At 45.3% G+C, this 144,179-nt stretch overlaps 2 protein-coding genes across 2 annotated transcripts in view; both read left to right on the forward strand.

Moving 5' to 3' along the window:
* Positions 1-27,045: 27,045 nt before the first annotated feature.
* VSTM2B (V-set and transmembrane domain containing 2B) lies at positions 27,046-89,341 on the forward strand. Its single transcript, XM_084813054.1, has 5 exons — positions 27,046-27,865; positions 28,922-29,106; positions 34,974-35,003; positions 48,423-48,888; positions 88,574-89,341. The coding sequence occupies exons 1-5, from the start codon at positions 27,793-27,795 to the stop codon at positions 88,660-88,662; spliced, it is 843 nt and encodes a 280-aa protein (XP_084669180.1). The 5' UTR covers positions 27,046-27,792; the 3' UTR covers positions 88,663-89,341.
* A 41,811-nt stretch (positions 89,342-131,152) lies between these two features.
* The window catches only part of POP4 (POP4 ribonuclease P/MRP subunit), a 13,758-nt gene continuing 731 nt past the window's right edge, over positions 131,153-144,179 (forward strand). The window contains exons 1-7 of the mRNA XM_084813056.1: positions 131,153-131,237; positions 133,322-133,374; positions 134,657-134,877; positions 138,925-139,002; positions 140,308-140,369; positions 142,303-142,404; positions 143,449-144,179. The exon at positions 143,449-144,179 is cut by the window's right edge and continues 731 nt beyond it. Coding sequence (XP_084669182.1) covers positions 131,231-131,237; positions 133,322-133,374; positions 134,657-134,877; positions 138,925-139,002; positions 140,308-140,369; positions 142,303-142,404; positions 143,449-143,585 — 660 coding nt within the window. The 5' untranslated portion in view covers positions 131,153-131,230 and the 3' untranslated portion in view covers positions 143,586-144,179. The remainder of the gene's footprint in view (positions 131,238-133,321; positions 133,375-134,656; positions 134,878-138,924; positions 139,003-140,307; positions 140,370-142,302; positions 142,405-143,448) is intronic.

Consider the following 144,179-nt stretch of genomic DNA (forward strand, 5'->3'; position numbering starts at 1 on the left):
GGAAGGGAGGAGACTGCAGAATCTGTTTTAAACAGCTTCCTGTGTGATCACCAGCCTTGTTCCCGCCTCCTCCCCAAAGCCATGCCTAGATGCCCAAAATTGGATGTCTAAGGCAAACTGCAGGGCAGCTGGAGCATGGAAGGAATCCTCTCCTCCTTGCTTCAGCTGCCCTGCATTGGATAGGTGGTTGCCTCTGACTTCAGAGGAAGTTGGAGGCAACCGTCTATCTCAGTAGGATTGCGCCCTTATTGTCTATGTATGGGGCATTGGAGAAAAAAACCTTGGCACTCCATGTGTCTCAATAGTATTGGATATTTTAACCCAGCTACATTCTCATGTTTCATTTTGCTTTAGGTTTTTTGTAAGTTCTCGTTGAAGGAAACTGGCTATTTTATCTGTAAGGACTAGAGTCCTCCAGCTGAAATGAAATTAAGATGAACATCTTGGCCCTTGCTTAACCTTGACCATTAGAGAAGGAGTCTGGAATTTATCAACTGTTGTTTAAGAAAAGGTCGAAAATGGGCTGCCAAAAACACTGAACTTCTCTTGTTGCTCGGTATCAAGGCCAATGCATGAAAATACACTCAGAAACCAGAGTTTCTTTGGATGAAAGGTGGGGAGCCAAAGCAGAAACCAAAACCAAGAGGAATGAAAATACTAACGCAAAATGTATTTTAGAATGTTGACCAGATCATTTAAAAGAGAGAAACCAGGGGCAAGTTTCATAGGTTTGAACAACTTGATTCTGTTTTGGCTTGTTTTGATCATGCGATTTGTGGCTTGTTTATGTTGGGAATACTGCAACCTCATCTGCAAGTGACTGGAAGGGAGCAGTGTTGGAGTTGGTTCATGAGAATTTTGGCCACAGTTAGCCTCAGGATCTCTATGCCTACAGTGTGGTTTCCTGTGATTTCTTCCTTTTGCTCCTCCCCTTCCTTCCCCCTCTCTTGCTCTCCCTGACCTTCTCCATTGCTGGGAGCAGTTTTGTTTGCTCTCTCACTCCTGCCAGCATTATAGAACATAAAATGGATTAAACAAAAAAAAAATTAAAAAACTGTATGCTGTACCTGCATTTTATATGCAAGAATATTGAGTAAAACCATTTCACCTTTTCCTCACCGAAGAAGGTTGTGGTCTCCTTTTTAGCCCTATGTACATGTGGGACTAGTAAACACTCATTCTGTTTTGCCCTTTTGCTTTTCTCTTCTAATTGCCTTTCTAACAGGAGGCATCATTACCAAATAATCTCATCGGTTTTGATCATGCAATCCAGGTCAATTTTTGTTTTTCTATTGCAGAACAATAGTCTTGCTGCCTCTTGACCTCATCCACACTGCGGTTCTTCTTTCAATCAGAGGGGAGAGGTGTTAGAGAAATACATCAGACAAATTCACTTCTCATGTTTGCTGTCGGATTGGCTGAACGAGTTACACATGTCTAAACCCAGATCCTTCTGGAATCTAGTAAAAGTTATTTAACAGAGCTTTCTTTCTTGGCACATTTTCCGGAGTATCTCAGATAATTATCCTAATCTGACAGCACAATGACAATATAGGGTAGGATCAAGGTTCTGCCTTCCTCAAGAGAAAGTGCTCCTGTCAGGGTCCCCGTTATGACCTGGACCCCCTGAGCAACTCCTTAAGGATCTCTTGCCTCCTTAAAAGTCCCACGTTCCTTCTTTTAAACTTCCCCTTCCCAATAATGTGGGGTTTAGGCTGTAGACATGGAGTGATTGACACTTCAGACACCTGGGTGTTAACCACAACAGTTTACTGATAAATTAAAGCCAGCAAATTACAACAAAAGGCATTTACAGAAGAGAGCTGAGTGATACAAAAGACATTAAGAGAAAATAAAGGTTGCAAACACTCTAGTTCCTCTACCCTAACTGCATTTAGACTTCTCCAGGCTGCTTCTTCCTGCCCTATGCTCAGGTCTTCCTTTCTCCCTCTCACTGCTTCTCTCTCCTTTTTTATCTCTTCCTTCCCCAAAACCAAAAGTACTGTTTAAACTCTGAAGAAATGAAACCTAACTCAGGAAAATGAAACTTAACCAGGGAAATGAAACTACTCTTCTCAAGGATACTCCCACCCAGCAAAAAAACACAGGCATCTAGGCCTGACCTTTTTCTTTTTCTTGCTTCTATAGGCCTCAAACCTTCACAGCTCCACTCCCAGAAGGTCCCACTTCCTGATTTGGAGATTCTCCCCTCCCAAACACACCACAGCTCACCCCATTCAGCAGGGTCTTCTGCCTCTCTGTGTAGCATTTTCAGGGGGCTGGAGGGGCTGCCATGGGAAAGAGCAGGTGGTGAAGTCCACTTCTGTCAGGGCAGTTGGTCCAGCGTAAATCTGGATCCAACCCTTATGGTGTAACTGCTCAGAGTTTCTGTGTGAACTTGGACTTACCTTGCCGCCTGGAGCTTCTTTAAAATGTCCTACATGGCACAATATTTCTTGATTTATGAATGTGCTTAGACTCCTCCTTTCCATTAAAGTGTTTTGAGGCAGCTTCTGACAATATTTAAAACAAGACTTGCGCAATGTAAAGCCACAGGATAAAAAGAAAACAATAGATAAAAACTGAAACTAGGGATGTTAGAGAATTCTGCCACAGACTCCAGTGAGGCCGGATTCTTTAGAATCTGGCCCCCTGGAGTCTGTGGTGGAATGGAGCAATCCCCCCCCCGCGCCACCCCATGAAATTTCCCCAGGACGGACCCCACTTTTTGTCAGCCGTCTGGTCCAGTTGCTGCACTGGTCTGCGGTCGCCATTTCCCTCCCTCCTTTAGCCGTGATAGGCGACGTAAGTATTTACATCGCCTATCACAGCAAAGAGCAGGGACGCAAATACCGTCTGCTACGCCATTTGCGTCCCTGCCTTTTGCCGTGATAGGCTACATAAATATATAAATAGCCTATCACGGCTAACACAGGGACACAAATGGCAGCTGCTACATTTGTGGCCACAACCCGGCAGTGGACAGAGGTCTGGCTTTGGGCGGCCCTGGCTGGCGGCTCTGCAGACATGCCACAGAGCGGAGCCGGCCAGGGAATTCCAGGGGGAGGGACGGATTGCCTCCCCCCACACACAGTGGACGCCCCGGACGGAATGGGGTAAGTAATTCGTACACCCCTAACTGAAACACTCACACACAGGGCATTTCAAACATCATATGAATTTGTAACTCAAGTCATACAGAGTACACCCTGTTTGAAGAACTTTTACACATTTCTCTTTTGATGGAGCCATTCAGGCTTAGTAAAATCTATAGAGAGGTAAAGGATAAGTGTTGGAGCTGTGGTTCCAGTGGAGCAAATATATACCATGGAGAGATCTACACAGAGACACTTTCCAACATTTTTTGGTCCTGCCCCCAAATAGCAAATATTTAGAGGATGGTAAAGGATGACATTATAAAAATTGTAGGTGTTGAGCTCTCTTTGGGCCCACTAATATTTTTATTTAGATACGTTAAAGGTGTTGTTCCAACTGATGATGTGAAAATGATTATTCGCTTAGTGATGGCTGCCCATATGGCAATAAGCTATAGGTAGAAGAGGGCTAATCCTCCAACAATTGATGATCGGTGTTTGAGGGTTTGGAATATGGCCTCAATTATGAAATTAACCAATATGTTTAGAGTCAAGAGAGGGACAATCAGTTAATAATTTCTTTATAGAAAAAATGGAGTCTCTTTATTTCATATTCAGTACCATTTTATTTACTGTTACGGGCAATTTAATTTATATGAGTTTGATTATGTTTATAACCCTTCTGTGTTGTCATTTGAATTTATGAATCAATGTAAAATGAAAAGTATTCTTTGTTTATATACAGGCAGTTTCCTCTCTAATAGGAAAAGAAAATATAAATACAATTATTTAAACAAAAAACAAACACCACGGGGCATTTCACAGATCAGCTGGGGCTACAAGTTGCTTGAGGCCTAGACCAGCAGAAATGTGAACTATTCTTTTTAGTGCTGTGCCGAAAATTTCTCCCACATTGTTTTTGACCATTCTCATTCAGTTTGATAGAAAAGAAATTGCTTTCAAAAAGAAATTCAAAGGAGGAGAAATTTTGGCGAAATTCTCATGGGTTGGGTTTGGGGTTCTTACGCTTACCTTACTTATGGGGTGGCTGAGGAGTGTGCATGAGTGTCCTGTCTGTCGTCATGCAATAATCTCTGTGGCAGCCGGTAGCCTCCTCGGCTTCCCACACTTCAGTCAAAGCCATCATGAGGAAGACTTCATGAGGCAATTCCTCCCATGGGGCTTTTTCTGTTCAGGAAGTGCAGGTGGCCTGGGAGGCTGCAGAGCAATGGAAGGATGTGTGATAGAGAGAGAGAACACACACACAGCACCCTCAGCCACCTCACAGTGATTAGGTAAATTCAAAAAGGCCACCAACATTTTGCCTTAGAAGAATGGAAGCCTCAACACAGTTGATGCTATTGCCACTTGCAGAAGCAGTGTGATAAATCAAAAACCCTTAGGAAAAAGGAAAGAACCTCTGCTACAACCTCTGGCAGTAGTGAGCCCTATTTGGGAGAAACTGTTGGAGAATTTCTCCTCCTCTAGGAGAAATTCAGTGAAATTGTCCCCCCAATTTCTCTGCCCGCAAATAGGCTGGAGAGTTTTGAGACACCATTTGTGCACAGCTCTATTTTTTTTTTCAACCCAGTTTAGCTGACAAGGCTCCCATCCAAGAAACATCAGGAGGTGTAGCTCAATGAAAGGGCTAGGACAGTCTTCCTCAACCTGGTGCTCTCCAGGTTTGTTGGACCACAAATCTCTTAATCCCTGCCCAAATTTCTTCAACAAAGAATTCTGAGTCCAGCTCAATGAATTATAGCTCCTCCCAAGGTTTTTTGATTCCATATGGAGTGCTGGCCAGGTCTGCAGGGCCTAAATATCACCCTGAGCCAGGGGTGTCAAACCTCTTTCAGCCTGAGGGCTAGATTCCATTTCAGAGAAGCTCTTGGGGGCTGGATTCCAGTGGTGGGTGTGGCCAAAGGCAAAGGGGGCGGGGCCAAAGGCAAAAGGATAGGGACAAAAATACTAGGATATTTTCGGTTAAAGTTTTTAGCAAATCTTGGGAGATGTGGCATTTCAATCTTTTAGAATGGGGGGGGGGCTGCACAAAAGCTAGGAAACCGCCAAATGACCAGTGCCTGGGGGAAAAGGGTGGAGCCAGAGGAAGGGGCATGGTCTTCAGGGGAACCCCAGAGAGCCAGATTGAGAGCCCAGGTGGGCCAGATTTGGCTCCCTGGGCCTGAGGTTGTGCACCCCTCCCCTGCACAAACCAAGATTTTATTCTAAAATGCATTAAACTCACACATGCACACCCCAGACCTGTGTATTTCAGGTCAATCTACTCTATAGTCTAGAATAACCTTCGCTTTCACAGACTGCTCCCTGCTTTTGCCATCTGCTCTTGCGAGGAATACTCCTGCAGGAATATTCAATACATATTGTCCATATTGGGCTTCTGTGTAAATTGATAGAAGTAAAATGCTGCTGGTGAAGAAGTAGAAAACTCCACAGCCCTAACACAAACACTCATTTTGCACAGTCAGAAACCTCTGATAACTCCCCTCTTTCGATTTCTGCATGTCGAGCTCACCTGCTGAATAATATCAAAACCACTGGGTTAATTCTGGCTATCTCAGCCATCCATGTTTTCGTCAACTACTTCTTGGTTTCCTCCTCTCGATTTGACCCCTAAAGACCAAACCACGGTCACTGCAGGATCTACTGCTGAGTATCATCATGATAATGTCTATCTGCCAATGCCTCAAAAGGAGGAAAACTTGCCACCATGAAGTTATATAGGATTAACAGGCTTATCTCTGGAAACAGACCAAATAGGGAGGATTATTTTGGACAAGAAAAGTATCTTCATCTCTTGACAACTGGATCACAGGGAATGTACAGAGATCAACACTCGGGTTTGTTGATGTTCAGTCAACTTTGTAAGAGACGTTGGGATGAGGAAAAAAGTGTTTGTCTTGTTGACGATGCCTTGTTGATGATGCAAATTATTAATTGTCCAATTGTATGAATTGACTTTACCTGTGTGTGTACACCTAGATCGATAGATAGAAGCCCTATTCAGGCATTATAGCATGGATGGAAAAGCAGGTTCATGCACATAAGCCCTTCCCACTGCCCAGTGTCCCCACACACACTGACTCCACAATCAACAGGAAAGTTTGAAGGGAGATTATTTGAGTGTTCATCCTCCCCATGACTGGAAATCCTACCCATTCCCCAGCAGCTGATATAAAGACGCATACTGCCTCTGATACTGGTGGTAATATATCATCATGAGGACTAGTAACCACTGATCTCCTTATCATCCATGAATTTGTCAAATCCCCTTTTGAAGCCATCCAAGTTGGCAGCCATCACTACATCTTTTGGCAACAAATTCCACAGTTTAACTATGTGCATAGAAATTGCAGAGCAATGTCATGGCATCTCTCCTCTCCACTATAACCCATCTGCTAGTTGGTTTTATTTTTACATTCCACAGGATCAAGTGATTAAACTCTTCCTGGACTTCAAACTGCTAGTAGGCGATTGCATATTTGAATGCTCACCCTTCAACAACAAGAAATCCCACCTCCCAGTTTATATAAAAGTAGTATGTTTGTGCAAACCATTCTGTCTAGCCATCTCCCTGACATGCTCTATGCCAGTAATTATTTAGATAGGAAGCATTCAGATATGTGCTCCCCTACGAGCTTGAAGTGATACAGCCCAGGAAGAGCTTTACCTCTTTAATTCCACTGAATGCATAAAACTGGGCCAGACCTAGATATAGAATGCTGTACAGGCACATGATGCTGTTTCTCCCTGTATCATCATGCCCATGAATTGAGATCTCTCAGGGAACCCCTTTTGGTTATACCATAACACACAAAGTCCAGACTTCTGGAAGCTATAGCGGGGCCTTCTTGGTGGTGGCACCCTGACTGTGGAATACTCTCACCCTAGAGGTTAGACTGGCACCAACATTGGTGAGTTGGTGCCAGCACCAGGTGAAAACAACCCTTTGTCAATGGGCCTTTTGATTAGATGGGTGGGCCTATGAGTTACGGCAAGCCAGCTGATGGGTGATGTATGCAAAATTGTTGATATTGACTGGTTGTTATACATTTTTATTGGTTTTATTGGTTTCATAATGATATATCAGGCGTGGTGACCCATCTTGGCATCATTTGATCCTGAAGGTATACATTAAAAGCGTTGATGGTAAGTGGGTGTTAAACCTCTCTGAGTCTGGATGGGCTTCTATACAGAAACTCCATGTGAATCTCCTCTAAAGAGCAGCATTGAAGGGCAATCAATCATGCCACATTCATTTCCCTATCAATCAGCAATTAAGATCCATACTACAGGAGCAGGGAGGACATATACTATCTGATTGCCCCAGTGGAAGCTGCCGGCCCCTATTTCAGTGGGGCACTGAATCCACTCTGGGTTTCAGTGAGAACCAGTCAGAACTCTAAAGGAGCTATCCAAGGTTCTGAATGCATTTTGGGCTAGTGTTCAGCACTCTGGATAGCTCCTTTAGAGTTCTGGCTGGTCCTGACTGAAACCCAAAGCAGATTTGCTGCCCCACTGAACTAGGAGCCACCAGCCTCCACTGGACTGCCCCATTTCCAAAGCCATACCTCACCTGGACGGCACCCATGCTGTAAGGCGCATCTTTAAGTTTTCTCTTTCCTCTCCTGCTACTGCCCCCAGAGACGAGCAATGGCATTAATTAAGACATCACAATGCTAATGTTCAGCCACAGGCTTTTCAGTATACTCAAATCCCAAAATAGCAGCGGTTGCAATAATCCCCTTGCATGTCATTAGGTTTCCAACCTGCTCTCATCCCCATGACCACCATCATCACACACACACTGGTTTTAGTTCAGGTATTACTTGCCTGCCTACCTACGTCCTTGCTTGCTCAGTTTGTGTATGTGTGTACGTATGTGCGTGCGTGTGCGTGTGTGTGTGTATGTCTGTATTTATTTGAAAACATATAGCCCACTTTTTCCCAAAATGAAACTCAAGGTGCCTGACAACAATAAAATACAATACAATCAAACAAATCCACCAAATGCAATAAACAACCCATTTCCCCCAACCACAAATCATGTGTTGGTTTCCCAGCTTTTGTGTGGGCTTTCCCCATTCTGAAAGGTTGATATGCCTCTCCTAAGGCTCACTCACTGGCAGTGAGAGCTTTAAGCTACAATATGCTGGCATTTTTGGTAGCTTGACCCCGCCCCACTTGCCTCTGCTCCACCCATCATCAGAAAGTGGCCCCTGAGAGCCACTAAGAGAGGCTAAGTTGGTGAGAACATGGGATAGAGCCTTCTCTGTGGCAATATCTCACCTCTGGAACACTCTCACTAAGACACTCAGATGGGCCCCTCTTTTGTTTAGTTTTAAGCAGGCTGTTAAAATATTTTTGTTCTGCATGGATTGTTTTTAGTATTTTAAACAGATTAGCTGCACGTTCTGTTTTCAAGATTTTTTTTCCTGCCCTTAATTCTGGTTTTGTTTTGTTTTTGGTATCTTCTAAACTTTTAAAATTCTTTTGATTGTCACTTGCCTTGGAGGGCGCTATCTGGGTCTAAAGGAGACTCATAAAGTCCCCTCCCAATTCTAAATATTAGAGCTGTGAGCAAATGGCCTCTTGCAATTTCCCACCTTACTTGCGGGCAGAGAAATCTGAGAGACAATTTCACCAAATTTCTCCAGGGGGAGGAGAAATTCTCCACAGTTTCTCACAGCTTGGGCTCCCATTTGGCAGGGCTTGTAGCACAGCTTCTGTTGTTTGTGGGAAGGGTTTTGCTAGTTTTCTGGCTGCAACAGCATCAGTTGTCTTGGCAGGCAGGCTCCCAGGATGCATCCATCGCGATGCAGGTGGGGGCAGTGTTGTGTCCAGCTCCAGGGATCAGGTGGAGTTAGCGCCCTGCCAAAATCAGTACTCCAATTTCCGGAATTGTTCTCCGCTTCCATTGTTCTGCCTCAGTCAGGATGTTTTATCATTTATTTTTGTGGTGCTTTTGAGCTTTCCTCATCGCAGCTAGCCCCCCAGGCTGCCTGCACATCCTGGTCTGAAAAAGCCCGATGGGAGGAATTACCTCAGGGTGCCTTAAACTGGGCTTTAATTGAAGTGTAGGAAGCTGAGGCGGCAATAGGCTGCCAGAGAGATGGCTGTACAATGAAAAACAGGGTATTTGCACTCACTCCTCGGCCACCTCCTAAGTAAGGAAAGTCCCAGAAACCCAAACCTAACCCATGAGAATTTCTCTGAACTTTCTTCACCATTGTATTTCTTTTCAGAAGTAATTTCTCTTGTATCAAATTGAATGAGAATGGTTAAAAAAAAATGAGGGAGAAGTTTTCAGCGCAGCACTAATTCAAAAGCCTCTCCTAAGGCTTAGTTCCCCACAATGTTATTTTTGGTATTTTGCTGATATTTGGGGCAATTTGTCCTCACCCCCTTTGCGTCCAGCCCTGCCCACCACTGGAATGTGGCCCCCAAGAACTTCTACAGAATTGAATGTGGCACTTGGACTGAAAGAGTTTTCCCACCCCTGGCGTAAAGATTTAATTCTTCTCCCATGGTTTGTCCGCAACATCAGGTGTTCAGAAGTATACTGCCTCTGAACAGGGATATAGATATTATAGGTTGGATCCAGATTTACACTGGATCAACTGCACTGATGGAAGTGGACTTCCTTGCCCCCTCCATCCCACGGCAGCCCCCTCAAAACACTACACAAAGAGTCAGGAGACCCTGCTGAATAGCATGAGCTGTGGTGTAGCAGGGAGGGCAGGGGAGATCCCCACAGGTGGAGTGCCTCCTCTTGCGGAAGGCAGATCCTGGATCCAATCCCAGGACTAAAAGCTGTTGATTGGCCTATCATCTTTGAATTTGACAGATTCTTTTAAAGAGCCATCTAAGCCAAGGGTCATTGCCATACCATTTGGCAATACATTCCGTAAGCTAATTATGCATTGTTTAAGCATTCATTCAATCAAGTCAGAAATCTGTCTCACAAAAAGAGACAGAAGCTGTGTCTTTGCCAATTTCATTGAAACAAGCCAAAAAAACAAACAAGTCTGTTGGGACCGGGGACCAAGGGGTTCAATATCTGCTGAAAGTAAAAGAAGAGCTCATCTAATATAAGATGCTATTGATGTTATGCCTGTTTTAATTTAATTTATCATTGCATTTATGTCCTGTCTCTCCTCTGAGGAGCTCAAAGCAGCATACATGTTTCTCTCTTCCTCTTCTCCCCTTTTTATTGTCGCAGCAACCCTATGAGGCAGGTTCGGGTGAAAATCATGACTGACCCGAGGTTACCCAGTGAGCTTCATCTGGGTCTCCCCTCAGTCTTAGGTCAACACTCTGTCCACTGCTCCACAGATGGGGAATCTCCAGCCTACCAGCTTGTGTCCCAAACCCTGCCCCTACTCCCACCCAATGCTCAGCTCTAGAAAAAGACAGTCTCTGCACAGAGAAGCACTGAGAAAGAAGTCCAATGATGTTGGGGGCGGGGCTTTGGGTGAACGGGTGGGGCTTTGGGAGGGAGGGGCCTGTTGCATATGTTCCATGTCAAGCCTCTAGGGGGCTTCTGCTATCTCCATATGGAATGTATGTAACAAGACATACCCCCTGATGTCATGTGACCCTTGGGGGGTATTCAGGAGGAACAGTTCTGGAACAGTTCTCCACCCCTGCACTACATCAGCTCTTAACAGTAGATCCTGGTGGCTCCAATTTCAGTGGGGCTGTGAATCCATTCTGCATTTCCGTCAGAACCAGCCAGAGCTCCACAGGAGCTATCCAAGGCACTGAACCCTATCCCCAAAGTGGGCTCAGCACCTTTGATAGCTTCTTTAGAATTCTGGCTAGTTCTGAATGAAACCCAGAATAGTCACAGACCCACTGAAATCAGAGTCACCAGCCTCCACTGGCTCTTAATATGATGATGACATAAGAAGAACAGCCCTGCTACAGCAGACTAAAGGCCTATCGAGGACAATAGGAGCAGGCAAAGGGAACTTTAAGGGCTGCTCCAGTTCCCCCCAGCCAGGAGATTAGAGAGGAAGTGGGGCCATTCTACCAGCCCTGCTGAAAGACTACTTACTCTTTTCCTCTTCCCTCCTCATTCCTTTTTCCTTATGTGTCATGTCTTTTTAGACTGTAAGCCTGAGGTCAGGGACTGTCTTGTTTATGGACTGATTGTAAGCCACTCTGGGAGACTTTTTTTTTTTTTTGGCTGAGGAGCAGGATTTAAATTTTTTAAAAAAACAACTTTAAATGAATACATAAATCCAGCATCTTGTTTCTCATAGTAGCCAACCAGGTGCCTTTGGGAAGCCCAGAAGCAAGACAACTTATTTTAGAAGTTGGTTTTTCTATTGTAATATTGTCTTTTGAAGGCCGTTCAGAATATCTGAATATAAAAGAGGGGTAAAAAGTATCAGAATAAAATTTTAACCACATTGTGTTGAAAACATAACCATCCATTTGTGAGACCTCTCACCCTTCCCTTCTCAGCCCACCAAGGCGGCATTGCCAATTGCTTGCAAATGGGGAAAGGGAGGAAATAAAAAATAAAAATGATTTCTGTTGAAAACAACGTTGACCCTTTGAACTTCCTGTATTCATGACCTTTAACAAACTTCTTATGGGGATACAAATACCCCGTCACGTCGGTTTGGGTTTGATTGGAACTGAAATCTGGGGGGGTGGGGATGGAGACAATAAAACCTCCCAATTTCATGTTAAACCACTGACATTTTAAAAAGAACTAAACTGGCAGTTGCCAGTCTATTGTTGTAAGCTACACCGAAGCAGAAACTGCAGTGAAGGTCACAGTGCTGGAAGCAAAGATGGGAGCAATTTAGTAACACCTGACATGTTGGTAGCGGTTTGGCAGGGGAGGGCAGCCCTCTTCCTTTTCCTGAGAAGAGTATCTTATTTTTTGAGAGACTCCATCAGATTATCATAATCTATATCTGTCAGGGTGGAAACTAAGCCCATAGAGCACCAGAGCACTTCTGATTCTGAGGAGGAACAGCAATCCATGGGAGAGGAGCTCACTCATCTCTCACAAGCACAGCAGCTGGCAGAGATTCCTCCTGCCAGCATTCCTGGGAGAGATGGTGATCCTGGCAGTGAGAGACCGCTGGAGGGGGGCTTGCTGGACACTCGGCACAGACGCAGGGAGCGATGACAGATGGAGGGCGCCGACAGGAGGCATACCGCTCGTTTGGTGCTCAAACAACGGTCACGTCCCGAGGACCCAAGGGAAAGAGGGAGGATCTCTCCATAGCCCATAAGTTCAGAGTCTTCCCATGGTTCCCCTTCAAACGGGGACCAACTGCCTTACCTGGAGCTTAGGCTACTCTGCTATCTTTCCCCAGTGCTGTTCCTTGCTTAGTCACTAGTGATTAGTATCTGAAAGAAAGAGTCAAAAAGGAATAAAGGAATAACGCCTCAGAAAGAATCCTCATCATCTGTGTCCTGAGTTGGCTATTGGAGGGGACTGCAAGAGGCAGCTAGGGCGCTCCTGACAGTGTCCTACTTTAGAGAACACAGCCCCCCCAGTTGAATGCACCCTCTTTTTCAGAGGTGTTCAACTCTTTTCAGCCCAGGGGCCAAATTCCATTTCAGAGAAGCTCTTGGGGGCCACATTCCAGTGGTGGGTGGAGCCAAAGGCAAAAGGGGCAGGGCCAAATGCAAAAGGGGTGGGGACAAAAATGCCACAATACCAGCATGTTTTAGCTTAAAGCTCTTGCTTCCAGTAACTACATGAGCCTCAGGAGAGGCATTTCAACCTTTTAGAATGGGGGGGGGGAAACTGCACAGAAGCCGGGAAACCACCAAACTATTATTGGTTGGGGAAAAGGGGCTGGGCCCAGGGAAAGGGGGTACAGCCCTCTAGGGAACCCTGCATGACTGGACTGGGGTCACAGGTGGCCTGGATTTGGCCCCTGGGCCAAAGGTTCTACATGATCAAATTATGGGGCACTTAATCCAGTGCTGTGTTATTGAATGGTGTTGCTAAACTGGACCGGAGTATGTGACTCAGTGATGAGTTATGAGGCCCTCATGATGAGGCCCTCATGGCAAAAGCGCTCACTAAATTGTCCTGCAGTGTCTCCACCCCTTGACTTGCTCCACTCTAGGCTGAATTTCTTAATGTAAACGCACCCTATTCTGTCAAGGATGGGGTGGGTTGTCTGTGCATGCTCTTGCGCCAAGCAACTTGCCAACGGGGGGCTTGATTCGCATACATGTACATTCATTTAAGGAAGTACTATTTCATTTGTATTCTGTACAAGTGTATTCTGTACACTTGTATTCCCCACTGTCCACGCTGCAATTTGGCCCCCAGACATTTGGCTTACACCTGAGCGTCCTACCCTAGTTGAGGCTTCAGTAGGTTCGGTGTGTTGAGAAAATCTGTTGGGCAGTCTCCATCTGACTTCTGCTGTCCCCGTTTCTAGCTTTTTAACTTCCTTACTTATTGGCCTCAATTCCTCCCCTCTCTGTTCCATACCTGCCAAAGTTTGCAGCTTGTCTGTACATCCCTAAGGTAGCTCATATGTACATCCCTAAAGTGATACCCCAGGGAAGGCAAAATACATGCCAACTGCTTAGCATGAAGGGGAAAAAAATCCTTCCTGGATCCCGGCAGGACAACCAGCTAGTGCCTGGACTATCCCTGTCTACCTAGGGAGGGAGGGTGGATTGTGCTGCCTGCGCAGCTGGACTGGGTCCAAGGCCTGCCCCACCGAAATCTCACCACGATCGGGATTTCAGTGCTCCTTGTGCGCTGAGCCACAGCTGTAGCCATGCAGGGCCCTTCCCTCTCCACAACCTCACTCCTCCACTAATAGCACAGTTGGAAGGGGTCTTTTCTATGCAAATTCTCAACATGGTTTACAGTAACAATAATCAAATACAACATCCAGAAAACACAGCATTTAAAATACTTATACAAAGCAAAGCATGATTATTAGTTTGCATAGGGTCTGTTGCAGTTTGGCAGGGGGGTTGTTCTTTAAATTATTCAAAATGCTGAAAACTGAATAACAGTTGCATTCATGTGTTTTAAAATTGGTAAAAACCACCCCCTCAGTTTTGCCACCCAGAATTCTGCCCCACTCTGATTTTCAAGGTGAAGGTTTGAGAACTTTCACCTCAGAGAATTCCATAACCCAAAGCGTGCCTTGACCGGCTGGTGCCGTTTGCATGCTGACCCCTGCCTGAACACTGGACCTTCTCACCTTTTAAAACTGATGAAGCCAAATTCTTGGCTGCCAACTTGTACCTCAGCACTTTCTTGCTTGACAGCCAGGCTCCGATATTTATGAAGATACTCCTAAGTAGCTGTGCCGTGGCATGCTTGAAGGGTTATTTTTTGCATAGCTGCTAGTCAATATGTTTCCCTTCAGTGATATAGTAAGTATTAAGAAGCAAATAACTGCAGGCAAGTTCCTATAATAACTTGGGTAACGATGACAATATCTTTGGCCCAACAACAACAGCAACAAACAACCCATGCACACACTTCTGGCCTGGAGCGTATTGCTTAGTTGGGGCTGTTAACTTCCCAACAAGAGGATGGGAGATTGCCAGGGTGCTTGGATCAGATCCACATTTTGAATTAAATTTTTAAAAGTAGAATGGGATGACCTCAATGGGACACAGAACAGTAGGGTGGCTGTGTATCCTACTTTACAGAGGACAGTCCTCTATTTGAAAGGCTGTCCAATCCAAGTCCAGTTTAAAGATAAAGAACCATAAGAAAGGAGAGCAGGGAACCTGAAGTTGCTCATCAACAGTTTGAACCTGGAGAGTAGCAGACAAAGCAGACACACAGGTCACCTGGACACAGTCTTGCCCCACTATGCTCAGACATATTATATTTCTATTTAAAATGATAGTAATTCTTTCCAGATTTGTATACACACATACGTTCATACAGGTTAGCATATGTACATTCTTCTGCAAATCAGTGTCCCCTTTTGTCCTCTGTTTTGGCGCTGCATTTCCTCTCTTTTTTGTTGACCGTCTTTCCTGATATATCGTTCTGGAGAACTCAAAAGCTTGCACATTACTTTGTGACTTTTGAGTTGGCCTCATAAAAGTATGAGAGTGAGAATGGCTTTTGGAAATTGTCTGTGGGAATTTTTTTCCTTTGGCCTGCATGGCTACTAGGGATATGTGAATCAGCAAAACTCGAGCTTGCTGAAGTTCTCCAAATTCCATCTCAAAGCTCATTCCAACTCAAATCTGTAGCAGATTGCAAGCTTTGTTTTTGTTTTCTTTTTGCATGAACAACTGTGCATATTTCCGTATGTGTTTTTCCAATTGTGCGCATTTGAAATGTACACATTCTTCTCCCATTGATTAAAGCATGTTTATGCACATTTTCCCAAAGTACACATTTTTTCATGCTCCTTTTTCAAATGTACGCATGCTGTTGGATGCATTTGGGGGGGCTGCACATCACACTGCATGCTTGGAAATGTACAGACTTCAACCATAGATTGCATCTGAGTCCGTATTCGGCCCAAAAAGAGTGAAACTGGGTAAATTCTAATAAAAAATGAACTTAAAACAATTTCTCATACATACCTAATGGCTACCTGCAATTTTTGTGTGATTTAAGCAAGCAGTATGTTAAAGCAACTGCAGCAACCTGGTGTACAAACTCCCATATAAAAAGGAGGAGAGAAATCCCCAACTGGGTCTATTTGCAGTGTTAAAATGTTCTTTGTCTACCATTCTCCAACCCTCCTTTCAAAGACATCCCATCTCCATTTCAGCAACTGACAAAATCATAGTGACCAACACACAGCTAACTCCTAATAAAATCCAGTGAAGTCCCCCGCACTTTATTAAAAGCTTTGGGAATCACATCATCAACAACAACAGCAACCACAAACACTCCCATGTTTTAATTTACCTGCCCCCAAGGCCAGTGAAATATAGGCTGCATGCCACTACGTGCTTTGGGTAGCAACAACTTAGATACTGAACATGACATGATGGGGCATAGGGGAACTGCCAGACGAAAAGCTATCAAGTGTGTGTTTCCTCCATATGAAGCAGCCATCCATTTCTGGAGTTAATGAAAACTCCCACACATATCCGGCCGTTGCACCAACATGGCTATTTCTTTTAGGACTCCCCGGGCATTCGGAGGCATTTCCAGCTTTGGCTGCCAGCTCAGTCTCCTCTGACAGTGGTCTACTCATGTGAGCAGTGTAATGCCTGAACTTCAAACTCATGTGAGATCTCTGCACCCTTCTGTGCATCAAAAATCACAATGTACAATTTTTTCAGTTGAGGGAGGAGGAGACGTGAGATCGTCAGAGTTTGTTGCACCCTCTTGAGTGGCCTTGTGTCCTCTTTTACATAGGGCAGTCCTCTGTTTGAAGGCCTGTCCTCAGTTTGGAAGGTTTCCTCTATTTGAAGGGTTATCTAGTTTAAAGATAAAGAACCATCCGAAGGAAGAGCTAGGCCATGAAGTTGCTATCAAGACCACCTGGACAGCAGACAGAGCAAGGCACACCAGTCACCTGGTCACAGTCTTCCACACTATGGTGAGCTGCACTGGATTTCTATTTAAATTATAGTAATGATTTCTACATTTGCATCTATATGTATACATTAGCATATGCAAATTTTATGCACATCTGTGCCCTCTTTTGTCCTCTTTTTTTGCAGGGGTGATGCATGTCCTATTCTTTGGCAGTTCATAAGTGGCCCCCTAGTGCCCCCCTCCATGTTATACTGACTTGCACATTGATTTGGACAAGTGACCTGGCACCTGAACATGGGGAACCAAATTTCTGGGGTAGTTTGGGCATGCAAAACCTTCTCAGCATGACACAGTTGTGAGGGGAGGGACTATAACTCAGTGACAGAACATGTATTTTGCATGTCAAATTTAATCCTGGACCACAGTGGTGCCTAGGGATGTCTGTTGCTGGGAACTCTGGTTCTTTTTTGGCTCAATGGAGTTCTGCAGTGAGTACATGTCACTTTGCATCTGCGAGCTGAGGTTTAGGCTCTTCCCCAAACTTCAGAAACTTTTCTGCACATTTGGAGGGGGGGGGGATTATAGCTGAATTTGTGCAAATTATAGCCAAATTCGCATAAATCGCGCAAATTCAGTCGTAATTTGCACCGGTTGCTCAGAAATTTGCACAGGTTGCTCAGAACCTCCCCCACCAAAAAAATGCACAAAATTCCCAAAAAATCTGCAAACTGACCTGACGTGATGCAAATCGAGCTAGGCGCCACAGCAGGAACTGAAACAAAGTCCAGGGGGCCAAGCCTAGGAAAAATAAGCAAACTCCACCCTCCAAACAGATTTCTCTGACATCTGTAGTGCCGTCAGGGCAGGACTTCAGGGGAGACATCCCAGGCCCCATCAACTGAATGAGCAGGAGGGGCCCCAAACAATGCAGAGCTGGCTTACTGCATTTTGAGATATGTGAAATAATGCACATCACCATCTAAAGGCCATTAAACCTAGTGTCTAAAATTGTGGAATTGGACTGCTGGTGTGACATCTCCACTTCAAAGGATCAGGTTGCAGGCAATGGGAAAGATCCTTGCCTGGGACTCTAGAAGACTGCTGCCAGTCTGAGCAGTCAATGCTGGATTAGATGGGCAGTCTGATCTAGTATACGGCCATTTCCTATGTACCCCCTGACATCTGCGTGGAGAATTTAACTTCTGTTGATGTTAAAAATGAGAAGAAAGGTGTTTGTTTGTTTTTAATGGAGTAGGTACAAGGAGGGAAGAACCTGTGGAGCAATATCACAGGCTCCATCCCAGGCCTACTTCTCACTCCAGTAGTAAACCTGGGTCAGGGCTGTACCACTTTAGTCTGCAGGTAGAATCTCACATCCTGGAAGGCTTGTCCACCAAAACGTAAATAAATAAATACATCCTACATGCAGAAAACTCACTTGCTGGGGCGAAGGCTAGGTTAGTATCCTTCTCCTTGACATCTATTTTGCTACATGGAAGGATTTTACACATGGGAATAGAAAAGAGCAGAACCTTCAGTCATGATGAAAACCTTCAGTCTGTAGTAGTGTTAGGACTCCTAGGAGCTCTCTGTCTGGATGGTTCCAAATGAAGATCATGGGAGCTGAAGGGTTAGAAGGACTGCATGGTGTTTCTGCACTTCAGCACAACAATCTGGTGTCACATTGTGTCAAAAGAGCATGAGCTTTGTCTTCTCCAGGGACTCACACAGTGGCCTCGGGCATGCCACGATCTCCTGGCCTGAGCCCCCCACCCCTCCACCTGCAATATGGCAATAATTATGCTGACCTACCTTTCAGGGCTGTTGTAGGAAACAGGGTTGTCCCCAGGGATGAGCAGGTTCTCCAGCAAAGTATGCCATCTGGTACGCCAGGGAGGCAAAATCTCAGTCAAAATCCAGCTCTCCTAGAGTCTCAGTCTGGCCCTCTGGGGCTCCCCAGATGGCCACCCTCCTTCCCCTGGACCCACTCCCTCCCCTCATTACACATACACACACACAAAACCACCAATGGTTCAGTGGTTCCCCAGCTTTTCTGCAGTTTTCCCCCCATTCTAAAAGCTTGGAATGTCTCTCCAAAAGCTCGGGTACTGGCAGCAAAAGTGTAATGATAAAATATGCTGGGGGGGTTGGTACTTTGGCCCCACCCCTTACACCTTTGGCCACACTCCTTACACCTTTGGCCACACCCCTTACACCTTTGGCCCCATCCACCACTGGGAGTGTGGCCTCCACAAGTTTCTCTGAAATGGAGCCAGCCCTGAGACTGAAAGAGGTTCAACACCCCTGTGGTGGGCCATCTGATGTTACTGCCCTCTTCCTTTTTGGCTTGACAGGGGTGGTGTGAGCAGTAGACAGCAGTGGCATGATCTGTGGCAGGTGGCTGCAAGCTGCCTCCCACACACTGAACACTTTCCACACTGCCCCAACACAGCATTGCTCAGGAGCACTGTTTGAAATTACAGGCTGCCGCTACCACCATAAGCCAGGGAAATGGGCAGGCAGGAGGGGACCCAACATCAGTGCCAGTGAGGCCACCTTGAGGGCTTGGTTCAGGTGGCCAAGTGCCCTGATTTACAAAGGACAGTCCTCTATTTTAAGAGCTGTCAGAAGACAATCCTCTACTTGGTGTCCTCTATTTAAAGGGCTCTCCAAGTCCAGTTAAAAGATAAAGAAGCATACATAGAGGGAGAACATGCCTATCATTCAACAGAGAGCACAAGGACTGCAGACAGAGCAGCCAGCCACACAGGTGACCTGGTCAGTCTTCTCCACTACAGTGAGATGTATTGTATTTCTATCTGAATTATCATATCAAAAGCTGGCCCTATGCGTATGAATTAGCATGTGCAAATGTTTTGCAAATTGGGGTCCTCTCGTCTCCTTTTTGTGTGTGATGCATTTCCTCTTTTTTGGCAATGTGGAAGTGGCCATCCTAAATTTAGTGCCGACCAGGTGTCCAGGCGTGACAGGTGTCGTCACGAGCCCCAGTAAAAATGACTGAGATCATGGAGCCTGTTAGACAACTGCAACTGGTGACCTAGGGCTAAATGTGGCTCTCTCTCTCTGGCTTGCTAACAGTCCAGTTGGAGGAATAAAAAGACTGGCCCATGATGACCTCTCTGTAAAACTAGTTGCTGGTCAGGCAGGGTTGTAGCTCCAGGGAGTGGCCTTCTTGGGGAGCAGGGTGCCCTGGGGTGGGGGGGAGTCTGTCCCATCAAAGATATTCCAGACCTTCTCCCAGTGTGACAAGTACTACAAGAATGGAATGTTGGGAAGGAGGAGGATGGACAGGTGGGACAGTGAAGGGGTGGTTGGAAGAAGGAAGGGGTGTTAAGCCCAATCAGGTGAGGATGGAGCTCAGTCTGCCAGTAGGACTGGGAAGGAACTGGTTTTGGAGAGGACTGTGGACAGTGAAGAACTGGATGTGGAGAGAATGGTGTGGAACGGAATGGCCTTGTGGAGCAGGTAGTTTGGAAGGCCTGCAGCTAAAGAATGAGACAGAAAGCAACAGATCATCAGCTGTCTTAAAGAATAAGATTGTTGTTGTTGTTGTTCAGTCGTTCAGTCGTGTCCGACTCTTCGTGACCCCATGGACCATAGCACGCCAGGCCTTCCTGTCCTGCGTTCTCTCCCGGAGTGTGCTCAAGTTCATATTCATTGCATCGGTGATGCTATCTAGCCTTCTCATCCTCTGCCGTCCCCTTCTCCTTTTGCCTTCAATCTTTCCCAGCATCAGGGTCTTTTCCAGGGAGTTTTCTCTTCGCATTAGGTGGCCAAAATATTGGAGCTTCAGCTTCAGGATCTGTCCTTCCAATGAGCAGTCAGGGTTGATTTCCTTTAGGATGGACTGATTTGACCTCCTTGCAGTCCAGGGGACTCGTAAGAGTCTTCTCCAGCACCACAGTTCGAAAGCATCAATTCTTCGGCGCTCAGCCTTCCTTATAGTCCAGCTCTCACAGCCATACATTACTACTGGGAAAACCATAGCTTTGATTAGACGGACCTTTGTCGGCAAGGTGATGTCTCTGCTTCTTACTATGCTGTCTAGGTTGGCCATAGCTTTCCTTCCAAGGAGCAAGCGTCTTTTAATTTCATGGCTACAGTCACCATCTGCGGTGATCTTGGAGCCCAAGAAAGTAAAATCTGTCACTGCTTCCATTTCTTCCCCTTCTATATGCCAGGAAGTGATAGGGCCAGATGCCATGATCTTCGTTTTTTTAATGTTGAGTTTCAAACCAGCTTTTGCACTCTCCTCTTTCACCCTCAACAAGAGGCTCTTGAGATCCTCTTCGCTTTCTGCCATTAGGGTGGTATCGTCTGCATATCGGAGGTTGTTGATAATTCTCCCAGCAATCTTAATTCCGACCTCTGATTCATCCAACCTGGCATTTCTCATGATGTACTCTGCATATAAGTTAAATAAGCAGCAGCATCTTTTAGGATTTTAAATAGCTCGGCTGGAATACTGTCATCTCCGCTAGCTTTGTTGTTACTAATGCTTCCTAAGGCCCACTTGACTTCACTCTCGAGGATGTCCGGCTCAAGTTCAGTGACCGCACTATCATGGCTATCAGGGACATTCGATCTTTCCTGTATAGTTCTTCTGTGCATTCTTGCCACCTCTTCTTAATCTCATCTGCTTCTGTTAGGTCCCTGCCTTCTTTGTCCTTTATCATGCCCGTCTTTGCACAAAACGTTCCCTTGAGATCTCCGATTTTCTTGAAGAGATCTCTAGTCTTTCCCATTCTGTTGTTTTCCTCGATTTCTTTGCATTGTTCATTTAAGAAGGCCTTCTTGTCTCTCCTTGCTATTCTCTGGAACTCTGCATTCAGTTGGGTATATCTTCCCCTTTCTCCCCTGCTTTTTGCTTCCCTTCTTTCGTGAGCTACTTGTAAAGCCTCATCAGACAGCCACTTGGCTTTCTTGCATTTCTTTTTCTTTGGGACAGATTTCGTTGCTGCCTCCTGAACAATGTTACGGACCTCCGTCCATAGTTCCTCAGGCACTCTGTCTATCAGGTCTAATCCCTGAAATCTATTCCTCACCTCCACTGTATATTCATCAGGGATATGATTTAGGTCATACCTGAACGGTTTAGTGGTTTTCCCGACGTTCTTCAATTTAAGCCGAAATTTTGCAAGAAGCAGCTCATGATCTGAGCCACAGTCAGCTCCAGGTCTTGTTTTTACTGACTGTATGGAGCTTCTCCATCTTTGGCTGCAAAGGACATAATCAATCTGATTTCGATATTGACCATCTGGTGACGTCCATGTGTAGAGTCGCCTCTTGTGCTGTTGGAAAAGAGTGTTTGCTATGATCAGCATGTTCTCTTGGCAAAACTCTATTAGCTTTTGTCCTGCTTCATTTTGTACACCAAGGCCATGCCTGCCTGTTATCCCGGTGATTTCGTGACTTCCTACTTTAGCATTCCAATCCCCTATGATGAAGAGGACATCTTTTTTTGGTGTTAGTTCTAGAAGGTGTTGTAGGTCTTCATAGAACCGATCAACCTCAGCTTCTTCGGCCTCAGTGGTTGGGGCCTAGACTTGAATTACTGTGATGTTGAATGGTTTGCCTTGGATTCATACTGAGATCATTCTATCATTTTTAAGATTGTACCCCAGTACTGCTTTTCCCACCCTTTTGTTGACTATGAGTGCTACTCCATTTCTTCTAAGGGATTCTTGCCCACAATAGTAGATATGATGGTCACCTGAATTAAATTCGCCCATGCCTGTCCATTTTAGTTCGCTGATTCCCAAGATGTCGATGTTCAATCTTGCCATCTCATGTTTGGCCACCTCCAGCTTACCTTGATTCATTGATCTGACATTCCAGGTTCCTAAACAATATTGTTCTTTACAGCATCGGATTTTCTTTTCACCACCAGACACATCCACAGCTGAGTGTCCTTTTGGGTTTGGCCCAGCCGCTTCACTCTTTCTGGCGCTACTTGGAAATACCCTCTGCTCTTCCCCAGTAGCATATTGGACACCTTCCGACCTGAGGGGCTCATCTTCCGGCGTCATATCTTTTAGCCTTGTGATACGTTCCATGGGGTTTTCTTGGCAAGAATACTGGAGTGGGTTGCCACTTCCTTCTCCAGTGGACCACATTTTGTCAGAACTCTCTGCCATGACCTGTCCGTCTTGGGTGGCCCTGCACAGCATAGCTTATGGCTTCACTGAGTTACGCAAGCCCCTTCGCCACAACAAGGCAGTGATCCATGATTGATGTACTCTGCATATTAGTTAAATAAGCAGGGTGACAATATGCAGCCTTGTCGTACTCCTTTCCCAATTTTGAACCACTCGGTCGTTCCATGTCTGGTTCTTACTGTTGCTTCTTGACCCTCGTACAGGTTTCTCAGGAGACAGGTAAGGTGGTCTGGTACTCCCATCACTTTAAGAATTTGCCACAGTTTGTTGTGATCCACACAATCAAAGGCTTTAGCGTAGTCAATGAAGCAGAAATAGACGTTTTTCTGGAATTATCTTGCTTTCTCCATGATCCAGCAAATGTTGGCAATTTGATCTCTAGTTCCTCTGCCTCTTCGAAACCCAGCTTGTACTTCCGGTAGTTCTCAGTTCGCATACTGCTGAAGCCTAGCTTGTAGGATTTTGAGCATCACCTTGCTGGCATGTGAAATAAGTGCAATTGTGCGGTAGTTTGAACACTCTTTGGCGTTGCCCTTCTTTGGAATTGGAATGTAAACTGACCTTTTCCAGTCTTGCGGCCATTGTTGAGTGTTCCAAATTTGTTGGCATATTGAATGCAGCACTTTAACAGCATCAGCTTTTAGGATTTTAAATAGCTCAGCTGGAAGACTGTCATCTCCGCTAGCTTTGTTGTTACTAATGCTTCCTAAGGCCCACTTGACTTCACTCTCTAGGATGTCCAGCTCAACAGTACTCATTCTACAGTAGTAGATATGATGGTCACCTGAATTAAATTCACCCATGCCTGTCCATTTTAGTTCGCTGATTCCCAAGATGTCGATGTTCAGTCTTGCCATCTCATGTTTGACCACCTCCAGCTTACCTTGATTCATTGATCTGACATTCCAGGTTCCTAAACAATATTGTTCTTTACAGCATCAGATTTTCTTTTCACCACCAGACACATCCACAGCTGAGTGTCCTTTCAGCTTTGGCCCAGCCGCTTCACTCTTTCGGGCGCTACTTGGAAATACCCTCTGCTCTTCCCCAGTAGTATATTGGACACCTTCCGACCTGAGGGGCTCATCTTCCGGCATCATCTCTTTTAGCCTTGTGATACGTTCCATGGGGTTTTCTTGGCAAGAATACTGGAGTGGGTTGCCATTTCCTTCTCCAGTGGACCACATTTTGTCAGAACTCTCTGCCATGACCTGTCCATCTTGGGTGGCCCTGCACGGCATAGCTTATGGCTTCACTGAGTTACTCAAGCCCCTTCGCCACAACAAGGCAGTGATCCATGAAGGGGAAAGAATAAGATACAGATCTGCAATGACAAGGAAAGCCAGAAAGTGATCTGTTACAAGGGTTATTAGAGGTTACAGAGATATTCAAGTATTTTTTAGCTTTGTGGTTAATGTTCATTAAAAAAAAATGTAATTCTCTTAACATTGATAAATATTGCTAACATTTACCAGTGCCTGCTGGAATTTGTCCAATACCTATCTCAGATTGTCCTATAAAGAACCATCATACCTGAACATTCAGTTGCTTTTTAAAGTAAAGCTCTAGCCATTTTTCTTCTGGAGATATAAGAAAAAGTGTGTGGGTAGGATGCTGTCCAATTGCTCATTAGGAAATATTTAGTTGTTTGTTAGTTTGAAGTATTTTTATCCTGCTCCTCAGCCAAAAAGGTTCCCAGAGCAGTTTACATACAATCAATAAAAACAAAACAAAAACAAGACAGTCTCTGTGCTGGACCTACAATCTACAAAGACATGACATGAAAGGAAAAGCGATGGGGAGGGAAAAGGGAAAAAAAGCAAGTGGTCTTTCAGAAGGGCTGGTGGAATGCCCACTTCCCATCTCATCTCCCCCTGCAAATAATGCCATGGAAGAACTTAATCAACATATTTGATTACCTGTATTCATCTCCTGGCTATTCTGCAACAAATCGCTGCCTCTTCAGGCCTTCTCAACACAAAACAAGTCAGGCTAATGTAGCTTTCCAGAACCTGGTGCTCTCCAGATGTGCTGGACTACAACTCCCAGAATCCCCTAGTCAGCATGCTTATAGGCATGACACAGGTTGCATTTGGGTTTCAGTTTTCTTTTTAGGTTTTAAATACGTAACGGAGATAATGTCATTTCAGATGTGTAAGTCATATTTAACTCTATTGTTTGAATTTTGCATTTTTATTAACCTTTGTAAACTGCCTTGGGAGACTTTTTAGCTGAAAGGTGGCATAGAAATGAATTAAAATAATAACACAACATAGAAGCAAACAGTAACCTACTACCAGCCTGGACCAGGGATTGTAAGCAAAGTCCTTTGAAGATCCCACAAATGCCATATTGCTTCTAGTCCTCATCAAATACAATACAAATCTGTGCACATCCTTCCTCAGAGGGGAAGGTGGGGGCAATTTCCTTGAAGAGTGGAAACACCACACACAACTTGGAGGGGCACAGCAGGGGCAAACTGCATTTCTGGGGGCAGGGGGAAGAAGAGTGAGCTTTGGCCAACGTGTTACATTTCTGAGAGAGAAATATCAGTCAGTTTCACATCCACTCTTCAGTCCTAAACATCTCCTTTCCCCTGGAGTAAGGAAGCCCAACTGATTCCGATGGACATCACGTCCAAAGAAGTGGCGCTGTAGGGTGGCAGCCTTCGTTGAGATTTCCAGTTGATGCTTCATTTTTCATTTGTATGAGAACAGCGCCTTTCGGTTCAAGGAACCACAGGGGGTCGAGCAGTGGGGGGGGGGTTGTTGGGGGGGGCAAGCTCCTTGTCTGGGCGGGAGGGGGTCATGCCCTCCCCTGGCACCACCTATCCTCTTGACCAATTCAGGAAGAAGGCATTCAGCTCCCGCTTCTGATTTTCTCCGCGCCCCGCGCCCCTCCATTTATGGAGGGTGGGAAAACACACACACACCAGCAGCCCCTCATCCCAAACCGGAAACCGATCTTGCTCTGAATCAACTAGTCTTTCCCCAGCCTCCTCCCCTCCCTGCCCCGCCCCGCGCCTCCCCCCCTTCGCCTTCCCCCCCATCACTCACCACCACGTCTTCCCTACATCCAGTCCACGCACCTGCTCTCTCTCCCCCCCCCCTCCATCACTTCTTGATGCTTTCCATTGCGGACTTTTAGCCAGGGGAAACCTCTCCGGGAATCGTTTCTCCAGCTCCCCCCCCCCCCATCACGGTCTAGTTGCTCTAGAAGAGGAACGCCTCTCTCTCTCTTTTTCTCTCTCTTGCTCGACCCCTGAGGATTCTTGCTGGCGTGGGGGCGTGGGGGGAGGGTATCATTACGAGATTAAAAAACAAACGAACTAACACGTTATTATCTGCCTCTCCCGTCTCCCTCCCCCTAACACATCTCTTCGACCGTGGTTCATTTTCTTTTCTTTTAAAAAAAGAAAAGATTTTTTTTTCCCTTCTTGGTTGATCGCCTAGTAAGAGATGGCTTGAAAATCAGGTAAGGGAGGTTTTACCGGGGGGGGGGCGGAGTGCGGGTGGGGGACCCCTCTGATTCTGCTGCACAGTCTAAGGAGAAACCCAGACGCGTGGGGGGGGGGGGTTCACACGTTGTATCGCGACTGGAATGTAAATGGGGTAGGGTGGGGATTCGAATTAAGTTCTTGGAATTAAGCCGACCTCCCTGGCTGGAAACTTAGCGGGGAAAGGGGTACCGGCTGATGATGGGGCCCGTCTCTGTAGGATGTGAGTCAATTTCGCGTTATTAAACACGCACGCGCGCACAAAGGAAGGGGATTTAGTTTTGAAAAACGATGGGGAGATGGCTTCTTCCCCGCCCCCATCCCCAGTTTGGGGAAGATCTGATGAGATGAACGAAGGAAACTGCACTTTTTAGACGCCCAGAAGGCACTTTGACCGCTTCTCCCATCTCTCCTTGCCTTGCCTGTCCTATACCGCACTCTCTAGTCAATTACAAGCAGACAAACAAACGCCTTCAAAAGCAGATAGTCTTGGCAACGTTTCTCCCCGTGTTTGGATGACTTTGCTCAGGAGGCTGGCGTGTTTCTGTGTGTGCGCGCCCCTCTGTCTGTCTGTCTGTCTCTGTATGTGTGTAGCTTTGAAATCCAACCATTCGATCTCAGGGGAATACAACTTCATTTTCTCTCTCTCCTTTTCTCCATCCCCCTTTCTTTCTCTCTCTCTCTCTCTCTCGCTCTCTTTTGCACTGGCCTCACCAGTGCCTTACGTCCGGAACGTCAGATGGTGAAATTTCTCCTTATAGGTTGAGCAGTGTGTTGATCTGAGAGGGGGGAAAAGAGAGAGAAAGAGAGAGAGGTCCAACCCTTCCGTTTCTCTGGCTGATTTGGACTCTACGTCCACCCAGGAGGAGGAGGAGGAGAAGGGAAGATCTGAGTCCTGACTGTGGCTGGGCGAAAGGAAGAAAGGAGAAGGAGGAAGAGGAAGAAGAAGAAAAACCCAGTGGAAATAACCACTTCAGAGAAAAGGCAAGAAGAATCACCCTCTCTTGGTTTCCTTAGCTCTCCCTTGAAGATCCGAGCCCAAATGGGTCTTGGAAGGAAACCTTGGATTTCTTCCTTGGTTTTGGACTCCAAAGAATCCCATTCAACACAAGGAAGTTGAACTGTGGTTGCCACAGAGTTGTTAGAGGAGAGGGAGGGGGGAAATAACAAGAATAATCATCATAACAATAATAATAATCAGACCGGCAGATTTACGATTCAGTTCTCAGGATCAATTCTTCCCACGTCACGACAGCAATTCCTTTGGACCAACTGGCTGTGGATTTTTTTATACGTGCTTCCAAACCGAGAAGAGAAGGGGGGAAAATAACTGAGCTTGGTGGCTTTCAGTGGTATTGATGAAAAGTGTTCATCTTTTTATTTATCCGATCCCTGGACCGGTATATCCAGTTCCTCCAACTGTGTCTTTTCATTGCCATGGGATTGAAGATTTCTTAGCCTGGTGGTTGTGAGTGCCTCGCCAATATTTTTTTTCTCCTTGCCCTGCACTCCAAAGCCTACATATATGAGATGGAAAATCGAGGGCTGTTCACTGCCCTTTGTTACCTGATGCTAAATGCCCCCTTGCTGTTCATGGTACATGGTAAGTCACAAACTTCCAATAATCTTGGGTTCTGTTGATGTTGTTTTTCTGTAGCAAAATAAGGCAGCTAGTTGACAAGTCGGTAGCAAGTGTCATCTTTTAAGTGGCTGAGAGGGTGAATCCTCATGTCCATTACACTGGGGGGATATCCCTTCTTCCTCTCTTTCCAAAAATCTGTGCAATGTATGTATTAACAGGTCTGATTTTGGAATGCCAAATGTAAAGTCAAATTGCTTTGCACCATTAGATACGATATATGTATAATTTGCTTGAAATGCTCCACTGTTGAGGTCTTCTGTGGGTTGCTTGTTTCAGGAAAGGCAAGTGAGCTCACTCTGTTGCAAATGCAGGGGTCTGAGAAGGATGCTGAAGCAAAAGGGTGCATGCAGAATGTACCTAGCCAGGGCTGCAGGATTAAGGAATGCCTGCATTCTGCTGCAGAAAGGGAAAATCCAAAGCAACAGGGACGTTGGAAATGGTGGGGCGGTACGGTACCACGTCCACCAAAGCTCAGCTGTCAAAATGTGTGCAAAGCGTGGTCATCCCTAGAACAGGGGGATCTGCAGGCTTTGGTTTGGGGACAGGAAATATCCTGCAAACTTTTATACTCTCCATTGCTACTTGTCTGATATGGATGGGTGCCCAGACTGCAGTGATCACAGGGGGTGCCTTGGTGGGGAGGGGGAGTCCCAATCCCTCCTTCACAGGGAGAAATGTCTGGCAAATCTCACTCACTCCTGCTGCCTGTGGTACACCATGATTTGGATTTTTTTTTAATGAATTTGAGGGCATTTATGTACAGAGGGGCTCAGCTAGATGGCCTTCAGATATCCTTTTCCCAGTCCCTATGTTTTTTTCAGTTCTGTGGACTGTGTGTAGTGTCTGATAGTTCAGGGAAACCAAGACACTCCCGACAGCCTGCATTGTTTTTGCCTTGCCTTTTGGATTGTAGCAAAACAGCCCCGTCATGTCTTTCTTAATCTCTCCTGTTTGCTACCCTCTCCTTTCCTTGTTATTTGTTTTATTTTTTAATTGATTTTTTTATTTTGCCTTCAGCTACATTTACAGAAGTCCCTAAAGATGTGACTGTTAGGGAGGGAGATGATATTGAGATGCCTTGTGCATTCCGGGCCAGCGGATCCACCTCTTACTCCTTGGAAATCCAGTGGTGGTATCTCAAAGAACCAGCACGAGAGCTTGCCCATGAACTAGCCATCAGCAGCCCTGGCACCAGAAGCAAGGTAATAAATGCAATGATACACACACCCATTAATTAACATGATGTGATACAGACAGCAAGTTGGGTAGGAACCGAAAATCAAGACTTGGTCAAAAGCCATAGAGAAACATGTACGGAGAAAGCTGTATTTCCAGGGTTGCTTCTCTCTGCCTTCTTGTCCACACATGCAGGGTGCATTCAGACAAACAAGTGAGGTAGTAAGCCCACTAGGGGGTGCAATCTTTGGCACAGAAGGCCATTTGCGCAAATGTTCAGAAATGTGATGGATCTACGGCCAGTTCGTAAGTGTATATTTGGTCCTCAATGGCTTCAACATGGGGTGGTGACAGGCATGTGTCAATGGGCAATCCAAGATAAGGCCCACGTACAGAACTCGCATACTGCCACCTATCCTCTGCACAATGCTTGTCAGCAGATTCACATGTTCAGCTGTGAGTCCTCAAGCAATGAAGAATCAAGCAATGGACGTGCATGTGTGAACTAGCTTTAAATGGCGAGTTTGCAGCTCACCGCCCTCCAGGTTCATCATTCCCCATTTCAAAGGTGTTCCAGGAAGGGATGAGCCACAGCCTCACAAGATGCATCCACACAGGAAGCCGCCACTCAAACAAAATGCATCCTGCGGCAGCAACTTCACCACCTTGGTTGTCTGAAACCACCCACAACTGGAAGGAAAGGAAGGTGAGATGGGTTGACAACGAAACTAACACAGAGCTCCTCTGTACCACTCCAGTTGACCTGGAACATGTGAGCTGCTAGAGATGGTTTAATGGGCTAGTAAAAAAAATGGTTACTGGCAAGATGAGACACGTCTTTTTATAGTATTGGTGTGATAGAGTTAAGGTTAGAAGAAAGGCCTTCCCAGCACGCATGCACACACACACACACGAAGTAAAATGCAAGAAACCTCCATTGGTAAATATGTATAAGGCCCTCAGTCATTATTATTTGGGGCCCACCCACCCCCAATTGTTTTCTGTCAAATATACCCAGGTTTGCCACCACATAATGTGTGAAATGAGCCTCATCCTCTGCAACATCAGCGAGCCAGGCCTGTTAATACCTTGATAATGCATCACTGTTGGGCCAGCATTCCCCTCTTCTCTTTCTGACAGCCAAATAAACAAATCTAGGAACATATTGACAGAATGAACTTTATACTGCCAGTGATTCATGGTGACTGCTAGCTTTTTCTTTTCTTTCTTTCTTTCTTTCTTTCTTTTTCTTTTCTTTTCTCTCAACCCTACTTTTGTGGGATGGGACCTGTACATCTGTCCACCCCCTGGAGACATTGTAGGATAACTCTGCAGTCAAATGATTTATCTGCGCTCTGGCATGCAATAATTAAAATATAGGGAAAGGGGAGAAGGCTAAGTCTTCAGGGTCCTTTTCTAAGCCTTTTCTAAGCCAGACAAAGCCTTGGTGTTGGAAGACCAGGCTCCATTTTAAATGTCCATTCACCGATTCTCTGCAGCCCACGGATTGGCAAAATGAAGTGGCTTCTGCTGATGAATGGGAACAAACAAAATGGAGGGAGGACCTTATATACAGGAGGGAGCCCTGTGGAGGGGGGTGCAAGGGGTCTCTGAAGAGAGACATATTGCAGCCCCCATGTGTTGACCCTTTCAGTAAAGGGCAGGCCATCCAGTGCAAAGGAAGTGGGTAGGTTTTACACCCACCACAATCCCAAATATACTGCTTTACTTTGACCTGTAGGGATAAATGATAACTTTTCACTTCGATAGCATAAATGAAAGGGGTACACTCAGAAATGCCTTTGAGATGAGGGCTGCCTGTCCCTGCTCCCAATGACCCCAGCAACTGGAGTAAGTAGCTGGTTTAGCCTCCTCTCCACTGTGTCTCAGATCATTACAGCCTGTTTATGCTCCCCTACAAAATGTAATGGGAGCCACTGAGTGGCAAGCCTGCTCCCATCTGCATAGCCCCACCTCCTCATTTGCATAACCCTACCCTGAGCTTTGTTCCTTGGTCACAGTACAGAGTGATGGATTTCTGGAAATGGACTTTTATATATATAACTGGGACCTGCAACATCATGTTGTAGTGTGCAGTGCTACTGTTCAGGATTCCAGACACTCCATTCCATTCCCTGGTTTTCCATTCTGGATTCTGTTCTTCACTCCGCTCCCAACTATCAGTCAGCCTTTCCACAGCCACTGAGCATGCCCAGTCGTTATTGGGCCATTTGGAGGGTGGAGGTCTCCTGATAGTTCCTTCTTGTGCATGGGTGGTGCCATTTTGGCTACATAAACAATGGCACGTCCAAACTGAACATCAGCAGTAGAGGGAGCCATAAGCTGTGCTACTGTACACACATTGGGTGCTATGCAATAGCAACCATGCAGTGTGGTTTATTTTTCTTAAACCAGCCTTCTTGAGAACCCATGGTGTATTATGGGTTTTTCAAGGTGGCTAAGAAGCCACCCTGTGGAAAACACACTGCGTTCAGACAACACAGTAACCCATGGTTCAAGAAAAAACCCACACTCAACCACTGTGGGTTAGCGTGTTGTGTGAACCCAGCCAGTGTCTCCAAAGCTTATAACCTTTTCTCAGCTATGGAGCTGTCACCTGAAAGGTGCTTCTTTGGAGTCTCTAACACCCCCAGATCTCAGCTGTACTCCAATAGATTTGCAAAGCATCCAGGCACCCAGCCTCTCATGTGCTGTTTGGCTGGGCTAGGGTGGTCAGAGGGTCAGGTCAGACAGGAAAATAGACAGCTGGATTAAAATGTAATCCGTAACACAGAGAGCCAAGCTTGACATTGTGCACAAGTTCTGTGAGTGGATCTCCCCGTGTAATTTTCTTCTCCTAAAAGTAGCCAGAGGGGGGATTATTTGGATTGGAACCACAACATGGGTAAGGTGTCTAAACCTTTCCCCCAGTGCAAATATGCCCCCTGCCCCCAATCTCCTAGCAGCCCTGGCATGGAAAACACACAAGCACAATATGGGTGTGCCTATATCTTTTAGCACCTCTGGATAGGGATGTATGGACTGTGTAAAATCCATTCTGTCTGTGTTTCATGGATTGTCAGACACCTTTCATTCCATTGTCCACCCATGGATGGAATCGGATTTTTTTTTCTGAATTTGTGCAAAAGTGTATTTGTGCAATTTTGCACCTGGAAAAATGCGCAAATTCCCCCCAAATGCACATTTTCACACTTTAGCCAGTGGGAGAAGTGCATATTTGAGCTGGGTTTTCTTAATTTTGCATCTTTTTCTATGATGAAATTTGCACAAAATTTGTGACAGTTAGAAAACCGGCTGCACATCCGCAGAATCCACCCAACAGGAGAGAAGCCAGTCTGCTGTGGAATCCATGGGTTGGATTCATAAAAATCCAAACTCATTTGTTTCTGTTGCAGATTTCATAGACATCCCTAGCTCTGGAAGGCCGGTGGATCAGGGGCGTGGCACAGAGAGAGTTAGACTTCTTTTCTTCCATGGCATGGCCCAGTTACTCTGGACTCATCCCTTGGACAGAGAAACCCAGGCTCTGGGTTTTCCCAAAAGCAGGACCTTGCCCCTCCCTATAGCTCACAGAAATGAAATATGGTCAAGCCAAAAATGTGAAAGGGGTGTTTCGTGGTGAAAAGGTGTGCACTCTGAAAAAGCACTTCCAATGCATAAAGTGGCAAACTGTTTATGGGGCAGCTGCATGGGCACATACCCCACCATGCAACCTTAGCACATGCAAACAGCGCTCCCTTCTCTGGTGTTTGGCATTCAGACAGAGGTGCCCTAGTGTCTATTTTTTCCAGTCCCAGTTGGCTGCCACTTCAGTGCCATTTGTTTTCCTTTTTTTCTCCAATCCATCTTCTTCTGGGGAACAGTGACATTGTCTCACAGCTACTCAGTTTTGGCTTCATGATGATGTCACTGTGGCCAATGCTCTCACTCTGAATTAGCTTTGTTTGCTGTCAGTGTTATCATTGAATAGAGAAATCTGATTGGCTACATGATGATGTCACTATTCCTACGGAGACCCAGGAAGAAAACTAATTTCAAGGGGGGACTGATGCTAAAACAGCAGGAATGCTTTTGTTCTAAAACTGTTTTCTTGAAAGCCCTAAATGAGAATGCATCCATGCTCTACAGGTGTAGGTAGGGTGATGTAAAGCTGAACTGAAAGTTCTCAAGACATTTTTCTGGTAAAATGTCTGAGTTTTGTCCTTTTATTGCCCCTTAGAAAAAGAAGGCTACTTTGCAAAAATAAAATTCACTGAATCTTCTCCATCCAATTTTATTTTATTTTAGGCAGTTACTATCACACACACACACACACTGAGAGAGAGAGAGAGAGAGAGAGAGAGAGAGAGGTCTAGGGCTTTGTGAAGGTTGCAAAATGATGGCCAGGAAGCCAGCATAGCTGCTGCTGTTTCCAATACTTGCCGTGACAGCAGAACCCAGAATAAAATAGGGCAAAAAGAAAGATGTGATCCCACTACTGCTAATGGCAAGCCCTACCTCTGAGAAACTTTGGAGAATTTCTCCTCCCCCTGGAGAAATTTGGTAAAAATGTCCCAATTTCTCTGCCCACAAATAGGGTGGAGAATTTTGAGTGGCCATTTATGCACAGCTCTTGCTGTGAGCCACAAACAGTATATCCTGGAGAAGCCCAGCTGAAGCTTACTGGCTCACACACTATGCACGTTGCATGGTATGTGCAAATGTTGAAAGCCAGTATGCTACCATAGTGGCTTCTTGTAGTCTGTCTATAAAAGACCTCTACAATCCCTTTTGCAGAGATAGAAAAGCTGTCAGGAAGACAGACTTGACTAGGCGACTGTCTCAAGATAGCACTTTGGAGATCCTCACCAGAGGCCCTTCTCTGGGTTCCCCTGGCATTTGATGTCAGGCGGGTGCAGTGGAGGCTGGTGGTTCCGATGTCAGTGGGACCGTGGATCCACTCTGGGTTTCAGTCAGAACCAGTCAGAACTCTAAAGGAGCTATCCAAAGTGCTGAACCCATTTGGGGGATAGGGTTCAGTGTTTTGGATAGCTCTGAGTTCTGACTGGTTCTGACTGAAACCCAGAGCAGACGTGCTGCCCCAGTGACATACAAGCCACCAGCCTCCACCGGGTGGGTGGCTACCGGGGAGAGGGCCTTTTCAGTGGTGCCCCCGGCCCCAGCTTTGGAATGCTGTCTCTAGAGAGGCTTGCCTGGTGCCCACTCTGACATCTTTCCAGCGACACACAACTGCCTTTTTTAAAATTATTTTCCAAGGTTTTTTAGCTTTTGTTTTCTCAATTGTATTTGGGATGCTTCTTTTACAAAGTTGCTGTTTTAGCTTAATTTTAGTGTGTTTGTCATTGTATGGTGTTTTTAATATTTTATCATAAGCCGCCCTGATAATTCATTGGTAGGGTGGAGTATAAATCTAAATAAATAAACAAGACCACATAACAGAGCGATACATTGAAATCCAGTCTTTCGGGCCAATTCTTTCCTAGCTTCTGCCATTGCTATTTCACGTATCAAGGTTCCCTTTGGAATTGTAACTGCTCACAATATAATCAGCTAACTGACTTGAAGACATCCTTGCCCTCAACTGATGCTATCTGGTAGCACAATGTAATAACTGTGTTTCAGCCACCTACTGAGGCCAATTGTATTTCACCTAAACAACCTACCCAGTGAGTTAAGAACAAATTGAGTGTATCCCCAATCAAGGCAAGGTGGTCTGATATTAACCCTGTTCAAGCTATGGCATAAAAACTGTTCGGAGGAAGAGATCCATCCACTTAATGGTGTGTGTGTGTGTGTGCGCGCGCGCACACACACACAAGAGAGACAGATGGACATTGTTCCTGTTTAATTCTTCCCCTCTTTTCCTTTTCAGGTAACAAATAAGGATGCAACCAAGATCAGCGTAAGTGTGTATCAAAATGCATTCTGTCTTTCTCTGGGCATCTGGTTGAGGAAGGGGCTATTCCTAGGAACACAGGAACATAGGAAGCTGCCTTATAGTGAGTTAGACCCTGGGTCCATCTAGCCCAGTATTGTCAACACTGACTGGCAGTGGCTCTCGAGGGTTTCATGCAGGATTCTTTCCTTGCCCTACCTGGAGAAGCCAGGGATTGAACCTGGGGCTTTCTGCATGCAAAGCAGGGGCCCTGGCACATTGAGCTATGGCCCCATCTGTGTAGCAGAGCTCATCCTTTGCATATTGAACAAGGGCACTGAACTGCTTTCAAACCAAGGGTCAAATTCCAGAGAAGCTCTCGGGGGCTGCATTCCAGTGATGGGTGGGACAGAAGGCAAAAGGGGTCTCACTACTGCCAAAAACTAACCCTTAGGAGTGGCATTTCAGCCTCGCTGAATGGGGGAGAAACTGCGCAAAACCTGGGAAATCACAAAATGCATGATGGTCGGGAGAAAGGGGGTGGTACCATGGGGAAGGGGTGTGGCCCCCTGCTGAACCCCAGAAGGCCAGATTTGGCCCCCGGGCTTGAGGTTCTACACCCCTGATGTAGAAGGTCCAAGGTTCACCTCCAGTTAAAGGATCTCAGGTGGTGAATTTGGGAAGGACTTTATTCCACCCTGAGCCCTTGGAGCATGGTTGCCCACCAGACCACACATCGCTAGGCTAGATGAGGCATTGACTTGTCTCAGTATACAGCAATTCCTTAGATGCCTTTTAATCTCATCGTAGTCCTTGTCATTTTAACACGCTAGAGCTGGGGGACCCTTTTTTCTATTGGGGGCTGCAAGATGGTGGGCAGAGCCATAGCCAAAAGTGGGTGGGGCACCCTCCCTTCCTCTCAGGCCACTGGGCTGCCAGGAGAGGGACAGATCATACTTGCCAAAGACCTGAACTGTTCGCTTGCAGAGTGCTTTTGGAATTGGGCAAAGGGCCACATGAAGTTTGGCCACATGCAGTCTTAGGACCAAAGATTGCCCACCCTTGTGCCAGGGTAACCTTAGGTCTTGATATACTTTCTGTCAAGGGCTCCTTGGAGGTCTCTCTCTGTCTAAACCAGTAGCCAAGTCCAGACACAGACAAAGGAATTCCTTTCAAAGCTTTATTCTTCTTTTACAACTTAACAACTATACCGATTGCAACTAGATCTGAGCAGCACAGTACCTATGCCCTAAGTTGGAACAGTTGGCCCCCGTTTGAAAGGGAATTACTGGCAGACCCCTGAACTTAAGGACTAGGGTGAGTCCCTCCCCTTTTCCCTTGGAGCCTCTGGGCGAAGCCGTTGTTTGCGCGCCAACCTGGCACTTCGCCTCCTTTCCGCACCCTCCATCTGGCGCCGCTCTCTGCGTCTGCGTTGCGCATCCACCAAGTCTGCTATCTGTGCCTGGTCACTCCCTGGACAGCTATCTAAGCTAGGAATGCTGGTGGGAGGAATCTCCATCAGCTGTTGGACATGGGAAAGAGGAGTGTGCTCCTCTCCCAGGAGCGACTGCTCTTCCTCAGAAACAGAACTACTCTGGGATTCTATGGGCTCAGTGTCCACCCTGACACTTTCAAGAGAATGGAGTAAAGCTTTTCCTAGACTGTACCACTTCAGGGCGCTGATAGGGATTCTTGAGGTTCCAGTGGGATTCAGTTGGGATTGGGATTCAGTTGGGATTGGGATTGGGATTCAGTTGGGATTCAGTTGGGAATCCAGTTGGGATTCCACAAATCCCAACAGCCCTCACAGGGCTCCGCTGAATCTTTTTGTTGTGCAAGTGGTTGCACATTATGCTTGTGCAAGCAGTTGTCCAACCAGTTACACAACTGGTTGCACAACAGATTGCACAACGTGTTGCACAAGAGTTGTGTGCAACTGGCCGCACAACAGATTGCACAAGCATAATGCACCACTGTTTGCGCAATTTCACTTTCACAAGCATGACTTTAGTTGGATTCTTCTCTTGCACATAGTTCAGAACCTAGTTTCTGCTAGCACAACATCATTTGCACTAATGGAATGACACAGTGGGATACTGCCCACAGGTCTGAATGAAAAAGCCTCCTTCCTTAATGGAAAAAAATACCTCCTTTTGGGGGGCAGGGGGAGCCTTCATGGCCCATATATGAGAGAAAGGCTCACTTAGGTTTTCTATTTTTGTATAGGGGCATTTTTCATGGCAAAACTTGCCAATATGCCATCCCCAACCTACAGCCCAAAGTGGCACAGTCTAGGAGAAGCTGTACCACTTCCTTTAGATTTAAGATTTATTTGTCATCCCTGTACCCCAAGGAACCCAAGGACCTACAGGTTGAAGAGGGAAACTTCAATGAAGAATTCTCCTGGGCGGGTGGGGGGAGTGCCATGACAGCTAACTTGGTGTAAAACCAATATTAAATTTGCCATGTAGATATATCCATACGTAAGAGATTAAGGAATCTTCCAAAACTGGTTTCTCCTCTCGCAAAATGAGGCAATGTATCTTCTTTTCCTCCTGCTATGTGGGGGCATTTGCATGTGTGTATGTGTGCGTGTATGTGTGTTAGGGATGTCAGAGAAATCCACAACAGATTCAAATGAGTACAGATTTCTATGAATCCAACCTGCAGATGCCACCACAGACTGGCTTTTTTCCAAGCCACATGGATTCCACAGACTTGTGCAATGATTTGGGGGGGGGGGATTTGCAGAAATGTGCAAGTGCATGCTTGCACCAATGCACATTTCTGCAAGTCCTGGGCCCAATGCTTTTCAACATTTTTATTAATGACTTGGACGAGGAGGTGCAGGGAATGCTGATCAAATCTGCAGATGACACAAAATTGGGCGGGATAGCTAATACCTTGGAAGACAGAAACAGAATTCAAAGTGATCTTGATAGGTTAGAGCACTGAGCAGAAAACAACAGAATGAAATTTAATAGGGATAAATGCCAAGTTCTGCACCTAGGAAAAAGAAACCAAATGCACAGTTACAAGATGGGGGATACTTGGCTCAACAATACTACAAGCAAGAAGGATCTTGGAATTGTTGTCGATCACAAGCTGAATATGAGTGAACAATGTGATGTGGCTGCAAAAAAGGCAAATGCTCTTTTGCGTTCCATTAACAGAAGTATAGCTTCCAAATCATGTGAAGTACTAGTTCCCCTCTACTCAACACTGGTTAGACCTTATCTTGAGTACTGTGTCCAGTTCTGGATGTCACACTTTAAGAAGGATGCAGACAAACTGGAGAGGGTTCAGAGGAGGGCTCTCTGATGATCAGGGGACTGGAGACAAAGCCCTCTGAGGAGAGACTGAAAGAACCAGGCATGTTTAGCCTTGAGAAGACTGAGGGGAAAGATAATAGCGCTCTTCAAGTACTTGAAAGGTTGTCACAGAGATGAAGGTCAGGATCTCTTCTCAATCATCCCAGAGTGTAGGACATGGAATAATGTGCTCAAGTTATAGGAAGCCAGATTCCGGCTGAACATCAGGAAAAACTTCCTGACTGTTAGAGCAATACGACAATGGAACCAATTACCTAAGGAGGTGGTGAGCTCTCCCACACTGGAGGCATTCAAGATGAAGCTGGACAGCCATCTGTCAGGAATGCTTTGACTTAGATCCCTGCACTGAGCAGGGTGTTGGACTCAATGGTCTTATTGTTGTTCAGTCGTTCAGTCGTATCCGACTCTTCGTGACCCCATGGACCATAGCACGCCAGGCATTCCTGTCCTGCGCTCTCTCCCGGAGCGTGCTCAAGTTCATATTCATTGCATCCATGATGCTATCTAGCCATCTCATCCTCTGCCGTCCCCTTCTCCTTTTGCCTTCAGTCTTTCCCAGCATCAGGGTCTTTTCCAGAGAGTTTTCTCTTCGCATTAGGTGGCCAAAATATTTGAGCTTCAGCTTCAGGATCTGTCCTTCCAATGAGCACTCAAGGTTGAGTTCCTTTAGGATGGACTGATTTGACCTCCTTGCAGTCCAGGGGACTCATAAGAGTCTTCTCCAGCACCACAGTTCAAAAGCATCAATTCTTCGGCGCTCAGCCTTCCTTATAGTCCAGCTCTCACAGCCATACATAACTACTGGGAAAACCATAGCTTTGATTAGATGGACCTTTGTCGGCAAGGTGATGTCTCTGCTTCTTACTATGCTGTCTAGGTTTGCCATAGCTTTCCTCCCAAGGAGCAAGCGTCTTTTAATTTCATGGCTACTGTCACCATCTGCGGTGATCTTGGAGCCCAAGAAAGTAAAATCTGTCACTGCTTCCATTTCTTCCCCTTCTATATGCCAGGAAGTGATGGGGCCAGATGCCATGATCTTAGTTTTTTTAATGTTGAGTTTCAAACCAGCTTTTGCACTCTCCTCTTTCACCCTCAACAAGAGGCTCTTGAGATCCTCTTCACTTTCTGCCATTAGGGTGGTATCGTCTGCATATCGGAGGTTGTTGATAATTCTCCCAGCAATCTTAATTCCGACCTGTGATTCATCCAACCCGGCGTTTCTCATGATGTACTCTGCATATAAGTTAAATAAGCAGGGTGACAATATGCAGCCTTGTCATACTCCTTTCCCAATTTTGAACCACTCGGTTGTTCCATGTCTGGTTCTTACTGTTGCTTCTTGACCGGCGTACAGGTTTCTCAGGAGACAGGTAAGGTGGTCTGGTACTCCCATCACTTTAAGAATTTGCCACAGTTTGTTGTGATCCACACAATCAAAGGCTTTAATGTAGTCAATGAAGCAGAAATAGACATTTTTCTGGAATTCTCTTGCTTTCTCCATGATCCAGCAAATGTTGGCGATTTGATCTCTAGTTCCTCTGCCTCTTCGAAACCCAGCTTGTACTTCCGGTAGTTCTCAGTTCGCATACTGCTGAAGCCTAGCTTGTAGGATTTTGAGCATCACCTTGCTGGCATGTGAAATGAGCGCAATTGTGTGGTAGTTTGAACACTCTTTGGCGTTGCCCTGGAATGTAAACTGACCTTTTCCAGTCTTGCAGCCATTGTTGAGTGTTCCAAATTTGTTGGCATACTGAATGCAGCACTTTAACAGCATCATCTTTTAGGATTTTAAATAGCTCAGCTGGAAGACTGTCATCTCCGCTAGCTTTGTTGTTACTAATGCTTCCTAAGGCCCACTTGACTTCACTCTCGAGGATGTCCGGCTCAAGTTCAGTGACCGCACTATCATGGCTATCAGGGACATTCAGATCTTTCCTGTATAGTTCTTCTGTGTATTCTTGCCACCTCTTCTTAATCTCATCTGCTTCTGTTAGGTCCCTGCCTTCTTTGTCCTTAATCATGCCCGTCTTTGCACAAAACGTTCCCTTGAGATCTCCGATTTTCTTGAAGAGATCTCTAGTCTTTCCCATTCTGTTGTTTTCCTCGATTTCTTTGCATTGTTCATTTAAGAAGGCCTTCTTGTCTCTCTTTGCTATTCTCTGGAACTCTGCATTCAGTTGGATATATCTTCCCCTTTCTCCCCTGCTTTTTGCTTCCCTTCTTTCCTCAGCTACTTGGAAAGCCTCATCAGACAGCCACTTGGCTTTCCTGCATTTCTTTTTCTTTGGGATGGATTGAGTTGCTGCGTCCTGAACGATGTTACGGACCTCCGTCCATAGTTCCTCAGGCACTCTGTCTATCAGGTCTAATCCCTGAAATCTATTCATCACCTCCACTGTATATTCATAAGGGATATGATTTAGGTCATACCTGAATGGTTTAGTGGTTTTCCCTACGTTCTTCAATTTAAGCCAAAATTTTGCAACAAGAAGCTCATGATCTGAGCCACAGTCAGCTCCAGGTCTTGTTTTTACTGACTGTATAGAGCTTCTCCATCTTTGGCTGCAAAGGACATAATCAATCTGATTTCGATATTGACCATCTGGTGATGTCCATGTGTAGAGTCACCTCTTGTGCTGTTGGAAAAGAGTGTTTGCTATGATCAGCGTGTTCTCTTGGCAAAACTCTATTAGCTTTTGTCCTGCTTCATTTTGTACACCAAAGCCATGCCTGCCTGTTATCCCGGTGATTTCGTGACTTCCTACTTTAGCATTCCAATCCCCTATGGTGAAGAGGGCATCTTTTTTTGGTGTTAGTTCTAGAAGGTGTTGTAGGTCTTCATAGAACCGATCAACCGCAGCTTCTTCGGCATCAGTGGTTGGGGCATAGACTTGAATTACTGTGATGTTGAATGGTTTGCCATGGATTTGTACTGAGATCATTCTATCGTTTTTAAGATTGTACCCCAGTACTGCTTTTCCCACCCTTTTGTTGACTATGAGTGCTACTCCATTTCTTCTAAGGGATTCTTGCCCACAGTAGTAGATATGATGGTCACCTGAATTAAATTCGCCCATGCCTGTCCATTTTAGTTCGCTGATTCCCAAGATGTCGATGTTCAGTCTTGCCATCTCATGTCTGACCACCTCCAGCTTACCTTGATTCATTGATCTGACATTCCAGGTTCCTAAACAATATTGTTCTTTACAGCATTGGATTTTCTTTTCACCACCAGACACATCCACAGTTGAGTGTCCTTTCAGCTTTGGCCCAGCCACTCTTTCACTCTTTCTGGCGCTACTTGGAAATACCCTCTGCTCTTCCCCAGTAGTATATTAGACACCTTCCGACCTGAGGGGCTCATCTTCCGGCATCATCTCTTTTAGCCTTGTGATACGTTCCATGGGGTTTTCTTGGCAAGAATACTGGAGTGGGTTGCCATTTCCTTCTCCAGTGGACCACATTTTGTCAGAACTCTCTGCCATGACCTGTCCGTCTTGGGTGGCCCTGCACGGCATAGCTTATGGCTTCACTGAGTTAAGCAAGCCCCTTTGCCACAACAAGGTAGTGATCCATGAAGGGGCAATGGTCTTATAGGCCCCTTCCAACCCTACTATTCTATGATTCGAAGTGCGAATTAGTGGAAATTTTCATTTGCAAACAGGAACGAAATCCTCATACAGCCTTTTTACAAAATCTGATTCCATTAATGAGCAGACAACAGAATGAAAGATGCCTGGCCTTCCGTAAAATGCAGGTGGAACTGATTTAACAAAATCCACACATCCCTTGTGTGTGTTTTGTCTTTTGGTTGATTGTATCTTAGACTTCGGGAGCAAATCATTCTTTTACCCACCTCCATCAAGCTTGTTTAAATGAGATCGTAAGGGCATGGTTGCTGTCGATCTGAAGCAAGCAACATGTTGTTGGTTTCTTCATTAGTCATATGCTGGTGAGCTTGTATGGAACATTTGAGTCTTGCTGGGTAAAGAAAGCAAAACCAGTTTTGCAATGCCAGGTAGCCCTTAAAATGACAGGCATGTTGCAGTCCTAGTATCAACGACCTTCATTTCTGGAAAAGAAAAGGAATAACAAAACTAGAATGCAGGGAGCATTAGGAGACCTCGCATGTGTGTGTGTGGGAATATGTGCGCGTGCATGTTTAAGAATATGGGCATAACTGAGATCAAAGTGCCAGATCTGAGAATGGTATGGATTATTTGGGACTGCATTTCAGAAGCAGTTGTCATAGGTTGCATTTCAGAAAGAAAAAAGAAAGGGCGAGAAATATATTTGTCAATGTTGCATCCATTTTTGGAAGGGGGTTGGAATTGCTCATGGCAAGGAGATGATTTTCAATTTGGGGGGACCAGATATCTCTCTCCCACCCCTTTTTCTATCTCCCAAGAAGGTGTGATGTTTGCAGACTGAGATTTTTGGAGTCCTTTGTAGAGGACGGAATATAGAAGCTGTGGGTGGTTGTGGTTGTTGTTCTTGTTTTGGTCTGGGGGGAGGGGACAGTGGAGAGCTGCATTTATTTGGGGGAAGGAGAAATGGGGAATGAGTGCCAGGATGCTGCTGGATGCATTTATTTCTGCAAGGGGATGAGGGCAGGATTAGACTGGCCCAGCACATTGGGGTCAGTTTTGGACAGACGCTAAATTTTAAATGCATTATTGCTGGAAGGAGCGATGGTCAGGATTAGTGGCTGGCTGTTGACTGCAGCAGAGAGATGCATTTAATTAAGGGAAGAAGGAAATGGAATTAATGCCAGCATTTGATTTTGGATGAGTGACCCAGTGCTTGGAAGTATTCATGGGGGTGAGGGGAGAGATGGAAATGGCCAGAAGCAATGACTAGCAGCATTGGAATATTTAACTTCTAGGAGGAAGACGGATTGGATTTTGAAGACAGAGGGAAAGAGCACCACCAAAAGGAATTTTATATTCAGTTTAGGGCAGAGCTGAGGAATGATTTGGGTTTTCAAGGAGTTAGTCCAGGAACTGGGTGCTACCATCAAAGCACAGATGAACAATGGTGCCTAATCGCTACAGAGAGAGGAGGCAGGATTGAAACTCTTTGACAAGCCACTTGTTCTCTCTTGGAAGTCCTGACCTGTAATCCCTCATGTGTGTGAGGAGTGTCAGTGGTCCTATAAGGGAAAGATAGCCTGCACATGCTCAAGGGTACTCTTACTTAACGCATTACAGTGCATATTCAATATGTCTCTTATGCTGAAAACTGGTTCCAGGACTGCAGTTTGGTTAGTTGCAACTCCAAATTAAGCTCTGGTTTAACCTACGAAGCCCTCTCTGGCTTATCATCTAATCACCTTCCACTTCTTCCCTATACACCTGAATGGGCATTAGTATCAAGGACAGTGCTTTTGCTATCAGTTCCAGCATTTCATCTCCAGAGAGCTGGGGGGAGGCCTTTTCCAATTGAAGGCTGACATCTCTGAAGCTGCCCCCCACCCCGGTTTAAGTTGTGCACCTGGTCCAAAACTGAGGAGCAGATATTTATTTTGGAGTGAAGATGGAAGACTTGAGTTTTAGGGATATACATCTAGCAGGGGTGGTAGGGCTTCTGCAGAGATTCACTTTGGGGGCAAATCATATAGTAGACACTTGTGCTACCAAACTGGATTGCATGTGCAAAAGACCAGTTCAAGTTGTAGCATGACAGAGAAGTAGTGTCTAGACCAGGGGTAGGCAGAAGGTAGATATCCAGATGTTTTGGACTTGAACCCCCAGAAGCCCCTGCTAGCATGGCCAATGGTCAGGAATGCTGGGAGTTGAGTCCAAAACATCTGGAGATCTACTGCCTGCCTACCACAGGTCTAAAAGGCCCTGGATGCAAAAATTCTGCTAATCTCCACAGCCACTCTCATGGGACATTTGTACCACATTTTCAATTGTACTGATTATGTGACTGCAACGATTGCATTGAAATTTGAGATTTGCATGAAGGACTTACCCTACCACTCTGCAAAATGGAAGGGGCTAGAACAGATAGCTGGAAGGATGCTTGTATTGTGAATGCATTGCACAACTGAATCTACTGTGCAAGGCAGCAGATTACCCTGCTACTTTACCCTTGTGGCCAAAGTAATGTGTGATCAATAGGTGTTGACCTTTGATACACTGAGGGACATTTTAATCACAAGATACTTGTTGAGAGTGCTTAATTGCATTACTCCATAAAACCTGCCATAGATTTGGTTGCAGGCAAGAACTTGTAACTAAGAGGAAGCTCTGGAAATCATGCTGGGTAACTTTGACATCCCCACCATCTCAGGAGCAAAAAACATTAGGACAAACATATTGTGGGAATCTGTCCAGAAACACAACATATGGATGAGAGAGATGTTCTCTTTCTATTGGTTTTGCAGTAGGAGATCTGCAGGTTTGTTTCCTGTCATTTGTTTTGGAGGGCAGATCAAAGAACATAGTATAAGGCAGCTTCCTTATGTTCCTATGTATGAGTCAGACCATGGTTCCATCTAGCCCAGTATTGTCAACACTGACTGGCAGCAGCTCTCCAGGGTTTCAGCAGGGATTTTTCCTAGCCCTACCTGGAGATGCCAAGGATCGAATTTGGGACCTTCTGTATGCAAAGCAGGTGCTCTGCCACTGATCCACTCACCCAGGCCAACTACAGACTCAACCATTGCTCGCCACATGGCTCAGTGGTAGACCCCGGCTTTGCACACAGAAGGTGCCAGGTTCAATCCATGGCATCTCTAGTTAAAAGAAATAAAAAGGATCAGGTGGTGGGTGACATGAAGGACTCTGGCTTAAGACCTTGTAAAACTGCTCTTGGTCAGGATAGTTTGCTAGATCAAAGGCATTGAACCTCTTTCAGCCCAATGGCCAAATTCCAGTTTGGAGAAGTTCTCGGGGGCAGCATTCCAGTGGTGGGCAGAGCCAAAGGCAAACCAGGGCAGGGGCAAAAATGCCAGCATATTTTAGCTTAAAGCTCCTACTGCCAGTAAATAAGCCTTGGGAGAGGCAGTTCAACCTTTTGGAATAGGCACAGAACATGCACAAAAGGTGGGAAACCTCTGAAGTATTGGTGGTCGGGGGAAAGGGATGAAGCCAGGGAAGGAGGCATGACCGCCTGGGGAAATAGAACCATAATCAGAATACATCTTACTACGGTGCAGAAGGCTGTGACCTTGACATTCAAAATATGCTTGTTTGCATTTGTGTTTTTCCTCTGACTGCATTAACAATTTAACATCAAGCAACTTAGCTGCTGATTACCCTGAAACAAATCATTCCCCTTAGACAGGACAGATGTAAGTAATCCACACTAGCGCTTCAGGTTAACTGGAGAGCAGATTGGCCTGATGCTCGGTATTTAGGGCCGTCATTTCAAAGGCTGTTGCCCCATGTATGGTTACTTTGTAAGAGCACCTATATTTGTGGCCAGCTCACTGGTTTCCTTCATTACACTGGTTCTACACACCAAGCTGCTATTGCTATAACCATCAAATGGGTCAAAGCATCAGGCAAAGGTGCCCAAGGAAATAAACCCCTTTGCATATTAAAAAAAAAGAGGGGGGCTGCCCTGTGTGGAGAAGCCTCTAGGTGCAATGCTGTGTACAATTACCTGGGAGTAAACATCCCCAAATGTAGTGGGAGGGACTTATTTCTGCATAAACACAGAGGATTGTGGTGACTAACATCCATACCAGTGAATCAGTGTTGTTGTTTTAATGCAGAATGAAGTCAAGAGGTTGACTAATATGGTTTAGATTGCAATGCAATCTAAGCCATACTAGTGCTGTGCTGAATGGCTGGTTGTTTGACAGGAACACATGAAGATTTGGATGTTGGTGGCTTGGCATATCCATTGGCATAACAACAGTATACATGAAGCTATCATGTTTGCCATGCAAAGTGTTAGGCTGCCTATAGGGCAAGAGTATCTGTACCAGGACAGTAGTTAGTGGCTTACTGGTTGGAAGCAAGCTAGCAGTCTCAAGTCAGTAATGCAGCACTCTGGGCACACTGTGTGTGTGTGTGTGTGTGTGTGTGTGTAGTCTGGGGAGTGTATGTGTATGTGTGATTCAACAGTGATTGCAGAACTTGAAATCAAAGAATCATGCATGCATGCACACACAACCACACACACACACAGTTCTGATTCAACGTTTGAAGCTCCTACAGAGAAGGCAATGCTGTGTAGGAATTAGCATCACGCCCTTCAGTAGTTCATCATGTCTATAGAATTCACACCTGGTTTTTTTATTTTCTTGCTGGGAAATCAAGGCAGCTGTGCCACTTCCCACTATGTGTACATGCAAACAATTTTTTTTAAAAATGCACGTACACAAATGTCACATTTTACAATCTACACTGGATAATTCCCTCCTGGAATTTTATTTTTGACGTGCAAAGCATCTTTCGGTGGCCACGTGTGAGTGTGTATATGTTGTGTATGTGCATGTGAACAGCATAAGAACATAAGAAGAGCCATGCTGGATCAGACCAAGGTCGATCTAGTCCAACAATCTGTTTACAGTGGCATATACAGTGGCCTGTGGGCAGCTGGGTGGCCACACAGTGGCCACCCAGCTGCCCACAGGAAACCCACATGAGGACATGAGTGCAATAACACCCTCCCCACTCATGTTCTTCAGTAACTGATGTGTTCTTCATGTTCTTCAGCACACCACTCCTGATCCTGGGGGTAGCATATAGCCATCAGGACTAGAAACCATTGATAGCCTTCTCCTCCATGAATTTCTCCAGTCCCCTTTTAAAGCCACCCAAATTGGTGGCCATCACTACATCTTGTGGAAGTGAATTCCATAGTTTTTAACTATGTGCCGTGTGAAGAAGCACTCCCTTTCATCTGTCCTGAATCTCCCACCAGTCAGTTTCATGGGATGAGCCCAGGTCCTGGTATTACGAGAACGGGAGAAAAATGTCCCCAGCATGTGACTTGTGAATGATGGAGTTTCTCTCCTGGGTGCACTTTGCTTGAATTCTGTACAGCGCTTTGTCTGCCCATTGTCAAGTGCTGAATAAGTATTAAACTGCAATTAGGACTGTAGTACTAATCTGAATGGAGAGTATCAGGCTCCTAACCAGAAATGTTGAAAGGAGGGGACCCCATGGGGCAAGGAATAATTGCAGAACAACCGAAACAAAAACACAGGTGGCCTAAAATGTTGAGGCTGCAATCCTGTACAGATGTGCCTTGGAGTAAGTCCTGTTGAACTCAGTGAGACTTACTTCTGAGTAGACCTGCATAGGATTCCACTGTTAATTCTTTTAGTTCTTAACAGGGAATTAGATAAAATATAGTCCATCAGGGTGGTACAAAGTTACTTTTTCCCACAGACCCTCCTGTAGCTACAGCCCTAGGGCCTGTTTGTTCATTTAGAAATGTACGAATTGTGCTGTGGGGGGGGGGGGTGTGCATGTCCTCATCACGGTTAGAAATGTGCTACATTCAGTGAAAGGGGGTGGGGGGGCTCTGCTACATTCCTGCAGATGTTTGTACACTCAGGAGTCCTGGGATGCAAATGCTCTCTATTCAGCGAGGGGGGGGATTGGGGGTTACTGCATGCCTGCCTCCATAGGGAGAGTACACAGTTGTTCCCCGTGTATTTCAGGCTTCCTCAGACCATTAATCGGCCGGTTTCTGAGCATGTCTACTCAGAAGAAAATCCCACCGACTTCTATGGGACTTCCTCCCAGGAAAGTGTGTACAGGGTTTGCAGCCTCAACAGCCGAGGATGGTGGCTCCTATTTCAGTGGGGCAATGAATCTGCTCTGGGTTTCAGTCAGAACCCGTCAGAACTGAAGGAGCTCTCCGAGGCACTGGAGCCATTTTGGGGCGAGGGTTCAGCACCTGGGCTAACGCCTTTAGGGTTCGGACGGGGTCTGACTGAAACCCAGCGCGGATCCAGCGCCCCGCTGAAACTGCAACCACCGGTCTCCGCTGAGCTTCATTCTCGAATAGATCCATCAGCGTGGATCTTTCCCGAGCCTTGCAAGGAAAGCGCCCCCGCCTTCCCCATCGCCGGCCGCCCTGAAAAGCCCGCCTGGACGGCGAAAGGCCCTTCCCTGCCTCCCTTCCGCTCGCTCTCTCTTTGCAGACGGTCCGCGTCCAGGGCAACGACATCTCGCACCGGCTGCGGCTGTCGGGGGTGCGGCGGCAGGACGAGGGCGTCTACGAGTGCCGGGTGTCGGACTACAGCGACGAGGACACGCAGGAGCACAAGGCCCAGGCGCTGCTCCGCGTCCTGGCGCGCTTCTCGCCGCCCGACGTGCAGGCAGCCGAGGCCGTCTCGCACATCCAGAGCAGCGGGCCGCGCCGGAGCAGCCCGCCCGGACGAGCCACGGACGAGCCCGGCCTGGGAAGCAAGCGCCTCTTGCCGGCGCAGGGCGAAGCCGCCGCCGCCGCCGCCGCCGCCGCCTCTCCGGCAGCCTCCGTCCCCGCCGCCTCGTCGTCGTCGTCCTCTTCGTCCAGCACCACGACAGTGGCGGCCGCGGCGGCCGCGGCGTCGTCGGCCTCGCCTCCCCCCGGCAAGGCCACCATCCTCCGCCAGCAGCACGGATCAGGTAGGTGGAGGCGCAGCGACACCCGACGGGGCGCGGCGGGAAGCGCACGGAGCTGGCCGCGGTGCTGCAGCCGGGCCGGACGTGGCCGCGCAGCCCGACGTGGCTTTGCCAGAGAGTGACCCCTGGAGCAGGCCTGGAGCCGGGGACGGGACGGGAGGGGAGGGGAGGGGAGGGGAAGGGGAGGGGAGGGGAGGGGGACGGGGCTGCCCCCCTACATTTTCTCAGCCCCCCTACATTTTCTCAGCCCCCCTACATTTTCTCTGCCCCCCATTTTTTTTACAAACAATTTAAAAACAGTTTACAATGTTGTCTTCAAAAGGCCTGCAAACTAGAAGACCTGCCCCTCACTACTTTTTTTGCCCCCCCCCCAAAAAAAACACTTTTAGGCTGGCTACAGGCCTGCTCTGGAGGCTCGTGAGTTTAGCAGCTTTGCTGGTGAAATGGGTTACTCAACTGGGGCGTGGGGGGGGACACACGCGGGTGCCAATTTGGCAGTTTGGTTCAGGGTGCAAGCCTATTCATGTTTAGACCCAAAAAAAAAAGTTCTACAATTCCCAGTGCTGGCTGGGAAATGCTGGGAATGATAGGACTTTTTTCTGCATAGGATTGCACTTGTAGATTGTCCCCACCCTGACCCAGCACCCATTCATTTGTCCTGATCCTTTATCATGTTTAAAAGTTCCTTTTTGGTGGTTCACATGGCTATCATCAAAAACACCCTCCAACAGGGAAGAAAACTGTGTGTGTTTTCCTTCTTAGACTGCATCTTTTGGCTTGTGGGAAATTTGAATTTAGCCTCATATAACTGGAAAATATTCTAACAAAAGGTGGAAAATAATGATTTGGCATTTTCCCCTTATGCATATATTTTTGGTCATGTATATGAGCATTCTCTGTTTTGGAAAAACAAGCTTTTCTCCACTGTTTGATGTTGTGCTAAGATTTCCAATGTATTTTGGTGTGTTTCTCCTTCAATTATGTACTTAGGTTGTGAGTAGTGCAGTTTAAAAGCCCTTTCTTTGTCCTAGAGATAGTACGTCTTTATACTGAAGAGCTGAGAATAGCAACTGAGATTGTGAGCAGTTCAGTTCTTGCTCTCCATTCTACATTATGGGGCTGATATTATATGCCCATCTTACAAGGCTGTTCTAAATGATTGCAGGGGTAATTTATGTGAAGCATTTTCAGAATGCCAAAGCACAATATAGTGCTATGTAGTCGTATTAGTAGTCTCCTGCAATCTGTAGGAAGCAAAATGTTTTCTTATATAAGCTGTCATGACAGCTCCAAAGGGTTGTTCTGAAATAGAATTATGAGCATAGAGCTCAAGCTCACTGCAGATATTAGCAATGAGAAAACATTATCTGTGTCAGAGTAGGCAAATGTTTGGGGTTTTTTTCTGTTACGGGCCACATTACCTCCTAGGTAATCTGTCAAGGGCTGCATGTTGGTGGTGGGCACGGCCAAACCAAGCAGTGGGCTGGGCCAGAGCCAAAAATGGGTAGCTACCCCCTTCTGCCATCCTCCTCTTTCTCTCTCCTTCTTCCTTCCCCCCAGGCCACCGTGGAATGGACAGATAGCTCTTGTGAGAAGTCTGAACTGATCTCACACAGAAGGCTTTTGAAATTCCTCCAGGGACCTCCAGGGATGCTCACCCCTGATCTATAGGGATCTGTTTGAAATTGGCTGGGCTGTTTCTGTGATAAGGCAGGTTTTGTTTAACCCCCATCCCTGAACTGGCAGTCTTGCCAGATGTGATCAAGAGGGGGAAATAAAAGTTTGCTGGAGAATTCACAACAGCGGGAAAGGTAACAGGCATGAGAAAGTGGATGTTTTTACAACAGCTGGTTAGCTACCCTTGTAAACAGCTCTGTACGTAACAACGAAGCAGGAATGGCATCACTGGTTTAGGTGCTTTGAAGATCAAAATGGAGAATTGTAAATATCAAATATTTCTTGTCTGTTGATCATCCACATGAAAGCTGGTGTGATGTATTGGCTAGCAAGAGTGTAAGCTCTGAGCTAAGAAGTCCCTAACTATGAAAACTCACTCAGTGGCCTTGGGCAGGTAATTCCTCCCTTAGTCTCAGCCTCATCTGTGGAATGGAAATAACAATAGTGACCTGTTCTACAGTGTCATTTTAAGGATGCGTGGGATAATGTAAGCAAAGCTATATAATATGTTGTTGTTGTTGTTGTTGTTGTTGCGATAGACCCAACAAAATGAGAGAGAATGCTGTCTAAGCCATTTCATAATACAGGAGTTTCAACATTTTCTGAGTTCAGTCCTGGTCTACTTGTGGTTCCCAGGAAATGCTTAATGGAGCAGCATCTGGCATGCAGTGCTTAGAGGGTTACAGCCAGACATTGTCATAAACCATCATAACAACATTTAGTCATGCTTAATTCATGTCTCAGTCACCTTTTTCTCTACAAATATAGAGCAGGAGGTCATGTCTGACTATATCAAAGCTGGTATGTGATGCTGTTTCTGACAGCTGAGCAGACTCCAGTGGAAGGCATCACATCATCTATGGTGTGAAACTGCCCCGTCATCCATGGGAAAATATTGTATTTGCATCTTTTTGCCCTGCAGTTCCCATCAACAGGGTTCAGATCTTCTGAGTGTTTGCTGCTACAGCACAGAAGGACGGAAAAGCAGAAAATGTGTGCTTACTTGAGGAGGCAGCTGCTTTTCATTTCATGCCTTCCTCAGGAAGGAAGCAAGCTACTCACTGCGTGAGGGCAATTAGCAGGAGAAGCCTGTGCTGTGGGCTACCCCAGAGTATTTCACTGGATGCTGTTGGATTAGATCACATTTGGTTACCTGCAGCCCTTGGAGGCCTCCTATGCAGCATGCTGCAGGTGCCCACGCTGCCACCATTGTTACTCCTGAACTTTCTTCCCCTGCACCATGCCATAATTGGCACGATACAGAGGGCATGTGCTGATGCATGTGTGCACATGTGCACATGCATGCACATCCAGACATGAGTGTGTGCATGCACATGTGGCCCCTGTCCCATCACTACATGCAGCCCTTAGAGTCAAAATGCTCCCCCTTGGACTGGATGGAGTCTTGGTCTGATCCAGCAGGATTGTTCGTATGTTGTTATACAAAAGTACCAACTAATGTAAGAGTTTGGGGCTGCTATATATATTTTGTCCTGTGCCACCTGCACTGATCCTGCACTGATCCAGGCCTGCCTGTGGACTAGGTGGTTTGTAGGCATCAAGCATGGAGATTCATGCCTGATGACCCTTGGAAAACTTTCCATCCAAAAGTGCCCATGGCAGATGACAACCTGCATTTCATGCTAAGCAATGAAGGACAAGCAGTGGTTGAAAGGAGGAACCAAGCAAGGCCCTATGTTCCTTTGTGGCTTTCCAGCACCAAACTGTTGCCCACTTGCTGAGATCAGAGGCAAAACCACACTGAAGCCCAAGTTATCAAGGAGGTCTTAAAGAAGTACTGTAGTAGGTCGTAAAGCAGCACTTTCGTATCCTTTGATACATTTACTGGAACACATTGTGGCTCTTAATGGCACCTAGTAAGTGTAGGCTAACATGAGCATTCAGTGGGCTAGTAAAAGAAAATAATAATAATAATAATAATAATAATATCTCTCTTCCTGCCCTGCTGATTTATTTAGCCTTATGTGGACTGCCTGTGGGTTACATAGTGCATATGACCCAATGAAACTGCCAAATCAAATTGTAATAGGCACAGTGCCATGCTAACAGATGGGTATAAACATTTGCAGCTAAAAGAGCATGTCAGATATATCTCTTAGGGCAAGATCCCCTGCCCAGATAATCTAGTCTTATCTAATCTATCTATCACACTGTTCTATGTCTTGGGTGATTTTACATGTCAGTAAATAGAGGATACCTTGTTAACAAGTCATTTGAAGTCCGGATTAATTGTTGGGCAGAAAATGCCACAACCAATAATGGAGAGGCTATTTTGGGCCAAGAGTGAATCAACTTCGAGGGTACAACAGATAGAATCTTAAGTTCCAGTGTACTGTAATGGGGCCCAAGATATGTTTTGAAGGCACATGATGCACTAACCCTATTGCACATGATGCACTAACCCTGTGTCTGCTGCCTTGAGTTCCATCTTGGAATAATGGTGGGATATAAATGTAATAAACAAATACATGAACAATCAAAACTTGGAAGAGCCCAGGGTCAAATTCCTGCTCAGTCATGAAGCTCATTGGATGACTTTGATTGATTTGCTATTTTTCACTATCTCAGGGGGTGGTTGTTAAGGCATAATTGTGGGGGTGGGGACATGTCACCCCAAGTTCTTGGAAGAAAGGGTGGAATATATATAAGTAAATATTTATTGGAATCATAGAGTTGGAAGGGTCCTCCATAGATCTTCTAGTCCAATCCCCTGCTGATGCAGAAAATCCACTGCTACGGTATCCTTGATAGGTGGCCATCCAATCTCTGCTTTAAAATATCCAGCAAAACCATTGTATGGTCCCTGAAAGGGCATCCCAGGGACCATAGGATGGTGCGGATTCCCCCTGAGGTCATAGACACAACTACAACCTCTATAGGGAGTCTGAGCAGGGGATTTCCCAACTCCACCCCTACCAGCTGTTGCAACCATACAATACTGGCAAGAAGGAAGGCAAGGGGATGTGACGAAGAGAGGAGAGGGAAGGGAAGAGACTTCTATCCACAACTCTCTCCATCTCCCATCCTGCCCACAGGAATGTAAGTGACCTGTCTAGCTGAAAATTATTTTTAAGGTGGAACAAGAGGCAAAAATGGCCCCTGTCATTCCACCTGCCCTGCCTGGCTCTGGCTGGCAGGGCTTTGGATGAGCACAGGGCTCCAGTCTCAGAGCCCTCCATCTAATGAGCATCAAACTGGTAAGACTGTGCTCTAATGAAGAAGAGTCCACCATCTTCCAAGGCAGTCTGTTCCACTGTCAAACAGCTGTACCATCAGTGAGTTCTTCCTGATGTTTAGTCAAAATCTTGCCATTTGAACTTGTTGTTTCAGGCCCTGCCCTGTAGAGCAACAGATAACAAATGGGCTCTGTTATCTGTGTGACAGCCCTTCAAATATTTGAAGATAGCTGTCCAGGCTAAACATGCTCAGCTCCTTCAACCTTTGAGCCCAAGTTCATATGGAGCATATTGTATAGCCTTTGGCTTATTGCAGTCTCTCTGCTGAATCTACCTTGTGAAGATAAAATAATATGTCCTGTCCATTTTGTTGCTAAGGGAAGCGTTTAGGCTTTTGGCTCAGAGACAGCCTCTAGGTATTTATTAATTAATTTATTTGATTTATACCTTGCCTTTCTACCAAAAAAAAATGGCACTCAAGTCGGTTTACAAAAACAATGTAAAATGGATTAAAGCAATAAAACATTAAAATACAGTAAAAACATAATTACAGAATAAAAATAGCACCCAACCCACAGACCCTCTTACAAGCCAAAGGCCTTCTTGAAAAAAGCAGTCTTTGCCTGCCATTGGAAGGATAGCAGAGAGGGAGGAAACCTAGCCTCCCTTGGGAAGACGTTCCACGGCCTGGGAGCAGCCACCAAGAAGGCCTTCTTCTGCATCACCACCAAACACACCTTTGAAAGTGGTGGCCTCGAAAGAAGGGCCTCTCCAGAAGATCTTAAGGTCCAGGTAGGCTCGTATGGAAGAAGGTGGCCTTTCAGCTAGACTGGTCCTAAGCTGTATAGAGCTTTAGAGGTCATAACCAGCACTTTCAATTCTGCCCGGAATAAGACCGATAGCCAGTGAAGCTTCTGGAACAAGGGAGTCGCATGCTCCCTGTAACTGGCCCCAGTTAACTGTCTGGCCATAGCATTCTGGATCAGCCAAAGTTTCTGAACAGTTATCGAAGGCAGCCCAACACACAGTGCATTACAGTAGTCCAAACAGGAATTTTCTTCCACACCTATTGTTCTGTCAGCCATTCTGGATATTGGTATTACGTTATGATCAATCATTATAGGGTGAATTCACACCTTTAATGACCACAGAATGGTTTTCTGCTAGCACCTCTCAGGTTGGCCCCATCCTTTTTGGAAGTATTTGCCTTTCTTGTTTAGAGACAACCATCTGTGGCAACTCATCACCTGCTGGAATGTGAGGGTAGCTTCTCACATTATGCCTTGGGATGGGGATCAGGAAGTGTGAGTTCCTTTCATTTCCTGTTCATGGCTTTGTGCAAGAACCATCCGCTCAAAATTAGGGATGGACGCACTGTGTGAAACCCACTCCGTCTGTGTTTTGTGGATTGTAAGACACCTTTTGTTCTGTCGTCTACTCACAGACGGATGCAAATTTTTTTCGGCATGCAGAAAAATATGCAAGTAATTACATAAGAGCTTTCGTGATAATTTACATAATTTACCTATGTACATAACATTTAGCGTATTGTCCCCCATTCCGCTCAACTTTTTCTCAGCAGAAACTTGCGTATTTTCCTACTAATAAATATGCGTAAATTTCAGAAGAGTAAAAAAAAAATCCAAAATTCCATGGACCCCATATGGTCACTCTGCAGTGGATTCCACAGGTTGGATTCTTAGAAATCTGAGCTTATCTTAGTCTGTCTCAAATTTCTCCAGCATCCCCACTCAAAACTTCATTGATTGAATGTTTTAATGCACTTGCCTAAGACAGTTTTCATTATCTGGGTTGGACTCGATGGTATGATAGGCCCCTTCCAACCCTACTATTCTATGATTCTATGATCTATATCCCACCAAATTTTTATTACATTTTGTGGATTTCCAGGGAGGCACCATTGCTCAGTGACAGAGTATGTGTATGGCATACAGAAGGCTCACGATATCTCCAGTTAAAAATAAAAACTGGTCTAGAAAGAATTTAGAACTTTACAGGAGGGTCCACAGCTCAGTGGCAGAGCCCCTGCTTTGCATGCAGAAGGTCCCAGGTTCAATCCCTGGGATCTCCAGGTAGGGCTAGGAAGGAATCCTGCCCAAAACCCTGGAGAGCCATTGCCAATCAGTGTCAATAGTGGGCTAGATGGGCCAATGGTCTGACTCGGTATAAGGCCGCTTCTTCCTAGGTTCCTCCTGGGTTCCACATTAAAGCCTAACAAAATTTATTATGGAATAAACTTCCTTGGACATTGTCCACTTCATCAGATGCATGATAAAAGTCATACACACAGCAAAAAATGTCCTGCCTTTGAAAAGTTACCATGTCAAGGATAAGGTGTTTAACCTAACCTCCTTTGGGCACTAGTCATCTATGTGCAAGGGCTTCTTTAGGTGGTGAAGAATTTAAACAGGTGATCAACCCCCTGCATTCTGAAGTGGTACTACATGCTTTTGCTGAGTATGTAGAAGATTCACAGCCACCCACCGTTTTGGTTGCATTTGTGATGTAGTTTCATCGATCCATAACGATCCAGTTTCATCAAGACTTAAATTAGTGCTTCTGGGGCTGATTAAATTTCTCTGTGGAATTGGTGGTGCTGGGTGGTCTTGGCTTGGCTTTTCAGGAAGGTACATCCTGTCAAACATGTTGGTTGGCCAAGTGTATCCCCTCTCAATTTTTATTTTCTTTAGTGTATACCAGGAGTGGGAAAACTGTGGTCCTCCAGATGTTGTTGAACTCCAGCAAGCTCTCATAGTCCAACTCCCTTTAGTCCCAGTCAGCTTGGCCAGTAGTGAGGGATGATGGGAGTTACAGTCCAACAACAAAGATTGTTGAAAAGTCAAAGATTCCCCACCCCTGGGTCATAGAGTTTTAGAGTTATTTATTCATTTATTACATTCCTATCCCACCTTTCTTCCATTGTGGAACTCAAGGTGGCTACATGTGGTTCCCAGAGTGAACCACACTCCCAAAGTGTGATCTTTCTGCAGTATGGGGTGTGCTCTAGTTATTTCTTACATTTATATCCCACCTTTCTTCCAATGTGGAACTCGAGGTGGCTACATGTGGTTCCCAGAGTGTGATCTTTCTGGAGTATGGTGCATGCTTTATTTATTTATTTATTACATTTATATGCCACCTTTCTTCCATCACTGAACTCAAGGTGGCTCCATGTGGTTCCCAGGCAGTCTCCCCTCCAAGCACTGACCAGGCCCAGACCTGCTTAGCTTCAGCAAGGTGGCTGCCTCATGTGCTTTCAGACCATGCCTTGGGACCCACTGCTCCAACCTGCTGCTCAGTGCATGAAACTTGCAGCTACAGCATTCCTCACAGCTGGCCATCCAGGTTCTGCTTAAATATCTCTGGCAAAGGAGAGCCCACCACCTCAACAGAATTTTACTTCCTTAACTTTGCCAATTAAAACACAAAGAGGTGCAGTGCAATTTCATGATGTAAACCAGACCTGGGCCCCAGCACTTATGTGACCACTTATACTAAGGTATAAAACAGCAGAATGGATATTCAGCATCAGGGAAAATCAGCATAGGGTTCTTAAATGTCACTAGGTAATAAACATACAAAAGGTACTTCTTATTACAAACACATCACTAGCATTTTAAAAGCCAGGCCTATTAAGGACTCCCTTGGATCTCGGCAAGGTCAAATGAGGGGACAAGCTTTTCTTTTGTAATGTGGTGTTGATTAATTCCTAGACCAGAGAGTATAAACATGTCATTAGAATCTACAGGAAGAAAACAGATGACCAGTGGGGCCTTCTTGACTGGGAAAGTTGGTGGCAGATGGGGCTTGCATCTGGCAGTGCTTAATTCCTAAAATGGATGTCTCAGGGTTCCCCTTATAACCTGGACCCCCTGAGCAACTCCTTAAGGAACTCTTGCCTCCTTAAGAGTCCCACCTTCCTTCTTTTGCCTTCCCCTTCTCAATAATGTGGAGTTTTGGTTGTACACGTGGGGTGATTGACACATCAGACCATTGTGGGTGTTAACCACAACAGTTTACTGGTAAATTAAAGCTAGCAAATTACAACTAAAGGTATTTACAGAATAGAGCCAAGTTGACCCAGAAGGCATTAAAAGAAAATAGAGGTTGCAAAAACGCAAGTTCCTCCACCGTAGCTGCACTTAGACTTCTCTGGGCTGCTTTTTCCTGCTTTGGTGTTTCTGACTCTCCGGGTTTCCTCTCTCTGGTCTCCCTCTCACTGGCTCTCTCTTTCACTTTCTATCTGCTCCTTCCCCCAGACCAAAAGTACGGTTTCAGACCTATAGAAGTGCAACCTAACTCCGGAAAATGAAACCAACCAGGGAAATGAAACTACTCTTCTCAGGGTTACCCCCTCCCTGCAAAAAAGACCAAGGCCTCTAGGCCTGACTTTTTTCTTTTCCTTGCCTCTGTAGGCCTCAAACCTGCTGGGCATGTTTGTGAGTTCAAGGGTACCTGGAATATGCAGATTCTAATATGAACCAACCCAAAAAGAGAGTCTTGAGATACCATAAAGGATGATAGAATCATAGAATAGTAGGGTTGGAAGGGGCCTACAAGGCCATTGAGTCCAACCCCCTGCTCAATGCAGGAATCTAAGTCAAAGCATCCCTAACAGATGGCTGTCCAGCCTCGTCTTGAATGCCTCCAGTGTGGGAGAGCCCAACACCTCCCTAGGTAATTGGTTCTATTGTAGTATTGCTCTAACAGTCAAGATGGGTGTCAAACCTCTTTCATCCTGAGGGCCAACATTCAGTTTCAGATAAGCTCTTGGAGGCTGCATTCCACTGGTGGGCGGGACTGAAGGCAAACCAGGCAGGGCCAAAATGCCCCTATTACCAGCATATTTTAGCTTGCAGCTTTCACTGCCAGTAACTAAGCCTTAGGAGAGGCATTTCAACCCTTTAGAATGGAGGCAGGGAAAATGCCCCAAAGCCAGGAAGCCACCAAATGATCGGGGTCGGGGAAAAGGGCCAGAGTAACAGAAAATGACCATCTGGAGAACCCTGGAGGGAAGGCCAGATTTGGCCCGCAGGCCTTAGGTTCAATGCCCCGCAATCCTATGGGGATGGCCATAAGCCTCCGAACTTGGAGGCTTACAGCCATCCCATGCAGAGTGGGAGGAGCAGCAGAGGCAATCTTCGCCTCTGTGCTCCTCTCGCTCTGCATTTCAGCTACACAGGCTTTTTTGCCCATCTAGCTGAGGCACTGGGGAGGGGAAGGAGGCTGGAGAAGGCAGAGGATTCCTCAAAAGCTGGCCTCCCTAGTCCCCTCCTTGCCCATGGGAGCACCCTCTTTGCCTTCCCTCCGAAGTCACTTTGTCTCTGACCTTGGATCCAAGAATTCGCACTATCCTATGGCTACTATTTTCTGAACTTGGTTTTCCTGGCGTAGCCATTGCAGTCCATAGTGTTTATTAAAGCTTCAAGGCATAGGAAAGATTTAGTTCATTGGGTTCTGGCTTACACACTACTGAAAGATAATAATTAATATTGTGTTGCAATGTTTGATTTTGCCTATTTTGGATTAATCTGAAATGTTATTATGTTGGTATCAGTGTAATGAGATCCTATTATAATGATGTATTGGTATGCTTTTTTGTTGTTGTATTGCTGTTTTGTTAGCTGCTTTGGGCACTTTTTGTGGGAAAGCGGCATATAAATTAAATGATAATGATGAACCCAGACTCTGTCAAGGGACGATAGGATTGCTCTCTAATAGATTTATTGTGGCATACACTTTCATAGATTAGAGCTCTTCTAATCAGATGCACAGTGTTGTTCCCAGGTGGCAGGTTATATGTATATTTATATACATTACAGGAGAAGACCCCAAAAGGTACACTGAAGATAATTCATTACCAAATACATTTTTAGTAATTTAACTCTTCCTTGGGGGTGACTCTGATTCAGCTGTTTCAATGAGACACAAAAACATCTTGTTTTGAGAAGTATGGAAGATCATTTTGGTTTCTCCCTGAAATAATTCAACTAGCATTGCCCCTGAAGACTTAAAGTACTCAAAATGTATTGGGCAATTGATTATTATCTTCTGTGTATTTTTGTGGTCTCCTCTGTTTTTGTTCCTGTTATTTTCCTGCAAATACACACATACAAATACAGAAAAAATGTAGTGAGGCCATGAACCCACTTCACAGATGGAACATCTTGCATTTCATAGGCTTTGGGGCCCACTGTTGCTAGTTTTTATACCTGTTTAAACATAAACAGTGGATCCTGAAGATTATGAAATGCCTTCTAATACTGAAGTCAGATGGTGAGTACCAACAGGATTGTAGTCAAAGCAGGGCCACACACAAACAGAAAGGGAGGTATCAGCATGCTCAAGGAAACCCCAAGGTTTGCAGAAGTACACACACACACACACAAAAGCAAACCTAAGGGGACAAAACCCTACAAAAATCCATGAGGCTTGAGCATTCTCAATAGCCATGGAATGTTGCTTGTCATTTGGAAAAGAAAAGCATAAAAAAATGCTGGGGTGGGATAAAATAGAGTCTACTGGAGGAGGACATCATTGGCTGGAACCCTAAATAGAAGTACTACATACTGCAACACTTTGTTGCAGGTATCACTTGAAATCTCTGTGTGTGCGTGTGCATGTGTGTGTGTGTGTGTGTGTGTGCGCACACGTGTGACTGCCAGCTGCGGACAAAACTTCAGACATCTGACCAACTAGGTTCTAGTACACAAAGCTTCTACCACAATAAATTTAACATTCAATAAGTCTGTTTTTTGTGTCTTTGCAGTAACAGACTAAGAGTTACACCCCTTTGGGATTTGTCACTTTTTGATGTGAAAGCTCTTCCCTCTAATCCAGATGTGTGGGGGATGGCTTAAAAAAATTATAATTATGCAACAATGGGTGGAGGGCACCCTGCAAAGTTTCTTCTCCTTAAAAAATATTTAAAAGAGACAAACCCCCATCTAAGCCAATGCAACAGGCTAAAAAAACATAAAACCACTACCCTTTGCCATCAAAGAATGAAAAGAATGCTATTAAGCGTGAAACCCCACAGGGAAAAAAAGGGTACCCACCCAATGAGAAATCACTGCCCCAAGCCTGGCTTGCAAATACATACATGAAAGCTGCTGGTCTACAGAACAAGGTTTTACTAGCCCACCTACAATAATAATTAATGGCACACTTTAATGAACTAGATCTCTTCCAGTTGACAGAAGCGTCCCATACTGGTTACTTGGAGGCAATTCTAAACTCACCACAGGTGACTAAGTGGATGGCTATTTACTAGCCTGCCCATAGGTTTCCTCGATATAATGGAAGGAATGTGTAGCAAAGCCTCCATAGCTGACAGGAAAGTGTATGTCCAGGTCCACCTCCCCTCCCTCAAGGTGAGGCAACTCATATCCCAGTGGAAAGTGGGATGCTGACACAGCTGGGGATGGGCAATCTGGCACACACGCACCCCAGCCCCTGAGCCTCCATAGTTACTGTCAGCTATCCCATTTTTAACACCACTGCTGAATGGCTGGAATCCCCAGTGAGCTGTCAAGCAGGTCACGAAGCGAGGCTTCCAAAACAGCAGGGGGGTTGTCCAGCTAAGGAGTCCTGCCGAACTAGGAGAGGAGAGGGATGTGGTATTCTATTAGCAACCGCAAAGCAACGCCTGAGTAGCTTTATAGCTGTCCTTGCTGCCTCACCCCTTCCTGGAACATCAGCAGGGCCATGATCCAGAGGAAACTTTGGTCCTGGCTTTATCCTCCCTAGTAGGACAGATGGGAGACTGTCACTCCCACCAGCCACTCCCACCTTTCACTCACTCTCAAGCGTTCTTTTAATCCTAACTTACCTGGGTTACACTTAACCATGCAAGCACATACATTAACGTAGCAAGCATATGTTACAGAGGCCTTGTGTTGCCTGGTGGGCACTACACCTTCTGGACTGGGCCGCCCCTGAGACTCATCTCCATTTCTGCTCCTGAAGTCCCAGGGAGTATTTGGGAGGGTCTGGGAGAAGGGCAAGACCTATCAAGGTGCATCAGGCCTCTCAAATCTGCTGCTTTCTGCTCTGTTTCAATGCTGGCAAGAGCCTTGGGCAAGATGCAGATAGCCCCAGGAGTAGCAGTGAGAGAGCAACCAGTTCCATCCAGGGTCATGCACAGGAATTCCAAGGGGGTTTTGCAGGCACAGGCAGAGGTGAGGTCAAAGCAGTCCAAAGGTCAGTTCACACATGTCAGTTTTATCAAGGATTAAGGCCTGCAAGGAGGACAAATCAGTCAATCCTAAAGGAAATCAACCTTGAGTGCTCATTGGAAGGACAGATCCTGAAGCTGAAACTCAAATATTTTGGCCCCCTAATGCAAAGAGAAAACTCTCTGGAAAAGACCCTCATGCTGGGAAAGACGGAAGGCAAAAGGAGAAGGGGACGGCAGAGGATGAGATGGCTAAATAGCATCACTGATGCAATGAATATGGACTTGAGCATGCTCCGGGAGAGAGCACAGGACAGGAAGGCCTGGCGTGCTATGGTCCATGGGGTTGTTGCACAAAATGCTAGTTTCGCCCCCTGGAGGCTAGTCCAATTTGCCCCAAAGAGGAGAGTCAACTTCAGGCTGGGTCCAACTCGATTTTATTGTTTGCAAACAGTTCGACAAAGGAGCTCACGCTCAAAGCAGAGTCGACCCTGGGCAACCTCCCCGCTACAGTTTTATCACTTAGCTTGCATTCCTCAGCCAGCGTGTTACTTTTGATTGGTTGCCAGCGGTTTGCTTAGCAACCTTATCTTAGGGTTACTGTCTGCTCATTCCAGGCATGCACAGCTCTTACAGTACTATGTGCTGCTTAAGACACATACAATGGCTTTTAGGTTACATTTTTACTACAATTCCCCCCTCAAAAGGCTTTTCTCAAATTTATACTCTCTTTGGTCCAGCGGTGGACTACGCACTTAAAGGCGCAAACTATTATTGCTGTGGCATTGACGGTTTTCTCTAAACAGCAAGTGAGGCCTGGGACGCCTTTGTTCTAGCTACTAGAATGCTGACAACAAAAACACTTTTTTTTTTTTGAACTTTTGGAACTCAGTATTGTTCCGTTCATCAGGAACCCTTGAGACGAGAGCACCCTCTTTCTGTAGAGCTACTTGAGTCCTTTCAGGGGTTCATTATTCCAACGGTGACCTTCAGGTGGGTCAGCTTCCGGTGTGACCCTCTCTGGTGCAGGTGATGCCTTTATTCAGTGTGATGAATCCACTTCTTTTCTTTGGCGACTTTCATAGCAATGGGAGTGGTAAGTAGGATCTGAAACAGACCCTTCTGCTTCTTGGTAGGTGGTTCATCTTTCTAGGACTGGATTAGCACCCAATCGCTGGGATTGAGATTATGCACTGGAGCATCTAAAGGCCAGGATTGGTGCGGTGTCGCAAACCTGTGAAAACAAAACAGACTGCAAAGCAGTAACATAACCTTGAATCTTAAAACTTTTACTTTTAAATTCACATTTAAGCTATCAGCCATAGGTAATATTCGAGGTGGGCACTTATGGAACGTTTAAAAGGTGTCAATTTAATACTTCCCTTGGGGGCGCACCATACTCAAGTCAAGGTGATTGGCAAGGCCTGTGGCCTTTCAACTTAATCTTTCAACAAATTCTAATGAGCATTGTCTTTAAGGTGCGGTTCATCTTCTCAACTTGACTTGTAGATTGAGGTTTCCAAGGGGGGTGTAGCTTCTAGTTAGTTTGTTATGCCTGGGCCACTACTTGCGTCACTTGTCCAACAAAATGGGGCCCCTGATTTGATTCACTCTCTTTAGGTAACAAGAGCTTAGGGATTACTTTTTAACAGGATCTTGGCTACTGTCTGAGCGGTGCAGTCAATTGCTTTTATCATTACTAGCAGGTACCGATAGCCATGAGTCTGGGGCAACTCTGAAAAGTCAATTTGAAATCTCTGAAAAGGATAGTAAGCACATGGGCGACTTCTCATTTGAGCTGGGGGCTCAAACATCTTTGAATCATTTTTGAGGCACAAAGGGCAGTCAGCCACTGTTCTCAGGTCTTGGTCCAACCTGAAGGAGGTGCTATCTGCCTCGGGCGCACCTAAAATTGGGGTGTTAAAGGGGGACGATCCCTTTATTAGCTAACCATAATTTTTGAACTTTTCAATGAGCGGCTTCAAGCCTGCACAGGTGGCTTTTTTCAGAGGATACTGCCTCACGCACACAGGGCTCTCCCTTTTTAAAGAAGATTTTAATTTGTGTTATGCATTTGGTCGGGCAGGGGTTCTGTCTGCCCACACACATGGATTAACATTCTCTAAAATCTCAGTCCCTTTGGCCTCTGACACAATCTTAATTGCTTGAAGGGCCATTCGATAATTTGAGCCCTGCATTGCTGGCAGCTGTACTACAATCTGATTATCACGGAAGAAGATTTTAGCTTGCAGTTTTGTTAACAAGTCCCGCTCCATGAGGGCAACCAGGTATGCAGATGAAACTACAAAGGCATGTTCCAGTATGTTATTTCCAGTCTTCGTGAGGAGGGGCTTACACAGGGATCATAGAAAATGTGGCTCCAGTATCTACTAGGGCTTTACAGTCCTCGCCACCAACCCTTACTTTTACCTTGGGATTCTCCCGAGCATTTGTTCGTAGGGTGGTGGCCCTTCAGCTAGACTCCCCCCCACTGGAGGACCCTGCCAGCATTTGGCAGCCTTCAGGGTGAGTCTCTTTTCTTTTTTCTTTCAGCTCTGGACAATCTTTCTTTTAATGTCTCTTCTCTCGGCAATACGCACATTTATTGAGCCTCGGTCGGCCCTTTCCTTTTCTGCCCCCCCCCTCTGGTCGCTTCTGTGCTCTCAAGCTGCTGTTTATATCTCCGCCCATGGTGGCTGCCAGCATTGCCTTTTCCTTTTTCCAGGAATGGCACTTTTTTATGTGCTCTCATGTGCACCATAGCTCTAAAAACTTCATGATCTGGGGTCTGATAAGGCTAAAGCAGGCGGTGATATTAAGGCTTGCTTCAATTTAAGAAAAGCCTTTTTTTATTTTAATTGTCCACTTCTAGTGGGTAATATTTTTGTTAAAGCTTCATACGGGGGCTTCACCCCTTTTTATGGCTACTATAGCCTCCCTCTTGTAACAGGCACACTTATCTTTTGGCTTGCCTGTTCTGCAAATCATGTTTTAAATTCTCTGTGCCATGCACCAGTTTTAACTCTTTGTTTTCTCTGCAAGTTAGGCTGTTTGCCATTGCTTCGACAGAGACTTGCTTGCTTAGATCTTACTAATTTCAACGACACAAATTTGGAATAAGCTTTCTTTCTTTTTTTTAAGCCTTTTTGTCTGCTACTTTCTTCTGCCTTCTTTTATACCTTTTTCATATCATTAAAATCTAACACCATGACTGGAAAACATTTGTTTTGTATAGTAGGGCATGGTGGAGCAGATCTAACCATTATACTGCTCCTCTGACTGCATGGTCAGGGCCCATCAAAATTAAGGGAAGGGCGTTCTCATATGTGGAAAGAGTTCCAAGCCACCATTTTTGCATCGGCAACTCCACACTGCATGAGTTTTGGCAGAGTGTCAGGTTTGCCTCTGAGCAAATGGAACGTCAGAACAGTTCAGATTTTGAGAAAGAGCTGGAACACATGGGGCAGGAACTTTCTTAGGCTTCAGAAACACAGCTGGGCTTAGAAGTATCACGGGAGAGTGGGGGACTCTCTCTCTCTCACCTCTTAAGTTAAGAGAATTTGCTGCCCCCTTTTTAAAGGGAAACTAACTTTCGTAGTTTCTCTTTGAACTTTTTGAAGGCTGTTTCCTTTGTAGTCTATGAATCTCTAGAAATTTGTGTCTGTATGCTTCATTAGGGTAAATGAAATCAAAGCCTTGGAAATCATAGAATCATAGAATAGTAGGGTTGGAAGGGGCTTACAAGGCCATCGAGTCCAACCCCTTGCTTACTGCAGGAATCCAAATCAGAGCATCCCTGACAGATGGCTGTCTAGCCTCGTCTTGAATGCCTCCAGGGTGGGAGAGCCCACCACCTCCCCAGGTAATTGGTTCCATTGTCGTATTGCTCTAACAGTTAGGACGTTTCTCCTGATGTTCAGCCGGAATCCAGCTTCCTGTCACTTGAGCCCATTATTCCGTGTCCTGCACTCTGGGATTATTGAGAAGAGATCCTGGCCTTCCTCTCTGGGACAACCTTTTAAGTACTTGAAGAGTGCTATCAGATCTCCTCTCAGTCTTCTCTTTTCAAGGCTAAATATACCCAGTTCTTTCAGTCAAATGCAGCTTTTTATCTGAGTGTTGAAATCACAAATCAAACTGTACACTGAGCTGATCACAAACAAACACACAATCTACAACAACGGGAGTTTAAGGCTATGACAAGCCTCACAGTACTTTTTACGGCAAGTCTTTAACTGGCCAAAGTTCCAGTCCATGTGCAGAGTGCCTCTAACAAAGAAGGCTTTGGGCCATAAAGAAGGGATGCGTTTTAACAAAAGCTCTGTGTCTCTTCATCAGTTCGAATGGGGAAGGTGTAACCTTACACCTCTTCTAGATTCCTCCACAGATAAGAACAGAGCAGTGCTGCTCAGCTTTCCAGCTGTGATGCTTTTTTTTTTTTTTTTTTTGCAAATCTCACTCTTTTGTCAGGTCCTCACAGACACCTTCCAGCCTCTCTGCTTGCTAAGGCTAAACCAGCCGCGGCGAAGGGGGGTTAGGCAAGTCCCCCTTGGCTCTGCTCTGAGCAGGCTGACAGAGATAAGCTTACACAGACCCTGATATTTTAAGAACTTGCTCTGTCTTTGTTTCTTGATTTTGCCACAGTCTTTAAGTCGTCAAACAAATCTCTTTCTTCAGAAGTTGCAACTTTTTCAACTGCTTTTGTTTCTTCTAACAAACTTGGATACGGTGGCAGACAAACTGTCTCTGGAGGGCCCCCTCCCTCCCCCCAACAACCTCTCCTCCCAACCTAACAGGCCGAATCAGACCGGGGGGAGCTCAGGGCACCTTGGGCAAGGTCGCCCAGTCTTCAAGCTCCTTCAGTGGGGCTTGAATCGGGGGGAACAGGGGCTTTGGGCTTCACCTCGGAGCATACCATCATGACTTTACAATATTGAACTTTATATTCAACCTTTTCTCACCTTCAGTGGATTTTGGTTGGCACTCATCCAAATGCTGATAACCTCACCTTCCCTGAGGCAAATTTATCTCTTACTACTTGATTCAGACACCACCCGGGGTCTCTTGCCCCTGTGGTCCTTTGCCAGTAACACATTTACACATTTACACTTCTGTAACTAAGGGGGATTCTTTCCGCACCAATTCAACCACCCATCAATATAGGCGAATTGATCCCATTGCCCATTATTCACCACATTTTTATATACAGCATTCACAAGATTTACACCAAAGGATCCTATGTCTGGCCAACTAATTCCAAATGCCGGCCATTCCAACTGACAGAGTGTAACCAGCTTGCCTTTCGACATCTTAGTACACGGAGTCTGACAAACCTCAGGCGCTTGACTTTGCTCAAGTTCTTTAGCATGCATCCCAAGGGAGTGGCAGAGCTTTCTAAACGGGAGCTACCCGCCCCCATTGTGCCTGCCTCTATTTGAAACCATACACGGAGCCTGACAAACCTCCGACACTTACACGGAGTCTGACAAACCTCAGACGTTTACACAGAGTCTGACAAACCTCAGACGCTCCGAAGGCAACTCAAACAGAAAGACAGAAGGGAAATCAAGTACTTACTCTGCCCAACACCCTAGTGCCGTCTCTTCAGACCCATTCAGCCTGGTTGACTCAATCAATGGAGTCCATGCCTTTAACCTCCTGGGTGTCCCGACCCCCGTTCTCTGGTGCCGTGGCAGACCTCAAAGGCGGTCTGGCGCGCCCCACAGGCACCTTCGCCGGTTCTGTCGTTTGACCCCAGGGTGGTCCAAGGGACTCCTGCCAGCTCGCCAGTTTGTTGCACAAAATGCTAGTTTCGCCCCCTGGAGGCTAGTCCAATTTGCCCCAAAGAGGAGAGTCAACTTCAGGCTGGGTCCAACTCGATTTTATTGTTTGCAAACAGTTCGACAAAGGAGCTCACGCTCAAAGCAGAGTCGACCCTGGGCAACCTCCGCGCTACAGTTTTATCACTTAGCTTGCATTCCTCAGCCAGCGTGTTACTTTTGATTGGTTGCCAGCGGTTTGCTTAGCAACCTTATCTTAGGGTTACTGTCTGCTCATTCCAGGCATGCGCAGCTCTTACAGTACTATGTGCTGCTTAAGACACATACAATGGCTTTTAGGTTACATTTTTACTACAGGGTCACAAAGAGTCAGACATAACTGAATGACTGAACAACAACAAGGCCTGTCAGGGGGTGTCCAAAAGCATTGTGCAGGTGGGTTGCTGAATGTCTAGAAGCCTGTCAGGTCAAGTGTCTGGAAATACAACGCTGAGGTTAAGGCACTGTTGCCTTACAGCAAAGAGCTGGCATCAGCTGGGCTGATTTATAGCTGGCCATTAATCAGCACAGCTGGCTAATTAGGTCAGCATGTTGCTTTTAAAGGAGGCCCCACAGCATGGCTTCTTTTTTGTTCTTTTGCTGCTCGTATCTGATTCTACACTGTTCAGGGGGATGGGTTATCTCAGACTCTGCTTCCAGCATTTGGGGGAATTCAAGAACTATTCTAGAGAGACCAGGTTGCTCCTGTAATGGTTCCATGGGAGGACTGTCAGCCAAGGCCTCCCGTTCCTTGCTTAGCTCTGGCTGGGGCCTATTGTGCTGGTTGACCCCCTCCTCTTCTTCCTCAGATGAATCCTTCTCCAGGTAGAGCATGACACTTTCTTGATTGCAACACTTTTGTGGATGGTTGTCCTGGGGAGGGGGAGTCACTGTTTGCATACTTCTCTTGATCTCTGTATGTCAGGGGTGCAGAACCACAAGCCTGAGGGCCAATTCCAGCCCTCCAGGCTTCCCCATATGGCTATGTTCCATCCCCTCAACCACCAGTCGTTGGTGGTTTCCCAGTTTTTGTGCAGTTTTTTCTCTGTTCTAAAAGGTTAACATGCCTCTCCTTAGTTGCTGGGAGTAAGAGCTTTAAGCTAAAATATGCTGGTATTTGGGGCCTTCCACTTTTGCCACTGGAGTGCGCCCCCTGAGAGCGCTCTCCAAAAGGGAATTAGGCCCTCAGGCTGAAAGAGGTCCAACACCCTTGCCATAGGTTCTACAACCATCAGTGAGGTCCAAGGAAGAGAAGGAGGTGGTCTCCAGTCTCAACATGATAGGACAGTAGTTACGTTTGAGGGAAGGGGTTCTGTGCAGCAAAGCCAACATATTAATAAGGGCAAAGAAGATTTGTACAGTGGATCTTGGAGGAGATAAAAAGAAAACACAGCAGAGGCATTTGCTAGAAAGCAAGTATTCTGAGAGTCTTTGAAAGGACATGGTTTGTTTGTTTTTCCACTTCCAAGTCTCTGACAGCATTGTTCTAGGAGCAAGATGAATTGATTATGGGTTTTTAATTTAAGGAGTGAATATTGTGGGAAGTTCACAGTGGTGCTGTTCCATCGCACCCCTGCAAGCCAGGCAAATGACAAAGCAATTGTGTGCATCAATAATAAACTATAGGGTTTGCTTTGGTAAAAAGCAAGGGTATCAGTGAAATGGGGTTATTTGTCACAAAAATCTTTAGTAACCAGGTTGGGTTGTTGTTGTTGTTGTTGTTGTTTTGCATTGTTGGACTGTTCCCAACTGGAGGGCAGTTGGCTGTCATCTCAGGAGTGGAGCACTTCAGCAGATCAGCCACTGTATTTGACAAAAATGTCTGTGGGCAAAGGAAATATGCCACCATTAGGTCTGCTAAAGTATGAGCACATGTGATCGCTGAAGCTAAACAGGTCGGCATGGGAGACCATTTGGAAACTCAGTGCATGACACGTTGAGTTCCATGTTGGAAGAGAAGCAGGATCTATACCTATGAGATGCCCGTTTTTAAGGATGGAGCCCTGAGCCTTGCTTACTACTTTGCAGTCAGTTTACCAATATTCTGCAACTTCACCTCAAGTCAGTGACATTTCTTCACTGAAAGGTCATCAACCAGTGTTAGCAATGTTCATTTCATTCATTCATTTATTATAATTCTATACCTGCCCATAGCCAAAGCTCTCTGGGCAGTTCACAAAGATTAAAAACCATTAAAAACACATCATACAAAATGCAAACCCATTTGCATAGAAACATATAAACAGACAGTACACACCACATCTTAAAACAATCAAGCAAAGACAATCCAGGACCTGATTAAAACTCATTTTATATGCTGCCAAATACCTGAGAGAAGAGGGCAGTTTTAACCTGGCACCAAAAAGATGACAATGTTGGTGCCAGGACGGCCTCACTGGGGAGATCATTCCATAACTGGGGGGGGGGGGCACTGAAAATGCCTTCTCCCTTGTTGCGACCTTCCAAGCCTCCCTTGGAGGAAGCACCTGGAGGGGGGGCCTTAGATCTCTAAAAACTGGGCTTGCTTGTATTAAAGCCAAGGAGATTGCAAGGTGGATCCTGGGCTAATAAGTAAAATACTCTTTGCAATATCTGAGCTTCTAGATCACAGCTGAGCTTCTTACAAGTCTTCAGCTCCATTGGAAGTTATTTCAGGTGATCAATGCCAGACTAAAACAGATAGGCCAAAAGGTTTTGCAAGATTTTGGCAAAAGGGCTTAAATCATTTTGGCAAGGCCAGGAATGATATACCTGAATTTGGATTTCAGGGCAAATGCAGAGATATGAAGAATGAAATTAGCAGGTCAAGAGCACAGGGAAATACCAAACCTATAATGGTTTTGCTTTTATCCTATATTTAGTGATGTGATCTGAATTATGGCCATTAAAAGAAAGATCTTTCTTGAGCTTCTTGGCTGAACTACAGTAATGGCTCAAGTAATAAAGACAGAAAATGTGGAGTTCCAAGGACAATCTTCAAGGGTCTTTCCTTCAGATTCTTAAAAGTTGGAAGCTTAGTTGAAAAAAGTAAAACTGCAGAATTTGAAGTCTATGAAGATGTGGAACAGTTGTAACAATAGCTGCTTTCCCACATAACACTAAACCATGGTTCAGCGTTATGAGGACAAGCCTCTGCAGTCCTCAGTTTCATGCACTCCCACCACCCCTCTTCTCCAGCCCAACTGAGGGGAGGAATTTGGAAGCTTTGTGCTTCCATTTTTTATTAGCCACAATTTAACTCTAAACTGCGGTTAATCTTAACTATGGTGTATTAAAACAAGCCAGCTTCATAAACCATGGTTTAAACTTGGCTTCTTTTAGTAAGCCATAGTTAAGACTTACTGCAGTTGTATGGGTTCAGAGGTAATGCTAAGCTGTAGTTCATAAAAAATGAAAGCGAAATTTTCCTAATTTTTCATGGCCACTCCAGGAGGAAGCGAGGAGGGAGAAGCATGCAAGACCAAGACTTGTGCAGGCTCATCCTCATAACACTAAACCATGGTTTAACATTCTGTGCATGGCTGGCATCAAGGGTAGGCATGGTTGGGCACCTGCTAAGGGCCCACAACCCAGCATAGGCCTTCTGAGAAGAGCCCCCTGGACTTGCTCCTCCTCCTCACCATTGCTACCTGCTTGTTCACCTGCCTTTCGCTCTGGCTCAGACAATGTTGGTGATGGTGAGAAAGAGGAGCAGTAGATGCCACTGCCTACTTGCTCATCGGCTCTCTGTCTGTCAAGCAAGCAAGTGGTAGTAATAATGAAAAAGATGATAAAGAGCAATAGCAGCTAGTGACAATGGTGGTGAGAAGGTAGACTCAATGAGAGAGGGGGCCCATTCATGGTGTCTTGCCCAGGGCCCTCAAAAACCTGGAACTGGTGCTGACTCCATGCAAATGCAGCCAATGGCTCAATGCAGACATCACATCAAGCCATAGTTTGTACTATCCATGGTTAAGAACCCATAGCATAGTTTGAGTTTTGAAATGCTACAACCGTCAAACCGCAGCTTAGAGTGGCTTGTCTACTTTTGTTTTCTATCTGCTCAGCACTCAGCTTCACAAGTTCATTTCTCTCTCCATGGTGCAACGGCCTTTTGAGGTGGAGCAATTTCCATCTACATGGTGCAACAGCTTCTTGGTTACATCTTAATGTAGTCAATGTATTGTGTTTTCCTCTTAATTTTCCATGCATTCATGAGATGAACCTGAACAACTTTAATAGGCTGTTTTATCATGGTAAGGAATCCTCTAGCAGTCATTGGCTGAACCGCCCTGATGTTATAGAGAGGTAGAAGTGTCTCAGTCTGTGATTGGCTCTAATCTGACAGATGGGCAAAAGAGGCATGAGGGAGGTGTCCAAGAAGGCAGCAGACAAGGCAATCAATAGAGCCTAGGAAATGAGAATCGGAAGAAAAAGTGTCTCAAGGAAGACCGGGGAGATCACTTTTTAGCAAATAAGGCAGTATGTAAATGTTATTAATAAAAACAATTAAATAAGAGTATCCTGAGAGGAGTAGAGAGAAGAGTTGCACCTGGTCATAAGCGGCTGAAGGGAGACAGTCTTCAGATATCAATTTGAGATAACCAAATTTGTAGCTGCAGAGCTCTCTTCCTTTTACATGTCTCAATGACAAATGTTAGCTTCAAGCTGATACAACATATCTCTTAGGCAAGTAGCTGGGCCACGCTTTTTTTTTCTATGTGGGCTGATGCTGACAGCCTGGATTCATTGCCGTTGTAAGAGTTTCCATCAAGATCACAAAGTTTGCCCATGAGTATTGGATACATGTTTGTAGCAGTGGAGTCTCCGATTTCGGTGGGGCTGTGACTCAATTCCTGGTTTCCATCCAAACCAGCCAGAACTCTAAAGGAGCTATCCAAGGTGCTGAACCCTATCCCCAATAGGTTCAGCACCCTGGATAGCTCCTGTAGAGTTCTGGCTGGTGCTGACTGAAACCTGGAATGGATTCACAAGTCTCCTGAAATCGGTGCCACCAGCCTCCCCTGGTTTGTAGGAAGGGATGCTAGAGGAACTCTTCCTTTGGCCTTAATTATTATAGTTCTGGCCCTCAGCAGAGGTGGCAAGAAAAGGGAGAAGGACAGAACAACCACTAAAGTGAAATGAAAGCTATTATACTTAAGGGGAGGGGCTGTAGGTTCTGCCTTTTTAGTTGGAATTGTGTTTTAGTTGTTAGCTCCATTGTCAGGGTTCCTTTAATGACCTGGACCCCCTGAGCAAACCCTTTAGGATCTCTTGCCTCCTCAAGAATCCCACCTTCCTTCTTTTAAACTTCACCTTCCCAGTAATGTGGGGTTTAGGCTGTAGACATGGGGTGACTGGCACTTCAGACACCTGGCTGTTACCACAACAGTTTATTGGTAAATTAAAGCAAGCAAGTTACAACAAAAGGTATTTACATAATAGAGATGAGTGATACAAAAGGCATTAAGAGAAAATGAAGGTTGCAAACACACAAGTTCCTCTACCCTAGCTGCACTTAGACTTCTCCAGGCTGCTTCTCCCTGCTTCCTCTTCAGGCTCTGGTCTCCTCAACTCTGCTCTCACTGGCTCTCTCATTCTCTTTTTATACCCTCCTCCCTCAAAACCGAAAGTACTGCTTCACACCTGAAGAAATGAAACTAAACTGGGGAAATGAAACTACTCCTCTCAGAGATACCCCCTCCCAGCAGAAAAACCCAGGCCTCTAAGCTTGTCCCTTTTTCCCTCTGCCACTGTAGGCTTCAAACCTTCACAACTGTCTAGACTGATTTTTTTTTTTTTTTTACTGTTTGTTGATTTTTTAATTTTTTTTTTGCTGTGTTATCATTGAATGGAGTTGCACATGCCTAGTTTTTGCTGTATGTGATTTTATTGTGTGAGCCACCTTGGGAGGGTTTGTGATCTGAAAGGTGGTCTAGAATTTAATTATAATAATAATAGTTTGGTGGTAGACCACATGCCTTCCACACAGAAACCCCAGCATCTCCAGTTATTTATTGCTTAATTTATATGGCCACCCATCAGCAAATGCTCCATGAGAAGCTCACAGAAGCAAAGGACAAAATACACTGTTAAATAATTTAAATACAACAACTGAAACAATAAAATGTGCTTAAAACCACTCCAATTTCAGTGGGGCTGTGAATCCATTCTGGGTTTCTGTCAAAACCAGGCAGAACTCTAAAGGGGTTATTTAAGGTGCTACACCTATTTTGGGGGTAGGGTTCAGCATTCTGGATAGCTCCTTTAGAGTTCTTGCTGGTTCTGATTGGGGGTTCACAGCCCCTCCAAAATCAAAGCCACTAGCCTCCCTTGGGAGTCGATTCTACAGCCCAGGTGCCATCATTGAGTAGGGCATTTCTCTCAATCCCACCCAAGATACTTCACTTGGTGGAAGTGCATGGAGGAGAGCCTCTGCAGAGGATCTTAATGTTCATGTATGCACGTAGATAGGAATACCGAGGAAGGTGATCTTTCAGTTAAAAAGTATCAGGTGGCAGGTGATGGGGAAGACCGCTTTCCAATTGATGGGGAAGACCATCTGATGGGGAAGAGCAATTGGGGAAGATGGGATTTTGATGGGGAAGACCAACTGCTGGGAAAGACCAACTTATGGGCCAATTGATGGGGAAGACCAATGGGGATCTTAATGTTCATGTACGTAGGCTGGTATACAGCGGAAGGTGATCTTTCGGTTAAAAGTATCAGGTGGCAGGTGATGGGGAAGACCAATTTCTGAGACCCTGAAGAGCCACTGCTGTTCAGAGTAGACAATGCCAGGCTAGATGGACAAACAGTCTGATCTGATATAAGGCAGTGCTATGTGTAGAGTTGATGCTGTCTTGAACAAAAATCTGCATTCAGGTCTAGGACCTTTATCATTGGATATCTTTGGGCAAAACCTCTCTGGCTAAGATCTCCCATGTGTGGAATGGGAATAACCGTGACTTACCTAACTAGCCAATGTCAGGGACTGGGGAGACCTGGATTCAATTAGGGTGGCTATGTGTCCTCTCTTAGAGAGGGCAGTCTTCTATGTCAAGGGCCACCAGAGGACGGTTCTCTATTTGAAGGCAACCTGTATTTGAAGGCTTGCCTAGAGCAAGTCTGGTTTAAAAATAAGGAACCGTAAGAAGGGGGAGCAGGGGGCTGTGACATTGCCTCTGAACAGCACCTGGGCAGCAGACTGAACCAGTAGGCACACAGGTCACCTGGTCACAGTCTTCCACACTATACTGGGATGTACTGTATTTCTATTTAAATGACAATAATCCATTCTAAATTTGCATAGATCCATGTAAATGAGCATATGCAATGTTATGCAAATTGGTGTCCTCTTTTGTCCTCTTTTTCGGTAATGTGTTTCCTGTTTTAGGGGCAATTCATAGGTGGCCACCCTAATTCAAATCCCCCACTAAGTTATGAAACTCACTGAGTTGCCTTGAGAGCAAATCTCTCAGCCTAACCTAAACCTGCCCCACATGGTAGATGTGAGGATAAAATGGGATAACCTCATATATGCTGGTTCCAGATTTGAGGGAGCCCCTGAGCAAGATGTCCACTGGTGGGCCTCCTCTCTATGGGCCATGGCAGGCTTACATGTCTGTGGTGCTGCATTCTGAGCAGCACTGGGCAGCTGGGTGTAGCCACCCTTTTAATTTCCTGGAGGGACACAAGGTTGGGGACACTGTGGGAAATTAATAGGGTGGCTAGATCCATCCGCCTGTCATAGCGTGGAGTACCTGGCTTAGGGATATATGGACTATGTATAATCCACTCCATCTGTGTTTCACAGATTGCCAAGTGCCTTTCATTCCATCATCCGCCCACAGATGGATATGAATTTTGTTGTTGTTGTCATGCGGAAAAATACAGAGATGTTTCCATAAATATTTAGTCTTTACATAATTTCCCTCAGTATGTAACATTTAGTGTATTGTCCCCCATTCCATTCAATATTTCCTCAGCAGAAGCTTGTGTATTTTTCTACAAATTTATATGCATAAATTTTGGGGAAGTAAAAAAAATCACCCAAAAGTCCATGGACAACACACAGCTTGAGGGTGGCTACACCCAGTAGATTCTTAGAAATCTGGGCTCATTTTAATCCATCTCAAATTTTTCCAGCATCACTAACCTGGCCGGGGGGGGGGGGGGAATTAAGGGCAGGTATCAATTATGGGCCTGATACGGTGCCAAGACCCTGGCAATTACCCAATGATGCCAGGTGCTGATTCCAGCAGCTGGCATCAAGATTTAAAAGATGTTTGCACATGAAAGTTTACAAAGAAGGTTGCACATTACCAAGCGCTAAATAAATGATAAATACATTGGCTTGTTCATGCGCTGCTTTTCAGCAGTCAGTGTCATGCACACGTTCTCCATCCCTCAGAGGATTCTAGATCTCCATTCAGGACAACTGCCTTTTCCTCCCATGGCTGGCCAAAGCTGGTGTAGCGTAGTGGCTAACAGAGTGAACTACTACAAAGCTACTACAAAATACTATTTTATTGTATGCTGTACATCGCCCAGAGTGGCTGGGTGACCAGCCAGATGGGTGATTAATAAATTTAATAATAAATAAAAATAATAAAGCCCCCATGTTTGAATCTCATGAACGGACTAGGTGACCTTAAGTAAGCCACTGTCTCTCAGCCTCAATCTGCAGTGTGAAGAATAATAAAACTGACTTACTTTATAGGGATTTTGCAACGATTACAATTGGATATAGTCACAGAATACAGTCCTTTTATGGATTAGTAAAGGTTAAACAGGAAGCAGAAATCAGAATAAATGGGCAGTTCTAACAATGCAGGGATGTAAACAGTGAAATCCCCCAAGGTTGGGACTAGTGCTTTTTAACTTGCTCATAAACAATCTGGAGTTAGGAGTAAACAATGAGGTGACCAAGGTTACTGAGGCGCCAAATTTTTTAGAGTAGTGTAAACAAAAAGGGACAGCAAAGAACTCAAAAAGGAGCTCTCCAAAGTGTGTGCGTAGGGGGGATGTTTATTAAAATGGCGACTGCAGTCCAAAGGAAGTAAGCGTAAAGTGATGCACATTGGAGATGGATGGATAGATGGATAGATGGATAGATGGATAGATGGATAGATGGATAGATGGATAGATGGATAGATGGATAGATGGATAGATGGATAGATGGATGGATGGATGGATGGATAGATAATCTCCTAACTTCCCATATACACTGATGGGGTCTGAGCTAGTGGCAATGGCGCCGCCATTTGTGTACGCGCGTGTGTGTTTTTTCTTTTAAATCAGCCGTGATAGGCTACGTAAACATTTACATAGCCTATCACGGTGTTTTTTAAAAATCTAGCCATGATAGGCTACGTAAATGTATATGTAGCCTATCACTTCTTTTTTTTTAAAACTGGAAATGGCGGCGGTGGCAACCGGTCGGAAGACCGGCCGCCGCCGAACCGCCGCCACCAGGAAGATCCGCCCAAGGTAAGTCCCATCCCAGGGGGGCGGGGGGGGCAGACCATTCCACCACCGATTTTGGGGGGCCAAATGCGCTGGCATTCGGCCTCCCTGAGATTCATAGTGGAATTCTCTGACATCCCTAGAAAAAGGCAAATTCCAAGTTGGGAATCGATAGGAAAGGGATCAAAACTAAAGCTGCCAATATTTGTGCAAATCTGTGTTGCAACCACATTTGGAATACTAGGTTCAGGTCTGGTTGCTGCATCTCAAAAAGGATATTGTAGAGTTCCAAATGGTGCAAAAAGAGTGAACCTTTCCCGTGTGAGGAAAGATTACAATATTTGGGGCTACTTAGTCTGGAAAAATTGGAAATAAGAGGAGGCATAACAGAAGGTGGCTACTAGTCTTGGCTAAGTGCTATCAATGGCTACTAGTCTTGATGGCTATGTGCTCCCTCCAGTACGAGAGGCAGTGAGCCTATGTACACCAGTTGCTGGGGAACATGGGTGGGAGGGTGCTGTTGCACTCATGCCCTGCTTGTGGGTTCCGCAACAGCTGGTTGGCCACTGTGTGAACAGAATGCTGGACTAGATGGACCCTTGGTCTGCTCCAGCAGGGCCCTTCTTATGTTCTGAGGTGCATGGTGTCAAGAAGGTAGATGGAGTACCAGGCATCATCCTCTCAGCAGGAGATTCAGGACAGGACAGGGGTGTTGAACCTCTTTCAGCCAGAGAGCTGAATTCCATTTCAAGAAGCTCTTGGAGCCACATTCCAGTGGAGGGTGGGGTCAAAAGCAAAAGGGGCAGAGTCAAAACACCAACATATTTTAGCTTAGAGCTCTTTCTGCCAGTAATTAAGTCTTAGGAGAGGCACTTCAGCCTTTTAGAATGGAGGGGGAAATGAACAAAAGCTGGGAAACCCGCTAACGATCAGCAGTTGAGGGAAATGGGGTGGGACTAGGGGAAAAGGAACCTCAGCAGGCCAGATTGGAAACCCAGGAGAGCCAGATTTGGCTCCCAAGCCTGAGGTTCTGCACCCATGGGACAGAAAAACAGAAGGACTTCTTCACACAGCTCATACTTAAACTACGGAGTTCACTGCCACAGGATGTAGCGATGGCCTCCAATTAATACATGCCTTTAAAAGAAGATTAGACAGATCCATGGAGGATAAGGCTATCAATGGCTATATGCAACCTCCAGGTTCGTGGTATTCAGAAGTCTTCCCCAACCTGGTGCGCTCCAGATATTTTGGACTACAATTCCCAAGATCCCTGACCATTGGCCATGCTTGGCTGGGGCTGATGGGGGCTGAAGTCTAAAATATCTGGAGGGCGCCAGGTTGGTATACAGCAGGCCTCTGTACACCACTTGCTGGGAAACAATAGCAGGAGAAGATTGTTGCTCTCAGGTCCTGCTTGTGAGCTTCTGAGGCATATGGTTGGCCATGGTAGGATGAAGAAGTGGGAGACAGGCTCTGGTGCTCAAGAAAACAATGGTGCTCTATGTGTTTCAGAATATGTTCTTCAGGAGCTGTTAAAAGCTGCTTTGTCTCTTGTTCTGATATACACAAATATTATTTCCTCTGGATACTTGCACATGCTATGCTTGAAGCCTCTCACCAGAGTAATAGGCTTCAAGAACAGTTGTGTATTTCAGGACAAGAGACAAAACAGCTTTTAGCAGCTCCTGAAGAAGGAAATATTCTGAAACACTTAAAGCACAATCAATTTTGTTTTCTCGAGCACCAGAGCCTGTCTCTCCCTTCTTCATCATTAGTCCATGGTGCTCTTTCCTTCTTCACTTCTTCTTCTGGCCATGGTAGGAAACAGGATGCTGGACAAGACAGGCAGGCCGTCCCCATAGCCCTGTCCCCAAGGAGAGCCCAACAGCTCAGCCCTGTCAATCCACATCAACAAACCCATTCTAGCAGTTTCATCTCCACCAGCACCAGGTCTTTTGCAAAGCGAATGGGTCTGAATTGCCCACTCAAGACAAAGCCACCCCAAAAACACTTTGCATTACAATAGGGACAGCTCACAATGATATATTGTTGCTGGGAAAAATTAATTCTCTCCCCCACCCTCCGCCCCAGAGCTACTGTGAGGATTGCAGCTAAGCTCAGAGGGAACAGGGAAGCCTGAGTGGGGTGGCAGATGATATCAATGTGAGCCCTGGCTCCACTATACCACTACCTAGATCTCCATGGGGCCCAGCAGGGCTGATGTTGCACATCACCGCAGCATCCTTTCTTCTTATTAAAATACACACACACACACACTTTCTAGTCAGGGGGTAGCCAGCCAGGCATGGTGCTAATTATAGATGCTAATGTTATTATTTTTCCTTTTAAAATACGTTCTCCTTTTCACCAACAAAATGGTGCTCATTCCTATGTCAATGTGTTTAGCTTCAGGATGGCAGAAGCAAATTCCAGTTTATTCCTGCAGTCACAATGGTGCTGTGATTTAAGTTAGTTTAAAATGTGAAACTCCACATGCTTGAAGTTTGTTTGTTTTTAAATCAAGGCTGGCAAACAGGGGTGTGTTGTTGTTTTTTGCGGGGGGGATGCTCTAACATCTCAGGAATGTGGAAGCAATTGTAAAACATGGAATGGCAATGGGGGAGCGAAGAGAAGATAAATGTTACATGCGTTTTAAGAAGTCCCCCACACCACAAGACCATTAGGTCCAGGGCCTAAAATTACCAAGCTGCACCACTGCCTGTGACAGCAGCACAAACCAGTGGGTTTGTTTTTTAGAGCTCCTGGCTGCCAATTCCCCTGCAATGCACTTGGTAAGTGGCTCATTGGCAGAGCCCCTGCTTTGCATGCCAAAGGTCCCAGGTTCAATCCCCAGCTTCTACAGGCAGGGCTAGGAAAGAATCCTGCCTGAAAACCTGGAAGAGCCGCTGCCCGTCATTGTTGACAGTACTGGGCTAGATGGACCCAGGGTCTGACTCAGTAGAAGGCATCTTTCTATGTTCCTTCCTGTGAAAGAGCCAAATCACCCAAAATGGGTCCCCAAATTTGGCAGCTGTGAGTGGGGAAGTGAATTGTTGGGGAGCATTTTTGTTCACCTCTAATTAAAAGGCAGGAGCACCGGGAAAGAGCTCTGGGAGCCGCGGCCATTCCAAATAGGCAGTGCTAAGCTGCTGGGGTCAGTAAAAGCTGTGTGCTCCTAATAAATCCTCAGCGGGTACCTCTGTTTCTGTGCACGCTGCCCGGCGTCAAGAGAGTGCTAGCAGCTCCATTGGCGCTGTACAAAGGCAAAGTGACACAGCCCTTGCCCGGAGGGCTTATGATCCTTCCTTGGACAAGACAGGGCAGGGAGAAAAGGGAAGCGCCTTGCAAGCATGTCGAAGAGGGGAATCAAGTGGCAGTGAAGGAGCAGCGAAGGTCAGGTTGCAGCGGCTCAAGAAAGCTTTGCTGAAGGCATAGATATCAAAACAGAAGGGGGAGCAGGCTGGTGGGATAGAAAGAAGAAAGCTCCAGAGCTAGGTGGACGTGAATGGTAGAGAATAGGGCTGTGAATGGATGCCCCGATCCAACTCTGCGGCCACTTCGGGGCTTCCGAGGCGGGCCCGATGCGGCTCGAGCTGATTCGGGGAGGGGGGGACTTGCTTTGGCCTACAAAGCCAAAGCGGGATTCAGACATCCAAATCCCGCTTCAGCCCCTCCAACATGCCGCCCAGCCCCCAGTTCCTTACCTGGGCCTTTGTTCTGGGGGGGCCCACCGCCACCGGGGGAGCCACCACCTGGGGAGCCACTGCTGCGGGAGCCAGCACTGTCAGAGGACCAACTGTCAGCACTTCTGGGTGAACCAGCGCTGGGAAGGGCACCACTGCCGGTGCCATTGGGGGAGCCGCTGCTGCCTCCAGCTCCTAAGCTCTCTGGATGCATGCCAGTAGCTGCTTTGTTTTTCCAGGGGATGGCAGGGGAGCCATTTTTAAAAATCACTCCCCCGCCCCAGGCTCCAGCACAAGAAGAGAGCTTTTGGCATGCATCCATAGGACCCAGGTAAGGAGCTGGGGGCTGGGCAGTGGCTGGGCTTCCGGATCGTGCTGAAGCACACGGAAGTGCTTCAAAGAGACCCGCTTCACTTCAGGCCACTTCGTGCCCGCTCTGCCTCACCTTGGAGGCGACCCAAAGCGCCCCTCTTCGACTCGGAGCTTGGGTTTTGGGACGAAGCGGTGCACAGCCCTAGTAGAGATGCCATCAAGACAAAAGTGGCAAGGAGAGGAGGACACTTGACCCAGTTAAACTACTTCCAAACCTCTTTAAATGCCATTGCTTCCAACCAGGCAACATTGGGGGCTGAAGTTCTGTAACAGTGGTGTTGAACTTCTTTCAGCCTGTGGACTGAATTCCATTTCATATACGCTCTCAGGTGCTGGATTTCAGTGGTAGGTGGGACCACAGCCAAAAGGGGCAGGGTCAAAACACCAGAAATACCAGTTTAAATCTCATACTGCCAGTAACTAAGCCCTAGGAGAGGGATTTCACACTTTTAGAATGGGAAAAAAACATGCAAGAGCTGGGAAACCACCAAACATTAGGTAGTCGAAGGGAAGGGGGCTGGCCAAGGGAAGGGGGCAGAGTCATTTGGGGTATCCCAGATGGCTGGATTGGAACCCCAGGAGGCCTGAATTTGAGGTCCTGCACCCCTATTCTATAAAGTAGCCAAGAACATCTTATCAAGCCATTTTCAGTTCCCATGCAACATTATTGCTATTGGGTGGGCCAGATGCCATGGTATTTAAACTCTTGTGGGTTTTCTTCAAGCTTTTTAAAGCAAACTTGCAATGTAGATGTGTCTGCAAACAGAGAACCACTTGTGTAGAGCAGACAGGACAAAAACAATTTTCTGGCAGCAGTACTGCAAAGAAATATACAGAATACAGTTATACTTAACGCTGCAATCCTATCAACATTTATTTGGGAGTTTAGACCCCAAAAATATTTATTTTATTTATTTATTTACAACTGCTCCACATCAAAGATTTTGGAGCAGTGAACAAAAAGATAAAAGAATAAAACACCATATTAAAACAATTAAACATTTTAAAAGAAACAGATTTGCATGAATGTGTGATTTGCCCTGCAGATATATGACGACAGAGAGAACTTGGATTTTTCATGTCACATCATCCAAAATTGAATGTATCTCAATGGGGGAGGGGGGTCAGTTCAAAAGTACAGATGCCAGTCATCAAGAGTTATAATCGCCAAGTGACATACATGTTGGCATGAGTATTGTGCTCAGAACAGTACTCAGGTTGGATCGGTCTTTCAGATGTGACTTATGCTTAACGAATAGCTTAGATGACCTCATGGAAATCAGTTCTGTTTGTGAAGTCCTGTTGCTGAACAATGTACAGCTTGAGTCTCCATCATAATAGCCTTGACATTTTTAGCATCTTTGAAATAACCTTAACACGGGTTGAGATTGCAGCCAACTAACCACAATGCCCAGACTTTTCACCTAAGAGATGTGGGGGCTGTTTGTAATTCATCAGTGATGACAGGCACAGTATGCAGTGCCAGCTCCAGGGTGGAGTGGCCAGGGTGGTGGTGGAGGGGGCTTGGGCAAGATGCTCTCAGTGGGCCTCCTCCTTGAATGGATTCTTTCCATCTCACTTCTATTCACTTAGCCTCTCCTTCTGAGCCCAATCCATACAACCTCCCAGAAAACACCAGGCAAGCAAAGGAAGCTGCTCTATTTTCTTCCTCTCGCTGCTGGAGGTGTTTACTAGAGATATACAAAACTATGCATGGTGTGGAGAAACTGGATAGGGAGACATTTTTCTCCCTCTCTCACAATCATCTGTGGTGGGAGATTCAGGACAGATAAAAGGAAGGACTTCTTCACACAGTGCAGAGTTCAACTATGGAATTTGCCACCACAGGATGTAGTGATGGCCACCTATTTGGACAGCTTTAAAAAGGGACTGGACAAATTCCTGGAGGAGAAGGCTATCGATGGCTACTGGTGCTGATGGCTATATACTACCTCCAGTCTCAGAGGCAGTATGCCTACATACACCAGTTGCTGGGGAACATGGGGAGGAGGGTGCTGTTGCACTCATGTCCTGCTTGTGAGTTTCCTGTGAGCAGTTGGTTGTCCACTGCTTGAACAGAATGCTGGACTGCATGAACCTGTGGTCTGATTCAGCATGGCTCGTATGTTCTTATGTTCTTACTCTTTGCACACTCAGAGAGGGAGGGTGAACAGGCATTGACATGGAGGAGGAGGAGGAGGGGGAATCTCCAGGCATCGATAGTTAAACCCCTGCAGGGGTACAGGCTTCAGCAGGTGCCCAACAATGCCTACTTCTGATGCTGAGCCTGACACTGTACATGCCCAGAGGCACTCCCTTTTATGCTTTACATAAAAACACAGGCCTGGGAAGTCCTCCCTTCCAAATATTCCATTCTTCAGGGAATGTGCTTATTGCCACACCGGGAATTGGAAAGCAATTTTCAACCAGGTCATATTGGCTGGAGAGGCTCTGCAGGTTATGACATCCTGTCCTCCATGGGGTAGTATGATTTCAGTACTGCCACTACTTCCCCCAAATCCTCTGCAGAGCTGTCTGTCTGTGTTTTTACATGTATTTAGTAGTGATGGGCACCCTTGCCCCAAGTGAATTTGTTATCTCAGAAAGCAACAAATCCATCCCCGTAAACTCGGACGAAGGTTCTCCTTTCATTCAAGATCCGTGCGTGCGAGTTTCTGCACATCTACAGTATCAAACTGCATCTTGGGAGCTGTAGTTTGGAATTGCGTGATGCATCATGTCATCATGCATCACGCTTTTCTGATTGGTCGTTTCCACGAGGCGGCCTAGTTGATGATTGCTTGCCATCGCTGATCAGTATATGGAGAGGCAACGGTGCTCCACAGTCCCCTTGGAGCAGTGGCGGAAAGAAAAGTTTCCGTGCTTGGAACAGTGCTGCTATCTTCGCAGATAGCATTTCAGCCCAGCAAACACTTGCTGGAATGGTCATGTGACCATGCCAGGGTGCATCACATAGGGTGGTCACATGGGAATTCCAGAAAGTGCCTGCCAGGCTGAAACACTCTCTGTGAAGAGAACCTTCCTAGAATGCGCATGTGACCATGCGAGGCTACGTCACATGGGCATTCAAGGAAGTGCTGCTTGGCTGAAAGGGCTGGGAAAAAAGTCACACAGGCCGTGCAGGCATTCGTCGTCAATCTTGACTTGAATAATGAGGTTAATTGGATAACCATCCAAGCTCAATACACAAAGGAGCATTATGAACATAGCAGATTCATCTTAGGGACCATCTAATTTCGAGCTTTGCTAGCATCCCTAGTAAGTAGCTTAGGGATCTCACTCCCACAAGATGATGAGGGCCACTAGCTTAGATAGCTTTTGCAAAGGGCTAGACCAGCCTTCCCATCCACCTGGCACCCCCCAGCTGTGTTGGACTACAACTCCTATCATCCCCAGGTGCAGTGGTGGGAATTGTAGTCCAACATAGCTGAGGGGCATCAGGTGGAGGGGAAGGCTGGATTATACAAACAGAAAGATCAGCCTGTCAATGATTATTTGCCTTGATAGCTAAATAGAACTTCCATGTATAGAGGCAGCTGCAAATACCAGGTGCTGCAAATAACTACAGGATGGCCATCATCTTCACATCATGCTTGCAAGGGCCTAGGGCAGGGATGGGGGATTTGTGGCCTCCAGGTGTTGGTGGATTACAGCTCCTATCCTCCCTGGTCATTGACCACGCTGAATCCAAAACATCCCAGAGGGCAAGAGGTTCCCCAGAGATCTGTATTTAGCTGACTATCACTGGAAACAGAAGACTGGTACAAATGGATCACAGACTTTCCCAGTAGACAATTCTTAATGTTCTTATGTAATTATGTTGCCTATCCACAGCCATGCTACATGAACATGAGATTTGGCATCTGCCACAGTATTCATCATACTGTAAACCTTTGTTTTAAAATCTCAAAACAGACATCCCACCAGCAGCTAAAACAGTCATTGGGAAGTTACAGAGGCTATTAGAGACAGGCTTACTATCCCTTTGCCTCATGCTCCTCTAAAGGGGAGAGTTAGGGTGGCCATGTGTCCTACTTTATAGCAGACATTCCTCTATATTGGAGGGGTATCAGAGGACAGTCCTCTATTTGAAGGGCTGTCCAGTCCAAATCCAGTTAAAGGTAAAGAACCCTAAGAAGGGACAACAGGACCCTTGGAGTTCCCATCAACAGATAGCACCTGGACAGCATACGCCGAGTAGGCACACAGATCACCTGGTCACACGAACATGTCTTGTATTTCTATGTAAATTATGGAAGTATTTTCTAAATTTGGTCTATACATATAAATTAATGTATGCACATTTTATGCAAATCCCTGTACTCTTTTCTCTTCTTTTTTGGTAATGTGTAAAAGAGGAGATGCTGGTTCCTTCTACTGTATCCATGCCCAGGAGCAGCAGCGGCACCATCTCTCTGCTTTAAGAAAGCAGCATGTGCGAATCCACCCTTGCGATTCTCTTTTTTCACACTCAGCTAATCCAGAGTGGTGCAACCCTGGACAAACATTTATGCAAAGCTTTTAATTTTAAAAAATTGTCTGTGAAGAATGGGGGCCTAGCAGTATTCCTGCAAGGTGGCTTCTTGGAATCCTCTTCAGGGCTCCACAAATTGGATTGCGCTGAAATCTAATAGCAGGACTGCAGACTCGGGGCTGAGTGTTATCGATTGACAAAATGTTTTTATTTTATTTTTTTTAAGTGAGAGAGAAAGAGAGAAGAGGGAGGGAGGGAGGGAGGGAGGGAGTGCACTTTTTGCTGGCTTTTTGTCTTGAGTTAAGCTGAACTGTGAATGCGGGATGAACCAGGACTTCTTCTTATTTGTGGACAAGCACTTCTAAAAATGGTCCTTCCGGAAGGAGTCGTGAAGCTCCCCTTACTGGGTCAATCACTGATCCACCACCTGACCTACTACTATCCACTTTGGCAAACAGCCTGCATTTCAGGCAGAGGCCTTTTCCAGACCTACCACCTCGCACTCTGCTTGGGACATAACAGCCCCACTGGATCAAACCAATAGCCTTTCTAGTCTAGTCCCCTGCTTCCCACAGTGCCCATCCAGATGCCTTTTGGGAAGCCCAAGAGGAGAACATGAGGGCAAAAGCCCTCTCCCACTGCTGTTCCTCAGCAACTGTTCTTTGGAGGCAAGCTCAGATCTGGAGGTTGCATACAGCCAGTGGAGGCTGGTGGCTCTGATTTCGGTGGCACTGTGAATCCCTTCTGGGTTTCAGGCAGAACCAGGCAGAACTCTAAAGGAGCTATCCAAGCTGCAGATCCCTATCCCCCAAATAGTTTCAGCATCCTGGATAGCTCCTTTAGAGTTCTGGCTAGTTCTGACATCACCACATTTCATGGCAGCAAATTCCATAAGTTAACCAGTGGTTTACTGGAGCCAGGTCTCACAAGGATGCAGGTCCAGCACTTTTTTTTATTAGCTGTGATGCTGATGTCAGCTACCACCACCACTCTTCAGATTTCCCTGTTTCCGTTGAGCTTAGCTACAATTCTCTCAGTAGCAGAAGGGGCAGGGGATGAATTTTCCTGGTGGCATATATATACTTCTAGGCTATCCTTGTTGCAATGCGAATTATTTTGGAGTGGCTTGGTCTTCAATGGGCAAGTCAGACCCATTAGCTTCACAAATGACCTTGTTCTTCTGGTGGAGGTGAAAACTACTAGAATTGATTTGTTGATGTGGATCAACACAGCTTCCTGAATTTTTGGACTCTCTTTGGGGACATGCGTGTGGGGACTGTCTGTTTATCTAGTCCAGTGTCCTGTTTTTATACATTTTATATTTATTCTTGTGCTGTTTGTTATTTTGTATTGTATTTTTTAGCTTTTTCTAATCCAACCAGAGAATGTCTGTTATTGGACAAATTAAAAATATAATTAATAAATAAGCAAAGAAACACATTTATAAGACAGAGACTGGTAAATTTCCCCAGGGAGGGTGTTCCACAATTTAAAGAACACTATAGAACAGCCCTTGTCTCCTCTGCCTGCCTGCTGTGTCTCCAATGGCAACAGTACACAGAGAAACACCTCTGAAGCCAGTCTTAACTCAGGCATGTACATGTGGGAGAAGGCAGCCCTTACAATATGTTTATGTTCACAGAAACATGTGCCATTCAGATGCAAGGTCCATGCAGATCAGTACTGAGATTCAGCAGGAGATTCTGTCATGGTAGAGGAGCTGAGGAAGTCTCTCACAGCGATTGGCTGGGCTGCCCTGATGTCATAGAGGGGGTGTGCAGGCAGAAGGGCCTAGCAAAGGAGAAAGAAAAGCATGGGCCTAGGAAAGGAAGGCATGGAAGCAGGAAGGGAAATTAGGAGATTGTCTTCTGTTTTTTTCTGAATGTAGCACATGGTAAAGTTGTCCTCAGGGCTCCACTTATGGGTTTCTTTTCCCTAGATGATCTCATTTTTCTTTTAAGTTACAGTGTGCATATTCCATGCAGCAAATGTATTCTCCTTCTGTGTCCATAGCTGGTAATGAAAAGTGTCAAGGTGAATCTTACTGCCTGTGGCCAAAAGCAAAATTGGTTCACATCCTATTGATCAAGGAATGCTGGAATTGAGCCACAGTGTCTTTCATTTTCCTTAAGAGTAATGGGAGGATGAAATCCATCATCTGTCAAAAAACCATATGTGAGATTAAAGTGTGTATTAATTACTGGTATGCCAGAAGGCAAGCTGATTGTCTGGCCACCCTCATGTCCCAATCCAGATAGGGGTCATATGTGTACCAGCTCAGGTTTCAGTGTGCATAACCCTAGCTGGATGGTGAAGCACATGTCAGTGCCAAGCATCCCATTCCTCAGGTCAATCACATGCATTTCTCTTTTTAAAAACAATCATCTTGTTATCTCCCTATCAGAGATAGGGAACAAGGACTGGATTCAACATCCCCAGCTCTTTCTTCCCACCAAACGGTCAATCAACAGAATTTTGGCTTTAAAAAAGAAAAGGGTGATTTCATAGCCTGTTGGATTAGAACATAGATCTGCATTTTGCATCCTCTCAGTTCCTGGGTATGGGCTGGTTCACACATGTAAATATATCACTCAGTTTCTAGGTGTATTATGCAATTTTCTTGGGGGTTAAAATAAGCTTTTAACCCCAACATGCAACAAAAAATTCTCGGTGGCTGCTAATTCTACACTAAAGTTCTATGTATGTGCCAGCAATTTCTGAACTGTTGCAAAATTAAACCTCTCTTTTCTCTGTCTCTCTCCCTCCCTCTTTCGCCTGCCCCTCTTTTTTTTTTATAGGTACAGAACCTATTTACGCTACAGACCCATTCCTCTGTACATTCCTGTTAATGTTGCATAAGCTTGTACACTTATTATTAAACCACTGATGGACTTCTTTATCCAATAATCCTCAGCCAAAACGAAAAGGAACCTATTTAAAACAAAGTGGGGGGAAAAAAAGAAGAGACCCCTCATTGAGAACTAGGATCTTAAAGATGGACAGAGAGAGACTGGAAAAGAAGCATGACACATTCTACAGGGGGAGGGGTAAAGCATATTTTTGGGGACATTACACAAAGATCAGTCACCTGAAATAATGCATCTAGTTTCAAGATTCTATGGCATAAATGCCCTATTCCAGTAATTCCACACAAGGTAGCTATTATTTCTATCTTTTACTTTTCCCGTTTCTTTCTTTTTTAAAACCTTTCTTCTGACAGTTAATTTTGCACGAACTGTTGAACAGTTGCTTTTTTGACGATGTAAAGACGTGGGGGGGGGAAGCTCTTCTAAAGAAGAGCACTATTTTTAGTAGATTATCGTGGTTAGGCTTTTTTAATTATTATTATTTCCTCTCCCCCTGCCCTTCCTCTCTCTTTTTTTTTATTAAATTATTTCTTTCGAAAACATTGATTTTTTAAAAAAGGCACATCTTACCATAATGAATATTCACTGTCGATAATATTTATTTTTAAATAATAAAAAGATTGGAAACAAGGTAAGACATTTGTTTATAAACCGTATTGTATATTGCTGAATAACAGTTGAATAAAAAAAGAGATTTTGAAATAATGTTTCTGTACCAAGATGTGAAATTCCAAGTCTTTCACACTGTGATGCTGGATTTGCTATAGCAGAAAATTTCCCAATATGGCAGGGGTGGGCATCTTCAGGAGGTCTGGGAGCCATTCTTGCCCCCTGGACACCCCCTGGATGCCTCCCCCAGGCACCGAATCTTTAAAATAATGGCATCAAGAGCAGCTACAGAGCACTGAAAGGGTCAAAAAAGGCTTCAAAATGGCCACTCTGGATGCCATTTTTATTTTATTTATTTATTGGGGGGGGGGAGAAGCAAGGGTAGCAGAGGGCACATGTTGCCCCCCCCTGCAATAAGGTTTTTTCACCTGCACGCACTCACGCATGCACACCAGCACACACACCAGCGCACACACCAGCACGCGCACACATGAACACACTCAGGAGATGGACTAATCTGTCAATTTCACTTTCTCTCAGTTTCTCATTTTCCCAGTCTTCAATTTGGTTTGTCCCAAATGTTTGGAATTTTTTTAGTCTTGGTTTAGTTAGTTGCAAATTTCCAGAATTTATTCCCATTTTTAGTTGGGAAACTCCATTATGAGATCCAGAGAACTATGAATTTTGAAGGATAACTGAGTTTTGCTTCATGTATTGGCTCAGAAGGGCAAAATTAGGTAAGTTTGCATTAAAATGCAAACTGAATTGATTTATCCTCCATCCCTAACACACGCAAACACACACACACACACACACCCTTTTGGCCTCATGAACATCCCCACCCTCTTTCATCTGGAGTCATGAAGGTCCTTGGTCCTTGTTCTATCCATAACCAACAGGCTCATGGGCTAGTTTACTGAAAGCTACTAGCATCTGCCACTGATCAGAGCTCTGTGGGGTAGGACACAGCCCTCTTACTGAGTGATGTCATAAGACAATGGAGAAGGCATTGGCACATCGATACCGACTAGCTAGCAATACTCAATGTGGACCATGATGTCAGTGAGCCACACTGGGCTCTGCCAGCCTTTCCACAGCTGTGCAGCTGCACAGTGTTACGTTAACAGTCTCCATGCCTTCTCTGCCATCTCATGACAGCCTCTGTTAAAGCCAACAGGTCTCTCTTCCCCATGCAGCAGAGATCAATGGTGGACACAGATAGCTTCCAGTGTACTGCATCGCAAACCACCTTGAATATAACCTTAACCAAGAACCTGCTGTACACCCCAGTGTGCTGTGTGTGCATTGCTCCTATGTGGGCAGTCTCTCCCACTCACTTCAGTGGTGATATCAGCCCCATCCATGCTTCAGGTTCTGTCCCCGGAACTATTCCTTCCATTGAAGTAAATGGAGAAGCCCTTCTGGGTGGTCCAGTTCCCTTTGAGCATCAGATTAAGCATCTGAGTGCAGTGCACAGTCTTTGCTGGTCCAATGATAAATAGTAACAGACATTAATGCTAAGATGCTAATGGAGACTAAATGGCAGTCATCAATCCGCTTGCCCTGTAGATCCAGTGAAATCCATGGATTGACTCCCGTTGCTTGTGGATAGCAGTTTGGTTTACCAGGGGCCCACTCTGATGTGAAGATGGAGAGTAGCTGGCAGGCAACCTTCAAAAACAGGACTGCAAAAAGCGATGGGATCATGATGTTTGTAGTGTTCTGCACCTGAATTGGCAAATAGAGGGACAGAAGGGATCCCTCAGGGGGTGGCTTTTGACTCAGAGGAACCAGTTGCTCATGTATGCTATAGCTTGCTTCCCATTTAAAATGTAGGGGGGAGAGAAAGACCTAGTTATTATTAGGGCCAGCCCTACTATAAGGACTTCTGGTCCCAGCTGAAACTCAAAAGGCAGGCTTCTCCAACCTGGTGCCCTCCAGATGTGGTTTGACTACAATTCCCATCACATGGTGATCACTCGTGACTGAGTAAGATGGTCTTCTGGGGGAGTGTCTTAGCAGTGGGTCTGCAGGTGGCTGTAAAGGCAGATTCTGGATCCACACAGCCTCCCACAGTGAGGACATAGGTTTCCAACCCAAACAAACCCAATTCCCATCACCCCCAGTCAACATGACCCCCTGGGCATGCTGGCCAGGGTGATGGGCATTGTAGTCCCAACACATCTAAAGGGGAGCAGGTTGGGGAAGGTGGCTGTCAAGCTGTTCTGGTGAAGTGTGGCAAGGTGCAAATCAAGACCATGGACACCTCCCTATGGAGCAGGATTACAGGGGGTTGTCCATGCCAGGAAATCTGGCCCTTTTAGGAGCTCACTGGATTTCTGCAGCACCCCTGACTCGGCTTGAATTTGTGAGCTGAGCTGTGGATTTTCCCCAAACTCTGGCGACTTTTTCTGTCGGGGGGGGGGGGGTCTGACCAAATGTGTGCGAATTGTACCTCTAATTTGCACAACTTTAAAAATAAAACAAATCAGGCCGGTTAGCAAAATGCTGGACAAAGCCCAGGGGGGCGAGCTGATGAAACACGTTAATCTCCACCCCCACCCCCCAGACAGATTCCTCCGACATCCCTAGGAATAGTTTGGCTATCCAACTCTCAGTAGGAAGCTCGGAGCGGTGCTGCGGCACTGGTCTGGAGCTAACTCAAGCTTTATATACTCCGGTAGAGCAGAGGTGGGCAGACTTTGGGCTTGTGGGATCTACTTTGCTTTGCCTTTTTTTTTTTTTTACCCAAGATCCACTAATCAGAGCCAGGTGCAAAATTGTGGGGGGGGGATCAATTACCTATTGCGCCTTCAAGCTATAATCTGTATATACAACTGCAAATCTACATCTGAATTGTTATAGACAGGGAATTCTAACACAAAACTCTCAAAAGTGTCCAGTAGAGCTACAAAGAGGCAAGCAATTGATACTCCCATTCTACAGGTGAGGACTACTGAGGTTACGCAATTAGCAAAGCCATGGGAGATAAATTTTTTTAGAAGACTTTCAATTTTACTTACTATTGTTATACCATTGGGAAACAGAAACCCTTGCTGATCTACTGCAAATCAACAAGAGATCTACCAGGTGATCCCAATCTACCTTCTGCCTGCCCCTGCTGTAGAGAGTTGTGGGTGAAGCCCTAGCTCCCTGGAGGTAGCCAGCATGGAAATGAAAGTGCTTGCATTCTATTACACAGCTGTGTGTTCTCTGGCAGGGTGTTCATGGCTCCTATGCTTTCTGGGCTTGGGGTAGAGGAGGGACAGGACCATAGCTCAGTGGCAGAGCCCCTGCTTTGCATGCAGAAGGTCCCAGGTTCAATCCCCAGCATCTCCGAGTAGAATTGGGAAAAACTCCTGCCTGAATCCCTGGAGAGCTGCTGCCAGTCAGTGTCAACAATACTGGGCTAGATAGACCAATGGTTTGACTCAGCACAAGGCACCTTCCTCTGTTCCTAGAGAAGGAGGGTCCTCCAGGACTGCAAGGGACTCAGAGGAGGAGTCATCTGAGTCCAAGATGGAGGGTACAGCTACATCCTGCAGAACCAGGGATGGAGGACCCACTACCTCCTGGGACTCTTCCTCCATGGAAACCTCTAGTAGGTCACCATTTCAGAGACTACCCCCTGGGGAGCTTTAGGAACCCCATCATCTCCATCCTTGGAGCTCTTTTCTGGCCAAGGAGGGGCAGGGTTCCACTTGCCAGGACAGGCAGAGCAAGGTGGACACCTCCTTCAGCAGCTTTTAGGCATCACATGGCGAACTACCAGTTGATGATATTTTTGCCACAAAGGGGGCTGCCCATTGGATTTCCTGCCTCTGGCTTTGAATTGTCTTGGACCATCTCTCATGATGTTTGTCTGTCACTGCTGACATTTGACCTTCTGACAGGGAATCTATTTGCTCTGTATTTGGATCACTGCCTCACAAGAATGGAATGAATGGATCTTACCGTGCTGGTACAGTTGCTTGGATATTGGAAGCAGAGATTTTGTTCCGTTCTGAAAAGCAACGAGGGGGCTCCAGCCCTCACCAAGCCATAGTTCCAGGAGAGCTGTTTCAAGAGCATTTGAAACTGACACGATAGAGTCACTGGCAGGATGCACCTCTCTTTCCCTCTCTCTCTCTAATATTCCCTCACAGAGCACTTAATGAAGGAACCGTTGGAGTTGCTGCCATACAAACTGGGCAGCCGGTTTGATTGTGTCCATAAACAAAGTGATCTAAAGATGGCGGTATCCATGGGGCTCCTACAAAAGATGCAGGCAACTCATGGGCAAAGCACTGACAGAGTCACACTACAAGCTGAACTCTCTCTCCTAGGAGTGCACGTTAGCCCTCGTTCCATCCAGCTCAGCATTCTCTCTTCAAACAGAGGCCCAGCCAGCCGCCTCGGGAAAATTCACCAGCGGGTCACGAGAACAGGGTTGTCCATCTCTTTGTGGCTAATCCTCAGCATCCGGAAGTCTGATTTAGATCATCTCTGAAAATGGCACTTGGCTTGTGGCTTTCTTGTGTGTTCACCAGTATTGCAGCTTACAAGTGAGAAGGTGGGAAGCGAGGGAAGAAGGGATGCTGGGGAAATGGAATGCATCTCTGCACACTGAGCCACCTAGCACTGCAGGGGCACTCCCTGGCCATGGGAGCTGGGTTAGGAGTGGAGGATAGGGTTTGGCCTTCACTGAAAGAAGACCTCCAAGTGGATTTGCTTTGCTTTTCCCTGCAAGTGCGGGTGACAATCTTTCACTTATATGTGGAAAAAGTACAAAGGATGCACTTGGGGACAGAACGAGGGCGTGGGTTGAACCCAGCCTTCCCCAACCTGGCAACCTGCAGATGTGTTGAACTACAACTCCCATCACCCCCAGCCAGCACAATGGGGGTTGTAGTCTGATCCATCTGGAGGGCGCCAGTTTGGGGAAGACTGGTGTAACCTAATCCTGTATGTGTGATATATGCACAGCTTGGAGGCCCATAAGGCAGCCTTGTATATAAAGCCCCTGAAGTTACAAGCCTGCTAAAAGTTTTATTAGCCAGCTGGGGGATAGCAGAGGAAGGACAGAGAGCTGCATTTCCATACTGGGTGAGGAGACAGGAACTTTCCTCCTCTAGCAGCCCATTTAGTTCCTATGCTGGGTGCAGAAGAGGGATAGAACACACCATCCTACCTCCACCAGACTCGTATGTAATTCCTGATCATCGACGGCTACCAGGCTAGTGCAGGGGTGCTGATCCTCTGGCCCAGGAACCATGTCCAGCCCTCCAGGGGTCACCAGAATGCCACACCCCCTTCCCCTGCTCCCACCCTCTTTCCCCCAACCACCTATAGTTTTGTGGTTCCTTGGCTTTTGTGCAATTTCCCCCCATTCTAAAAGGTTGAAATGCCTCTCCTAAGGCTCACTCACTGGCAGTAAGAGATTCAAGCTAAAATGTGCTGGTATTTGGGTTTTGGCCACACCTCTTTTGCCTTTGGCCCCACCTACCACTGGAATGCAGCCCCCAAGAGCTTTTTTGAAATTGAATTTGGCCCAGACTGAAAGAGGTTCCGCACCCCGGGGCTAGTGCTTAATCCATCATAAGGAATCACAGAAGGATACATCGCGGGAGCATTCCAGCCCTGAGCGCTGAGGTTAGGAACATAGGAAGCTGCCTTATATGGAGTCAGAACATTGGTCCATCTAGCTCAGTACTGTCGACACTGACTGGCAGCAGCTCTCCGGGGTTCCAGGCAGGATTCTTTCCTAGAAAGAAAGAAGTAGGTCTCCATCCTACCTGGAGATGCTGGGGATCAAACCTTCTGCATGCAAAGCAGGGCCTCTACCACTGAGCTACAGCCCCTCACAAAAGAAATCTGCCACCCAGTGTGGGGCTCGAACCCATGAGCCTTAGATGAAGAGGATGATGCTCTGCTGACTGAGCTAGTCATGCACTTGAGTAAAGGAAGCTTGTCATCTAACACTGAATCTAATCAATACAGTGTGGGGCAGGGAGGTGAATTTACCTTTCCCGCCCTGCAATGTAAGAGAGAGACTTGGGAGGATTGGGTTTGGGAGATGTGCAACTCACAGTGTGCATCCCTGACCCGAAGTTCATCCTTCCTTCAGAATTATTGATTGATTGTTTAATTGATTGATTGATTACATTTCTATACCGCCCATTAGCTGCATCTCTCTGGGTGGTTTACAAGACAAAGCTTAAAACCACAAAATACAATCACATAGTAAAACATAATATTAAACCAGAAGTTTAAACTGGAATAAAACCAAAGTAGTCACCAAGATAAAAGCCAGCACCAGTGCAAAGATTTAAAAATGCACTAACGCTGCTTTTAGAATGGAAGAACTAAAAAGCCCAGGGGGGCGGGGAGTCTTGACCTGGCACTCAAAAGACTGCCATGTGAGTGCCAGGCAAGCCTCTCTGAGGATGTCATTCCACAGCTGGGTTTCCACCACTCCTTAGCAACCACCCGTCTCACCTCATTTTGTGGGGGTACCTGGCGAAGGGATGCAGGGTCCCTAACATCATACTCTATGATGTTAGGGTATCTGCACCCCTTCACAGCTGAAAGAGTCTAGGGAGGAGTAATTAAGATACAAGGATGCACTTTTCCACCCATCCCATGATCTTTTATCTTCAGAGTGGTCAGAGCCATAGACATTTCTGGCATCCTTGTCTGGCAGACAAAATTAAGGTTGAGGGATGCACAGCTCACATTTCCACCCACATCCAACTGCCATTTCATGGGTACTATAAGCTGTGAGGGTCTAAATCAGGCCAAATTTCCTCCTTTATTTTCATTTCTTCTTGAAAAAGAAAAAGGAAAGATCAACTGATGCTCAGCTGCCCTCAGCTTTCCACAACTTTTCCTTCAGAGAGATCTGACATGGAGCTATCAGTAGTCTCCCATCCCAGGCACTGTTTCAGACCTACTTACATGGCCCAGTTTCAGACCTACTTAGCTTCAGCAATTCCACAGCATCAAATGCACCTGGGCCATTTTACAGGGCTGGCTGCTGCTGACGAAGGTATCCTATATGTACTTGTCCAACCCATTTTTTAAAAACCATGCCAGTTACTATCGGAGCATCCAACATCAGTGAGAAGAATGAATTCATATGATACAGATTAGATTCCACATGGTGGTTGCAGTGCTTGAAAGCTGCTCACCTCTTGGATTGGCCCTACCGCCATCTACCAGTGGAAAAGTGCCGGCATGGCAATTTATGTTATAAATTGCTTTAGTGACCCAAATCATCTGTACCTTTGCAGTGATGTTGCTGCCACAAAACTGCTTCCTCTGCAACCTGCTGTACCTCTGTGGATAGTTTCCACAATCCATCAGGAGCTTTTTATGCATGGAGCTTTTTATTTACAGGTTGTTTAGATGACAACATGACCCTCCGGTTTTGCTTCTGTGTCTAATGAGCACTTTCCAAGAATCTTTTTAGAACAGGGAAAATGCAGTATTTAATTGTGAAAGTGAAAGAAAGTGCTTTTTCATTTGCGTATTTGTGCTATTCTGCTATACCACAGTGCCACCTAGAGGTTATATAGTGGGAAAGCAGAAAAGAAAATGCTCCTTGTGTAGTGCTCGGATCTCAATTCTGAGACAAAACTGAAAGTAAGTATAGCCGATTAACAGCCAATTACAGCCAATTAACAGCCAGTTAACAGCCTCGTGTAGAAAAACTGCAAAAGCTCCATTCTTTTCCCAACACAATGTGGAACCAGCCATGGGAGAGGCACAGCTTTTGGTACAAAATTCAACTTGCAAAGGCAACTTGTGAACTGAGTCCTCAGGAGAGGCATGAGCAGAAGGTAGATTGGGATCTACTGGTAGATCTCTGAAAGTTTTGCAGTAGATAGGCAAGGCTTTATGACCTCCAATTATCTAACAATAGCAACAAGTAAAATGGTATGTTCCCCCCTTCCTCAATTTGGTTTCTGAAAAAGAACACTTGACAGGGTAAACCAGGAGTGGATTTTTGTATGAAAGGACTTGTGAGCTCAGTTCCAGTACTGATCACAAATTCCTGGTCTGAGGATGTGCTCAGAGGTACACGGTTCCTGAATTCTTATCATATGTCCACCCACTTGAGCCACTATTTTGCACTTCACTCCAGTTGGTGAATCTCAATGTTCAAGTAAAAGAAAAAACACAAAGTAGATCTTGCCAGTGGAGGCTGGTGGCTCCAATGTCAGTGGGGCAATGGGGAAGCTCCTTGGATAACTCCTTTAGAGTTCTGACTGGTTCTTGGAGCGGATTCACCACCCCACTGACATTGGAGCCACCAGCCTCCACTGGACCTCACTAGACTGAAGTCTGCCCAACTCTGCCTTGTGATACACACGTTCCCCCATGGATCTGCCACCCTGCAGAAATGTCTTTGGGAGCCTCCCTGCGGCTGCCATGATGTATGAAGCCTCTCTACAAATTAATTAGAATTCACTTCGCTACATCAAGCTGCCTGATAAGTTTTTTATATTTAAGATCTTGCACCCCTATGAGCCCCCTACAGTATTTTATGGAAAGGCAAGATACAGAAAACAATTAATAAATAGATGGATCTGACTCACTAGGTGTCAAACCTCCAAATTCACTTTGGAAGAAGCTCTTGGGGACCACATTTCAGTGGTGGGCAGGACCAAAGGCGAAAGAGGGGGGTCCAAAATAAAGAAAAATACCAGCATATTGTAGCTTAAGGGCACAATTCTATGCATGTTTAGACAGAAAAAAGTCCTACAATTCCCAGCAATCCCCAGCCAGCCATTTTGGCTGGTGAATGATGGGAGTTGTAGGACTTTTTTTGTCTAAACATGCTTAGGGTTGCGCCGTAAAGCTCTTACTGCCCGTAACTAAGCCGTAGGTGAAGCATTGCAACCTTTTAGAACAGGTGACTGGGGAAAGGGTGTTGCCATCTGGGGCACCCCAGGCAGGCCAGATTTCAACTGCTAGCCTGAGGTTCAACACCCCTGCCCTAGAATATAGCAACTTCATATTGTTCACAGAACTGCAGCCAGCCAGGGCCTCCCAGGATGAAACCCAGGGAAGTCAGGGTGGTGTGCCCGCCTCTTTCTCTTTACATGTTTACTGCAGAAAATACTGCTATTGTACTGGTAGAGTGATGAACAGAACTATCAAGGAAAGTATTACTTGACAACTGGATGCTCAATGACCGATCCCTGTGCTTATTCCATATCCATGGGCATCTTACCATGCTCGACTATGCATGTCAACTCAAAGGTAAGTCCCATTTAGTTCGATGGGGGTTACTCCCAGGTACGTGGGTATAGGCTTGCAGCCTTAGTGGTTCAGCTGCGGGAAAATATTCATGAAGGCATGCATTCTGCCTCACCCGTGCCATCTCTCGAGGAGCTTTGGTGTCTCCTAAGACCTCTGGCCCCTCCAAATCCAACCCTGTCCTTCTAAATTACAGGCTCTGGATAAACACTGATTCAGTCCGCTTCTGAATGAGTCACATGGCTTGAGATGAATAAATTGCCCTTGACGCTCTATTTTCTCTCTACATTTACTCTCTGCATTTTACTCACAGAATCAATTATCTGCATAAGGGTTTGACATCAATTAAGGGCTTTGTGTGTGTGCTGGGAAACCATATGTAATAATCAAGGGGCGCTTCTTCTTTTCCCCCCTCCCCTGCTGCAGCCTTTAATCACATTAGAAGAGCAGAGGGGGAAGGGAGGCATGAATCTGAAGCAGTGGGAAGGGGGATTTTTATTTTAATCAACAATGAAATCAGATTTCAACTGGGTGATGTAGCGAAGGCACGCTTTAGATACTTTAAAAAGGGGGAATCAGAAAGGGCTGAACCAGCCTTCCCCCAAGGTGGTGCCCTCCAAATGAGTTGTCCAACAAATCCCATCATACCCAGCCAGCATGGCCATTGGGATGTTAGAGGTTATAGCCCAACAGATCTGGAGGACGCTAGCTTTGAGAAGGCTGGGCTAAAGTGACATGCAAAGAATGGGCCCAGACAACCCTGGTTGTGAGACGGAGCAGCTGGGCCTCCTTGCTCATTGGTTCTCTCTCTGCCTGGCAAGCAAGCCAGTGGGAGCAAAGAGGAGGAGGGGGAAGAGGAGGAGGAGGAGGAAGAGCTGGTAACAATGGTGGTGAGGAGCTAGGCTCGCTGAGGGAGAGGTCCACTGAGGGTGTCTTCCCAAGGGCCCTCACGAACCCTGAGCCAGCACCTGTAGCACACCTGTTTTGCATGCATGAGGACCCACGTTCAATCCCTTCAGGTAAAAGAATCAGGTAGCAGGTGATGGAAAAGATTCTGTGCCTGAGACCCTGGCAAGCTCTCCCAGGCCAAAGATACCGGGATAGATGGACACATAGTCTGACCTGGGATAAGGCAGCTTGCTCAGCCGTTCCCAAGAATCTAAGGGCTAAACTACATGCTCAGTGAAAGGAGACACCTGCAGCTGACCCTCGTGACCTCTAATTAGCTACACGGGACCCCAATCTGGACTGGGACCACCACATGTGGGATGGGAGGTTTAAACCTTCCCACCCAGCCCCTTTTGTTCCTTAAATTTCCTCCCCCTCCGTGGGGGCTAAAAAAGGGGGGACCTCCATTGATGCCATTGGAACAGGCTGAGAGAGAGCAAAGGGCCCAAGATCACCCAGTGATTGTAAAGGGACGCTGTGTGACGGAGTGAGGATTTGAAACCGATTCTCCCCAGTCCTAGTCCAACAGTTTAACCCAGGGGTGGACAACCTGCAGCAGCCCACAGGTGGCGCTCCGCCTAATTCCACATGACCATCAACCGTGTTGTTTTCCCCCCTGAACTTTGACTGCTTCCTTTAATTTTATTTACGCGCGCACGCACACTTTGAGAGAGTGCGACTTCCTTTTTGACTGACGGTGTTTGCAAAGGGCAAAAGACAGGTACCGTGCTTCTGCCTTTGTTTTTGCCAGCAGAACCTTGGGGCCAGTGTTGGTCCTTCAGAAGCATGCTCCTTATTAAGGGGCAGACTGTCACAGTGCATTAAAAGCAGATGCCATGCTCTGCGTACAGCTTTACAAGGGCTTTGTGTTTGGGGTGTGTTTCTTCCCCTGCCCTCCCCCCGCTTCCCTAGGCTAGCTGTATCTTCGATGTGCCATGTCAAACCAAAGCGCCACTTGGGTGCTGTGGATGGCTTCTAACTCACAGGGACCCCGTGGGTCAAAAGAGGTTGCAAACATCACCAGTGCCACAGCAAGCAGAGCTGGATTACAGGACAAAGCAATCAACATAGCAGCCTGTTTCTTGATGGGTGTGAGTGTGTTTACTAAAAGTACATTGCACCCATGCTCTAGCATCTATATTGGTTTGTTATAGCCTTTCATACACAATGCAATGCACTCTTATTAAGCTATAAATCCTTACTTAGCTTGGGGCATGCGCTACTTAGGGTGAAGGCATCGGAATGTATCATTTTAAATGTGAAAGAGGTGGCTTTGTGGCAGTTTCACTGCCCTGAAATCACACATGTAGACTTTTTTTCTGTTGCGAAGAGAGCTGGAAAGAAAAAAATCACCTTACCATTGTTCAGCAGTCAAGGAAAAGCCAGTTATGGCAGGCACCGCTTGTCTAGTATGTGTGACAACACCAACCCGCCTCCCCCATCCTCTCAGCATTTCACAAATGTTCTGAAAATGTTTGCAAATTTAGGGAGGGAGGGAGGGTAAACAGACGAGTGAGCATAAATGAATATTTGACACTTTTTATTAACCATTTATTAGGCTTTATTCATTTTGCAATACAATAGAAAAAATAAACCTTTCCCCCCTCTTCCCCCTATCTCATTCCCTCCCTTTTACATGTCCCTCTCCCTTCATTTTGTCCTGTATTTAAAGAGTAAATGTTTTGTGTCTATAAGTAAAATCATTAAGCAAAAACTGGATATATTGATGGCTTTAGAAAAAAACTAAATTCAAACAATAAATAGAAATAAAAGGGTCATGTTAGGCATGTCTCTTTGCTGGCCTGCATCTGTTTTGCACTGGATCACATTACTCTGCATATAATTCAAGTGAACTTCCCCATATTAATTGGAGTTTATTTTCTTTTGGCAAGTTAATGTAATATACCCTTTCATGGGCAGCAAACACCAATAGATCCTGAATCCAACTGTGTATATTTAGGGTTTTATTTGATTCCCAGTATTGTAAAATAATATGCTTACTTTAAATCAGGGATGGAGGACGTTCTCAGGGCGCATTCCAGTCATGGGTGGAGCCAGATGCAAAAGGAGGCAGGGCCAAAAAAATACAAAGAATTCCAGCACATACATACATACATACATACATACATTTATTTCTGTACCACCCAATAGCCAAAGATCTCTGGGTGGTTCACAGAACTTAGAACCAAAAAGCACATAGTAAAACAATATAAAATATAAAAACATTAAAACCACAATATAACAATGCAGCCAGAATAAAACCAGCGTAAAACCTAGCAGCAATGCAGAGATTTAAAATACAGATTTAAAACAGCAAAGCTAAAAGTCTAGAAAGCTAAAATGCTAAAATGCCTGGGAAAATAAAAAGGTCTTCACTTGGCGCTGGAAAGAATACAATGTAGGTGCCAGGCAAACCTCTCTAGGGAGCTCATTCCACAGCTGGGGTGCCACAGCAGAAAAGGCCCTCCTAGTAGCCACTTGCCTCACTTCCTTTGGCAGGGGCTCATGGAGGAGGGCTGCTGAGGATGATCTTAAGGTCTGGGCAGGCACATATGGGAGGAGGCGATCCCTCTTACGTAGCTTACAGCTCTCACTCACAGTAACTATGCCTTAGAAGAGGCATTTCAGTGTTTTAGAATGCAGAAAAAACTGCACATAAGCCAAATAGAGTTTGTGGGGGAATGCGTGGGGCCAAGGGAAGGGGGCATGGCCATCTGAGGAAGCCTGGAGGACTGGATTGGCACCTAGACCTGAGGTTCCCCACTCCTCTAAGATATTATGAAAAGGCAGACAATCTACCTGCTGAAACACAAGGGGTTAGGGTGAAGCTGGGAAAGGATCCTGCCTTTGTCTTACATATATGGAATTTTACCTTAAGACTGGCGGCATCCACCGTGGATCCAGAGCCTCTTTGTGGCTTTGCTGTTGTGCACCAACCTCTCTCTTTCTCTCATTACTGGTATTTGGGGGGTGGGGTGGCCACACCCCTTTTGCCTTTGGCCCCGCCTACCACTGGAATGCGGCCCCTGAGAGCTTTTCTGACAGTGAATTTGGCCCTGGGGCTGAACAAGGTTCCACACCCCTGGGCTAGTGCTTAATCCGACACAAGGAATCAGGGAAGGATAAAGCACGGGAGTATTCCAGCCCTGACTGCAGAGGTTAGGAATGTAGGAAGCTCCCTTATACAGAGTTAGACCATTGGTCCATCTAGCTGGACTGTCAACACTGACAATTTTTGGTGTGCTGTCCCCACCCTCTTTGCCTTTGGCCACGCCCACCACTGGAATGTGGCCCCGAGAGCTTCTCTGAAATGGAATTTAGCCCTTGGGCTGAAAGAAGTTCAGCACCCGTGTTTTTAACTAGAGCTGTGCACAAATGGCCTCTTGAAATTCTCCACCTTACTTGTGGGCAGAGGAGTTTGGGAGACAATTTCACCGAATTCCTCCAGGGGGAGGAGAAAGTCACAGTTTCTCCCAGGTAGGGCTCCCCTTTGGCAGGGCTCGTAGCACATCTTTCTTTTTGGTAAGGGCGTTAGGGGTTTTCGTGCTGCAACAGCATCAGCGGTCTTGGCAGGCTGGCCCCCAGTTTGCGTCCACTGCAATGCAGGTGGGGGCAGTGTTGTGTCCAGCTCCAGGGATGAGGTGGAGTTAGTGCTCTGCCAAGATGTGTCCTCCAATTTCCTGAATTTCCCCCCCCCCCATGAAAGAGGCTTCCGTTGTTCTGCCTCATTCAGGATGTTTTATCATTTATTTTTGTGGTGCTTTTGAGCTTACCTAACCACAGCTAGCCTCCCAGTCTGCCTGCACATCCTGATCTGAAAAAGCCCGATGGGAGGAATTACCTCAGGGTGCATTAAGAAAAAGAAGAAAGGTTCCTCCTGTGCAAGCACCAGGTCATAACTGACCCCTAGAAGGACACTGCTTACGCTGGCATTTTCGTGGCAGACTATAGCGGGGTGGTTTGCCATTGCCTTCCCCAGTCGTGACTACCTTTCCCCCAGCAAGCTGCGTACTCATTTTACCACCCTCGGAAGGATGGAAGGCTGAGTCGACCTGAGCCAACTACCTGAGACCTGGCTTCTGCTGGGATCGAACTCAGGTTGTGGGGAGAGTTTCAGTTGCAATACTGCCGCCTACCACTCTGCGTCACACGAGGCTCTAGAGAGGGTGCATTAAACTGGCCTTTAATTGAAGTGCAGGAAGCTGGGGAGCCTCCAGGCTGCCAGAGAGAAGACTGTACAATGAAAAAGAAGGTGCTTGCACTCGCTCCTCAGCCACCTCCTACATAAGGTAAGCCCCAGAATCCCAAACCCAACCCATGGGAATTTCTTCAAAATTTCTTCACCATCGAATTTCTTTTCGGAAGCAATTTCTCTTCTATCAAAGTGAATGAGAATGGTCGAAAAAATGTGGGAGAAATTTTCAGCACAGCACTAGTTTTAATACCTGCATTTCCTCCGGTGTAAAACAATAGAAGAGCCTGTTGAAATAGTATGAAATGAGAGAGAGAGAGAGAGAGAGAGAGAGAGAGAGAAGCACGTCTGAATCCCCTTTTTGTCACAGTGCTTTTTAATATAAAAACGTCAGGATCCAATTCCACTACAAATTGGCAAACAGGGAAGGGGGCTTTGTCAGAAGTTCATAGGTCAAGAAAAAAAAAGGAGAGTGGTAATGTACAAAATGTGTCAACAGCGTCTTAACTACACAATATATTTCAGGCTCAACAGAGGTTGGCTAAGTTCATTTTTCATTATCCCTGAAATTCAGGCACTTATTTTTGCGAAGTCCCCCAGTACTTTTATTTAATAAAAGATAGGAATGGAAAAATTTGATGGGATCAAAAATGTTAATGTCTTAATTAATGCTTTTAGCCAAGACAGATTGGTGGAGCATAACTGCGAGAATATTAATTCAGAAAGTGTAATGCACCAGTTTGAAGTTATAAGATCCTCCTCAGCAAGGTAAAATGTAATGGATACACACCAGCGAACTTACAGCACAATCCTAGATGTCTAGCCCATGGGCGCCGCCATTTGCGTTCTTTATTTTGACACATCTTAGTCTACGTAAACATTTACGTAGACTAAGATGGCGAAAATAAGGGGAACGCAAATAGCGTAGCGTCTACGCTATTTGCGTTCCCCTTATTTTCGCTGTCTTAGTCTATGTAAATGTTTACGTAGACTAAGACGTGGCAAAATAAGGAACGCAAATGGCGGCGCCCATGGGCGCCGCCATTTGCGTACGCGCGTTTTTGTTGTTGTTGTTTTAATCAGCCGGGATAGGCTACGTAAATCTTTACATAGCCTATCATGTTTTTTTGTTTTTGTTTTTTTACAAACTTGGAAATGGCGGCGGCGGCAGCCAGTCGGAAGACCGGCCGCTGGTGCCGAACCGCCACCGAACTGCCACCGCAGCCACCGCCACAGCCACCAGGAAGATCCGACCCAGGTAAGTCCTGTCCCGGGGGGGTGGCGGGCCATTCCGCCACTGATTTCGGGGGGCCGAATGCACTGGCATTCAGCCTCCCCAAGATCCGTGGCGGAACTTTCGTACATCCCTAGATTCAAGTAGAAATTCAGTACATCTTGCCATAGCGGGAAAGACTGTGACCAAGTGAGCTGTGTGCCTGCTCAGTCTCCAGTTCTCCAAGTGCTCACTGTTGATGGGCAACATCAAAGCCACAGCTCTGCCTTCTTCTGGTTCCATATCTTTACACTGGGCTTGGACCGGACAGCCCTTCAAATGACAGAGGATGCCTTCAAACAGAGGAGTGTCCTCTGTAAAGTAGGGCACCCTAGAGCTTACTGCTATGTAAGTGTGCATGAGATTGTAGCCTAGGAGCAGTATCCAATGGTAGACCAATCCAGATTAGGCCTGTTCACTTCAATGGGTCTACTCTGTGTAGGAGTGCCATTGGATACTGCCCCTAAAGTGCTTAACGTTTGGAGGAACACCCTCTATCTGAAGGGTTGCCCCCTCCCCCTATTCTGGGCTTAATGGTATTACATTTAGATGGTGATGTGTATTACTTCTCTTACTTCAAAATCAACAAATTAGGATCAGGGCCATAATGCATGGGGTTAACCCTTTCCTGCCACACTGCTGTCCTGATGAAAATGTTCCCTCCCCCAAATCCTGAAGCTGCTCCCATCAGAGGGAAGATTCTAATAGCAGCTGGTGGCGGGGGGAACCAATTGCAGCATGGGGGGAACATTCTTTAAAAAAAAAAAAAACTTCCCTCTATACCATGGGCTGGATCCAGATCAATGCTAGATCAACTGCACTGAGGGAAGACACCCCATCCCCTCCTTCCCACAGCAACCCCTCCAGCCCCCTGAAAATGCTACAAAGAGAGAAGACCTTGCTGAATCGGGCAAGCTGTGGTGTGGGGGGGTCCCCAAAAATAGGGCAGAGGGGCTTTCCATGAGTGGAGCCCCTCCTCTCATGCAAGGTCCCTTCCCTTTGTATCTGTGTCTAAAGAGCACTTCCAGTGAGTTTTTCTTAGAGCAGAGAAAATGTGGGTTTATTTCTTTGTTTGATGCATTTCTACACCACCCAATAGCTGAAGCTTTCTCAGTGGTTCACAAAAATTAAAACCACAAAGTACAGCATAAAAACAATATAAAATATAACAGCTTAAAACTACAGTATAAACATACAGCCAGAATAAAACCTAGCAGCAGTGCAGAGATTTAAAATACAGTAACAGATTTAAGACAGCAAAGCTAAAAGTCTAGGCCACTAAAATGCTAAAATGCTGGGAAAATAAAAAGGTTTTCACCTGGCACCAGAAAGAGCACAATGCAGGCACTAGGCAAACCTCTCTAGGGAGCTCATTCCACAGCCAGGATGCCACAGCAGAAAAGGCTCTCTTCTGTGAAAGCAAAAGAAAACATTTTTTCCACTTGTCAATTTGCACTTTTAGCTTTGTGATACGTGCCAAAAGGAGAGGGGGACGGCAGAGGATGAGATGTCTAGATAGCATCACTGATGCAATGAATATGAAGTTGAGCACGCTCCGGGAGAGAGTGCAGGACAGGAAGGCCTGGCGTGCTATGGTCCATGGGGTCATGAAGAGTCGGACACGACTGAACAACAACAACAATTTGCACTATTCCACTAAACCACAGTGCCACCTAGAGGTTATGTAGAAGAAAAGCTGGGAAGAAATCTTCATGCAGAGCTCAGATCCCTGTTCTGTGACGAAATTGAAAGTATACACAGTGGATTAACAGCCTTGTGGAGAAAAGCCCATAATGTGTAGTTTAGCTCTAAAATCTTGGAGAAAAGCTGCTAGTTAGAGTAATCAATATTGGGCAAGATAAATAGTCTGAGTTGGTATAAGGCTGTTTCTTATATACGTAGCTGTGTCGGTAACTGGACTTGGACTGTGTCTGAAACTGGACTTGGGTCCCACGATTGCCCTTCTATGCCATGCAGTGGAATCCTATGCATCTTTTCAGTATGCTGATGATACTCAGCTCTATTTCTCCTTGTTGTCAGAGTCGGCTGAGGCAGTGAAGGTGCTGGACCAGTGCCTGGAGGCTACAATGGGCAGGCCAATAAACTGAAACTAAATCCTGACAAGACGGAAGCTCTGTAGATTGGTGGTTCCTGAGTCTGGGAATTGGGTAAGCAACCTGTCCTGGACGGGGTTGCACTCCCCCTGAAGGAGCAGGTGCGTAGCTTGGGATTACTCCTAGATCCATCCCTGTCACTGGAGCCCCAGGTGGGCCTGCCCTTGAAGACAACTCGGAAGTTGCAGCTAGTGCAAAACACAGCAGCTAGACTGCTGACGGGAATGTCTTGTAAAAATCATATAACACCAGTTTTAAAGGAATTACACTGTCTGCCAATAAGCTTCCAGTCAGAATTCATGGTTTTGGTGATAACATTTAAAGCCCTAAGCAGCTTGGGACCTCGATATTTGAGGGAGTGCCTATCCCTATGTATGCCTGCCTGAAGAATGAGATCTGTTGAAGAGGCCCTCCTCTGCATCCCACCAGTGTGAGACATACACTATGGTGGGACATGGGAGAGGGCCTTCTCTGCTGTGGCACCCCAGTTGTGGAATGCCCTCCCTTGGAGGCCCAATTGGGGCAGCCATTGGTTTCATTTTGGCACCAAGTAAAAACATGGGAGAGGGCCTTCTCTGCTGTGGCACCCCAGTTGTGGAATGCCCTCCCTTGGAGGCCCAATTGGGGCAGCCATTGGTTTCATTTTGGCACCAAGTAAAAACATGGGAGAGGGCCTTCTCTGCTGTGGCACCCCAGTTGTGGAATGCCCTCCCTTGGAGGCCCAATTGGGGCAGCCATTGGTTTCATTTTGGCACCAAGTAAAAACATGGCTTTTCACCAAAGACGTTGAGGGCTAGATGCATTCCCTAAAGTAGCACATTGTTTTAACTGTCGTATTGTTTTATATTTTAATTGGTATTAGCTTGTTTAATGGGTTAACATGTTTTTAACTGTGAATTATTTATTGTTTTATACTGTTTAAATTGATTTTATCTGTACACCGCCCTGAGATCTTAATGATATAGGGCAGGATACAAATATTTTAAATAAAGTAAGTAAATAAATTTACTTACAGTGCTCACTCGGGCTTATTCCCAGGTAACTGTGCATAGCACTGCAGCCTTCCAAGATGGCAACAATTCTAGGATTCTCCAATTCATAGGCGCTGCTGATCAAAACTCCTCAGTGAGTTCATTCATCCAAAATGGGTTTTTAAATGTTAAGAAGGTTTTATTGGCCCCTTTGGGTTTCTCATTTTCTTGTATGGCAGCCCAAAGCACAGAGAGAATGAAACTTTTGCAAAGGAAACATCCGGTAGTTTTCTGTTTTGCAGAAAGGACTTGTCAACACGGTCATAAATGCGCATGGGCGATTCCAGCAAGTTTTAGGGATCATTACCCAGGGATAATTTAAAACCTCGGCCACTGCGGTACAACGCCAGGAAGAGTGCACCACTCATGCTCACAGCCATGAAAAGGCCATGTGTTTCACACTGTGCGTCTCACTCGACTTGGTGATCATCTGCTGTTGCTGCTGCCGTGAGCATTTGCAGCCTCGGAGAGAGAAAACGGCCATCTGATTTGTTGCTTACAATGGGAAAGCCAATTAAATAATAAAATCAGGAGCACCAGAGCTGTTTACCTGGACACTGCACAGTCTTTGACAGCTGCGCATGGGTAGGGAAAATACAATAAAACTTGCTATTTGAAATTTGTTCATTCCCTTAAGTAGGCCTGCTGAGATTACATCCTTCCCAGCCATTTCCTACTCATGCACTCACTTGGAAAAAGAAAACAAGCTATAACCGGGGGAGTGAGAGATGGCTGAACATGGCGGCTATAGCCCCATTTAGGCGATGTAAGATGGACACACACAGGATCACGACAGAAGGCCCTGCCCTGATCTCCATGCATTCAGTAGGCTGTGTGAGTAGGCCCAGCACTTTTACAAACCGTACACACATAGGTGTGGTAGGTGCTGTTGGGAACCCTGCAAAAAGCATACAGGCATATCGTTTGCATTTGCATAGAGTCTGTTTAATGAGGGTGCTTAGCTCCTACCGCTACCAGTTTGAAGACTTTGTGCAACTGTTCCCTCTTTCCCTCCATAGTGGATTTTTTGCAATAAGGAAAAAATGGAAGACACAGAAAGAAAACACCAGGCGGTTACAAATTGAGCAACTATCAGTCATCAAGCATTCTAAGTCTTCCTAATTTTCCTAATCTTCATAATAGATACATAATGATCCAATGTCTACATCAAAAATTCACGCTAATAATGCAAAAGCTCTATACATTAATGTCCAAATCGTATTGTTTCAGAAATGGCATCCGAAGTTGTACAATTTTTGTTGTTGTAGTCTACCTTCACATAAGTGAACAAATTTAACTGCAGAGTTTATGTACCCTGTTTTATTAATCCATTCCTTTAAAGAAGTCATAACTTTTAAAAGACAGCTCTGCAAAACAAAATTCTTCGGTGAGGTTCCTCAGTGCTCCAGGTGGGGCAGTGCAAACCATCACTCACTTACACTAGATGTTTGATGCAGTCTTTGTAGGTCTACTGCACTGGTGAGCAACTTTCGGCAGGGCCGGCCCTACCTTTACACAGGTTCATGCGCCTGCATCAGGCAACAGAGGGGGAAGAGCAGCAATTTGCGCCACTCTCCCTCCTGCCCCCTCCAGGAAGACCTGCCACTGCCCCCCTGCCGCCTCCAGTGGGTGCTCTAGAGAGCCCCGGCAGCCATTTTCCTGCTGTGGCATTTGCCTGACCTTTGGGGCAAGTGTGCCCCAGAAGTGAAGTTGAAAATATGATCCATCATCTGAGGCCCTCCTCCAGTGCTGCCTCTGAGGGAGGTTCGGAGGATGGTAACAAGGGAGAGGGCCTTCTCAGTAGTGGCCCGATTCTGGAATGCTCTCCCCAGTGACCTCTGCCTGGTGCCAACACTGTCATCTTTCCAGGGCCAGATCAAGACTTTCCTCTACTCCCAGGCACCATATGATAAAGCTATTCAACAGATCCTGGGATTTTTATTGTGGATTCTTTTAAACTTCTTCTGTATTTTTGTATGTTAATGGTTTTCTATTATTCTTTTCTATTGTATTTTTATGGTTTTAATCTTTGTAAACCACCCAGACAGCTTTGGCTGTTGGGTCGTATAGAAATGTAATACATGAAATGACATGAGAATATGAGAAAATCCACATGTGCCACTGTTTTCTCTTGTACACTGGAACAGTGAGAACCAGACTAATTGGGTCCCTCGCTTTCTGTCTTCAAATCCATGGTTTAGATGTTTTTATGCAAGCAGGCATTTAGTATTTAGTCTTCTGCCATTTTGTTTGTTTGTTTGTTTGCTTATTACATTTATATCCCACCTTTCTTCCATCATGGAACTCGAGGAGGCTGCATGCAGTTCTCAGGTGGTCTCCCCTCCAAGCACTCACCAGACCCAGACCAGCTTAGCTTCAGCAAGAGGGCTTCCTCATGTGCCTTCATACTATGCCCTGGGAATTTTAGGCTGCATTCCTAAAGGTTTCCCTCTGCCCAGGACCAGGGTAAGATTTTAGGTACCCTCCACTGAGGACCTGGGTACCATTTTAGGCCAGAGTACCATTTTAGGTACCACAATACCATTTTAGGCCTGGTAGGCCATTTTAAGCACCAGGGTACCATTATAGGCCAGAGTACCATTTCATTTTATTTAAAACATTTGTATTAGGGCCATGGTGGCTTAGTGGTTAAGACGCTGAACTGCAGACTGGAAGGTCGACAGGTTAGCAGTTCGAGACCCGAGTGCTGCGTGACGGAGTGAGCTCCCGTCTTCAGTCCCAGCTCCTGCCAACCTAGCAGTTCGAAAGCAAGAAATTGTGAGTAGATAAATAGGTACCGCTTCGGCGGGAAAGGTAACAGCGTTCCCTGCACCTCGGTGTTCAGTCATGCCGGCCACATGACCACGGAAGCGTCTTCGGACAGCGCTGGCTCTTCAGCTTAGAAACAGGGATGAGCACCGCACCTTAGAGTCGGACACGACTGGCTGGGGACACCTTTACCTTTTACCTTTATCCCGCCCTATGTCATTAAGATCTCAGGGCAGCATACAAATAAAATCAATTTAAACAGTATAAAACAATAAATAATTTAAACAGCTAAAATATTTTAAACCATTAAACAAGCTAATACCAATTAAAATCTAAATTAATAAAAGAGTTAAAACAGTGTGATACTTTGAGGAATGCATTTAGCCCACAAAGGCTTTGGTAAAAAGCCATGTTTTTACTTGGGGCCAAAATTAAACCAGTGTACGTGCCAATGAGGCCTCCAAGGGGAGAGCATTCCACAACTGGGGTGCCACAGCAGAGAAGGCCCTCTCTCACATCCCACCATAGTGTATGTCTTGCACTGGTGGGGCGCAGAGGGGGTCCCTTCTGCCCAGGCACCGGGTACCATTCTGCCATTTTAGGCTGCATTCCTACTTTCCCTTACTTTGGTTGGGAGTAACTCTCCACTGAACTCCATGGACATAACTTCTGAGTAGATCTGAATATATATGGAATTCTCTGCTTTTGGAGGGCACCTTCAATAGTTCAGTTTCGTCAGCTACTGAAGACGCGCCTCTTCACCCAGGCCTTCCAGGCCTTTCAGTGTTCTTTAGGAGTCTTCTATTTGTTCAAATAGAACATTGTGTTTATTCTCTTGCTGCGCTAATAAAGCAAAACTATTAAAACCCTTAACATTTTATTTTTTAATTTGTGAATTGCTTTATTTATTTAATATATTTATTGCATTCCTCTACCACCTTTCTGGAAATGAACCAAGGCAGCTTACAAAAAGGCAGTTGTGGTTTGTTATGGAGAATGGTAAATTAAAATATTATGGGTGCAACCCCAGGCATTTTTTTAGACAGAAAAAAGTCCTACCATTCCCAGCATGCTGGCTGGGGCATGCTAGGACTTGTAGGACTTTTCAGTCTAAACCTGCATAGGATTGCACCATAATGAATAAAAGCTAAATTGAGATTATATAAATAATCAAAAATATGGTAAATTGAGATGGTGATTATCCTTTTAAAACTCTGAAATATGAGAAGATACAGCCAAAGTACCTCCTGGCTGAATCTACACACAGCAGGTATACCGTTATCATAACTATTGGTACACATGACACCAGTGGGCACCAATAGTTATGATAACAGTATAACTACTATGTGTAGATTCAGCCCCTGTCTCAACTACTCAACCTGTCCTTTCAGCTACCTTCCTCCCTTCCTAGCATAGCAATTAAGACCCTAGGCATTCAAAATCAACATATAACCCCTTTCTTCTCTGAAATGTATCCCATGTCACTGTAAAGAGCCCAAATCCTGATAAGTTTGAAAGGGGTGCTTTGCGCTCATTGCAGAAGGGCTTGATTTAATCACAAAAGTGTGTTAGCAATGTTTAGATTTTCTTGAGATGCAGTCAACCCAATATAAACCGCTGCACTTCCATGGACGATTCCCACCGGTAAATCATTTACACTGTTCGTTCCCACCTAATTGGGGTTCAATGAAGTGGGTAATTCAAATGCTGCAGAGCTTGAGGATCTAAAGAAAGATTTAACTACCATCACAAAACACTGAAAGGGGGAGAAAAGTTCCTTCTAGCAATAGAATATGGGTGGCCCACCTATGTCTTGAGTGCCACAACAAATGGCACAAGCAGTGGGGAAGGGCCCATAGACAAGGGTGTCAAATCTCAGGCCCATGAGCCAAATCTGGCCTGCTCAGGATTTCAATCTAGCCCTTCACAGTTTTATAGATGGCCCCACCCCCTTCCTCCCAACCACTGATCGATGGGAGGGTTCCTTGGCTGTTCTGCGGTTTTGCCCCTTTTTAAAAGGTTCAAATGCCTCCGCAAAGGCTTAGTGACTGGCAGGAAGAGCTTTACGCTAACATATGCTGGCATTTTGGCCCCGCCCCTTTTGCCTTCAGCCCCGCCCACCACTGGAATGTGGCCCCAAGAGCTTCTCCAAAATTCCATTCGGCCCTCAGGCTGAAAGAGCTTCGACACCTCCACGGGAAGGCCACAGACACAGGGACTTCATTTCCAACTTGGTTCTTCCATGCTGCACCACACTGGGCAACACGTTTGCTTTCTCCTTCATTCAGTAGAGCTGAGATAAAAACAGGCCAAGGCACAATGGACTATGAAGAAGCACAGCACCATCAGGAGGCATTGTCAGGCAGCTGCCAAGATCCCCTTTTCAGTGCTCCAATGAGTGCCGGGCAGCCGCCATTGTAATTGTACACAATGTCCCACAAGAACAGCCAACCATGTCCAGACAGAAATAAGGACGAGAAGGAGGACGAGCTGACTGCTGCCCTCCCAAAGGGGGAGAGCGGAGCACTCACGGGTCCCATGCCAAAGCCTCCCTCAAACCCAGATCTGGCTTTGGCTATGCAAGTGCATCCTGCAGTGTAATGTCAGGACAAGGTATGTTTGTACTAAATTTCATGGAATGGTAACTTGACATGCTGCTGCCGTTTTCAACAGTAGCCATGTGCATATGGTAATGTCTAGTTTCCCCCTAAGATTGGCCTCTAACTTAGCAGTACAGACTTGATATATTTAGAAGAAAGGACAAAGCATACTTGAAAATTATGATGTTCATCTTCAAGTTCAACTTGCAAACACAGCTTCCAGATGTGTTAATTTAAACATTCCAGAATTGAAGTCCCAATTTATTAACTACATTTGCAAGTGCTAATTGTTCTATACATATGCATTTGTGAAGTGTAGGACACCTTGTAAGAGACATCAACTCCATGGACATTCGCCAGTTTACCACACCCAAGTTCTTTTCATTTAATGAAGAGCTGCAATGAGATAGAAGGTCTTGAGTTGTTGAGAAAAATGAACTTTCTAAATGGATCATACAAGGTTGGAAGAGTTCAAGTCAAAGATTTCATCTCCTTTTTCATAGGCTTAAAGATTTCCGTGTTGCCTCGACTAAGAATGTACTATGGAAGCCATTGTCTAGTTTGTATCAAAGTTTAATTCCTTACCAGAAGCATTCCATTAAATTGCTATCTTCTTCCATTGCAATTAGCCTCAAAGTTGACTAATATAATTCCTTTCCATAATGAATGCACAGTATTGCGAGACGAAATGCCATAATTTCAACTGATCTCTTTCTACAGTCTATTTAGCTTCAATAATTAAAATGATTTATAAGGTCAGCCCAATGACTTAGGGGGATTAAGTAAATCATCTTGCAATGGAAGAGGCTCAGCTGCTCTTGAACTTGCAACATCAAGGGACAAAAGCAAAACTGACATCCCAAATAACGGGCAATTTGTGGTAACTCAGTCCAGCCAGGAAAGCAAATGTGGCAATTATCAGAAAATCTTGCTACACAATTGCTATTGTTATTAGGAGGAGAAGGAGTATTGCACCAGGTGCTTTAGAAGTTAAAAGCCAAACAAGTCCCTGATCATTGTTCAGTTCTGGCACTCAAAAACAAATTCCTGGGCTCAGAATCCTTTAATTCTAAAGACACACCAGGGTCCCGTTGCTAGACCTTAGGGGTTTAGTAATCATAAACATAGTAGATCCTGCAAGCCTGAAATCTGCCCTGAACAATGCAGAAGTGAGCAGTCCCAGTCATGCTCAGACAGGTGCATGCACAGATAACATTACCTGAACGGGTCCTACACGGATTTGGCAGGTATACCTCCAGCTGCCCTTTCTCGGGTAGTTGTGGCACAGTTTACAAGCCACAGAAATTGCTGCTAGTAGAATGCCAGCTATATCCACGTTGGTTCAGTTCCCTTGTTATGATATTCATGCAAAACTATGTGCAGATCTAATGATCCAGAGCTGCAAACATCTACGATGAACAGTTGTTGTTTGGCCACTGCCATCTGAAGAGTTTTCCAGCCAATATAAATAGCTTTACATTGTAATCACACAGAGATATAGAGAAGAATGGGATGTGTTGTGTAGTTCAGGCTCGGGCAACATGTGACTCATCGAGCCAAATGCACCAGACATGAACTCGAAGGAGCACCTATCTCCATAGGTACTGACCTATACATTAAGACCTTCAGGTGAGAATAGGGATGTCCATCGCTAGGAACTCCGGCCCTTTTGGGACTCACTAGACTTGCGTGGTTTGCCCAACTTGGCTTGCATTTGCAAGCTGAGGGGCATACTTTCCCCAAATTCCAGGGACTTTTATGTATTTTTTTTTTATTTGCAGAAATAGAAATTTGTGCAAATTGCAAGTGCAATTTGTGCAAATGTCTGCTTCTGCAAATTAAAAAAAAATACAAAAAATCCACCAGCTGGCCCGACTTACTGCAGACCGAATCAGGCCAGCTGGCTGCAGATGGAACGGAATTCAGGGGGCCAAGCTGGCAAAAGTTCATCGAGCTCCACCCCCCCACCCCCTGGATTCCTCTAACATCCCTAGTTGAGATCCTCCTGCAGGTTGCCCCAGCATTTGCAGTGAAGAAAGTGGCTGCCAGCAAGTAGGGCTTCTTGGTAGTCGTGTTCCAGTTGTGGAACACTCTTCCCAGAGAAGTTCACTTGGCTCCTTGCTTGTTGTGTTTTCAGTAGAAAAGACCTTTTTATTTTCCCAAGCTTCTTCAGGTTGGATCTTATCAGGTTGCCACCCGCTAGACGAAAGCCTCCAGTCTCGGAAGCTTCCGAGATTCCTATGCCTTGCCAGGCTTCTGCTGGCAGGGCAGGAGCAGCAATGGGAGGTGATTTTTGCCTCTCCAATCCTTCTTTTTTAAAGGAAACTGTCTTTTGAGCCCATCTAAAGGAGTTACACTGCCCGGGCCTGGGCTGGAAAGGCCATAGGATTCTGAACATTCCAGCCTCTCCTCCCCTTCCCTGCCCACCATAACATCCCCTTTTTGACCTCCACAAGATCACTTGGTCCTTTCCATGGTGGCTGTGAGGAATCAGGGTCAAGGGAGGGATCAGAACTTGAAGTCCCCTCCCGAAGTCATAGGAGTGTCTATGGCTTCAGGAGGGGGAATCTGAAAAAACCTATGTCCCTGGGACAGTCTCCCAGGGAGCATAGGATTGCACACTTAGCTACATTTTTAATCAGGAATGGCCCAAGGTGTTTTTCTGGCTTGAGCAAAGGACAAGATGGTGCCTACCCTATTCCACGTACAGAAGCTGACTGGACTAGCCGTTGAATCTTAATTTAACTCTGGTGATGGGACAGAACCATACCTGAGGGCATAGCAAACTAGCTTAGGGGACTCAGGGCAGGCCACATGGCACACACAACTCTGTCCTCCAACGGATGTGAGGGAAACAGGGGAACTTCTGTTTCCCTCACATCCACCCTCCAGCATCTGCTGTCTGAGGCAACCACCTCACTCCACCTTATGATAGGGCCGGCTCTGTTTTTAATCTTGCTGTTTTATAATGCTTTTATGAATTTGTGGCTTGTTAGTTTATTATGCGTGTATATGTGATTATATGTATGTGTGAATGTATGTATGTATTTCTCATTGTAAGCTGCCCTGGGAATAAGTTTGAAGGATAGTATAAAAATACCTTGAATAAATAATACAGTTATTAAGACCTGCCAGGCACTTGAACACACACATTTTGCAGTCCCAGGCAAACCTAAAAAACAAGCTTTAGTGACTCCCTGAAGGACTGCCACATGTAGCTGATGGACTGCAGTCTTCCCAGTGGGTCACAAGTTGGCCAGGTCTGGTGTAAAGCGAGATGGATGCTGTTTCCGACGTTGAAAGGGCTTACTGTCTGCACTCCCTTGTTCTGACTTGGGAGCCTGCATGTACACTTCGGAGCAAGCACGCAGCTTTTAGGCTGTGGGAGTAGAGCGCATCGCTTGCGCTTTCTTCCATTGTGTAATATGATTGAGCAAATGTGCTGACAAAAGGATGAAAGGAGAAAGGAAAATGCCTATATGGAAACATTAAAATTTTAAAACGTTTTGTTAGATGCCCTTTGAAGTGAATGTCACAGTATTCTCTCTTGACCTTAACCTGTCTTCATCCCATTTGCTTTCAAATGGGGCCATCTTTCCACCAAGAGAACTCAGCTGGAACTAATTGTTTTGTTAAATGATATTTTATATGGGACCACTGTCTACTGGTGCCAAGCAAGAGAGAGAGAGAGAGAGAGAGAGAGAGAGAGGGTAGGGTGGGGTGGGGGAAAAGAAACTTCTTGTTATGTCTGTAGCAAATCTAGGTCAGACATTCAGAAAGAAGTGTTTGCACATGGGTTGCAATCAGGTTGAAAGACAAGTGAATATTCTTCCTTGAAGTGGGAGTGGGAGTGGGGTTGAAAGAAGGGAATGAAAGGAAATAAAGAAAAAATGCTTGGCTGCCTGAATACCAGTACTCTTGGGGAAACAAAGAATCTATCACTTTCACAAAGCGAGACCTCTATGCAGAGGTTGTGGGGCTGTACTATCACTACTGATGGCTGCACTACAATGTCCTAGCTGGGATGTCTACAGTTTTCTACCCAGATCTTTCTAAGACTAGCCAATTCGTAAGAAGTTACCAAACTTTTTAAAATAATGGGGGTGGGGGGTCATGACTTGGTAATTTTAAAATATTGGGTGCTGGATAGGAAAAAGGAGCACAGCCTGTGCAGGAGGAGCCAAACAGAATATGAAGGGTGGGGGGAGACTACAGGCAGTCTCCGGGGAAAATATGGCTAGCTGGGGACCAGGGTGGAGCCAGTCTAAAACCAGGTGGATTGTGGGTACATTCTGGCAGAACGTGGACTTAACAGTCTTTTCAGTAAAGTCCAAGGTTATCTAAGAATACATGGTTTTAGCAGTCATAGTGGTAAAATACTGGCTAATCCTTCTCCAGGAGCCCCTGCCCTTAAGGAAGTGAGTGGGAGGGCTACTAAGAAGAGGGGCTTTTCTGCTGTGACACCCCGGTTGCAGAATGAGCTTCCCAGACTAGTTTGCCTGACGCCTACGTTGTGCTCGTTCCAGTGCCAGGTGAAACAACATTTTTATTCTCTCAGGAATTTTAGTTTTTCAGTGTGTTTTATATCTGGTATTGCATTTTAAATTTTTGCACTGCTGCAAGCTTCGGGTGGATATTTCTATTTTTTTATTGTAGTTTTAAACTTTTAAACTCTTATATTGTATTTTATCGTCTTTTATTTTATGGATTTAATTGTTGTGAACCACCCAGAGAGCTTCAGCTATTGGGCTGTATAAAAATGTAATTAATTAATGAATGAATGTATGTATGTATGTATGTAATATGACTGCCGCTTTATATTTCTCTAGATCCTACATGTTGGTTCCGTGTTGTAATTCAGACACAGTGAATTAACTGTACATTGTTCCCTAAAGCCAGGAGTGTGCAACTTGCACTCCTCCAGATGTTTTGGCCTGTAAATCCCATAATCGTACTGGCTATGTTAGCTAGGGCTGATGGGAGTTGTAGACTCAGGGGTTGGCCACAAGTTGCCAACCCCTGCTAAGTACACACCAACTTCCAGACTTCTTCTCTCCTCTTGAGCTAGAAGAAACCCTTTCTGCCTGCTTGTGTTTCGGGCCCTGCCAAAGAGCTGTGTACACCCCATTTAATACATCTGTTAGATTACCAACACCCATGTGGAGACTGAATCAAGCTCAGAAGGCCCCTGACTGGGAAATCATGCCCATGCACATCTGTTCAGAGAGGTGTCAGGCTTGGCCACATCGGAACACAGGCCATGGTTACATCCCATTATGATTATTGTACTGCACTTGATGTGGCCCTGCCTTTGAAGAGTGCTTGGACCTGTCATCCGGTTCTGAACGTTGTGGCCAAACCTTTCACTTACAGGGAACTCCCCTCTTACAGCAATTTCACTATTGACCAGTTCATTTCTGACACAATTCAAAGTGGTCGTTATGACCTTATTGCCTCTATTTGAAAACAGGAACTATAATTGTTTTGTTCCCTATATCGGGAATATTCCCGGTTCTATTCAAAAGCGTAAAGAGGGTTGAAAGTAAGGAAGCCCACCGTTCAGGGTTAGATTTTAACACACCAGGAGGCATAGAATCAGGGCCTGGTGTCTTGCCAGATTTGAGCTGGGCAATCCGATCAAGACTTCACCAGAGGTTACAGGTTGCCAATCTGAAGCATTAGAGGGAGGTTGACTATTATGCCAGGATAAATTGTCAGGATCATGGAAAATAGCAGAGAAATTACTTTTCCAGACCTGAGAAGGAATACCGCAGGCAGTGGGTTCCTGATTATCCATCCGTGCCCCAGGACCAATCCACCCGAATGATTTAGAATCCTTTGTTAAGATAGCATCAATAAGCAAATTCCATTTCTCTCTCTCAGCTGCTCTTTTCTTTTGGCAAATAACTGCTTTATATTTCAATTTCAGAACATAATAAAGTTGAGGTAGAGATTTGGCTCCCTCTTTTCCGTAGGTGAGATATAACTGACTAATTTGGCTCTTAAGCAAGACACAGTCATGATCAAACCAGCTCTTGCTCCTACAATGTTTGCCAGCAAAAACGCTGTCATCTCCTAACACCTTCTGGATGTTGAGAATAAGTGTGTCATAATGGCTCAGCAGTTTTTCCCCATCAGTTGAAGCTGGTATATTTCAATGCAGCTACTGACAGGCAGGAGTGTCTAGAAAAAAAATGTTTCCTTCCATCCTGTTTTACCACAAGATAGCTGATGCTAGGGAAAGTGGAAGGCAAAAGGAAGAGGGGCCGACCAAGGGCAAGGTGGATGGATGATATTCTGGAGGTGATGGGCTCGACCTTGGGGGAGCTGGGGGTGGCGACGGCTGACAGGAAGCTCTGGCGTGGGCTGGTCCATGGAGTCACGAAGAGTCGGAAGCGACTGACCGAATAAACAACAAAAAGCAAAGAAGAATCCAACAGGGAGGCTCCAAGAGGCAGGCCTGACCCTAAGTGGCTGTGAGAACACGATATAACCTACAACACTGCTCCCTAACAAAGACCTAAAAGTAAACTCTCCCATCAGATCACCCTGCATGCTTCTATTTAGGTTAGTTTTATTATGGCAGCTAGCTAAAAAAGACAGGCTTACACCAGCAGAATTGATTATGGCATCCTTGGAATGTCTTCTGTGGGAGGACTGCCATATATTATGCTCAATTTCTTGAAGATGTCTCGATTCTACTAATAAGATAACATCATACCATAGTCTGTCATTAAAGTCCCCAGCCATAAGAACATATGCAGCTGGGAACATCGCCTCAGCTTGAATAATATATTGCTCCAGCAGGTCCCTCTGGAGCCATGTTTCCACGAAAATGGAAGGATGAAGCAAATGAAGGAATACCGGAGTTTTCATGAAATCGGCATGGCTCTGCACATGGCTCCACAAAGGACTGCACCACACCATTATGAGTCACTGACAGAAACATACTTCCGGGTGGGGTGGGGGGAGTGGAAGTGAATGTCACCAGACTGGCAGGGGCTGCTCAACCAATAGGAGAGGCTCCCCCCTCCAGGCTCTACCCCCCTTAATGGCAATCTCAGGAACAAGCCTCATTAACCACAATGGGATTTACTTCTGAGTAGATTTCCCAGACCAATGCCTCATTCCACCCCTTTTTTCCTTTCCCTCTAAATACTAGGCCACCGCATTAGCAGGCACCCCTAAATAAATGCCCTATTGCGTGATAGCACAAATACATGATAGCACATTTTTTGGGACAAGCCTCACTGACTACAACAGGGGTCAGCAGGCGCCCCTGAACTAATTCACTACGTGAAATAGTGCTGTCTGTCGCGCAATAGCGCAAATGCATGTTAACGCTATTTCATGATAGAGTGATAGAGAGATACTGGTATAGAGGCTATGCGTATTGATGAAAGATCTGTGCAATGGTGTTATAGTGAGATAGCGCCTTAGCATGTGATATGAAAGCTGAACTATAAAGCTTGTGAAAGGGTACCGAAGGACACAGAGGAATACTAGCCATGGATTCTCCGCACATGTAGTTCTGGGGAAGCAACCTGAGATAAAACTTATTTTCAGGCTGTAGTGGGAGCACTTGCTTGCCTGCGATAGCACGCTTATACGCACTAGTGATCTTGCACTTATTTTCAATGGTGCTTTTTTAAAAAGTTGGTCCATCACAAACCTGCTCCAAAACAGCATTGAAACTTCCGGAAAACAGGGAGGGAAAGAGGTCATTGAGGTCACAGGCAGGTGAGCGATATCCCCCTATGGTCAGGCCTACACACCCCCATGGGCAGGATTATGATACCATTGCGAGTGCGGGTGACAGAACACACCCCAACAGGACCGTAACCGAGCCAAAGTAAAGAGGAAAAGTCGGACTATAACCAGTCTCAGAAGAACCGTTTTTTCCACAATAAACTCCAGGATGCCTGCTGGATGGCCACAATGTCATGTAAACCATGTGAGCTCAACACACAGCTAGGCTGGAGTAAATCGCCAGTGGAAACGCACCCTAGGTTTCCTTCTCAGAATGACATCTAGATGGGGGGATATAAGGATCTAAAACATGAGTGGGCAGCAGATAGATTGGGATCTACTGGGATCTCCAGGAGGTTTTCAGTAGATGAGCAAAGGGTTTCCAACTCCCAATGGCTTAGCAATAGCAGGTTTTTTAAAAGCCAGTCTTTTTTTCTCCTAAATTAGGCTGCTGAAAACCTAAAAGCTGGGGGGGGGGGATATGTAAACTTGTCTGTGTGAAAGCATGTGTTTTGGTCCTGAAAACAAATTCTTGGGCTGAACGTGTGCTCAAAGGCACCTCATTCTGCAAATCTACAGTCCTCCATCCTCAGCCACTATGGTGCAGCTAGCTCTGCTTGGTAAAACCTGGAGTTCTATTGAAAAACAAAGTAGATCCCATATACAGTCAGTGCCAGAAATATTGGAACAAGGATAACTGTTTTGGCAATTGGCCTCTGTACACCACCACATTGAAGCTGAAAGGAAACACACCCAGATGGGAGCGAAGTCAGGACTTTCAGCTGTAATTCAAGGGGATTGACAAAAGTGGGGCACTAACCATTCAGGAAGTACAGCCAGGCCTTTACTGCAGCTGCCTTCAGCTGCTGCTTGTTTGTGGGTCTTTCCGCCTTCAGTCTTGTATTCAGTAAGTGAAAAGCATGCTCTATTGGGTTGAAATCAGGTGACTGACTTGGCCATTGAAGAACATCCCACTTCTTTGCCTTCAGAAACTCTTGGGTAGCTTTTGCTGTATGTTTTGGGTCATTGTCCATCTGCAGTATGAAGTGGCGTCCTATCAGTTTGGCAGCATTCGGCTGAATCTGAGCAGAAAGTATAGCCCTATACACTTCAGAATTCACCTACTGCTTTAATCAGCAGTCAGGTCATCAATAAACACAAGTGACCTGGTTCCATTGGCAGCCATACATGCCCATGCCATAACACTGCCTCCACCATGTTTGACAGATGATGTGGTATGCTTTGGACCATGAACTGTTCCTTTCCTTCTCCATACATTTCTCTTCCCATCATTGTGGTACAAGGTAATCTGGGTTTCATCAGTCCAAAGAATCTTATTCTAGAACTGGGCAGGCTTTTTTAGGTGTTTGCTGGCAAAGGCTAATCTGGCCTGTCTGTTCTTAAGTGTTACCAGTGGTTTGCACCTGGTTGTGAAGCCTCTGTATTTACATTCATACAACCTTCTCTTGACTGTAGATGTTGACATGCCTACCTCCTCAAGAGCGTTCTTGACCTGGCTAGATGTTGTGAAAGGGTTCCTCTTCACCATGAGCAGAATTCTGCGGTCATCCACTTGAGTTGTCTTCTGTGGTCTTCCAGACCTTTTGCAGTTGCTGAGCTTGCCAGTTAATTCCCTCTTTTTCAGAATGTTCCAAACTGTTGTATTGGCCACTCCCACTGTTTTTGCTATCTCTCTGATGGGTTTATGTTGTTTCCTCAGCCTAACGATGGCCTCCTGCACTCTCATGGACACCTCTTTGGACCTCATGTAGGGAGTTCCAGTGAACAGCTACCAAATGCGAATGTAACACTCAGAACCACCTCCAGGCCTTTTATCTGCTTGATTGGTCATGGGGTACCCAGGAAACAGGCCACACCTGGCCATGCAGCTGCTTGTCAGCCATTTGTTCCATTACTTATGAGCCACCAGTGATGGGGGGGGGGGTATGCCACTGGCTGTCCTTCCTGAATGGTTAGTGCCCCACTTTTGTCAAACCCCTTGAATTACATCTGAAAGTCCTGACTTCGCTCCCATCTGGGTGTGTTTCCTTTCAACTTCAATGTGGTGGTGTACAGAGGCCACCTGCCAAAACAGTTATCCTTGTTCCAATATTTCTGGCCCTGACTGTACCTAATGTCTGCCCAACCCTGCCCTAAATGGCTTGAGACCAGGCGGGTTTCCTGAAGGACTGCCTTCTCCCATACAAGCCTACCCAATTCTTGAGATCTTCCAGAAAGGCCCTTTTCTCAGTCCCACCAATATCTGAGGCACATTTCATGGAGACAAGAGATAGGGTTTCTCAGTGGCTGCCCCCACCTTTAGAACTCTCTTCCCAGGGAGGTCTGTCTAGTTCCCTCCCTTCCACCATCAGGCAAATACTTTCTTATTATTATTATTTAAACAGAACTTTTAAAAAAATGTTCAGCTCATCTTAAAGATGTTTTAACATGGCCATCATTTGCCATTTTATTACCAATTGGTTTTATCGGCTCTTCTTTTTCCCCACAATATTATTGTTGTAGATTTTTTAAACTGGTTTAGGGCACAGGCATGTTCAGACCTCAATAAGCTTAACGCACGTACTTCCGGTAACCAAGCCTTAGGAGAGGCATTTCAACCTTTTAGAATCAGGGGGAGGGGGACTGCACAAAAGTCAGGAAACCACCAAACAATCCGTGGTTGGGGGAAAGGGGTGTGGCCATCTGGGAAACCCTGAAGGGGCAGATTTGGCCCCAAGGCTTGAGGTTGTGCACTCCTGGCATATAGGATTACACTGTAAATCACACTTCTTGAGAAACTGGTCTCCTGTCTAGTGAGAACATTAATTGGGATGAATCAGAAGGTATACCTATGGAAACCACTCTACTCAAGTGATTGTTTTAAAATGGGACCCCTAGATATTAGTTATTTAGGCATATAATCCTCTAAAAAATTTCTCAACTGGTTGAAATGAATGTAGATGCCATGCTCCATCACAATAAAATATGGCCCCTGAGAGCTTCTCCAAAATGCAATTTGACACTTGGGCTGAAAGAAGTTCAGCACTCCTGCTCTATGCATTTTCCTGGGAGTAAGCCCTATTGAACTCAATAGGGCTTACCTCTGAGTAGATGTGTATAGGATTACACTGTAAGTTGAGAATAGTAGTTGGCTCTGCTTTTCTCTCTCTCTCTCTCTTTCTCTTTTTCTTACTTCCGCTTTTTTTACATTAGACATGATATACTGTATAATAAAATTCCTGTTTGTGTGTGTATAGATATGTATACATTCATATATAGAGAAATGACACTACCTAAAATATAGATAGCATAAAATTTATTAGTGATTTGTTATTATTATTTATCCTTTTTAATTTCCTTCCTTTTTATTATTATTACTATCAATATTATGAGACTTTGATTAGTAATATTTTGGCTGGTTAAATTGTTAAGCTTTACTATTATATGTTAACTGAAGGGCAATATATGGTTACTGGAAATGAATTGTAGGCTTGCTTCCTTGCTATAGGACTGATGATATGATATTGAAATGTAAGGTTGATTATCTATGCTGTACTGAACTGTATTATTGGCAATGTTATAGGTATAACTTTTAAGTAGAATGATATTTGAAGTTTGTGTGTAATGGAGTTTAAATTTAATCCTTTTAAGTAACTTTTTTATATTTTTTCTTTTTCTTTCTTGCTTTCTTCTTCCTTTTCCTTCTTCTGTTTTTTTTTTTCTTCTTTTTTCATTATTGCTGTGTCCTAAGAATACTGTATTGTTGGAAACTGTAGATAATGACTAGGTTGTTGGTACTGTTTATTCCATTTATAAAGATAAAAAATAGAATAAGAAGTATTTTCAAAAAAAGAGAATAGCAGCTGGCTCATCCATAAAAGTTAGTATGGCATTTTGTCTACAGCTGTGCCAAATTTCAAACATTTAGCAATGGTATCCTGTGTTGGAGTTTTCTGCCAGAGGCCCGATAGCCAAATGAAAAAGAAGGTGACAGAGGGAACAGCCTATTTGGGTTCATATTGCAAAAGGATTGGCTCAGAGGTCATGCTATGTGAGATTGTAGCCAGAGATATATAAGGTTAATCCACTTGATGAATTGTCCCGACAACTCAAATGCCAGTAGGGTGGCTACAAGAAAATGCCAATGGACCTTATCAGTCATCTTCTCTCTCAGTTGTAATGTTGGCCACTGGATTGGATTTGGTTTGGACCCGAGAAATGAAGTTGATAACAGTGCAATCTATAGATGTCTACTCCAAAGAAAAACCCAGTGAGTTTACTCCCAGCCTCAGGCTGTAATCCTTGACCCCAGGAGTAGGCAATTTGTGGCCCTCCTGATGTTTTGGCCTACAGCTCCCATCAGCCCTAGGCAGCATAGCCAACGGTGAGAGAGGATAGGAGTTACAGACCAAAACATCTGGAGGGCCACACGTTGCCCACCCTTCCTGTACCCATTTCCATGGGAGTGCACTGCATTGAACTCAAGGGGTCTCACTTCTGACTAGACATGTATAGAATTGCAAGTAAAGCGCTAATACTCTCAGCCTGTTTCCTCTGTCAGATAAAGCCCGCTCCTTTAAAAAAATATTTTAATGTACACGTTACAGTCTGTAGCCTCTTGGCCTGGACTGAAGATTCTTGAGGCTATATTAATAAGAGGGATGAGCCTTTAGCTGGCGCAGTTTGCTGGATCCTTACCAGACTTGAGTACGGAAACACAGGCTTCATAAAATGTATGTGGCAAGTTATTTAATTACAGAGCTTTAGTATAAAAGCATAAACTAAGCTCAGTCAGGGGAAAGGCAAGGTACCAGGTTTCTGGTACTGTTTGACAGGGAAACTATTGGGACCTGGGGCCTTTCCTCGCTTTTATATTTTTATCAACATTTTATATTGTCCTCCATCAGACAGAGAACCAAGGGCAACGTGGAGGCTGCACCCACTAACTCCCAGGAAAAACATCATGACAAGGCGGAGACAAAGGATATAACTAACCTAGGTCCCATTTATTTCAGTGGGTCTACTCTGAGTAGGACTAGCATTGGATACTGCCCAAACCTAGTCCCGCACATCGGCCAGAGACGAAACAGTTTCAGGGAGCTTGTTTTGCCCTTCCCTGTCAGAAAGAACACCTATAAGAACTTTGAAACTAAGGACTGGTGCCTGAGTTCTGCTTTATTCCTCCTCCCTCCCAATCCCTTTTCCTTTTGTGTTGTGTCCTTTAGATTATAAACCTGAAGGCAGGGACTACCTTATTATTAATCTTTGTAAACTGTTCTGGGAGTCTTTTTTGGCTGAAGAGCAGGGCAAAATGTTTTTAATTGGTTGCTTAATTAATTCAGTTTCTTGTAGGTTCCATTTGTGGCTCCCCTAAGAGAGTAAATAAGGACAATCCCCAAAGGAACTGATTAACGTCCGCAATCTGTCTGGTTTGAATCACATATGTACATTCTGGACTACCATTTTTTGTTTGTTTGTTACTATCTTTGGCCGTTTTCTGTCTTCTGTTGGAAAAGTCCTGCATCAGCCTTCCCCAGCCTGTGGCCTTCAGGTGAGTTGGAGGTTTGCCTGGCACCTACACTGTATTTCTTCCGGCACCAGGTGAAGACCGTTTTATTTTCCCAGCCATTTTAGCACTTCAGCTTTCTAGACTTTTAGCTTTGCTGTTTTTAATCTGTATTTTAAATCTCTGCATTGCTGCTAGGTTTTATTCTGGTTTTATTCTCGTTGTATTGTTATACCCTGGTTTTAATGTTTTATATATATTATATTGTTTTATTGTGTGATGTTTGGTTTTAATTTTTGTGAACAGCCCAGAGAGAGCTTCAGCTATTGGGCGGTTTAGAAATGAAATGAAATGAAATGAAATAAATAAATAATACAACTCCCAGCATCCCCCAGCCAGCCATGTAATAGTAAGGTTCCTGGATGTTTTGCAACCCATAATCAAAGGATAGTCTTTGGGGTGGAGCAGCAGAGATGGATGGATGGATGGATGGATGGATGGATGGATGCTCATGCTATGCAATGCTCCTATTTTAAATTCTTATCTTACCCTGCCCTCTAGTGAAAAAATGCATTGGTTACAGCATCATTCAAGTCTCACGAAAAGTGAGTTTGGATAAAGGAAAAATGAGAATGAGAATCAGAAATGCTGATAGCATTTGCAATCACAGGACAGAATTTACAGTAGCCAAAAAGTGTGTCGTCATTTAGTCTCATTTTCAGATATAAAGAAAGATCCTGCAGAGGGGGTGCAATTAGAATTATAATGCGGTAGCTGCAGTCCTTCTTGTGGATTTCCCTACTTGCTACCAACACAGCAGGTTTGCTCAATATTGCACATCTTTTACAGATATGCATACCTGCACTAAGTATGGCAATAATCCCTGCATGGGTAGAACAATCAAAACTGTGAAACATAACACTCAGTTAAAAATTAATCTCTCTCCCTCCCAATCTGTCCTCAAAATCTAATATTTCCACGAAGTCTTTATATTAACCCCCCCATTTCCATCAGCCTGCAAACCCAATGGTGGCTGGTTTCACTCAGGGCAGATGCTTTCTGTTGCTTTCGATCTTGATCTGAATGGTATTTTTGATCCACTGCAGTGTATGTAGTGCATAGATGGCCAATGTAGGGTAGTGGTTAGAGCATTGGACTGGCACTCAAGAGACCTAGTCTCCTGGTTCTAGTCCCCATTCGACCGTGAAGCTCACTGGGTGACTTTGGGCCAGTCACTGACTCTTAGCCTAACCTACCTCACAGGGTTGTTGTGAGGATAAAATGGAGAGGAGGAGAAACATGTAAGCCACCTTGGGTTCCTTGGAGGAAAAAAGGTGGGTTATAAATGTAACAAAATAAATAAATATTGGACTTCGATCAGATCACCCAGGGCCACATTTAGCCTTGAATCTCATTGAGTGATTTTAGGCCAGTTGAAATCTCTGTCCTTAGCCTACAACACAGGACTGTCGTGAGGACTAACTCCTTTGTATGCGACCTTAACCTCCTCACCCTCTCACCCCTTCACTGTTCCAATCTGTTCCTTCACAATTGACCTTACTCCCCTCCTTCTCAATGTGCTTGGCTGACCTATTCTGATGTCACAGAGTGCCTACATTGCAGACAAGCCACCTTGGGCTCCTATGGGTTAACTAAGAATTCCGGGGCAGTCTGGGGCCTGTTGTTGACTGGGAAGGTTTGGAATCCGAATGCCAAAGTCCCCGAACAAATTCTGCTAAATTTGTCTACTCCAGATTTGCCTAGATGCCGTGGGCTTTCAAACTATGCCTTCTTGTCATGGATCAGATGAGTCATTTTGGAGACAACCAATGACAAAAGACAGACAACACATGATGCTTATACTAGACTGTGACAATACTGTTCCTTCCACCAGCCTCATAACTATGTTTTGCCCCTTGTTCTATATAGCCCTTCACCGCAGGGAAACACGCAAAGAGGAAATCTGGGCATCTTTCATCCAATTATAATTTCTACCTCTTCTTTTTTAAATTAAGATGTGAAATTGCTGGAAGAGATTGGCATCCCCCAGGGTACCAGTTTAGCTTGGATCATTGGATTTGCAGCCCAATATTGCCAACACTTATTTGACTGCTAATGCCTTAAACGCTTCACAAATTACGACATAAATCCAATGAAGGAGCACTCATGTGGCTCCAAAGACCTATACCGCTTATCTTGATTTTTCATTCATGAAAATTATGATGCTTAATGATGGTGGCAATTCAAAGGGTTAAATCGATTTAAAAGGAGAGAGATCCAATTGGCTGTGACAACGTTGTGGGTTTTTTGTTGTTTTTTTCTCAGAGGTGGAAAACATTCTACTGGGCATGCTATGGAATCCACTGATCTCTGTCACAGAAATGTAACTTCCCTTTCCCCAACAACAACCATTTATCTTGTGCCACAATCTATATACTAATAGCAGAACCTGTTTTCCAAGTGTGAATCCTTATGTAGCCAAAATGGCACCTTCCACACACAAGACAGAGGTATCAGCAGGCTTGGGAGAACACCAAGTTTCACAGAAGTGTGTGTGTGTGTGTGTGTGTGTGTAGATAGATGATAGATAGATAGATAGGAATGAAAGGTGGGTTGTAAATAACTGTAATAAATAAATAATAATCTGTTCCTTCACATGCTGCCATTGGCTGACCCATTCTGATGTCACAGAGAGCCTGAACTGCAGAGATGTCACTGCACTTCTGGCTTAGCTGAGAATTCCTGGGCATTAAATAAAAAGCAAACAGGGCAGACACATTAGCCAAATCTGTAGCAAAGAGGTCTTTCGACAGCTATTAGCCATGGCAGTTCAGTGAAACTTCCATGTTTGGAGGCAGCATAGCACTGAATACCAGATGCTGAGGGAAAACACAGTGGGGCAAAAGGGACTATTGCCTTCATGCTTTATTTATGACCTTCCCAGAATCATCTGCTGGAAAACAAACTCTGAACTTTGGTCATAATCATGTGTGTGTGTGTGTGTGTGTGTGTGTAAGGAGAAAACCCCATTGAAGCCCATGGGACTTATTTCTGAGTAAACATGCATAGGATTGAGCTGTAAGACTACCATCCTAGGCACACTTGTCTCTTTATTTATTTTTAAAGAAAATGTAGACAGTGGGACTTACTTCAGAGTAAACATACATAGGATTGAACAGCACATGGCTCTTTGGTCTGACCTCGCAGGGCTCTTTTTAAGCTCTAATGAAGGGTCCCACCCTGCTGGGTCCTTGGCTGCAGGTGACAACACCTCCGTCTCCTTACTAAGAAAGAAAGAAACCTGTGTGTTGTGACCCACTCTCAGCACAATATTGTGGGAAAGTGGCATACAAATAAAGCCTTCTCTTCATTTTCTTCCCCTTCCTCTGTCTCACCAGTGTCACACTTTCAATTGTAACCTCCTGGAGGCAGAGACTTGTACTTTGCAAATTCTCATAGGTAAGCCTTCCCCAAGCTGGCGCCCACCAGATGTGTTGAATCCCCATCGTATGGCTGGGGATGATGGGAGTCGTAGTCCAACCCCCTCTGGAGGGCGCCAGCATAGCTTTCCTCAACCTGATGATCCCCCCCGGATGTTTTGTACTACAACTCCCAGAATTCTTAATCATTGACCATGCAGCCTGGGCTGATGGGAGTAGTCCAAAACATCTGGAGGGCACCAGGTTGGAGAACGTAAGAAACGCTCCCGAGCATCGGATCCCTTGCCAGTTCTTGCGCCCTTCACTCCAGCGACGACGCATGCGCCGACGTGTGTGCCTATCGAGAAAAGCATGGATGTAAAAAAACAAAAACAAAAGATAGTTAAGAGTTACGGCTCCGTTGTTTACAGACAGCATTTCCGAGTTATTTTCGACGCTGCTTTCCCCTTCCCCGCCCCCCTTGCTGACATTTCCGAGTTGTTTTCGACGCTGCTTCCCCTTCCCCGCCCCCTTGCCCGTAGGTAATAAAGTGGCTGCTGCCCTTTAGGAGGCAGCGCGATGGAGCTCTCCCTCACTCAGTTAACCTCTTTCGTGGGAAAGCTCTGATATAGGTGGAAGGAACCCCACACCCTACGCAACCTGCGCCGTCTGTCTTTTTGAGATCTTAAAACATTTTTAACGTGATGCAAATGCGTATTTTTAAATGTTTTAAAATGCAAACGTGATGCAAATGCACCACCCATTACTGTTTCCCAGTGAAGGGAGGGAGGCTGTGGCTGAGAGTGCTTTAATGACAGCCCTGCAATGTCGTGCAGTTTTATTATTCTCTATCTCTACGATGACGTCGCTGCCAAAAACGCATCTGCGCGTGCGTGGAAAAGGAGCTATCTTTTTTTTTTTTTTGTCTATGGTCCTGCTTCGAATTGGACGTATGCGCTTTGTTTTTATTGGTGGGTTTCCTGCTTCCGCCTCCCTCCCTCTGAGCCTATCAGCGAGCGGCGGCGGCGCGTGCGCATTTCATTCCGCGTGTGAGGGCGGGGAGAGCGTTTGGCTCCGCAGCGGCTGGTCCTGTCTTCGTGTCCTCTTCTGCAGGCAGGAGGGTTTGGCCGGCAAGATGGACCGTAAGTGTTTAGAGAGTGTTCGGATCTACTCCGGACCATTTACTCTCTACCTGTTCGTGTGGACGTAGTTCTTACCGTTTCACTCCGGATTAATCAATCCGGAGTCACTCTGGTTCTGGCCTCGCAGTCATTGAGGCTGCCCCATTCTACCTATTTGAGAAGTGGGGCGAAGGTACGATTTAGCGCACACCTGCTCCATGACTGCAGAGTAATTAAGCCCCATGGCTTTACTCCGGATCGATTGATGGAACCGGAGTGACGCTGGTACTGCTTGCACAGTCACAAAACAGTGGGAAAGGCGGGGCTAACTTTTATTTATTTATTTATTTATTTCATTTCTATACCGCCCAATAGCCGAAGCTGTCTGGGCGGTTCACAAAAATTAAAACCAAACAACACACAATAAAACAATTTAAAATATATAGAACATTAAAACCACAATATAACAATACAACCACAATAAAAACTTTTATTGTGTAACTTTGTAACTTTTGCCACGCTTCCACGCACATGCACGCGCGCGTGCACACTCAGCGCACACACACACTGATTGTGGGTACTGCAGAGTGGCTAAGGACTGCTAATCCGTGTCTGTCAGTCTTGTGAATGTAACGTTAAAGCAACAGATCCCTTCAAAGCGCAGAGTCGAGGCAAGCTGAGTGAGAGGACAATATTTTGGGAAGGGATAGAGGACCCAGAACAGTGCAGGACATGGAATAATGGGCTCAAGTTACAGGAAGCCAGATTCCGGCTGAACATCAGGAAAAATGTCCTGACTGTTCCAGCAATACAGTAATGGAACCAATTCCCTAGGGTGGTGGTGGGCTCTCCCACACTGGAGGCAATCAAGATGAAGCTGGACAGGGCTTGTCAGGGATGCTTTGACTTGGATTCCTGCATTGAGCAGGAAGTTGGACTCGATGGTCTTGTAAGCCCCTTCCAACCCTACTATTCTATGAGTCTATGACCCCCCCCCATAGATCTTTCCAGAGGGTGGGGGAAATAGATGCAAGTGCCCCCCCTTAAAAAAAACAAAAACACTTTAGTTCCCTGAAGTGTGTTGTGTAAATACAACAGGAGATTTCCTTTTTAAAAAATCCAGTTGGGTTTTGGTGGCTAAACATATGTGGTTTGGGCAACTTTATTTTCCTAAATCCATTGTATACTAGTGGTAAACTTTATTCTCCAAGTGCCGATCCTTATGTAGCCCAAATGACGTCACCCATACACAGGTATCAGCAGGCTTCGGAGACCCCCAAGGTTCGCAGAAGTATAAAAACGTTCAGAAAAAAATCTTAAGGTTGTGAAAGTTTAAAAAGAAACAACCCAATGAAGACTGAACATACTCAGGGACCACAGAACATTGAGTATCTGTTTTGTGGGGAGGAGGAATGGAAACCCTGGGAGGAAGGAGAATGAAATGGAATAGCCTAGAAAAGGATGTGGCTGGCTGGAACCCTGAACAGGAGGAGCACTCCTGTGCAAAAGTTGGAAAACCATCAAACAGTTGGGGAAAGGAGTGTGTCAGGGGAAGGGTTTGTAGCCATCTGGGGAATTAAGAGTCGGATCAGGACTCCAGGCAAGGCAGATTTGGCTCACAGGCCTGAAGTTCAAAACCCTGTTATTAGTGATAGTGATCTTGTATCTTGTGACCAGCAGCAAGTAACGTTCCATAATCACAGCAAGTTTTGTAAAAGGCTGATGTTGGCTCAAGCAGTAAGATTTGCACTTTGGGGGGATTTTTTAGCCTTCATGTGGCAACAAAAGACATACATTACTGTAAGGAGCTGGTTATGCTGAAAAACAGGTAACTTAAGATCTGCTGCAATCAAATAAAAGTTCAAGAACTGGACAGCGTTTGTCATAGTTTGGCATCAAGAATGTGGCATAAAGTGCAGGTTGGGGGCGGTATCTCATATGTAAATGGCTTGAATGTGTACACTAGTCTGTTTCTGTAACGATACCGTTTCATATTGCCCTTGCTTTTGACCACGAGGCCTGTGAACTTCCTGCTTGCAAAAGATGCACCCTCATTGAAACAGCATCCTATCTTTTGTGTGGAAACCTCTCGCTTTGTCTTCCAGGTGTATTATATAGACCGCTGCCTCATCAAACAGCAACTCTCCTTAACATCCAGGTACTTCTGTTTGTTGGAACATAATATATGAAAGCAATAGATGAATGTGAATTGAAAATGCTTCTTCAGTGTGTGCTTGTTAGCGGAGGGTATAGAATGAACGGGGGTGGTGAGTATGTATTAAAACAAAGTAGTAACAGCAGGATCCTATACCTGTCTGCTTGTGTATTCAGTGAGGTAAATGGGTATAGGATTGAGCAAAGACCTGACCATAACCCTGCTGGATCAAACCTAATGCCTTAGCCCTGCATGCTGTTTCCCTCTCAGTTCCTGATCACACCGAGACTGATTGTTTGGATGTGTACCCCGCCTTTCTACCAAGAAAAATGGCGCTCAAGGCGCTTACAGTCACAAATAAAACTTGATAATAACATGGACTTCTAAAATAACCCCCTTTTTCCAGATGTTTTTGAGCTAAATGTGCTAAGGTGTATGCAAGGAACCTGCCGACGCAGGGATGGAACTTGTGTGCCCCCAAATTTATTGGGCCACCTAGTCATCAGGAACATAAGAAGCCGTCTTAGAGCGAGTCAGACCCTGGGTCCATCTAGCCCAGTATTGTCGACACTGACTGGCAGCGGCTCTCCAGGGTTTCAGGCAGGAGTTTTTCCAGCCTTACCTGGAGATGGCAGGGATCGAACCAGGGACTTTCTGCATGCCAAGCAGGTGCTCTACCATTGAGCCATGCCCCCTCATTTTGTAGCATTGGAAACACTTGAATGTTTGTTTGCAATTCTACAGGAACAAGTGAGACGGGCAACAAAATGTTGTGGCGTTGAGTTCTCTTGTTCAGGGTGCCAGCCAGCTAGCCATGCCCTTTTCCAGGATACTCCATTCCCCCTCCCCAATTTTTTATTTCCTCCCCCAACAGTAACTTCACATTCTGTGCCCGTTGAGTATGGTCAACGATACTCAATGAGGTGTATGTCCGTCTTTTAGGGTATTTTTTCTAAATATGTTCAGCACTGCTGCAAAGCTTGGAGTTCCCTCAAGCCTGTCCATACCTCCCTCTTGTACGTGGGTTGGTGCTGTTTTTGGCTATGTAAGGATTGGCACACAGAGAATTGAAGTTTGGACGTGTGTGTATGTTGAATGAATGGTGGGTGTTCAGGGCAAAAATAGAATAATATGGAAAAGTACATAGCTAAAGTACACAGGTTAGAAATGATGGCTGGTGTCTCCAATGTCAAGCTTTTTAAATTACCCAAAATACAGGATGCAAGGATATTTTGGTGCTAACCCTTGATTTAGCATTAATGACTCTAGGAACCCATTTTTGCAGCCCCAAGGATCAAAGGAGGCAGAGGCCTTTGTAAAAGCATTTTTGAAGCGTAGCATGCCCGAGAAGAGCGATGAAGCTATCCAAGATCACTTAACCCGAAAGGCTGTTGTCCTTGAACACTTCCACAAGAAGAGGAAACGGCAGAAGAAGAAAAAGAAAGGATTCTCTGCCAAGCAGAGGAGGGAGATGCGCCTTTTTGAGATTAAACCAGAACAGCAAAAGTAAGGGTGCAGCATTTGTCCCATTTGATTTCACAAATGAAGGGCCAAGAAAAAATTGGAAAAATGTTGGGCACGGTGCGGGAGGGTGTTCCTGGCCTTCATGTGTCTGATGTGCCTTCTGCATTAACTTTTGATTTAAAATATTTTCCAGAATAGCCAGTAGTTATTTCTAATAGCCAAAAAGTATTTCAGCCGAAATATTTGACAATAGAGAGTAAAATTAAAGCACACTTAGGGCGCAATCCTATGCATGTTCAGACAGAAAGAAGTCCTACAACTCCCAGCATTCCCTGGGGAGTGTTGGGCAGTTAGGCCTTTTTTCTGTCTAAACATGTATAGGATTGGGCCCTTAATGTGGTTTATATATAGTAATCAGCAAATGCAGAGTTTTGCCTGGAAGCTTTTTTTATTGGCATACTTATGAATATTTCGAGGCATGACCGTTCAATAGCACAGGCTTCCCTTATGTTGTTTAAAGTTTAAAGGGGGCTAGAATGACAGCACTGAAACTACTGACATGCTAATATTAGCATGCTAAAAGAGCAGTACGTTTATATTTTTTAAAATTTAAAAAGTTGTACATAAGTTAAAACAGACACTCCAGTACATTTGTATTTGTTACACAATGCACGCCCTAGAGAGAGCTAGTTACAACTTTGAAACTGCCCAGCTTGAGTGCTGTTGTATCCATTCCATTATGAAATAATTTTATAAAGCAGTGCACTTCTGGAAATGAGGGGAAGAAAAATGCCCATGGAAAAATGAAACAGTGGAATGTTTTTCTGTGGAAAAGTCTTTCCCTGGCATCACCGAACACAGGAACTGTACAATCTTGTTTGTCAAGTGTGGTGTAGTGGGTTGGCATAGGATCTGGGAGACCCGGATTCAGATCCCCACTCAGCCATAAAGTTTACTGGATGATTTTGGGCTGGTCACTATCTCTTAGCCTAACCTCCTTTGCAGGGTTATTGTGAGGATAAAAGGTGGGCAGGGACACTCTGTTACTACCTTGAGCTCCTTGGAGGAAACACAGAATCTAAATGTGCTGCGTTTCTTGCTTCGGGCTGCTTCATGAAGCCAAAAGAGGAGAGATCTTATTTTTTAAATGTTTTGGGTTGGCAATCCTGTGACTGGTTCACATTCTCGTGTCTATCACAATAACTACAATATCAAGTGACGTGAGTGGATGATCCATCATGGATCTAATGCCTCTGAGAACTTTGTAGCAGCCTCATAATACTATTGTGTCTGGTCTGTTTTGTTTGTTTTGCCTTTGTTTGTTTTTATTCCCTTGTAAACCATTTCAGGATTTGTTTCAAAGGAGAAGCGGTATATAAATATTGTTAATAATACCAATAATTTCCAGAATGCCTAGTGTCCCTTCTGATGCAATGCTTCTCAATTCCATTATTCATTTCACACATACAACGGCTGGTCCTGTAGCGTTGGGAATTTGGGAGTCGTGCACATATGTTTCCCCAAGCCCCTGGTCATTCTTCCTGAAGCTTCCTGAACTTAACAGCAGCCTTGTCTTTAAACACTTGCCTGGTTGCTGATGACTAGAAATTTCATGCAATTCCTGGTCATCAGCATCCTGTCTCCACAGGTTGGTGGAGATTGGACGGAGTGATGTATCCCCCCTCTGCACCCAGCGTAGAAACGAAGCGGGCTGCTGCAGGAGGAACTGGTCTCACTGGCCCGCTTCTGCCAGCCCACAGCTGGCTAATAAAAAACGGTTTGCAAGCTAATCACTTTAGTGGGCTTATTTACAAGGCTGGTTATCACACAGTACTTAAGCTCTGATAGCCCCAGCCACTGTTCTGTCCCTCCAGTTGAGGGACCTCAGGATCCTGGCAAAAAAAATAAGTCGATCATGCAACCTTGGTGTCTGCCTGCCCAACTCTGTATAAGACTGCATCCCAGAATATTCCAAATGCTAGATTGCTCATTTAAAATAATTTTGGAATGGTGTTTGGCCACTAGAGGGCAACTTGTGACCTTTTTATTCAAAGGTATCTTGTCTAAAAGGGGTGAGAACATTTGCTTTGTCTTAAATAACTTAAAGTGGTCTCAGCACTGTAGAGCTCCTGTGAAGGGCTCACATGCCTGTGATCTGATAGACAGGATGACTCTTTGGTGTCAGGCAATGAACAGAGAAGTATTCTGCACAGACCAGTGCTTAGAACTAGTTTCCAAGCATCCTAGCAGGTAATAATTGCAGGTCGTTGTGTTGATCCGGTAGGAAAAAAATCAAGGAGGAGCAGTAGCATAATACCATTATTAGGATCGAGTTAAAATGTCATGAAGCAGTGACTTGATTAGTTTGTGACATTTTAACTGGCCCTATTACAGTACAGTGCTGCTGTTCTTAGTTTCCTATCATGTGCCTTCAGAGCTAATGACATTAATGTGCTGGGAATTGTAGGATTTTTTTCTGCCCAAACATGCATAGGATTGCTCCCTAAGTTAGTTTAAACCAACGCTAGCACAGCACTTTAGCACTTGCTAGGCAAAGGGAAAAGCAGCAATTTGCCACTGAATTTTGACAGCACAGTTTGCCACCTAATTTCAGCAGCAAATTGCTACTTTTCCCCTTTGCCTAGCAAGCTGTAGTGATGTTGGTCTGGTGCTGGTTTATGCTAACACTGTGACGGTATTGGATGCTGCCTTTGTGTCTGCAGTCTAAAAATTTAGGACATTCTGATGCCATAGGGGGAAAGTGTATGTTGCCCTTGTATTTTCAGGCAGGGGGCTGTAGAATTTCAAAAAAAGATTCAAACTGCCCCGTGCTAGAATGTGACTGAGTTGTTTGTACAGGCCTGCATGCCTTTCGTAACCTACTTTGAGGGGAAGCTTGGCATTCAGTATTCTGTGCAAAGGGGTTCTCTGTGGAATGTGATACTTCCACAGAAGTTGCTCAAGCCTGTGGGAAAAAATTACATGCCCGTCTGCCCATATATGTTTGTCTTAGGCCTAACCTGTACATGCCGTAAAATGAGGTGATAGGATTATGAGGCAGAAGAGTGGATTGTACCACTTCAGACTTGCAGGGAGTGAAATTTCATTTTTTAAATGTTTCTCCCACATGAAAAACACTTTGCAAGTAGAAAGCTAGGACAAGAAAGAGTGGGCTGAACTAGAACTTTTTATTCTGATGTGCTGCTTTTTTGCTTGCAAGGAGTTTTGTTTTGTTTTTTTAACATGGGAGTCATTCAGTAAGGGCTACACTTGGAAGTGGTATGGTCTGTCTACCCCTCATTCTACAACATATGTAGGCCCAACCTCAGTCATATGTGGATTGAAATAAAAGACCAACCAACTCTTGTAGTGGTTGCCTGGAGGAGATATTCACCACAGGAGACCAGACAAGTGTATACCATTCCGGAATACAGATGTTTTTAGGTGGACTCCACAGAGCTGTGCCCACAACAACCCATGGTTCAGTGACAACCCACACTGAGTGTGGGTTGTTGTATTGTTTGAACCCAGTCATTGGGCTTGTTCACACGATTTTAATTCCTGTTGTGTGCTGGGCACCATTTCCGAATTACCTGCCTGGATGCAGCTTATGTTGTCTGAACCTGGGCGGCATGGCTTGTTTTAGGGGGAAACAACCCTCAAATAAGCCATGGCCTGTTGTAAGGTTATTTGACAGTTGTTTCCCCCTCAAACAAGCCACGCCACCCAGGTTCGGATGACACAACAAGCCTCACCCAGGCAGGTAATTAGGGAAATGGTGCCCAGTATGCACCTGGGATTAAAACAAGCCACCATGGCTTATTTGAACCACAGTGGCTTGTTTTGATCATGTGGACCAGGTCACTGACTTCCGTCAGGAGCTCTCACTTTTACCTGGGGGTTAGGGAAAGGCCTGAACATTGCCTATACAAACAATGAGATGGATCACTCTTGGATTTTATATTTATTTTTATCTCTGTGCCAATAACATTCTATTAATAGGAGGAAAATGTTTCTAATCCTAAACAATGTAGATGCTTTGAAATATTGCTGCTCCTGGAAAATAAAAATCTTGTGTTTGTTTTGCAGGTATGAAATATTTGTACCATTGCATGAACTGTGGAAACAGTACATCAGGGACCTCTGCAATGGACTCAGGCCTGACGCGTAAGTTTATTCGACTTAACTAATTGTCACATCACTTTTTGCAAATACAGTGGTGATAGAGGCCATTTCTCAGAAAGTCGGGGTATTGCTCCCAAGTGGAAAGTCTTCTGTTAGAACCAAATGGAATTGGCTTTCCAGGACTGTACCACTTCAGATTGTGGGTTGGTGATTGTGGGTGTGAGTACTTCCCTGTGTCAAATTCCCTAGATGTGGAATAATGGCATGATAGGGAGAGGGGTTTATATGCAGGGATTTATTTATTTTTTATATGGGAGACCATTCAGATTGGGCATCTCTTGCCTATAGTCTGAAATGGTACAACCCTGGAATACCTGTCCCTCATTATTTTTCTCAACATTCCCTTTACCTCTAAAAGCCTATGTTTGGGGGCTAATGCAGAAGTTACCAAGTGAACCTGTCTTGTGCTTGACCTTTGTATAGCACATAGTAAATGTTAGGTGCTTTATAAATGATGATGAGGATAAAGGTAAACTATGAAGGCATTACATTCTCCTAGAGGTCAAGGCATAAAGGGGTATAGCTGGAATTTGAGGAGAATGTGAGTGTACTGATCTGCATCCCCAGTATGGTATAGGAATTATTAGAAATTGTAAGTATTAGCTCTTCTTTGATGACCCCTAGACAGCCATCCATAAGCTTTGTTGAGTAGAAGTATCTGTGAGTTAAAATAATAAACATATAGAATCCTGTATAGATGCTTGAAGCATGTGATTTAGGGTGCAGTCCTATCGATTGCACCCTCGCTGCTTGGAAGCCCCAAACGCGGAAGCTTCTGAGTTTCCTACGCCCTGCTGGGCTGAAGCCAGTAGGGCGGGAGGAGCAGCTGAAGTGATCTTCACCTCCCCATCCTCTGTCTGTCCTGATTTTCACCAGGCAGGCTTTTCAGCTCGTCTAGCAAGGGCACTTCAGAGGGGGAGGGAAGGGGGCTGGGGGAGGCTCAGGATACCTCATATCCTGGTCACTCCGGTCTCTTCCTCTCCCCGCCCACTGGAATGCCCCCTTTCCTCCTCCTCTGAGGTTGCTTTTCTGACCTCTGAGAGACAGCCGGCATGGTTCTTTCCACACTGGCTGCGAGGGGGAGGGGCCTGGGGGTGGATCTCCAACTCCCCCTTCTGACTCAAAGGGTTTTCTGAGTCTTCCCTTGGTCCCTGGGATGTTTACCAAGGGACCACAGGATTGCTCTTTAATCTGTCTTCAAAGCGTTGTCTTGACATGTCAATTTCAATTTTTTTAATCCTTTTAAAGATATTAATATATATGTGTGTATCTGTGTGTTTTTATTAGACAGCCACAGATGATTCAGACCAAATTGCTAAAAGCTGATTTTCACGGCGCTCTTGTTACAGGTATACTTGCTCTTCTCCTGTGCGTGGTCACTTTTTATTTAAACTCACCCCATCCCAAAGATTGAAAGTAGAGTGTTGCCGGATTAATTAAGTCTTAGCTGATTGTATGAATTTTCGCTGATCGGCTAGGCAAATGACTGATCGACAAAACTGGGAGAAGTTTGCATATGAGAAACAAACAGGAAAAGTATGCTTTCTTTTTAGATGTGTGCATGTCTCACAACAGCCATTCCCTCTTTTCTCACACACAGGAGAGAAAGCCTCCTTCTAATGTGGCACTTCCCATCTGTAGTTTTTATAAGTTCTTGTAGTAAAAGAATTAATCTGCTACGCAGTTAATCGGAGGCACCGGTTTAGCCAATCGATGTCACAATTCGGATGTAGCTATTTCAGGCCTATAAGCCCTGTGCCTGCCTGCCTCCCTTCCTCCTCTGGCTTCTGAGCTTATACACTGTTTTTTAAATGACACTTTCTCATTTTTTATTTTATTTTATTTATTACATTTATATACTGCCCAACAGCCAAAGCTCTCTGGGCAGTTTACAAAGATTAAAACATTTAAAAATACAGTATACAAATTTTAAAAGCCAATTCCATAAAAAATACACGAACAGAACAATATACAAGAACATATATCTAAAACAACTTCAACAAGCAATCTCAAAGCAGACAACCATAACCATATGCCATTCCAGGATCAGTTAAACTTATCATATGCTGCCAGATGCCTGGGAGAAGAGAAAGGTCTTAACCTGGCGCCAAAAAGATAACAATGTTGGTGCCAGGCAGGCCTCATCGGGGAGATCATTCCATAATTTGGGGGCCACCACCAAGAAGGCCCTCTCCCTTGTTGCCATCTTCTGAGCTTCCCTCGGAGTAGGCAGCCAGAGGAGGGCCTTAGATGTTGAGCGTAGTGTACGGGTAGGTTCGTGTCGGGAGAGGTGCTCCATCAGGTATCGTAACACCTAAACTGGAAACTGATGTAAGCACAGTGCTAAGATCTAAAACCCACTAATGGCATTTTTTAAATGGAAAGATTCTGGGCAGTATCCAACAGCATCATTCCATTTTTTAAATGGAAAGATTCTGGGCAGTATCCAACAGCGTCATTCTGCAAACTCAGACCATGCTAGCGAATCTCAGCTGAATCTTTCCATTGTGCAAATGCTTGCGCATTACGCTTGAGCAACCATAACTTTAGTTGGATTCTCTTCTCACGCATAGTTCGGAACCTTGCTTCCACTAGCGTGACATCATTTGCATTAGTAGAGTGACGCAGTTGGATACTGACCTACCTTGGAAATTTAAAAAGGCCTTCACTTGGCACTGAAAAGACCACAACATACGTGCCAGGCGAGCCTCGTTGGGAAGGGCATTCCACAATTAGGGTGCTGCCTAGGGACGTCCGGATTTTATGAAATCCATCCTGTGTTTGTTTCATGGATTGCTCGGTGTCATTCATTCCAGCATCGGTTCACAGACGGATTTGAATTTTTTTCCGTTAAGCGGAAAAATACGCAGATAATTCTGTAAGAGGGTTTGCGGCGATTTACGTAATTTATGTTAGTACGTAACATTTAGCATATTGTCCCCCATTCCATTCAACTTTTCTGCACATATGTTTCCCAGGATGGCATATGTCCCCACAGAAACATGCGCATTTTCCTACAAATAAATTTGCGTAAATTTTGGGAAAGTTAAAAAAAAATGATCCAAAAGTCCACAGATTCTGCGTGGCCAGAGGAGGCCAGTCCGCAGCAGATTCCACAGATCGGGTTCTTAGAAATCTGAACTCATTTTAGTCCGTCTTGAATTTCTCCAGCATCCCTAGTGCCACCATGCAAGCATGCAATTGTGTTCTACCCAGCCAGGTAGATTAATGCGAAAACTGAATGCCTGGCATTAATTATCTCTGTGTTTTTTCTTTTTATAGTGACTAAATCCAAATGTCCCTCCTACATTGGTATCACAGGCATCATTGTGCAGGAACTGAAACACGTTTTCAAAATTATCACAAAAGAAGACAAGCTGAAAGGTATGCATGGGACACATCTCATTCTCGCTTGTTTCATTCTTAGGTCACATTGAATCGCCCAAGGAATCATGCCTCCTTTCCCAGGGATGGCTGTTGAACTTGTTTAACCCTGTAAGCGTTCACAAAGGGTGCTGAGTTAAGGTTTTTATTAAAAAAAATGAAATCAGTAGATAGCAATTTAAATGATGTGCTTATCCATATGCATGGTTCCAAGACCAGGGTACCACAGTACCTAGAGTAGACCAAGGAGTTGCACCCGAAGGGAACTTCTGGATGCAACCCAAGGTTTAATACTGCCTGATGTCCTGAGAGGCCCAACAGGATTGAGAACGTTGTTGAACATTCCTTGCACTCCTGCGATTCTGCCTTTGCCTCTCTGTTTCCTCTTGATGGGGCAGTGGCCATTATGGCTGTCATTGGCTTATGTGCTCTGATTTCAGGAGTCTTCTCAGTCTGGGCTTGCAGCTGTTTAGTGTGTAAGGGGTTTCGAAGTCTGAGCAGCCTGTGAAATTGAGCCCTAAACTCTGTGGGCTTTTGGTTCAGGGACCTTAGAGCCTTCCAATGAAAAAAAGACTGTACTCTTAAATATATTACTTGGAAGAATTGTGGGATTGCCTATAACTAAGTCCCTTAACTTAAGTCCCTACTGCAATATATGCCCAACTATGTGTGATGAAAATAATCGCATATTCTTCCCATCTTTACTGGTGCCTCTATGTCTCTCCCTGCCTTCTGTTGCTTGTGTTTTATTTCTTGACTGTAAGCCCCTTGGGGCAGGGAGCAGTCCTCTCATTCTTTGTAAAGCATCATGTACAAGGAAGGTGCTATATAAATAATATTTCCTCACAAAACTTTGTGGGTTGGATCCAAATTTAATCATACTTAGAGTTGACCCACTGAAACCAATGGGGGAAGTTAGTCATGACTCACTTGAGTCCCACTGATTTCAATGGGTCTGTGCGAAATATGACTAAGTCTGGATCCAACCCATTATATATTTTAATAAGCAGCTGTTATGTTGTTTCTTCTTGGCTTCTCTTTCAGTTATTCCGAAGTTGAACAATGTCTTCAGCATGGAGATTGATGGCTTTATATCCTATATCTACGGTAGCAAGATCCAGTTCCGCGCCAGTGAGCGCTCCGCAAAGAAGTTCAAAGGAAGAGGAACAATGGATCTTTAGCTTTTCTAGAAATTCAGAAAGTGATGTGTTCTTTCCAAGGGATGGAGCGTATTGATAGCAACACAGAAGCTGAGAATTCAAACAGGGTTGTGCATACCAGAAGAAATATCTATGCCATGTTAGACAGATATGTGACGCTCCTAGCAAACATGAACGCTTCTGTGTCTTTCAAACTTTGGCTTTGATATCTTGTAAATTACTCCTTTTTATCAATTTTGTTAAACTTGTTAAATAAAATTATTCCTTTCTTTCTAGAGTAATGTTGGCCGGTCTTAACTGTTTTCAAAATCTCTGGGTCATTAAGATTAAGCATTTCAGAGTAGTAAAATGTCTTCTAATTGCATATTCATATGACTATCTCACAGACTTCTCTAGGTAGCAACAAATCAGAAGTCTTTACAATAGGAAAGCAGGATTTCATGACTCTGGCTTGTTGTGGGAGAGACAAGCCAGAATTCCCAGTAAGTCAGAATTATTTTTTAAAAAACATCCCATTTACCATGGTGTGCAAACTGGACCAATAATGTCAATAAAGCAGCTAGGGACAACTCTATATTGATGGCTGGTGGCTTTGTTTGGTATTCTTTTCCATCA

The sequence above is a fragment of the Heloderma suspectum genome, chromosome 8 (assembly GCF_057233095.1).
Source record: "Heloderma suspectum isolate Gila_16-S chromosome 8, 16-S_ref, whole genome shotgun sequence".
NCBI classification, from domain to species: Eukaryota; Metazoa; Chordata; class Lepidosauria; order Squamata; family Helodermatidae; genus Heloderma; species Heloderma suspectum.

What these genes read in the sequence shown, in the direction of transcription:
- VSTM2B (XM_084813054.1), top strand. Translation starts at nt 27,793, where the DNA reads ATGGAAAATCGAGGGCTGTTCACTGCCCTTTGTTACCTGATGCTAAAT. An exon ending in CTTGCTGTTCATGGTACATG is followed by an intron (nt 27,866 to 28,921) that starts GTAAGTCACAAA and finishes TTTTGCCTTCAG; the next exon opens with CTACATTTACAGAAGTCCCT. An exon ending in CCGCCAGCAGCACGGATCAG is followed by an intron (nt 48,889 to 88,573) that starts GTAGGTGGAGGC and finishes TTTTTTTTATAG; the next exon opens with GTACAGAACCTATTTACGCT.